Genomic DNA, 144,179 nt, shown 5'->3' with positions numbered 1-144,179 from the left:
GGCAATTTGGTTTCTACGGCTCTTTTGAGCTTGTGGTTGCGATTTTCTCTCTCCATAATTCTTTCCCTTATGGGAAAGAAGAGAGCTCCTGTGGATGAAGCTAGGCCTAACTGCCCAACCTGTCCAAGGAAGAGATCGGATGAAGAGCCAAGTATAAGCGCTGCACAAGAGCTGAGGGCGAAGCGGGAGCTCGATCCCCAGGTTCCCATTGAGAGAGCTCTACAGCCTAGCATTGCACTTGGTAGATTTTAGGGCCATAAGGTTCTCTTCGAAGCGCATGTGGACGAGAAGTTGTTTGGACTTTATTTGCTGATGGACCGACTGTCGAACGCCAGATGGGGGCTTATATTCGAAGGCAAGTCACGTGCAACTATGGACACTGTCCGAGCCTTCTACACCCATATACGGGACCCATCATTGGAGCCTTTGTAATTCAAGATTCCCGTGGCAAGGAAGGAAGCAGTAGTCAATGTTGGTTTGATAGCTCGGATCATAGGGATACAGCGTGGTGAGGTGCATGCTGATGAGAAGTATTTTAGGAGTGTGCGTGAAAGGGATCGCCGCACGTGATACCTTTGTGGCTGCTTGGTCCATTGAAACATCGACAACTGCCTCCCAGTGACCAAGATGACTCCTGATTTCCACCTTCTCCACCACATATTCGCATATAATGTATATCCCAAGTGGAGCAACCGCACCGAGTGTATGCACTAGATGGTAGACTTCTTATACCATGTTGGGCAGGGAGACAACTTGTGCCTACCTACCTTCGTCCTACGGGAGATAATCCTGACCGCCCGTTCCACTAGGACGGCTACTTCACTTTCCTTTTGCCGACTCATATGCAAGCTTGCTTGTGAGTTCAGCTACAGACTTAGTCCTGATGAGTTGGTGTCGATTCACTTTATAAATGACACCACACTCACCAACATTAAGATTGGGTCGCGACCACAACGTAATGGGTCTGAGGACGAGGAAGGTAGAGAAGAAGATGAGGGGAGTGAAGAGGAGGGGAGTGAGGAAGAGGAAAGTGATGGAGAAGAGGAAGAAAATGAGATAGAGGAAGAGAAAGAGGAGGAAGAGGAGGAAGAAGAGGCCCAAGACACTGATGAGGGCTCTCCTCCTATTATACGTGCAAGCCATCTTGATTGGGTTGCTTTTGAAGCCAGCTTAGCTCAACTCAAGGAGGGCCAAATCACCTTATGACAGGAAGTCAAAGAGACCCAGGCCGAGGTAAGGCAAGAGCTTGAAGAGAACAAGGCCTTCATGAAGAAAAAATTTAGCAATGTGTCTCGCACCTTGAAGGCTATCCTGGGTTGTCTACAAGACAATGGTGCACCTCCTCCATCTCCAGATTCGGACAACTAGACATACGTATAAACGTCTTTCAGTTTTCTTTGTTGCTTGTTTTCTTATCATTATGTATAGCCTTGATAGGCTTAGTAGTATGGTAGAGTGGTTAATATGTTTTAGTGTTCAAGAGCTTTGTTAGATTAGCTCATATGCATCTTCTGTCATGATTCATGTAAAACTACATCCCATGTATTGTGAAAATTTTGGTTAAATGAAATGCATGCAGCTCCTTTCACTATGAAATGTGTAAAATGCCTGAGAAATTAAGTGATGTTATACTAAATCCTACATGGGTTGCGCCCTATGTTGTGTATAGGGGATGCCACCTAAGACCACGGGGAGTACAGCACGTCTCACACTTGGCGACTCGATTGACGGGGCACCTCTCCCAAGCGATAACTATACGGACCCCAGTTCGAGCCCAATTCATGAGACTATGCCGGATTCTCAGCCGGCTACTAGCCCCACTAATGGGCCGACACCTGTTGCACCACCGGTTCCAAAGCAGAACTGCACGTCTACCTCGATGCCACATGCGCCTCAGTCGGCTCCTCCTCCTAATTGGTTGGAGCAGATAATGCTCTTGATGTAGCAGCAGCAATAGTTTATGGCCACCATTATAAGGGCCATTGCTCAGAACATACACACGGTCTCGCTTGCACCACCAGTACAGCCTGCTGGAAATATGAGTGCCAGCGGCTTATTTGAGCGATTCAGTGCTTCCGACCTCCTACTTTTGCGGGTACTCACAGACCCGAGGAGGCCGAGTATTAGCTTGACCGCATCTCTAAAATGTTGAAGCTGTTGCACTACACTGAGGCAGAGCAAGTCGAGCTAGTCACCTATATGTTCGAGCAGGAGGCTAGTTTATGGTGGGATAGCATCCTATGGGCAGTTCCTGCAGGACATGTGTGGACCTGGGACGCCTTTGAGACACACTTCCATGGGAAGTATTTCCCCCTCACTTACCGTAATGAAAAGGAGGGTGTGTTTCTCCGCCTCCGATAGGGAGGAATGACTATGATAGAGTATAAGAATAAATTTACGAAGCTAACCAAATATGCTCCTTTGATACTGGTAAATGAACCGATGAAAATGCGGCATTTTTCAGATGGGCTGCAGCCCGATATCCGCACTAAGACGTGTTGTGCTAGCATTCCCAATTACGCCGAGCTAGTCAACATGTCTCTACGAGCTAAACGAGATGGAGAGAGAGTTTCTCAGACACATATACCAATGGGCCCGAGGCCTCAGCCCAAATTACAGCACCAGCCAATCCTAGGTAAGAGGCCACATGTAGACTCGCCTTTCAGGCTCATGACTCCACCAACCCAGCAGAGACGACCTGGCCATTGATGTACATATTGCAACAAAGGGGGACAGATTGACCCCTTCTGTTTTACCAAGATGAAAGACAACGGTGTCACGCCACCTCAAAAGATCGACCGTCAGCCAACACATAGTATAACGACTCCAGCTCTACGATCTGCACCACTAGTGCAGCCATATTACCGATCGCCTATACCTTAAAATAGGCCACCTCAATGACTTATGGTAGCGTGACCAAATCATCCTCAACAAGCCTGTGTATATGCACTTGCAGCTGAAGCACCTTAGTCAACAACTGCAACGCCTTTGGCCTTTAAGGTCACTGCTCATGGTCAAGGTACACCTGTATTCCTATTGGTAGACACTAGGTCCACTTTTTGATAGTGTTATGCTCTATAGTCAAGCGTTTGGGGTTGAACACTACCCCTATGGGTGTGTTGAGAGTCCTTACCGTGACAGAGACCTTCTCCAACACTACTAAACTTTGTAAGAATTGCCTGATAGGCTCAGGAACAGAACAGTGCGCATTAACCTGATAGTCTACCCGCTCATAAGCGCGATGGTAGCTTGGTGGGCTAATAGCTCACTAGTCCAGGATCGAAGGATATTGATCCAGGTTATACTTAAAGTTAGGTCACTAAACAGGAGCTTGATCTTCCTTAGAAGGTCAATAATGAAGTCGTCGAAGGAAAGCAATTAGGATCCAAGTATAAAACCAATTCATATGAAGGAATGAGCCTAACAATGGTTTACTATAAATTTATTAAAAATAATAATAATATGGTAGCTAGAGGTGGCAAATATGTTATAAATAATAGAAGGGTCGAAACGAAAAATTTCTACAACTTCGAGTTGCCAATAGACTGGTCATATCTTTTCATATTAAAGTTTAGTATGTGGTGTCTATTTAGGAATTATTTAAAATCATACTAGGAATTATCCTGTGATTAAATTTGATTATACGTAAAGATATATATTTTTAGTTATTTTTATAAAATTAAATTAGGACCCTCGGGTAAGATTGAGTTTCATAGTTTAATACTCCGTCAGCTCATGTTAGAGGTAGACTACAGTAAAATGCTATAAGTTTCTTATTCCCTCGTAAATTTAAGGTTCATACCGCGTCAAGGAGATGTCCCACTTCTTTCTTTTCCCGCGGCCTTATGTCGCTAATATTTCAAAACTTCTAAAATATTTTAGAACTCTCGACTCTTCCTTCCCTCTCGAAGTTAATGAACCGAAGTGCAATCTGCCCATAACCCCCTAGCCGTATGATCGAAATGGTGACATACAATATAATTTTAAGAGATTGAAAACCCTTCTAGTATAGTCTTTTGACTATGAGAACCATGGAAGAACTTATTATCCACCGAGTTAAACATAGGTTAAACAAGAACTCTTGTTGAACAAGACCCAAAGGACAACCTTATAAACATGAGGCTTGAACCTCCTAATTAATTATAATACTCCTTAAATACTTAGGATGATCAGATTTCAGAATTTCAGAACCATATCTCTACAAGGCATTCGCGGCTTAACTTAATTCTCAATCCTGGGTGATTACTAAAGGACTCACTACTTTGACCGAGTAGAAGACCAGGATTCATCAGGATTAGGAAGGGATACAATGAGTTGTTTGCCTTAGTCAGGGGGCAATCGACGTATCGGATTTGAGCCCACCACAATTGTCTTTCTGTATTAGCCCAATCATAAAGAGTAGATTATACCACCCTTAGGTAAACTTTATCATCAAACACTTAACACGATAATAATGATTTGGACATTTATTTTCAACCCTTAAAGGTAGAAACTTTTAAGGGGCATAGACCAATATGAGCTAGGCTGATGTAATTATTATGTACCTTAACACGTATATAAATCCGAAACCAACAAAACTAAGCAAATGAAATAATAAAACCTTTATTTATTACCCTTAGGCAATTTCGGGGATGAAATTGTTCTTTAAGGGGGGTAGATTATAACGTCCCGAAAAAATCCGTGCAATGACCCGAGTACCACCTCAGGCAGAAATCACTAAAGACCGAATCCTTTAAAAATTAGATAAAAATTATTAAGTGTTAAACTAAATAATCAATGGAATTAGATTGAACTGCTTTCAATATGAACTGCAACGCCCAAAACTAGTAGGATCGCTAATGTTACATTACCTAAAAACCTAGGATCGATCTCAAAACCCAGTTGCTCTCGAGGGCACAATGAAACTCCGTATCGGACCTGCACCGCACGTCAAAAGCCTGATTACCACGAAACTATACGGTTATGAACTTCTTACTGGGCTTGAAAACTCTCTTGAAAATCAAGTCCTAATAGCATCCAGAAGCGCACAACTTGAGCATGGAGCGGAAGTGTGTGAGAAACGCGAATATCTTTAAAAAATGAACTCAAACTTAAGTGATTTGAGCCGTTCGCTTGCAGGACAAATCTAAGGTTTCAGACCGTCAAATTCTAACCCAACTACACCCTCAGATCAGGAAAAATTTTCAATACATGTCAGTGTACTTGTGGCCCTAATCGAGTAACGATGACCGTTAAACTGAAACAGGTCCTTTATGGTCGATCCACAAATCTGATCGGACCAAAAACTTAACCTGACGTAGATCCATCGTGAGGGAACTTACTCTAGATCGTATGTAGAAAATGGGCCTCCAGATGGGCTCCGTTGGACCGAAACAGCCACTCTTTGGCTATAACCTAAGTATACCATGGCCCTGGGGTCATTTGCATCAGTTATGCGCCTATATAAGGGCCTTAACACACCCCTCTCTCATTCCATACGAATTTCAAACCCTAAGAGAGAGAAGAGAGGAAAAGGAGAAGGAGAAAGTGAGGAGAAAAGAGAGAGAGAGTTAGAGATCGTTGTTGGGCTTCGATCCCACCACTCCACGTACTGAATCATCCTTACTGTATTGCTATTCCAGCGATTTCGACTCTGTTCTTGGGTAAGAAATCCTAACCCTAATTTGTTTGAGGGATCTAATTAAATTAAGTGATGAAATAGCTACCCTATTTCATGTTATAGGTTGTCGTTGTATCGTAGGCAAAGACATAGTGTTCAGACTGAGCTCGTTACGAGTTTATCGACGAAAAGTGTGGACTATAAACGTTTAGGTTATGGTTTTCAAGGCTTTCGATGTCAGTTAATGATTTATGACTGACTTGATTGCTGTCACATGTGCTTAGATGCAATGATTTCCCTTATTACATATATATGTGAACTATGTTGGATATAATGCATTCCATGTGCTTGTTGAAATGTTTGGATGAATATGGAATTAGGATATGTATTTGCTATGATTATTTGATTGAGAATACATGATTGTTGTACTTGTGGCAACTCCTTGTGAAAGGATTTGCTACAATATATGATATAACTAATTTATTATATATGTTGATATGCGTAGTCTAAGTGTTTGATAAAATGGCTGAATGTGAAAATGCTTCTTGAGATGTATTTAATAAGGGTGTTGAGATAGGATTCTCAATTGCCTTATCTATAGTTATAGTTTCCCTCATAACCTATCTCGCTATTTCGTGATTTATGGATGAAATGCCTATGTATGTTAACATGTGCACTGTGTTTGATAAAATACTCAAATGAGTGTTGTACTTGGATTGTTTGTTAAATCCCTAAATGATTATCACATGTCTCCATATGCTGCATTTGAGTATGATTGGGACTACTATGTAGTTTAGGCAATCAGTAACAAATCCTGTTTAAGTGGTCGAATTATTCTCACCACATTTGATGTATTCAGTGAATCCGAGTCGTATGATGATTGTCGACAGTGGTACCATGTCGATTAATTCAGTGTACACTCGTACCAATCGAACTTGTTAAGTAACTCGATTGCCCTACTGAGTGTTTACCATGTATGAACACTACTGCTTGAATCTATGGTACCCCTTACCAATGTAAAGACCTGTTTCAACCATGGTACCACGATCCACTAAGACTCATGAACCAGACATGGTAGTATGGGACACCGTGGTTGAGCTGTCGGCCTACACTAGGGTGACGAGCCTCCCCATAGTGACCAGTTAGAACCCAAACTCGTGAGCCAAATACGGTGGTATGGGACACTATATTCGAGCTGTCGACCTACACTGGCACAACCTAGCTGTGGTCCCCAATCAGGTTAGTGATAAGCCTTCAAAAATAGACTGCCAGTTGGTAGGGCGTTGGTGAAGTGACCTCGAGTACAAAATAGGCCGAACCCGGTACAGCCTAGCTGTGGTCCCCAGTCGGGTTGGTGACGAGCCTTCGAAAATAGACTGTCAGTTAGTAGGGTGTTGGTGGGGTGACCTCAAGTGTGAAATAAGCCTACGCTGAGGTGATGAGCCTCCCGTAGCAACCTACAGTGTAAACTCGCGAACTTGCCTATCGTATGTGATAAACTAGAATTGACAAACTTAGATGGATCATTATTTGGGTTAATGATATAAAGGGAGGTACTTAGCTTCCTGAACCTGTTGTATGAATAAACCTAATTAAGAACTTGGCTAATCACACACATGCATCGTATTTCCATGTGCCGTTGGCATTGGAGTTGAGCACAGAGGAAGGGGTGTATGTCGCAATTGTGAGATGATGTTGCAAAGGGAGTGTAGGCGAGGGCATGCATCATTAACTCATATCATCCTTACATTAACTTGAGTACCTAGGAATGCTTGTTGTATTGCTTTATCATTACTGCTTGACTGAATTGATAACATGTTAACCTTTGCCTTATATCTCTACTGAGTTGATCACTCACTCCCACTCTGGGATGGTATTTTAAAATACCAACCAGACTCTGTTGTATTTTCAGGGGATGACGAGGCTTGCGGGATAGAGCCTGTCTTCTATGATGACGAGGGGGAGTTCTCCTACATGCAACTCTCTGGTGGGTCTATGTAGACCTGGAGTTGCGTATCGGGGCTACAGGGATATGGATAAATGACATTACACTTCACCATTTTGTATATTTTGGAACTATACATGTAACTGTTTAGCCTGGTGACATTCATACTCTGGGGACTTACAATCACTTATATGCTTTATATACATATCACAGTCTTCCACTTGCGTAAACTGTCTCTGGAGTATGATATGTTGTTTTGGTATAATCCCACTCATGTTTAATACACTAATACGGACAACATTTAATCATCATCATCTATGTTGCATAAGTGATGGGTTGGAACTTGGGAGTTGAGCTTCTGCTCGACCCCCAATTTTCAGGGCGTTACATAAGATAACAAACGACTTCCGCCTGCTCCACCACATATGCATGTATAACATGCATCCTAGGTGGAGTAACCGCACCGAATGTACAAAGTTCATGGTGGACTTCTTGTGTAGAGTCAAGTAAGGAGAGAAAGTATGCTTGCCTGCTCTTGCCCTATCTCAAATAATCAGCACTGCACGGTCTATTAGGCAAGACTCCTCGCTACCTTTTGGCCAACTTATTTACAAAATTGTTCCCCACTTTAGTTTCAAACTCCATATGGATAATGTCCCCCCAATCCACATTATCAGTGAGAACACACTCAACAACATAGGCATTGGCCCTAGTCAACGCCAATCCCGACTCGATGAGCAGAGCGACGAAATAGAAGAAGAAAGTGAAGAGGACGAGGGAAGTGAAGGTGAGGAAGAAAGTGGTAATGGTGAAGAAGGAAGTGGTGAGGAAGGCAGTGAAGAGGAAGATCACGGAGAAGAAGAGTAGGCTCAAGACTCTGATGAGGACCCTCCTACACATGAAGACCGCCATGATCGGGCTGCCTTAGAAGCCCGCATGGCCAAAATTGAGGAAAATCAGGCAGCCCTGAGATAGGAGGTCAAGGAGAATCAGGCCTATCTGAAACAGAAATTCAAGAAAATGTCTCGCACCTTGAAGGCCCTCCTGTGCTATATGCAGGATAAGGGCGCACCTCCACCTTCACCAGAGTCAGCGGACTAGTTGTGTTGCAGTGGTTCTTTGGTTTTCCCTGTTTCTTGTTTTCTTTGTAATAGCCCTACTTGGCTTGGATGGATGTTAGAATAGTTAGTGTTAAAACCGTTGCTAAATTAGCTCACATGCATCTTCTATCATAATTCATGTAATACTACACCTCATGTATTGTGATAAATTTTGGCTTAATGAAATGCATGAAGCACTTTTTATTTGCAATGTGTTGAGTGGTTGGAAAAGTGAGTAATATTATTTTAAAACTAACACTCATTGCACCCTATGTTGTATATAGGGGATGCCTCCTAAAAACACTCAGAATATAGCACGTCTCGCACTTGGCGGATCGATTGACGGGGTGCCTCCCCTGAACGATAGCTAGACGGACCCTATATTCGGCCTGAACTTTGAGACAATGCTGGATTTGCAGCCTGCCAGCCAACACCTTGTGCACCACCAGTTCTGGAATAGAACTGTGTATCTACATCAACGCAACACATGCCTCAGGCAGCTTCTCCTCCTGATAGGTTGGAGCAGATGATGCTCCTGATGCAGAACAACAGCAAGTATTAGCTACGATCGCGGGGCCATTGCCTAGAATATGACTACGGTACCGCCTATGCCATCTATGCAGCCTGCTGTGGCTATGAATACAAGCGGCTTGTTTGAGTACTCACCGACTTGAGGAGGCAGAGTATTGGTTGGATCATATATCCAAGATGCTGACGCTCCTACACTGTACTGAGGCAGAGTAAGTGGAGCTAGTTATGTACATGTTTGAAAAGGAGGCTAGTCTCTGGTGGGACAGTATCCTACGAACCATCCTCACAAGATACGTGTGGATGTGGGATGCATTTGAAACTCAATTCCACGGAAAGTATTTCCCCCTCACTTATCATAATGAAAAGGAGGGTAAATTTCTCTACCTTCAACAAGGGGGGATGATAGTAGCCGAGTACAAGAATCGCTTTACTTAGCTAGCCAGATATGCACCATTGATCCTGGCGGACGAGCCGATGAGGATGCGGTGATTTTCAGAGGGTCTGCGGCCTGACATTCGCACAAAGATGTGTTGCGCTAGCATTCCCAGCTATGCTGAGCTAGTGAACATGTCCCTGCGAGCTGAGCAGGATGGAGACTGTGTGTCACAGACACGTATGCCGATGGGCCCAAGGTCTCGACCCAAGCTACCAAATCGACCATTCCTTGGTAAGAGGGCACGTGCAAATTTGCCTTTCAGGCTAATGGCTCCATCAACCCAACCGAGGTGGTCAAATCTTTGATGCACCTACTGTAGGAGGGCGGGCCATACAGACACTTACTGTTTTACCAAGATGAAGGACAACGATTTTATGCCACCTCAGAAGATCAACCACCAGCTGCCACAGGCTATTTCAACTTTACCCCTACGATCTACACCACCAGCACAAGCATTCTATAGACCACATGTACCTTGAAATAGGCCACCTCAACGACCTATGGTAGCGCAACCCAATCATTCTCAACAAGCACGTGTACATGCACTTGCAGCTGAAGCATCTGAGTCAGCAACTGCAGTGCCTTTAGCCTTCGAAGTCACTACCCATGTTCAAGGTACACCTGTATTTCTATTAGTGGACACCGGGTCCACTATGGCGATAATATCGTACTCTACAGTTAAGCACTTAGGGCTGAACACTATACTATGGTTGGGGTGAGAGTCCTTACCGCAACAGGGACCTTCTCCGATGCTACTAAGCTTTGTAAAGGTTGCCCGATAAACTTAGGAAGCAGAACGGTGTGCATTGACCTGATCATCACCTCATTGTATCATTACGACATCATCCTTGGCATGGATTGGCCCACCGAAATGAAGGCAGAGATCGATTATGAAACCTGACTGGTGACGGCACATGAACCCGAGGGCACTGCCTTTACTTTTCCAGTTCAGGTCAGTTAGCCCTACCGCATAAGTTGTTACCCTTCTTTATTGGAGAATGTTAATGGTCTAACGCTTGGGGACACGCCTGTCATCCAAGATTTCACAGACATGTTCAGAACAATACCTGGACTACCTCCTCGGCATGAGATCGACTTTACTATCAACCTTATGCCTGGTGCGATGCCCATTTTCTTGCCAACATACTGCATGCCTCCGTGTGAAATGGAGGAATTGAGGAGGCAGATAGTTGATCTGTTGGAATTAGGTTTTATACGGCCTAGTGTATCCCCTTAGGGAGCACCGGTATTGTTTGTAAAGAAGAAGGACAGGTCACTATGGTTGTGTATTGATTATCGCAGGCTGAATCACATCACGGTCAAGAACAAGTACCCTCCGCCCAGGATAGATGACCTGTTTGACCAGTTGAAAGGGGCACGATATTTCTCTAAGATCGACCTGCAGTCAGGGTATCATTAGTTGCGCGTCAGGGATGAAGACATGTAAAAAACAACATTTAGAATCAGTTTTGGGCACTATGAGTTTCTCATGATGTCGTTCGAACTTACGAATGCACTAGCTGTGTTCATGGACCTCATAAATCGAGTGTTTCGGCTGTATCTGTACCGGTTCGTCATTGTGTTTATAGATAACATTTAGATATACTTCAAGAGTCGAAAAGATCATGAAGAACACCTACAAGCAGTCTTCGATACTCTCAGGAAGAATCAGTTATTAGTGTAATACCGAAAATGTGACTTCTAGAAGGAGGAAGTGTCACGCCCCAAACTTGAAAATCGAGCTCACAAAATTCTTGATTGGCGAATATGGCGCCGACAGCCTCTGCAGTACCCCATTCTCGGCTCCCAGTACCCATACACCAGGTTCCGATCCTAGGATCCTATAAGGAGGATTTTTTTAATATCAATCTGATTCGTAATGAGCATAACTAAAGGCATAACCCACTAACAATAATCACAAGAACACCATCATAAAATCCACTATGATAAAAAACTTTGAGTACAATGCGTATGAAAGGGAAATATAGGATAACAGAAACTCCAGAAGCTTGACTACTCACTTCAACTGTGACAATGCTATGGCTGCGTCCTAGCGTCACCTGCACGCATCAATCGTGCATAAGCTTATAGAAAGCTTAGAGGGTGGTGTAAGTGTGTGCGTAGAATGAATGTGCTCAGAATGCAATGTCAGAGTAATGCAAAATCATGCTAATGGGTATATGAGTGCAATCAGCCATACCAAGGCTATGTGGTGCAAGATATGAATGCTATTGGCCATATCATGACCATGTGATGCGAGATGCAACTCAAGCATGCCAATCCTCATCCAAATCCTCATACAGGTCATTAATATCAGTACAGTTCTTAGTCTGGATAATCACCAGGGTCTAGTACACTCTATGTCAGCTTGTCGCCCCTATCCGAACGCACAACTGGGAGAGTGGAAGAGACCTCATTATCTGCCTGCCAATATCGGGCCCGGCTCGTCGATAGCAAACTCGTTCCTCAAGTTGGTCAAACTTAACCTAGAAATTTCCCCCTCACTCAGGCAAGTAAGGTCACACCCCTTTCCAACCGACCACGACATAGAGGGAGACGCAGCTTACTGGTATACGGCCCTCGTGCGCTTATGCATCTACTCGGTCTCGACGTTGGAGTCATCCTCTGGTACCATTGGGTTTAGGAATTTTCACCCAGGGACATCTATGGTGCCCCAATGCTAGAAACAGTATTTTTCGTATCCAATCCAACCACCCACGATGTGTCTATGGAGGCTATGGTCCTGACGTCGTTAGGGCATACAATAATTAAAATCACACAAATGCAAGTGCATGAATCACCCTACCAGACATGCAACAATCGTGCGCGTACCGCGCGCTCATGAAGGGCAACTCCACCTATCAGGGAACCCATAAACAATCTGCCCGAAGGCATATCCTATGATCAGTCACTCCTCATATCAAGTATACATATGATGCGTATGAGCATGAATCATGGAACTATAGTAAACATGTTATATGATGATGGATTCCCTTCATAACGAAGATGGACCTAGATGGCCTACACACAAGCAGTATGAGCCTAAAAATTGGCCCTAGGGAGAGTTATAATGCGGACATTTAACCAACTTTATTCTTACAATGTAGACGTCAAACCATCATTGCTCCCAAGGCATGGCCCACCATAAACTTCATTACATAAACCATGGTGGAATCATACATTGTAATGGGCCTTAAGTACAACCCGTTGGGCCTCAACCCAAGGGCTCCAAATACATCAAATGGGATGCATCACATGGACCTTATATATATACAACTGGGCCTCAACATCGAGCCTACTCAAATGGGCTGAAACAATGGGCCGAATCAACTGGGTCAAGTCGAATGGGCTGAGTTAAATTCATCAAATGGGCTGCATCACATGGGCCTCAACAACATACCTCATGCACATCAAGGTGGGCCTCAACAACGGGCCATAAATATATCAAGATGGGCATCATCACATTCCCAAAAGGAGCCATATTGAAGGATTATTTAGACCATACTCCAAGTAATAGTGGAGATAATTTTCACTGTTTAAACAATTCACAGGGGGCCTACCATAAGGTTTATTTCCTGCTCAATCTAATCATAAGTCTTAAAGACCTGGATTAAGAGGGAAAACAAATATCATATTGGTCTAAACCCTATAGTCCAAGGGTTTTAATGGTGGATGTTCAACCCACTGTTTCCTGAAATGTGGTCCACCTGATCCTAGATCATTCTTATTTTTAGTTTCAAGCCTTAAAATGAGTTTTCAAAATGGGTGGACGGCTTGGATGCAACACATGCATCATGGTGGGTCCCATAGATAGATAACATAGATAAAGCACATAATTCATGGTGGGGACCCCACTGATGGAAGGTGTGGACACACACATAAGTGGGTTCGATGTGGGGCCCACCATAACATTTATTTTCCACCCAATCTATTCACGAGGACACACGGACCTAGGTGAAGAGGAAAAACAAATTTCATGATGATCCAAAACTCTGTCACACTTAAAAGGGTTTCAATGGCAGACGTTTAATCCTCACTGTTCCCTGTGATGTGGGCCACCTAAGCCATGTACACGGCTGATTTTTAGGGCGGCCCATTGCCCTGAGGGGGGCCCACCAAATGTAAGGTGTTGATGTACGACACATATAATGGTGGGGCCTATGAATGGGACCCTGCCTCTAGCACCCACGCAACAGGACGCTGCTAGCGTCCTTGGGCTGTCAGCAGTTGCAGCAGCGTCTGCTGCTATTTTTTTTCAAAAATATATTTTTCTGAAGAATTTTCTAGGCGGGGCCCTCATCAGGAGAATCCACCTCGTCCACTGGCTCCTATGGCTTAAGACAAGCCAAAAAAGCCCAATATTTGGCATGTTTCGGTGTGTAGAAAGGTCAAAAATGAATTTTAATGGTGAAAACTAGTGTTTTCTATGCTATGGCCCACTAGATGATCATATTGGCTTCCTTTTTTGGCTCAATGCCAAAAATGAGCTAAGAAATAGGATGGATGGCGTGGATTTGATCCTTGCACCAAGTTGGGGCCTGCATGAGCAGCCCAACCCAAAAGCTCAATATATATATATATATATATATATATATATATATATATATATATATATATATATATATATATATATATATTACATAATAATATATTACATGTGTGCGTGTGTGAGAGGGAGGGGGGTAGTGTTAGCGTTGTCAGCGCCCAGCGTCCAAAGACGCTGGACGGACGGCTGATGGTGGGCCCTACATATATGGATGGTTTTGATACAACACATATATCATGCGATGGGACCCACATAGCTGGACGGTGTGGATTACATCCACACGCATGATGGTGTGGCCCATCTAAATGGATGAATAACGTGGATGGGTCCCACAGACCCCCGTCAGTTCATACTTCACTGTCAGTTAACACTACACTGTTAGCCACCTCCATTGATGCACGATGTGGTATATATCTCATCAAGGTAGGTCCTACATGGCCCACCTATTTTGGATCAGCCTAATATTTGTGTTTTCACATCATCCAGGCCCACTGGATGGCCTAGATAAAACAGATGTACAGCGTCGATTTAAAGGGTATTATCAAGGTGGGGTCCATTTAGGTGGGCCACATAGCTTCATCATCAACCTAAGAAAATGAAAGAGAGAGAGAGAGAGAGAGAGAGAGAGAGAGATAAAGAGACGAGAGGGAGAGGAGGGATCCCACCACTATGGGCCCTCCATTTCTTACATTGCATACTTCAAACAGGTTCCACCATATGCGGTCCCAAAAAAATGAAATTTAATGGTGGATCACCTACCTGTCGGCCTTCTTCTTGGTCCCTTAGCCTCCTTAGCTCCTATGCTCAACTTTTTACGGTGCATAATGGAGTTTTGATGGTGCGAATGAGAGATGAGATGATAGGGAAAGTGGGCCACACTTGGCTTTGGGAGAGAGAGAGCTTGGACGTGGGATGTTTGTTGCTTGGGAGTGAGGAGATGGAATGAGAGAGAGTAGGAAGTGATGGGTGATATGGGATGGGTGATGTGTGATGGGTGATGGGTGATGGGTGGAGTGATGGGGTTGTAAGAAAGGGATGGGTAGAGAGAGAGGGAGAGTTGACATTGAGAATGGGAAAGGATGAGTTGTTGTACTTGGGGTGAGGCTTATACTTCACTTGATTGATTGATAGATTGATGGGACATATTGTAGAGATTCCCTCGAAGTTTGTAAAGCGCGGCATTTTTCTCAAAATGATCGTGGGCCCACATCTTCTAACCAGGGGACCGGTTTGGTCACGAGTCACGGCGTTGGAACCGTGGTGATGATGCGGTCGCTTGGGTACAAGTTTCGGGTCGAGCCGACTTTAGTATGCAAGACTCGGCTTAGGATCGCGTGTGAATGTCGGATACGGGTCGAGGGTTGTCGAAATTCGACCAGAAGAATCGTGAAATCCAATGGAATGGTACGGTGTGAGACCTGACCTGAGTTCGCATGTGTGTGTGTGTGAGTATGTATCTCGTGTATTTTGGTCCCGCGGTCCTACCGGTCAAATTTCAGCGACCTGCGACCTTCAGATAGTGATTGCGGTCACCATTGAGTTTGGTCACGCAGACCCGACTCGGATTAACCCAAGACCTATGCCATTGCGACCGCATCGTCGCCGCGGTTCCAGCGCCGTGTCTCATGCGTAAATCTGGCATGTTCATCAAAAGTTATGGGCCGCGTATTATTTGGACCGTTGATTGCATTTTTGGTGGGACCCACCTGATTGCACATTTCCCCATGTGCACTATTCTCCATGTAAGCCACCTTTAGCCTAGCAATGATGGCTTCTTTTCTCAAGAAAACCATGATGAGATTAGCTTCTCTAGGTAATGATGAGCCACCCTATCCCATGAGCAATGATTATTTTCTCTTTTCAAAACTCATCTTTTTCTAAGAAAGTAATCATTTCAACTTTAGAAACTCTCTCATCTCCCTCTCTCTTTCTTCATTTCTCTCCTCCTCTTTGCAAATGCCCTCCAATGTCCTCCATTGCTGAACTTTTCCAGCCCTCTTTCCTCTTCTTTCCCCCTAGATCTAACCATCAAAGATCCATCATCACCATTGAACCTCCTTCCTTGAAGCTTAAGGAGCATGGTGGTTGAAGAATCTTGAAGATTCAACAAGTGGGTGAGCATGTAGGATAGATTGCATGGTTCTTATTTTCATAGATCTTTTGTTGCTTCATATAGAGAGTGTAGGACTCGCCACATCAATGGTGAAGGTCCACCACTCCTTGGATAAGGTTTTTTTAGCCATCACTTGCATGCATGTGATCTTGATGGGGCCATTCTCCATGGACCCCATCTTGATTAGATTTCATTTCTTCTTCTCTTCTCCCCTTTCTATGGTTTGGATGTAATGATTATGTGGCCCACGTGATGTGTCATGTAACTAGAATTTTTAAATTTTTGGGACATCCAGGCCCAAGTTGTTGGACACCCAGGCCCAACTGTGCTGCCTAGTTTTACTACTTGATTTGGAAAGCCTTTGGGCCTGATTTTATGGATTTTCTTAGGGAGGGGCTGGGCCTGGGAGTTGTGTGACACATCAGGGTGGACCCCACCTTGTGGAATCTATGATTTATTTCCATTTATTATTTTTTTTGGGCTGATCTAGACAACAACATGTTGCTGTCCAAATTGCTGAAATTTTTTCTATGTTGTAATGTATGGGTTGTAGGCCTTGTTTGTGGTCTCATTTTTCCTGATTTCTTAGACTTCTCTTTGAGGTGTGGACCCCACCTAAAAGTATGCTAAACCTCACCTTCAAATGTCCCCATTTGATCACCCAAAAGGGTGGGCTAAGGATGGTGGATGGCCCAGATTTTTCTGGACTGTTCAGCCACACTGTTTGCTGGAAAATCATAAATATTAGCCTGATTTTGAAATGGTGGGCCACCTTTGTAGACCCCAACTTACTGTATACTTGTATAGGAAAGTTGGCCTTACATTTTATCAAATTTACATAGACCTGGGCCCACTCAAATGGGGTGCTAAAGTCACGGACAGCAGCATTGCTGCAGCAGGAAAATAAAAATCTGGACCTTGCTGTCCATAAATTGCATGAGTTAAATAAAATATTTTTACTATCCCAAAAATCGTAAATTTTTGTATGGAGGTGTCCCACCCATGGTAGGACCTATCCACAAAATTTTAGGGCCAAGGAATCCTATTTGGGTATCCAAAAGGGTGGGCTAACATACTGGACTGCCAGAAATTTCTGCTGTGCAGTCCAGCAGCATAGTCCCATAAAAATAATATTAAAAAAATGATTTCTAAGAAGGTGAGCCATATTTCTAGATCCCAACGTGTTTTAGACTTGATGAGGGACCTTGGGTCCAAATTTTAGGAATTTTGGAGGCCCAGAACCCACCCATTGGATGGCCCAAATTCAGGACAGTTATATTCCAGCAATATTTCACCCTGGATAGATTGTATTATTTAAATTAATTTAAATACTTATGAGTATCCTAAAATCATGAAAATTTATAGGGAAGTGACCCACCCATGATGTGACTCACCTACAAATTTTTGGGGCCAATGGAGCCCCGTGTACATCGTGGCAAGTGCTGGACAGGCTCACCACGTTCAGGTATCCCGATTCACCAGATTTTCTTAATGGTCTGTTTTATTTAAATTAATTAAAATACTTCTGACCGTCAAAAATCACAAAATTTTGAAGATTCATGGTCCACCTATGGGAGGACCATCTTGTAAATTTTTATGGCCATCGGACCCCTGTACTGACCGTGGTGTGGCCTGCAAACTTGGGTCAGTTTTGGGCGAGATACTCAGGCCCGTAGGACTACCCACCACGGGACGCCCCTACCTTGGGCTGTTGTTGGGCCTGTATTCCAGCGGCATGGCCCACTTCTAATATGTGTTGTGCATTCCCCTCTCATCCGGTGGGACCCACTGTGATATTTGTGGGTCACCATGGGCTAGTAACCCATCTGAATTACATAAATTTCTGGATTCCAGCAGGCCCAGGAAGTGGGTGGGCTGGAATTCCAGTAAGGGGCCCAAATTTACTCCATAGTTGATTGTTTTGGAGCTGTTGTGGGCTACCAGATTTAAGGGAGTATTGCACACACTCCTTGCCTTATTTCTTTAGACATTTTTGGGCATGATTAGTCCCTCTTAAGGCCCACCTTTATGGTGATGTTGGGGGTTAGCCTTAACCAGATTTTTGGTAGCTTATAGGCCCAATGGGCTGGAAACCTATTTCTTAAGCCCAAGATCGTGTAGGGCTTGACCTTATTGTTTCACGGGCCCAACGAGCCGTCTACAGGCTGACCGTGTGTATTTATTAGCCGTGATGCCCTCATGAAATGCTTAATTATGGGCTGACTTGCGGGGCCCACATAAATGTATAGTGTGGGGGGCCTTGCCAAGTCTTTGGGCTGATGTGGCAAGGCCCACACTGTCAGTATAGGCCTTGCTTATGTGTATTCTTGGGTTTATAGGCTGCCCTCAAGCCCACCATAACGTATGAATTGGATGACTTTTGTTTTGGGCCATTTCTTTAGGGCCCATTATGAGATATAGTATATGCATGTTTGTGCTACCAAGTAGGCCTTGTGGACTCAGTTCTTTTGGATAGGCCCATTGATCTTGGGCCTATACTCTCCTATCTATTGTGATGGGCTTAGGGGCAATGATACACAAGAAGTCGGGCCCTTGGCTGCCCACTAAACTGACCTTATACTTAGGCCAAAAGTGAGGCCCAACTCACTTGTGTTAAATGTGAAACTTGCCCATGTAAATGAATTACTGGGCTGCCCATGAAGCTCACCATAATATGTGGAATTATAACCTTTGTGGTTGGGTCCAAACCTTACTTGAGGGCCCACTATATGGCCTATAAGTTGGGCTTGGTGTATGGCCTACTAGTCCACACATTGCTTAGGCCTTAGATCTTTCATTATATGGGTAGTGGCGAGCTACCTCTTGGAAACCAGTTGAGGTTGGATGTCCTCTTGGGTGATCCTAAGGTAAGCTCATAGGTTTCTCTATGGGTGGTTAAAGGCCCACCATAGACCTTAGGCCATTTATTTAAGGCTCAATGTGCATGTATGTGGAATCTACCTTAATGCATGTTTGGTCCAAGCCGTCCAAGCCTTGGATCGCCCGATTGTGGAAGCACTCTCTGCCTTGGGCTGCTGCTGGACTCACAATCCAGTAGCAGGCCCACTTGATCTTTTCATGATATATACACACTCTCCATCTGGTGGGGTCCCCCAGTGAGTATAGTTGGCCTTCATGAGATTATTTCCACATACTCAACTAATTTCTAGACCTTAGCAGGCCCAGGAAGTCAAACAGGCCAAAAGTTTATCAAAGGCATTCGATGTACAATTTTATGGTTACAACTTTATTTGGCTGTGGGGCTCACCATATTGAGAACTTGTGTACGTATTACATGCTTATGCTTTCTTATAATCTTTGGGCTTAATTAGTGCATTCTTTTGGGTCACTTTTAGTGATCTTATGAGGACCCCATCTTAAGATCAGAATTTTGGGACATCCAGTGAGCCCAGATTGGGCAGGGACATCCCAGCTTGACCCAACCATACATTGGGCTGACTTCCACCATTTTGATGGACTTGTGGGCTGAGGTAAGGATAGTATTGGGCCCTTGGTTGCCTACTTAAATTGCTAGTTATTGGGCTGATGTAGTGGGGCCCATTTCATCCAAACTTAAACCTATTTTTTTGGGCCGTACACTACCAAAAAATCGAGCAAAGGCTATGGAGAGTGGAAGCTTTTAGCTACGGATTTAATCCGTAGTAATATAGCTACGGATTTAAGCCATAGCTATAGCCTAAGTTTTCTGTCGCTAAAGCTACTCCCCACCTAAAATATATTAAATATATATTAAATATAAATGGTGCTCTAGGGGATCCATGAGGTCCACTTGAATATATGAGTTTGATCTAAGCCGTCTAAAAATTTTGATATATAATTTTAGTATATGAGCCCAAAAATTATGTAGTTTAAATCTCTAAGTGGACCACACCATAAGAAATAATAGAAATTAAATTTATACTGTTAATATATTGTGTGGTCTCCTTATAGATTCGATCTAACTCATTTTTTTTATCAACACTTATAATAATAATTTAAAATTAATGGACGGAGTGGATATATGAAATACATCACAGTGGGCCCCACGGTCCTAAAAACATAAAACGTCCAGGAGCCGTCCGTCACGCGCCCCTCCAAAACCTCAAAATCCCTTCAAAACCCAAAACGCCCGTCCGCCATTTTCTCCCGCTCGCCCGACGAACCCATCTCTCTATCTCTCTCTCGCACTCAATCTCTCTCTCTTTCCTTTGCCCTCTCTCGATCTCCCGATCTCCCTCACCCTCTCTCCCTGTCTCAAGGCCGCATTCTCCTCTCTGTTTTCAAAAACCCATTTTGCTGTAAGAAGGAGAAGAAGAAGGAGAAGGAGAAGAAGACGGAGCACGGTTAGTTTCTTTCTTTCTCCCTCTTTATCTCTTTCTCAAAACTTTCAATCCTTCAATCCGCATTCCCCTCTCCCTGTTTCTGAAATCTAAGGGCCCAATTGGCCGGTCGGATTGGAAGGGATTGGATGTTGTTGGAAGGGATTGGAAGTTAAATCCTGGGATTGGCCGGGCGTGCCAAACAGAGTCAACCACCCATATTGGCCATTTTGGGCATTTCAGATACAGGCCAACCTCGCATGGAACGCCCACCATTAGGGCCTGTGGTGATTGAACGCCCACCATTAGGGCCTGTTTGGCCAGGCAGATTGGATGGAATTGGATGGTATTAGAGTGGATTGCACAGATTTCTAGGTAATGATAGTTGCGTCAGTGGATTGGTGGAAGATCTATGGGATTTCTATATCCTGGGATTGCTATTTCCGGTCTATTTGGGATGCCCGGCCAATACCGGGATTAAACCTTCAAATCCCTTTTAATCCCTTGAACCAAACACGTCCCAAGCAATTTTGAAGGGATTAGGGGTGGATTGGATGGGATTTAAAGGTAATGATGGTGATGTCAGTGGATTGTCTTAAGATCCATGGGATTGCTATATCATGAGATCAGGATCCTGCGTCTGTCGTCAATTTGAATTTCTATATTTTTTTTTCAATGTCTTTTATGTTACTGGCACAGGCATTCATATACATTGAAAAATATGATTGAAGTGCTAGACTGGCATGTGCATTTACAGCATTTTTTAAATGTTGGTGACTCATCCACCACACGTGTTATAAAACATGTTAATCCACTGCATTGCATTCATCAGGAATCAAGCAGCGGTATGGAGCTACTGAGATGCATCTGACTTTATTGCACACTACTGCAATGGTTGGTCATAGTGTTTGCAAACATCAACTAACTTTCATTCAGCACATATATATATATATATATATATATATATATATATATAAAATCTTGAAGGGAATTTCAGAAAATTTGTTGGTTTGTCAGTTTGCGAGATTAATTTGAATGTCTTTTAATTTGGTATAATGTCTGTTATGTTACTGGAACGAGCATTCATATACATTCAGAAATGTGATTGAAGGGCTAGACTAAGTCACTAAGATGTGCATTTCCACCATTTCTTAAATGGTGGTGTTTCATCCACCAAACATGTGCCATAACACATGTTAATTCACCTCACTGCATTTTTCAGGTATCAAGTAGTGGCATGAAGCTACTAAGATGTGCATTGCCATAACACATGTTAATTCCATAACCTTTGCTCGATTTTTTGGTAGTGTAAATTTTCATGAAGTTCTCAAGACCATTCCTTGAGAACAATATTGCATTGTGATATATGTGGCTTTATTATCAGCTTATGATTCGGAATATTTCAGGTGCCCGGATTGTAATGTGAGGTATTTTTTTTTTTGGCAGCCATTGGATTTAGGCCTCACAAACTGTAAATAAATATAGAATTTTGGCTCTCAAGTTTACAGTCCCTGTATACGGTGTTTTTATGTGAGATGGAAATGAGAAATGGGTCCTGGGAGTTCCATGAAATTTGCGAAGTGTTTGAATCAAATTAACTGTGGGTACAAAACAAAAACTTTAGCTGCAACTATACTTTCTAGCTCATTTAACAGGTTTAGGGCCTGTTGGATGTCCCATGTAACCATTTTGGGATTGAAGGATATCTAAAAAAGTAATGGCCGAAGATTTGTTTCCCCACTTCTATCAGTTTGGAGCAAAGAACTATTGAAAATGTTGCTTATTTAGATTCAGAATTTGGCAAATTCTTGTATGACAGATGAGCATCTGTTCTGCCTCAGATAGTCAGTTTGGAAGATGACCAAATGTGCCCTTAATTTCTTAAGTTTAGGATATGATAGTATGAGAACTCATGTACTTTCCTCAGCATTTGGCCGATATTATTGGAGGAAATTCTCGATATCTGCTGCGCACTGCAGTTCTTGGCTGATTGATGTATTTACTACTGTTCATGTTGCATTGCCATCTTTCATTTTTGTGCTTCTTTTCCTTTTTAATAAATTGTGGGGTATCCATAAACAAGGAACTTTCACACTGTCATCCATACTTTAGTTACTTGGTTTGTTGTCTGCATGGAAGTTTTTTTTTTTTTTTTTTAACCGTTTAATTTCTAGCAAGAGGTGCTTGACTTTCAGGTCCATGTGAATAAACCTCTTTGTATTCCTACTCCTTTTTAACTCTAATAAATGTGGTTGGTGTCATGTATTTGTATTTTTATTTTGACTATTGTTAGAAAATGCTTAATAAATGTTTGATCATTTTCTGCATTTTCAAGTTTAATTTCTGCTTGAATTTCTTGGTTATGAGAATCCCATCTTGCAGGCTTTATGGTCTTGATGTACATCTTTGAGACATATCTGGATATACGGCAACATGCATCTCTAAAGTTGCCAATTCTTCCTAAACCTTTGGTTGGAGTGGTCAGTCAAGAAAAAGTTGAGAATTCTCAAGCATTTAGTCTTGATAAAAGGTTTGTTTTTATCCATTGAGGATCATTCTGCATCCCATGTGTATGCGCTTGTGATTCAAAAATCTGCTTTAAACATGTTGTCGATCCATTTCAGTGGTTGAATTAGTTTACAGCTTCATCGGTCTTCTTATTACATGAAATTAAATTGGTTATATAGATTGGAATCTCTGGCTGGCTGAGACTAACTTCTTTGAGGTTTATATATTTTAGCAACTTCCACTTTATTCATGGGGCTGTAACCATACTAATGGATACCACAATTTTGTTCTTTGGTGTGCTGCCATGGTTTTGGAAGGTGAGTCAAGAGAATTGTGTCACTGTTATTCTTTTGGCAGAAATTCATTTGCTGTGCTTTTTGGGCTGCAGAGATCTGGAGACTTTCTAGTGCACATGGGCCTTAATTCAGAGAATGAAATACTTCACACCCTTGCATTCTTAGGAGGTGTTATGATTTGGTCACAGGTGTGATATAAAATCTTCCAATGGTTCTCAAATATTTAAATTGCACTTCATTTTCAAAAAATTGACTACAGTTTTCATGTCTCGTTGTACCCTTTTTCTTGTATTTGGTGTGGAAACTTGAATTTCATTCACGTAACCATCATGTGATGAGATATCTCATTTTTTTTTCCTCACTGAGTTTGTGAAGTTGAGAAATCTTCTCCTGTAATTTTTTTCCTTTTTCTAATGTGGATATATAAAACAGTACATGGATATCCATATCCAACTTCACTAGTTAAATAGATTAATTGTATGTCCAACACAGTACATATTGTTATTTATTGTCATTAATATATGCGGGATTGCATGTACATGCTGAAGTCAGCAAGGAAGTTCATGCAAGGTCGAAGTCGTTTAGCAGGTGGCCCATTGCCCCAGCTTGTATGTGTCTTGGCCAAAAAATTAGGATAGTTATGATGTTGCCTATATTGTGTAGTGCAGTGTGTGTGTGTGTGTGTGTGTGTGTGTGTGTGTGTGTGTGTGTGTATTGACCACCAAAAATATTTATTCGACTTGCATCCAAGCAGTTAATTAAGAGGGGAGAAGAACTAGTCAACTATTGAATTAAAAAGATCCTCCATTCCTTGAACTGCCAATCTTCAAAGAGTATTCATCATCATCATAATAGCCTGGTCCCAACTATTTGATCTGGCTTTATGAATCATTTGAAATTGGAATTCCCATGGTTGCTTGGAAACTGTATGAAAACTGGCATCCATCTAACTTCAGCTTTCTTTTATCTGGGCTGGGGTCTAGAAAATTAGATACATGCCTATAAATAAGCGAGCCCATTCTTTCTGGTCACTTGGCAAGGGCATGACTACTGGCTGTCTGCCTGAAATTAGACCTCTTTTATCTGGTCTGGGAACAGTGAAAATAGATACATGTGCAGAAATATGCAATTTTTTTTGAAGGGTAATAAATATGCAATTCTTCTGGAGAATTTGGAGATTCTCATGATTAGGGGAGATCCATATTTCTTAAGAAGCATCAGTTTCTAATGAGCAAACGACCTTTTGATCACACTATTAATAGATGCCTTTGTCCTTGAAGGATAAAATTATGTGCCATTAACAGATGTATTTATGCTAAAAGGATAAAATTATGCTTGCAAGGAATCTTTTATGCGATGACTTACCTGATGAGTGGATTTTTAACTCAATGGCCAAATGTATGGCTGTGGTGCTAAATAGTCCCATATGTTTAAATAGTGGCCAAAGGGACTGTTGCATTAACAATTTTCCACGAGAAAACAGAGATTTTCAACTAGAATAGAAGACAACAACACATCCTAAACTGTTAAAGAAGTTCTTCATGCCACACATGAAAATTTTGGTGCTTGATATAGGGAAAAGATATAATCAGTCCATTTATTTGCAAAATGATTTGTTATGGGCACAATCACTAAGAAGCTGGTAGATAGTTATATTTGTTGCTTTTCTCAATGATGTCCATTAAAATGCTGCAGGTTTCTCATCTGTTCACTGAATGGTGTCAGATTTGTGAACTTCCTGGTATGAATGATGCATCTTATGCCCATTATATTTCATAATTGCAGCAAAGTGGGCTACTTAAAGGTTTTCTTTGTTATGTGGTCATGACTTGTTTGTTTCTTCTCTCACTACGATTAAACTGGTTATATCTGATATTGTTGAGCTTGACTTCTTTCAAGGAGTGTTAATTCAGACCCAATTAGGTAGACTATTGCAAAAGCACGTCATAGAGGAAAGTTTAGACCAAATATATTGAGTTTAAGAGAACCATTGAGAAAATTAACATCTTCCCTTGATGCTAGTGGATATTAACAACAGTAAAATGCCACTTTCAACTACCCATGTGACATTACTGTTCAAATTCGGCCTACTTTACATTTAAAAAGGAAGTAAGATTAGACATACCCATCTTCTAAACTAGAAACTTTTCCTCAGTTCCTGAGATTTAAGGCTCTCTTGAATATAAATTGTTGTTGATGGGTTCTTTCTTGCTATCAGTTTTGTTGGTCTGTAAGGCAAACCTTGGAAGCATACAATGGAAGGTAAGGAAAACCCTCGAGGTCCCTTCTTTGAATCATGAAAAGGTATTTGTGCTCTTTTCATTGAGTGGGTAGTTGATTACTTAAGCATGACGGTTATGCGTATTCTTTTAGGTGGATGTTGCATGTGGGAAGATTAGAGCTGCATATTTCAGATTCAAGCATCTGGTACATCTCTTGTCAAGAATGCACATGTGTAGTTCATTAAATAGTACATTATGTGATATCGTGTGCATGATATCTATGTTGTAATTTCCCTCATGTATTTTGCTTAAAATCCATGTTTATGCATGATTCTCATGCATTGACATGGATTTGAGCTAAAAAAGATCGAAATGGAAAATTTGAGAAAACAGGGGAGATTTTCTTTTATAAAGTAAGTATTTGGGACCAAGTGGTTACATATTTGCTCCATTAAATTTGCTCGAAATTAATGGAGCAGACCCGGATGTGCGTCGGAGCTATCCGGATGAGCGGGGGTCCCTGGAAGGTGGGAATCGCTGTTATGACCATGATGAAGCTATCCATTTCCTATGGACAGCATTGGAGGGCCCTGGCCATTTGGACAGGCCGTGTTTATGTATTTGATCGAAATTAAGAGAGTAGACCCGGATGTGCGTCGGAGCTATTCGGAAGAGCGGGGTTCCCTGGAAAGAGGGAACCGCTATTATGACCATGATGAAGCTATCCATTTTTTATGGACAGCATTGGAAGGGCCTGGAATTTGTGTCGGATGGCCGTGTTTATATCTGTGTTTGCTTTGCAGGGACCATACCCTTAACCTAAACCAAAACCTATGACCTAAAACCTTAACCTATAACCTAAACCTTAACCTTAACCTAAACCTAAACCTTAACCTAAACATATAACCTTAACCTAAAACCTAAAACCTATAACCTAAACCTTAACCTATTCTCAATTCCCTAAATCTATATCTTATAACCTAAACGTAAACCTAAACCTTAACCTATACCTATAACCTTAACCTAAACCAAAACCTATGACTTAAAACCTTAACCTATAACCTAAACCTCAACATTAACTTAAACCTAAACCTCAACCTAAACATATAACCTTAACCTAAAACCTAAAACCTAAACCTCAACCTTAACTTAAACCTAAACCTTAACCTAAACATATAACCTTAACCTAAAACCTAAAACCTAAACCTAAACCTAAACCTATAACCTAAATGTATTCTCAAATCTCTAAACTTAAACCTACACCTAATCCTAATCTTAACTCCCTAACCTAAACCTATACCTAAACTTGAAAACCCAAACATAAACCCGATCCCGAACCCAAACCCGATATCCTAAACCTAAACCTTAACCTATTCTCAATTCCCTAAACCTATATCTTATAATCTAAACTTAATCAAATCCCAAAACCTAAACCTTAACTTATACCCATAACCTATAACCTAAACCAAAACCCATGACCTAAAACCTTAACCTATAACCTAAACCTCAACCTTAACTTAAACCTAAACCTTAACCTAAACATATAACCTTAACCTAAAACCTAAAACCTAAACCTAAACCTATAACCTAAATGTATTCTCAATTCTCTAAACTTAAACCTACACCTAATCCTAATCTTAACTCCCTAACCTAAACCTATACCTAAACTTGAAAACCCAAACATAAACCCGATCCCGAACCCAAACCCAATATCCTAAACCTAAACCTTAACCTATACTCAATTCCCTAAAACTATATCTTATAACCTAAACTTAATCAAATCCCAAAACCTAAACCTTAACTTATACCTATAACCTATAACCTAAACCAAAACCCATGACCTAAAACCTTAACCTATAACCTAAACCTCAACCTTAACTTAAACCTAAACTCAATTCCCTAAACCTAAACCTAGACCTAATCCTAAACCTATAGCCTAAACTCAAATCCCTAAACCTTAACCTATAACCTAACCTAAACCTATACTTATAACCTAAAACTATTCCCAAATCCCAAAACCTATAACCTAAACTTATTCTCAAATCCCAAACCCTATTACCTAAACCCATTCTCAAATCCAAAACCTATAACCTAAACCTGAACCCATTATCAAATCCCAAAACCTATAACCTAAACCAAAACCTAAACCTAAACCTAAACCCAAAACCTAAACCTAAACCTAAACCTATAACCTAAACTCAATTCCCTAAACCTAAACCTACACCTAATCCTAATCTCAACTGCCTAACCTAAACCTTAAACCTTAACCTATAACCTAACGTAAACGAATACTTATAACCTAAAACTATTCCAAAATCCCAAAACCTATTACCTAAACCCATTCTCAAATCCAAAACCTATAACCTAAACCTGAACCCATCAAAACCTATAACCTAAACCAAAACCAAAACCTATAAGCTAAACCTGAACCCATTATCAAATTCCAAAACCTTTAACCTAAACCAAAATCAAAACCTATAACCTAAACTCAATTCCCTAAACCTCAACCTAGACCTAAACTTAAACCTATAGCCTAAACTCAGATCCCTAAACCTTAACCTATAACCTAACCTAAACCTATACTTATAACCTAAAACTATTCCCAAATCCCAAAACCTATTACCTAAACCTAAACCTAAACCTAAACCTATAACCTAAACTCAATTCCCTAAACCTAAACCTACACCTAATCCTAAACCTATAGCCTAAACTCAAATCCCTAAACCTTAACCTATAACCTAACGTAAACCAATACTTATCACCTAAAACTATTCCCAAATCCCAAAACCTATTACCTAAACCCATTCTCAAATCCAAAACCTATAACCTAAACCTGAACCCATTATCAAATCCCAAAACCTATAACCTAAACCAAAACCAAAACCTATAACCTAAACCCGAACCCATTCTTAAATCCCAAAACCAAAACCGAAACCTAAACATAAACCTAAACCTAAACCTAAGCCTATAACCTAAACTCAATTCCCTAAACCTCAACCTAGACCTAATCCTAAACATATAGCCTAAACTCAAATCCCTAAACCTCAACCTAAACCTAAACCTAAACCTATAACCTAAAATCAATTCCCTAAACCTCAACCTAGACCTAATCCTAAACCTATAACCAAAACCCAAACCGACACCTAAACCTAAACCTAAACCTAAACCTATAACCTAACCTCAACCTCGACCTAAACTTAAACCTATAGCCTAATCACAAATCCCTAAACCTTAACCTAGACCTAAACCTAAACCTAAACCTATAGCCTAAACTCAATTCCCTAAACCTCAACCTAAACCTAAACCTATAACCTAAACTCAATTCCCTAAACCTCAACCTAGACCTAATCCTAAACCTAAACCTAAACTCAAATCCCTAAACCTTAACCTATAACCTAACCTAAACCTATAACTAAAAGCCAAACCGACACCTAAACCTAAACCTAAACCTAAACCTATAACCTAACCTCAACCTACACCTAAACTTAAACCTATAGCCTAAACTCAAATCCCTAAACCTTAACCTAGACCTAGACCTAAACCTAAACCTATAGCCTAAACTCAATTCCCTAAACCTTAACCTAAACCTAAACCTAAACTGAATTCCCTAAACCTCAACCTAGACCTAATCCTAAACCTATAACCAAAACCTAAACCGACACCTAAACCTAAACCTAAACCTAAACCTATAACCTAACCTCAACCTAGACCTAAACTTAAACCTATAGCCTAAACTCAAATCCCTAAACCTTAACCTACACCTAGACCTAAACCTAAACCTATAGCCTAAACTCAATTCCTAACCTCAACCTACACCTAAACTTAAACCTATAGCCTAAACTCAAATCCCTAAACCTTAACCTAGACCTAGACCTAAACCTAAACCTATAGCCTAAACTCAATTCCCTAAACCTCAACCTAAACCTAAACCTAAACCTATAACCTAAACTCAATTCCCTAAACCTCAACCTAGACCTAATCATAAACCTAAACCTAAACTCAAATCCCTAAACCTTAACCTATAACCTAACCTAAACCTATAACCAAAACCCAAACCGACACCTAAACCTAAACCTAAACCGAAACCTATAACCTAACCCCAACCGAGACCTAAACTTAAACCTATAGCCTAAACTCATATCCCTAAACCTTAACCTACACCTAGACCTAAACCTAAACCTATAGCCTAAACTCAATTCCCTAAACCTCAACCTAAACCTAAACCTATAACCTAAACTCAATTCCCTAAACCTCAACCTAGACCTAATCCTAAACCTAAACCTAAACTCAAATCCCTAAACCTTAACCTATAACCTAACCTAAACCTATAACTAAAAGCCAAACCGACACCTAAACCTAAACCTAAACCTAAACCTATAACCTAACCTCAACCTACACCTAAACTTAAACCTATAGCCTAAACTCAAATCCCTAAACCTTAACCTAGACCTAGACCTAAACCTAAACCTATAGCCTAAACTCAATTCCCTAAACCTTAACCTAAACCTAAACCTAAACTGAATTCCCTAAACCTCAACCTAGACCTAATCCTAAACCTATAACCAAAACCTAAACCGACACCTAAACCTAAACCTAAACCTAAACCTATAACCTAACCTCAACCTAGACCTAAACTTAAACCTATAGCCTAAACTCAAATCCCTAAACCTTAACCTAGACCTAGACCTAAACCTAAACCTATAGCCTAAACTCAATTCCCTAACCTCAACCTACACCTAAACTTAAACCTATAGCCTAAACTCAAATCCCTAAACCTTAACCTAGACCTAGACCTAAACCTAAACCTATAGCCTAAACTCAATTCCCTAAACCTCAACCTAAACCTAAACCTAAACCTATAACCTAAACTCAATTCCCTAAACCTCAACCTAGACCTAATCATAAACCTAAACCTAAACTCAAATCCCTAAACCTTAACCTATAACCTAACCTAAACCTATAACCAAAACCCAAACCGACACCTAAACCTAAACCTAAACCGAAACCTATAACCTAACCCCAACCGAGACCTAAACTTAAACCTATAGCCTAAACTCATATCCCTAAACCTTAACCTACACCTAGACCTAAACCTAAACCTATAGCCTAAACTCAATTCCCTAAACCTCAACCTAGACCTAATCCTAAACCTAAACCTAAACTCAAATCCCTAAACCTTAACCTATAACCTAACCTCAACCTACACCTAAACTTAAACCTATAGCCTAAACTCAAATCCCTAAACCTTAACCTAGACCTAGACCTAAACCTAAACCTATAGCCTAAACTCAATTCCCTAAACCTCAACCTAGACCTAAACCTAAACCTATAGCCTAAACTCAATTCCCTAAACCTCAACCTAGACCTAAACCTAAACCTATAGCCTAAACTCAATTCCCTAAACCTCAACCTAAACCTAAACCTAAACTTATAACCTAAACTCAATTCCCTAAACCTCAACCTAGACCTAATCATAAACCTAAACCTAAACTCAATTCCCTAAACCTCAACCTAGACCTAATCATAAACCTAAACCTAAACTCAAATCCCTAAACCTTAACCTATAACCTAACCTAAACCTATAACCAAAACCCAAACCGACACCTAAACCTAAACCTAAACCTAAACCTATAACCTAACCTCAACCTAGACCTAAACTTAAACCTATAGCCTAAACTCAAATCCCTAAACCTTAACCTAGACCTAGACCTAAACCTAAACCTATAGGCTAAACTCAATTCCCTAAACCTCAACCTAGACCTAATCCTAAACCTAAACCTAAACTCAAATCCCTAAACCTTAACCTATAACCTAACCTCAACCTACACCTAAACTTAAACCTATAGCCTAAACTCAAATCCCAAAACCTTAACCTAGACCTAGACCTAAACCTAAACCTATAGCCTAAACTCAATTCCCTAAACCTCAACCTAAACCTAAACCTAAACCTATAACCTAAACTCAATTCCCTAAACTTCAACCTAGACCTAATCCTAAACCTAAACCTAAACTCAAATCCCTAAACCTTAACCTATAACCTAACCTAAACCTATAACCAAAACCCAAACCGACACCTAAACCTAAACCTAAACCTAAACCTATAACCTAACCTCAACCTACACCTAAACTTAAACCTATATCCTAAACTCAAATCCCTAAACCTTAACCTAGACCTAGACCTAAACCTAAACCTATAGCCTAAACTCAAATCCCTAAACCTCAACCTAGACCTAATCCTAAACCTAAACCTAAACTCAAATCCCTAAACCTTAACTTATAACCTAACCTAAACCTATAACCAAAACCCAAACCGACACCTAAACCTAAACCTAAACCTAAACCTATAACCTAACCTCAACCTACACCTAAACTTAAACCTATAGCCTAAACTCAAATCCCTAAACCTTAACCTAGACCTAGACCTAAACCTAAACCTATAGCCTAAACTCAATTCCCTAAACCTCAACCTAAACCTAAACCTAAACCTATAACCTAAACTCAATTCCCTAAACCTCAACCTAGACCTAATCCTAAACCTATAACCAAAACCAAAACTGACACCTAAACCTAAACCTAAACCTAAACCTATAACCTAACCTCAACCTAGACCTAAACTTAAACCTATAGCCTAAACTCAAATCCCTAAACCTTAACCTAGACCTAGACCTAAACCTAAACCTATAGCCTAAACTCAATTCCCTAACCTCAACCTACACCTAAACTTAAACCTATAGCCTAAACTCAAATCCCTAAACCTTAACCTAGACCTAGACCTAAACCTAAACCTATAGCCTAAACTCAATTCCCTAAACCTCAACCTAAACCTAATCCTAAACCTATAACCAAAACTCAATTCCCTAAACCTCAACCTAGACCTAATCATAAACCTAAACCTAAACTCAAATCCCTAAACCTTAACCTATAACCTGACTTAAACCTATAACCAAAACCCAAACCGACACCTAAACCTAAACCTAAACCTAAACCTATAACCTAACCCCAACCTAGACCTAAACTTAAACCTATAGCCTAAACTCATATCCCTAAACCTTAACCTAGACCTAGACCTAAACCTAAACCTATAGCCTAAACTCAATTCCCTAAACCTCAACCTAGACCTAATCCTAAACCTAAACCTAAACTCAAATCCCTAAACCTTAACCTATAACCTAACCTCAACCTACACCTAAACTTAAACCTATAGCCTAAACTCAAATCCCTAAACCTTAACCTAGACCTAGACCTAAACCTAAACCTATAGCCTAAACTCAATTCCCTAACCTCAACCTACACCTAAACTTAAACCTATAGCCTAAACTCAAATCCCTAAACCTTAACCTAGACCTAGACCTAAACCTAAACCTATAGCCTAAACTCAATTCCCTAAACCTCAACCTAAACCTAAACCTAAACCTATAACCTAAACTCAATTCCCTAAACCTCAACCTAGACCTAATCATAAACCTAAACCTAAACTCAATTCCCTAAACCTCAACCTAGACCTAATCATAAACCTAAACCTAAACTCAAATCCCTAAACCTTAACCTATAACCTAACCTAAACCTATAACCAAAACCCAAACCGACACCTAAACCTAAACCTAAACCTAAACCTATAACCTAACCTCAACCTAGACCTAAACTTAAACCTATAGCCTAAACTCAAATCCCTAAACCTTAACCTAGACCTAGACCTAAACCTAAACCTATAGGCTAAACTCAATTCCCTAAACCTCAACCTAGACCTAATCCTAAACCTAAACCTAAACTCAAATCCCTAAACCTTAACCTATAACCTAACCTCAACCTACACCTAAACTTAAACCTATAGCCTAAACTCAAATCCCTAAACCTTAACCTAGACCTAGACCTAAACCTAAACCTATAGCCTAAACTCAATTCCCTAAACCTCAACCTAAACCTAAACCTAAACCTATAACCTAAACTCAATTCCCTAAACTTCAACCTAGACCTAATCCTAAACCTAAACCTAAACTCAAATCCCTAAACCTTAACCTATAACCTAACCTAAACCTATAACCAAAACCCAAACCGACACCTAAACCTAAACCTAAACCTAAACCTATAACCTAACCTCAACCTAGACCTAAACTTAAACCTATAGCCTAAACTCAAATCCCTAAACCTTAACCTAGACCTAGACCTAAACCTAAACCTATAGCCTAAACTCAATTCCCTAAACCTCAACCTAGACCTAATCCTTAACCTAAACCTAAACTCAAATCCCTAAACCTTAACCTATAACCTAACCTAAACCTATAACCAAAACCCAAACCGACACCTAAACCTAAACCTAAACCTAAACCTATAACCTAACCTCAACCTACACCTAAACTTAAACCTATTGCCTAAACTCAAATCCCTAAACCTTAACCTAGACCTAGACCTAAACCTAAACCTATAGCCTAAACTCAATTCCCTAAACCTCAACCTAAACCTAAACCTAAACCTATAACCTAAACTCAATTCCCTAAACCTCAACCTAGACCTAATCCTAAACCTATAACCAAAACCCAAACCGACACCTAAACCTAAACCTAAACCTAAACCTATAACCTAACCTCAACCTAGACCTAAACTTAAACCTATAGCCTAAACTCAAATCCCTAAACCTTAACCTAGACCTAGACCTAAACCTAAACCTATAGCCTAAACTCAATTCCCTAAACCTCAACCTAAACCTAAACCTAAACCTATAACCTAAACTCAATTCCCTAAACCTCAACCTAGACCTAATCCTAAACCTAAACCTAAACTCAAATCCCTAAACCTTAACCTATAACCTAACCTAAACCTATAACCAAAACCCAAACCGACACCTAAACCTAAACCTAAACCTAAACCTATAACCTAAACTCAATTCCCTAAACCTCAACCTAGACCTAATCCTAAACCTATAACCTAAACTCAAATCCCAAAACCTTAACCTATAACCTAACCTAAAGCTATACTTATAACCTAAAACTATTCCCAAATCTCAAAACCTATTACCTAAACCTAACTTCTCCCTAAACCTATAACCTAAACTCAATTCCCTAAACCTAAACCTACACCTAATCCTAATCTCAACTCCCTAACCTAAACCTAAACCTTAACTTGAAAACCCAAACTTAAACCCAATCCCGAACCTAAACTCGATTTCCTAAACCTAAACCATAACCCATTCTCAAATCCAAAAACCTATAACATAAACCTAAACCAAAACCAAAACTTATAACCTAAACCCGAACCCATTCTCAAGTTCCAAAACCTATAACCTAAACCCGAACCCATTCTCAAATCCCAAAACCCAAACATAAACATAAACCTAAACATAAAGCCTAAACCTAAACCTATAACCTAAACTCAAATCCCTAAACCTAAACCTAAACCTAAACCTAATCCTATAACCTAAACTGAAATCCCTAAACCTTAACCTATAACCTAACATAAACCTATATTTATAACCTAAAACTATTCCCAAATCCCAAAACCTATTACCTAAACCTATAACCTAAACTCAATTCCGTAAACCTCAACCTAGACCTAAACCTAAACCTAAACCTATAGCCTAAACTCAAATCCCTAAACCTTAACCTATAACCTAACCTAAACCTATACTTATAACCTAAAACTATTCCCAAATCCCAAAACCTATTACCTAAACCTAACCTTTCCCTAAACCATAACCCATTCTCAATTCCCTAAAGCTATAACCTATAACCTAAACCTAAACCTAAACATAAACCTAACCTAAACTTATAACCTCTCCTAAAACCTTTAACTTAAACCTAAACTTAAAACCTAAATGTATTCTCAAATTCTTAAACCCAAACCTACACCTAATCCTAATCTCAACTCCCTAACCTAAACCTAAACTTGAAAGCCCAAACCTAAACCCGAACCCGAACCTGATTTCCTAAACCTAAACCTTAACCTGTAATCAAGTTCCCAAAAGCTATAACCTATAACCTAAACCTTAACCTAAACCTAAACCAAAATCTATAACCTAAACCTTAACCTATAACCTAAACTTAATTATAACCTATAGCCTAACCTTAACCTAAACCTATAACCTAAACCTAAACCAAACCTAAACCTATAATCATATGGTGAGACCATTTCTTTTGTGTCAATTTCATTCCTCTTTGAGTTTTTTTTTTAATTCATTAAGAAAAAAAAAGTGGTTATACGTAATGCACTTCTTTTACTGTCTTTCTTTTCTCTAATGGGCATTCTAATTTATGAATGACATGACTGTTTGTAGGATGATGGAATATACGAAGCTGCTGAAATTCAGTGAAGTCGAGCACATTTCTCTAATGAAGCCAAAGATTTGTATTTTCAACATTATTGAATGAATGATCGTAATTGATTGTAATTGTAATTAATTGAATGAAGGATTGTAATTGTAATTGAATGAAGGATTGTAATTGTAATTGAATGAATGAAGGATTGTAATTGTAATTGAATGAATGAATGATTGTAATTGAATGAATGAATGATTGTACAGGTGGTATTTGAATGAACAGGTGGTAATTGAATGAACAGGTGATTTAATTTTTCAATGTACAAAATAGCTACGGATACTAACCGTAGCCACTAGTCAGACAGGTGTAGCCTTTTTAATTTTGGCATATTGCTATGGACTTTCAGCTACAAATAATATCCGTAGCTGTTTGAAGTTTTTGCTACAGATATAATTGCTATGGATTATATCTGTAGCTATTTAACATATAGTTACGGATTAAATCCGTAGCCATTAATCAGATAGGTATAACCTTTTAAATTTTGACCTATTGCTACGGACTTTCAGCTACAAAAAATATCTATAGCTGTTTATTTTTTTTTTGCTACAGGGGAAAAGGCTACGGATTTAATCCGTAGCCATAGACCTAAGGCTACGGTTTTAATCCGTAGCCATAGGTTCCAGACCTATCGTTATGGCACTTACGACGACGGTCGTGTTACGGACTAGCTACGGACTTAATCCGTAGCCTTAGGTCTATGGCTACGGATTAAATCCGTAGCCTTTACCCATTTTTTTGGTAGTGGTATATTATGTATGCAGGCTGCCCACCAAGTCCAACTTAATGCATGGATTCTATGGCCATTGGGAATTGGGCCTTGGACCTTAATTCCCCTCTTAGAGCCCATGTTGTTAAAAGTGGTATTATATCTTTTTATGGCTTATTATGAGGAATATATGTATGTGGTTACTTTTATTTTTATCTTAAATGTATGTCCTTTTGGACCTTATGTAAACTTGTAAAAGTTCAAATTCATAGTGGATTTCGTGATATGTGCCTTTTTTATTCTCAGATTTACTTGTTATGATCTTGGGTGTGCTCATATTGGAAATGGTTATATTGTTATTGAAATCCTCCTTGTACGATCCCAGGATCGGAACCTACTTCAGGAGTCGAGAATGGGGTACTACGGAGGCTGTTGCAGCTAGAACCGGCCATCGGGTTCCTTGTGAATCCGGTTACCGAGTCTGGGGCATGGCAGGAGTTGGTATCAGAGCATAGCAAGTAATTTTAGAATAATTAGGGATAATATCACATATCTACTGCAATCTTAGGACAAGTAGCGTCCCGATTGCTTTTCCCTCATTCTGTTTGAACCTTGAAGGATTCTAATTCCTACATGTCGATTACATTTTTCTTTCTATAGACCATGTCGTCTAGTCGAGGTGCCCATGATTGTGACGTCGTGGCCGTGGTGCCCATGAACATGATTCTCATTCTGCTCCGGTGGTCCGAGTGACTTTTGCTCCACCACCTGAGATTCCTGTTTCCCCTCTGGAGCCCATCGTACTTATTCCTGAGGCTCCCTCCATACATATGCCTCCGCCAGAGGCCAATGCTACCCCCACTTATCTGACGATTCCTGTAGGAGCTGAGCATCTCCAGCAGTTGATGCAGGTCGTCATTGATGTTCTTTAGACTCGTCAACCCGTTCCTGAGATGCCCGGTCAGGCGGAACAGGAGCGTGCGAGTCCCCTTTTGTGAGATTCGACTCTGCAGCGAGCTCCGTTAGCGATATTTCTACTTCAGGGCGAGGCCAAGTGGACCAGTTCGCAGAGGGATCGTGATCAGAGGAGAGGCCGGAAGAGGCAAGCCCCCTCCAATAGCTCCCGGTAGCGTTGACAGCAGCATAGGTGCATAGCCTATCGAGCCGCTAGAGCATCATCATCGCATGCAGCAGCTTTTTCTTCTAGGGCATTTACTGGCATTTGCTATGGATGTGGGCAGATAGGGCATCAGAGGCGCGAGTGCCCTCTTCCCTTGTAGCAGCGACAGTGGCTCCCGCCAACGAGACCCCGATAGCAGCCGAGACTGCAGTGTAGACCTCCACAACAGCAGAGACTGCAGATGCAGAGGGGACAAACACCTCCCAAGCCACCTCAAGCTTGATTTTGCGTGACTTCGCAGGACCCTTAGTTATTAGGGGAGTCGTTATGGGTATTTTTCTTGTCTCCGTATGTATGTCTTTTGTTTTGATGCATCATACCCCTTTTGTATCCAAGGGCGTTTGTTCGATCAGATTGCTATTAGAGTCTGCCGTAGAGGATTCTCAGTATCGACATTTTTGGAAAGATCGCTGTGTTAAGCCGATGATATTATCGTGTTCCATTTTGGTTGGTGAGATGTTCTTGCCCGTTGAATAGTTTTGTATTGCCAATGTTGGGCTTGTTGGCTTGTTTTGTTGTCAAGCCAGTATTTTTTCCTAAGTCGCTAGTTTTGTGGCCGAGTGTGATGCTTGCCAGCGTGTTAAGGCCGATCATCTGAGACCCCTAGTCCCTTGCAGCTGTTAAGTGTTTCAGAATGGAAGTGGGAGCACATATCGAAGGATTTCATCGCAGGTTTACCGAGGACTCAGCACGGGCATGATACCATCTAGGTTATCATTGATCGTCTAACGAAGTCGGCTCATTTCATTCCAGTGCGTGCTTCCAGGTCTATGGATCGGCCTGCAAGGTGTTTATTGAGGAGATAGTGAGGCTGCATGGCTCCTTTTGAGGCACGTTATGGTAGACCGTGCAGATCTCCTAGTTGTTGGGCCGAGATTAAATAGCGTTATCCCTATTTGTTCGATGATTGATTGCTTGTATTTCTTGCATTTCTTTCTTTTGATTGACGATTGATATATATAAGGATGCTTATGCAATTTGTTGTCTCAGTTTTGTCAATTTCGAGGACGAAATTTATTTATTGGTGGGAAGGATTGTGAGACCTGACCCGAGTTCGCATGTGTGTGTGTGTGTGAGTATGCATCTCGTGTATTTTGGTCTCGCGGTCCTACCGGTCAAATTTCGGCGACCCGCGACCTTCGGATAGTGATTGCGGTCACCCTTGGGTTTGGTCACATAGACCGACTTGGATTGACCCAAGACCTATGCCATTGCAACCGCATCATCGCCGCGGTTCCAGCGCCGTGTCTCATGCATAAATCCGGCATGTCCATCAAAAGTTATGGGCCACGCATTATTTGGACCGTTGATTGCATTTTTGGTGAGACCCACCTGATTGCACATTTCCCCATGTGCACTATTCTCCTTGTAAGCCACCTTTAGCATAGCAATGATGGCTTCTTTTCTCAAGAAAACCATGATGAGATTAGCTTCTCTAGGCAATGATGAGCCACCCTATCCCATGAGCAATGATTATTTTCTCTTTTCAAAACTCATCTTTTTCTAAGAAATTAATCATTTCAACTTTAGAAACTCTCTCATCTCCCTCTCTCTTTCTTCATTTCTCTCTTCTCCTCTTTGCAAATGCCCTCCAATGTCCTCCATTGCTGAACTTTTCCAGCCCTCTTTCCTCTTCTTTCCCCCTAGATCTAACCATCAAAGATCCATCATCACCATTGAACCTCCTTCCTTGAAGCTTAAGGAGCATGGTGGTTGAAGAATCTTGAAGATCCAACAAGTGGGTGAGCATGTAGGATAGATTGCATGGTTCTTATTTTCATAGATCTTTTGTTGCTTCATATGGAGAGTGTAGGACTCACCACATCAATGGTGAAGGTCCACCACTCCTTGGATAAGGTTTTTTTAGCCATCACTTGCATGCATGTGATCTTGATGGGGCCATTCTCCATGGACCCCATCTTGATTACATTTCATTTCTTCTTCTCTTCTTCCCTTTCTATGGTTTGGATGTAATGATTATGTGGCCCACCTGATGTGTCATGCAACCAGAATTTTTAAATTTTTGGGACATCCAGGCCCAAGTTGTTGGACACCCAGGCCCAACTGTGCTGCCTAGTTTTACTGCTTAATTTGGAAAGCCTTTGGGCCTGATTTTATGGATTTTCTTAGGGAGGGGCTGGGCCTGGGAGTTGTGTGACACATCAGGGTGGACCCCACCTTGTGGAATCTATGATTTATTTCCATTTATTATTTTTTTTGGGCTGATTTAGACAGCAACATGTTGCTGTCCAGATTACTGAAATTTTTTCTATGCTGTAATATATGGGTTGTAGGCCTTGTTTGTGGTCTCATTTTTCCTGATTTCTTAGACTTCTCTTTGAGGTGTGGACCCCACCTAAAAGTATGCTAAACCTCACCTTCAAATGTCCCTATTTGATCACCCAAAAGGGTGGGCTAAGGAGGGTGGATGGTCCAGATTTTTCTGGACTGTTCAGCCACACTGTTTGCTGGAAAATCATAAATATCAGCCTGATTTTAAAATGGTGGGCCACCTTTGTGGACCCCAACTTACTGTATACTTGTATAGGAAGGTTGGCCTTGCATTTTTCCAAATTTACATAGACATGGGCCCACTCAAATGGGGTACTAAAGTCAGGGACAGCAGCATTGCTGCAGCAGGAAAATAAAAATCTGGACCTTGCTGTCCATAAATTGTATGAGTTAAATAAAATAGTTTTACTATCCAAAAAATCCTAAATTTTTGTATGGAGGTGTCCCACCCATGGTAGGACCTATCCACACAATTTTAGGGCCAAGGAATCCTATTTGGGCATCGAAAAGGGTGGGCCAACATACTGGACTGCTAGAAATTTCTGTTGTGCAGTCCAGCAGCATAGTCCCATAAAAATAATATTAAAAAAATAATTTCTAAGAAGGTGGGCTATATTTCTAGATCCCAACTTGTTTTAGACTTGATGAGGGACCTTGGGTCCAAATTTTAGGAATTTTGGAGGCCCAGAACCCACCCATTGGATGGCCCAAATTCAGGACAGTTATATTCCAGCAATATTTCACCCTGAATAGATTGTATTATTTAAATTAATTTAAATACTTATGGGTATCCTAAAATCATGAAAATTTATAGAGAGGTGTCCCACCCATGGTGTGACTCACCTACAAATTTTTGGGGCCAATGGAGCCCCGTGCACACCGTGGAAAGTGCTGGACTGGCTGACCATGTTCAGGTGTCCCGATTCACCAGATTTTCTTGATGGCCTGTTTTATTTAAATTAATTAAAATACTTCTGACCGTCCAAAAATCACAAAATTTTGAAAATTCGTGGTCCACCTATGTGAGGACCATCTTGTAAATTTTCATGGCCATCGGACCCCTGTACTGACCGTGGTGTGGCCTGCAAACTTGGGTTAGTTTTGGGTGAGATACTCAGGCCCGTAGGACTACCCACCACGGGACGCCCCTACCTTGGGCTGTTGTTGGGCCTGTATTCCAGTGGCATGGCCCACTTCTAATATGTGTTGTGCATTCCCCTCTCATCCGGTGGGACCCACTATGATATTTTTGAGTCACCATGGGCTAGTAACCCATCTGAATTACATAAATTTCTGGATTCCAGCAGGCCCAGGAAGTGGGTGGGCTGGAATTCCAGTAAGGGGCCCAAATTTACTCCATAGTTGATTGTTTTGGAGCTGTTGTGGCCCACCAGATTTAAGGGAGTATTGCACACACTCCTTGCCTTATTTCTTCAAACATTTTTGGGCATGATTAGTTCCTCTTAAGGCCCACCTTTGTGATGATGTTGGGGGTTAGCCTTAACCAGATTTTTGGTAGCTTATAGGCCCAATGGGCTGGAAACCTATTTCTTGAGCCCAAGATCGTGTAGGGCCTGACCTTATTGTTTCACGGGCCCAACGAGCCGTCTACAGGCTGACCGTGTGTATTTATTAGCCGTGATGCCCTCATGAAATGCTTTATTATGGGCTAACTTGCGGGGCCCACATAAATGTATAGTGTGGGGGGGCCTTGCCAAGTCTTTGGGCTGATGTGGCAAGGCCCACACTGTCAGTATAGGCCTTGCTTATGTGTATTCTTGGGTTTATGGGCTGCCCTCAAGCCCACCATAATGTATGAATTGGATGACTTTTGTTTTGGGCCATTTCTTTAGGGCCCATTATGAGATATAGTATATGCATGTTTGTGTTACCAAGTAGGCCTTGTGGACTCAGTTCTTTTGGATAGGCCCATTGATCTTGGGCCTATACTCTCCTATCTATTGTGATGGGCTTAGGGGCAATGATACACAAGAAGTCGGGCCCTTGGCTGCCCACTAAACTGACCCTATACTTAGGCCAAAAGTGAGGCCCAACTCACTTGTGTTAAATGTGAAACTTGCCCATGTAAATGAATTACTGGGCTGCCCATGAAGCCCACCACAATATGTGGAATTATGACCTTTGTGGTTGGGTCCAAACCTTACTTGAGGGCCCACTATATGGCCTATAAGTTGGGCTTGGTGTATGGCCTACTAGTCCACACATTGCTTAGGCCTTAGATCTTTCATTATATGGGTAGTGGCGAGCTACCTCTTGGAAACCAGTTGAGGTTGGATGTCCTCTTGGGTGATCCTAAGGTAAGCTCATAGGTTTCTCTATGGGTGGTTAAAGGCCCACCATAGACCTTAGGCCATTTATTTAAGGCTCAATGTGCATGTATGTGGAATCTACCTTAATGCATGTTTGGTCCAGGCCGTCCAAGCCTTGGATCGCCCGATTGTGGAAGCACTCTCTGCCTTGGGTTGCTGCTGGACTCACAATCCAGTAGCAGGCCTACTTGATCTTTTCATGATATATACACACTCTCCATCTGGTGGGGTCCCCCAGTGAGTATAGTTGGCCTTCATGAGATTATTTCCACATACTCAACTAATTTCTAGACCTTAGCAGGCCCAGGAAGTCAAACAGGCCAAAAGTTTATTAAAAGGCCTTCGATGTACAATTTTATGGTTACAACTTTATTTGGCTGTGGGGCTCACCATATTGAGAACTTGTGTACGTGTTACATGCTTATGCTTTCTTATAATCTTTGGGCTTAATCAGTGCATTCTTTTGGGTCACTTTTAGTGATCGTATGAGGACCCCATCTTAAGATCAGAATTTTGGGACATCCAGTGAGCCCAGATTGGGCAGGGACATCCCAGCTTGACCCAACCATACATTGGGCCGACTTCCACCATTTTGATGGACTTGTGGGCTGAGGTAAGGATAGTATTGGGCCCTTGGTTGCCTACTTAAATTGCTAGTTATTGGGCTGATGTAGTGGGGCCCATTTCATCCAAACTTAAACCTATTTTTTGGGCCGTATATTGTGTACGCAGGCTGCCCACCAAGTCCAACTTAATGCATGGATTCTATGGCCATTGGGAATTGGGCCTTGGGCCTTAATTCCTCTCTTAGAGCCCATGTTGTTAAAAATGGTATTATATCTTTTTATGGCTTATTATGAGGAATATATGTATGTGGTTACTTTTATTTTTATCTTAAATGTATGTCCTTTTGGACCTTATGTAAACTTGTAAAAGTTCAAATTCATAGTGGATTTCGTGATATGTGCCTTTTTTATTCTCAAATTAACTTGTTATGATCTTGGGTGTGCTCATATTGGAAATGGTTATATTGTTATTGAAATCCTCCTTGTAGGATCCCAAGATCGGAACCTGCTTCAGGAGTCGAGAATGGGGTACTACGGAGGCTGTTGCGGCCAGAACCGGCCATCGAGTTCCTTGTGAATCTGGTTACCGAGTCTGGGGCATGACAACGGTCTAGGATACGGGCCTTACAACTCTCCCCTCCAAATAAAACTTTCATCCTTGAAATTTACACAATCAACGCAACTTGACATAACTCATAAAGAAAGAGGAAACATAGCATCATCATATAAAATCAGAGACAACATGCATGATACAATATGTAATCAATCGTCAAAGAGATGGGGATAACGCTCTCTAATCTCGACCTCGTGCTCCTAAGATGCCTCATCGACAGAATGGTGACCCCACTAAACTTTCAGCAAGGGAATGACCTTGGTCCGAAGAACCTGCTCCTTCCGATCAAGGAAACGTACTGGTTGCTCCATGTAAGAAGCGTCCTCACGAACCTCCAACAGCTACCAATCGATAACAGGAACTACGTCTGAACACACTTCATCAACATAGAGATGTGGAAAATGTTGTGAACATCAGACAACTAATATGGTAGGGCAAGCCGATAGGCCACAGCACCAATGTACTCAGTGATCTCGAAAGGTCCAATGAATCTTGGGGCAAGCTTACCCTTTGCTCCAAATCGAACTACGCCCTTTATAAGAGAGACCTTAAGATATACATGGTCCCCTACATCAAACTCCAAGAGATGACGTCGGCGATCAACAAAACTCTTCTGCCTGCTCTGAGCTGTGCACATCTTCTGCCTGATGATACAATAGCCTCTGACGTCTGTTGTACAAGCTCGGGACCTAGAAGACGCCGCTCTTCGACCTTGGTCCAATAACTCGAAGATCTGTACGGTCTGGTATACAATGCCTCAAAAGGAGTCATGCCAATGGTGACCTGATAATTGTTATTGTATGCGAACTCAACCAATTACAGATGCTTATCCCAGCTACCCTTGAAGTCAATCGTGCAGGCCCGAAGCATATCCTTAAGAATCTGGTTGGCCCTCTCAGTCTGGCCATCAGTCTGTGGATGATACGCGGTGCTGAGCTACAAATCAGTGTCCATCGCTCTCTGAAAGCTCCTCCAGAATTGAGATGTGAACCTCGGGTCTCGATCAAAAACAATCGAGACTGGAACGTCGTGCAATCTTACAATCTCCTCGATGAATAACCTTGCAAGTCGGTCCAAAGGCCAAGTCTCACGAATTGTAAGAAAATGTGCCGACTTCGTCAGACGATCAAAAATGACCCAAATGGCATCGTGACCGTGTTAAGTCCTCGGCAAACCCATGATAAAATCTGTCGACACGTGCTCTCACTTCCATGTCGGGACACTCAATGGCTGTAATGGACCAGGGGGTCTCTAATGATCAGCCTTGACACACTGGCATGTGTCACACTTGGCCACAAAACTGATAATTTGGCGCTTCATCCCAACCCAAAAATATTATCGCCTCATGTCGCAGTACATCTTCGTCGAGCCAGGGTGAATCGAAAATCGCGATCGATGTGCCTCACTCATAACTCAGGAATATCCGGGATACATAATCCGCCTCTTAAGCGAAGTCCACCATCAGCACCAATATGTCAATCTGTCTAACTCTCAAATGCTGCCTCTGCTTGGTAATCTTATAATGACTCGTCTGTCTATTGAGTCTCAATCACCCTTGCAAAAAGAGAGGGTTGAATCGACCAGCTCGATAGCTGAACGATAGAAGACTACAAACCAAAATTGAAGTCATACTCTACTATATCCTCGAGTATCCTCCACTCCTGAATCATCATGTGTGCACCAAGCCTCGTGGCTGACAATTGAGGGCATCTGTCACCACATTTGCCTTGCTTGGGTGGTACTGGAGGTCAAAATCATAGTCCTTCAGGAGCTCCATCCAGCTTCTTTGCCTCATGTTCAGCTCAAACTAAGAGAATAGATACTTCAAGCTCTTATGGTCGGAGAAGAGCTCGAACCTGACCCCATAGAGATAGTGTCTCCACACCTTCAGTGCAAAGACGACTGCAGCCAGCTCCAAATCGTGCGTGGGGTAGTTCAGCTCATGGACCTTGAGCTGACGAGACGTATAAGCCACTGATCTCCCGTGCTGCATCAGGACAACACCCAATCCGATATGTGATCCATCACTCCCAGAGGGAAGAGTGAGGACAGGAGCGGATGTGAGGCGGTCCTTCAGCTCCATAAATGCTCGCTCACAGGCGTCGCTCCAAATAAACTCTACACCCTTCCGAGTTAACCTGGTTAACAGGGCTGCAATACGGGAGAAGCTCTCAATGAAACGCTGATAGTATCCCGCTAAACCAGGAAAACTGTGGATCTTGGACGCAGTCATGGGCTGGTCCCACTGACACACTACCTTAACCTTTGAGGGGTCTACTGCGACACCCTCCCTCGTCACCACATGACTGAGGAACCTCACCTCCTCCTGCCAAAACTCGAACTTCTCCAGCTTCGTATAAAGCTGGTGGGAACGAAGGGTCTGTAATGCGATCTCCAGATACTGCATATGATCCTCACGGGTCCTCAAATATATCAGAATGTTGTCGATGAAGACCACAATAAACTGATCAAAATATGGACAAAAGACCTCGTTCATCAACTGCATGATGACCGCGGGTGTATTGGTTAGTCCGAAGGACATGACTTGAAACTCAAAATGACCATAACGCGTCTTGAAGGCCGTCTTCGAAATTTCCTCCTCTCGGACTCGAATATGATGATAATCGGAATGCAAGTCAATCTTCGAAAAGAACTGTGCACCCTGCAGCTGATCAAATAAATCATATATCCTCGAGAGCGGGTACTTGTTCTTTATCGTGACCCGGTTGAGCTCGCGGTAATCCACGCAGAGCCTCAATGAGTCATCCTTCTTCCTGACAAAGACTACTAGTGCTCCCTAAGGTGAACTGCTTAGACAAATGAATCCCAACTCATGCAACCCATCCAACTGACGCTGCAGCTCACGTAACTCCATTGGTGTCATACGGTACGGGGCCTTCGAGATCGGCGCGATACCGGGCACAAGATCGATCTGAAACTCAATATGTCGATGAGGCGGCAACCCCAGAATCTCCTAGAATATGTCGGGGAAGTCACAGACAATCGACAACTGGTCAATACATGCTATAACAGGCTCCTCAATGGCGTAGGACATCAAGCAAGACAATGGCTCTCCTCTGGGTTCTATAACAAACTGAAACTGCGGCAAGCCTGGTATGTAGAACGTGAATGTCCTCGTGGAACAGTTCAACACAGCGTGGTACTCGGCAAGCCAATCCATGCCCAGGATAACATCAAAATCTGACATCGGCAGCATAAATAAATCAGCAGGTAAGAAGATATTACCGACCAGAATAAGGCAAGATGAAAAGAAATGGCTTAATACTTTAGTCTTCCTCAAGGGTGTCGATACAATCAATCCCTCACTAGCAGACTCTGTGGCAATCTAGTCGATTGGTAAAAATTCTCAGATATGAATGAGTGCGAAGCACCGGAATTAAACAATACTCAGGCGATGCATGCAAAGACTGGAAGTATACTCTCAACGACTCCTCTGGAAGTCTGTGGGTCCTGCTGAGCCGCATAGAATCTAGCCTGAGCTAGTTGGGGAGGTGCCTGTCCCCTTGGAGGATGCTGCTACTGCTGATGTCGTTAAGGCACTCTAAACTGCTGCCTCCGCTGCTGTGGCCTTAGAGGCTGGTGCTGATGCTGCTGCTGAGGGGCCTCGGTGATGGGATATACTGTCGCTGCTGCTGTGTAGGCTGTTGCGGTGCCCTCGGCTACTGTGGAGGTTGTTGTGGTGCTCTCGGCTGCTGCTGCTGAGGTCAAGGACACTCCCACCTACGGTGTCCTATCCCACCACATCCATTGTAGGTATCAGAAAGCTGCCTCTGAGGTGGTGCTGTTGAAGGTGCCGATGATGCTGTTGGTGCTCTAGCGGATGAGTGGCTCTTGTATCTCTACGGTCATCGATGTTGCTGGGAACTACTAGAGGTAGCCTGCCTCTTCCAACCTCTCCTCTAATCTCGATCACGCTGTGTGCTGGCCCACTGTCTCTTAAATCTGAGCCCTCTATACTACTGCCTGAAAAGTCAGAAGTTCATGTCCAATAACAAGGCCTTGAAGACCGTAACATAAGCCGTTCTCGAAACGGTGGGCCTTCCGCCCCTCATCATCAACCAAATACAGTGTAAACCTCGATAGCACCACAAAATGAGTCGCGTACTATGCTACTGACATGTCTCCCTGCACCAAGGTCTCTAACTCTAACGCTTTCTTATGACGAATGTGGTCGGGGAAGTACTGTTAGTCGAATCGGTCAATGAAATCCTCTCATGTCTAGACATAATTAGGCCCTGCAATATGGGTAATGAAGGTCCACTAATGCTCGACCTCTCCCTGGAGGAGAAATACTACCAACCAGACTCGCTGCTGGGTCGTACATGCCATCGTATCAAAAATCTTCTCCACATTGGAGCGCCATCTCTCGGCTGCTGTCGGATCTGGCTCGCCCTGGAAACGCGGAGGATCAAGTTGTCTGAACTCTCAAAGAAGGGCGTTTGCATGCTCCTGCTTTGCCTGGGCTAGCGAAACAACTGGGTGCTTGCCCTGTCCGTGAAGCGTAGGCGTCACAACATCTACTGTAACTGAGAGGCACTCACAGGTACAGTCAAATCCGCACCGGTCTTAGGTGGAGGAACGACATCTTCAGGCTGGAGAGCTGGGATCTCTGGGGCTGGAACGGGAGTCGCAGATGGTAATGTTGGAGCCTCATGTGGTGGAGCGAGAGTCGATCGGGTCACTCTCCTGCGCGACATGTCCTATTAAAAAAAAATAAATGTGCCTATCAATCCTTGAAAACTCCCGAAGGTATGTTAGGGACTAGATCAGAAGGTTACGCACTCGGAACTTGATCGTTCTAAAATCATAGCAAACATGTGATGTTGTTCCGGTTATTCCCAAGTTATGCTCTGATATCAACTTCTGTCACATCCTAAACTTGAAAACTAAGCTCACAAAATTCTTGATTGCCGAATCTAGCACCGACAACCTCCACAGTACCCCATTCTCGGCTCCCGGTACCCATACACCAGGTTCGGATCCTAAGATCCTATAAGGAGGATTTTTTTAACACCAATCTAATTCATAATGAGCAGAACTAAAAGCATAACCCACTAATAATACACAAAATCCGTTATGATCAAAAACTTTGAGTATAATGCGTATGAAAGGGAAATACAGCATAACAGAAACCCCAGAAGCTCGACTGCTCACTCCAACTGCAACAAGGTTATAGCTGCGTCCTGACATCACCTGCACACATCAATCATATATAAGCTTATAGAAAGCTTAGAGGGTGGTGTAAGTGTGTTCGTAGAATGAACGTGCTCAGAATGTAATGTCAGAGTAATGTGGAATCATGCTGATGGGTACATGAGTGCAATCAGTTGTACCAAGGTTATGCGGTGTAAGATATGAATGATATCAGCCATATCATGACCATGCGATGCGAGATGTAACTCAAGCATGCCAATCCTCATCCAAATCCTCATACAGGTCATCAATATCAGTACAGTTCTCAGTCTAGATAATCACTGGGGTCTAGTACACTCTACGACAGCCTGTCGCCCCTATCCGAATGCGTAACTGGAAGAGTGGAAGAGACCTCACTATCCGCTTGCCAATATCAGGCCCGGCTCATCGATAGCGGACCCATTCCTCAAGCTGGTCAAACTTAACCTAGAAATTGCCCCCTCACTCAGGTGGGTAAGGTCACACCCTTTCTAATTGATCACAACACAGTGGGAGACGCGTCCTACTAGTATACGTCCCTCGTGCATTCATGCATCCACTCGGTCTCGACGTTGGAGTCATCCTCTGATACCATCGGGTTTAAAGACTTTCACCAGGGACATCTATGGCGCCCCGATGCTAAAAACAGTATTTTTGGTATCCAATCTAGCAACCCACGATGTGTCTGTGGAGGCTATGGTCCTGATGTCACTAGGGCATACAATAATCACAATCACACAAATGCAAGTGCATGAATCACCCTACCAGACATGCAACAATCCTGTGCGTACCGCGCGCTCATGAAGGGCAACTCCGCCTATCAGGGAGCCCATAAACAATCTGCTCGAAGGCATATGCTATGATCAGTCACTCCTTATATCAAGCATACGTATGATGCATATGAGCATGAATCATGGAACTATACTAAACATGTTATATGATGATGGATTCCCTTTATAACGAAGATGGGCCTAGATGGCCTACAAACAACAAGTATAAGCCTAAAAATGGGGCCCTAGGGAGAGTTATAATGTGGACATTTAACCAACATTATTCTTACAATGTGGACGTCAAACCATCATTGCTCCCAAGGCATGGCCTACCATAAACTTCATTACATAAACCATGGTGGAATCACACATTGTAATGGGCCTTAAGTACATCTCATTGGGCCTCGACCCAAGAGCTCCAAATACATCAAATGGGATGCATCACATGGGCCTCATATATATACAGCTGGGCCTCAACATTGGGCCTACTCAAATGGGCCGAAACAATGGGCCGAATCAACTGGGTCAAGTCGAATGGGCTGAGTTGAATGGGCCGAGTTAAATACATCAAATGGGCTGCATCACGTGGGCCTCAACAACATACCTCATACACATCAAGGTAGGCCTCAACAATGGGCCATAAATACATCAAGATGGGCATCATCACATTCCCAACAGGAGCCATATTGAAGGATTATTTATACCATACTTCAAGTAACAGTGGAGATAATTTTCACTGTTTAAACAATTCACAGGGGCCTGCCATAAGGTTTATTTCCCGTCCAATCTAATCATAAGGTCTTAAAGACCTGGATTAAGAGGGAAAACAAATATCATATTGGTCCAAACTCTGTAGCCCAAAGGTTTTAATGATGGATGTTCAACCCACTGTTTCCTGAAATGTGGTCCACCTGATCCTAGATCATTCTTATTTTTAGTTTTAAGCCTTAAAATGAGTTTTCAAAATGGGTGGATGGCTTGGATGCAACAGATGCATCATGGTAGGTCCCATAGATAGACAACATAGATAAAGCACATAATTCATGGTGGGGACCCCACTGATGGAAGGTGTGGAGCACACACATAAGTGGGTTCAATGTGGGGCCCACCATAATGTTTATTTTCCACCCAATCTGTTCACGAGGTCACAGGGACCCAGGTGAAGAGGAAAAATAAATTTCATGATGATCTAAAACTCTGTGACGCTCAAAAGGGTTTCAATGGCAGACATTTAATCCTCACTGTTCCCTATGATGTGGGCCACCTAAGCGATGTACACAGCTGATTTTTGGGGCGGCCCGCTGCTCTGAGGGGGGCCCACCAAATGCAAGGTGTTGATGTAGGACACATATCACGGTGGGACCTACGAATGGGACCCTACCTCTAGCGCCCACGCAGCAGGATGCTGCTGGCGTCCTTAGGTTGTCAGCAGCAAAGCAGCGTCTACTGCTGTTGTGTTTTTTTTTTAAATATATTTTTCTGAAGAATTTTCTCGGTGGGGCCCTCATCAGGAGAATCCACCCCGTCCACTGGCTCCTATGGCTCAAGAAAAGCCAAACAAGCCCAATATTTGGCATGTTTCGGTGTGTAGAAAGATCAAAAATGAATTTTAATGGTGAAAACTAGTGTTTTCTATGCTATGGCCCACAAGATGATCATATTGGCTTCATTTTTTAGCTCAACACATAAAATGAGCTAATAAATAGGATGGACGGCGTGGATTTGATCCTTGCACCAAGGTGGGGCCTGCATGAGCAGCCCACCCCAAAAGCTCAATATATAAATTATATTATATTATATAATAATAATATAAAGTATTATATTATATAATAATATATTACCTGTGTGCGTGTGTGAGAGGGAGGGTGGTAGTGTCAGCTCTGTCAGCGCCCAACGTCCAGAGATGTTGGACGAACGGCTGATGGTGGGCCCTACATATATGGATGGTTTTGATACAACACATATATCATGCGGTGGGACCCACATAGCTGGACGGTGTGGATTACATCCACACGCATGATGGTGTGACCCATCTAAATGGATGAATAACATGGATGGGTCCCACAGACCCCCGTCAGTTCATGCTTCACTGTCAGTTAACACTGCACTGTTAACCACCTCCATTGATGCACGGTGTGGTATATATCTCATCCAGTTGGGTCCTACATGGCCCACCTGTTTTGGATCAGCCTAATATTTGTGTTTTTCATCATCCAGGCCCACTAGATGGCCTAGATAAAATAGATGTACAGTGTCGATTTAAAGGGTATTATCAATGGGGGGTCCATTCGGGTGGGCCACGTAGCTTCATCATCACCCCAAGAAAATGAAAGTGAGAGAGAGATAGAGAGACGAGAGGGAGCTATGGGCTCTCTGTTTCTTACATTACATACTTCAAACGGGTCCCACCACATGTGGTCCCAAAAAAAATAATTTAACGGTGGATCACCCACCTATCAACCTTCTTCTTGGTCCCTTAGCCTCCTTAGCTCCTATGCTCAACTTTTTACAGTGGATGATGGAGTTTTGATGGTGGGGATGAGAGATGAGATGGTAAGGAAAGTAGGCCACACTTGGCTTTAAGGGAGAGAGAGCTTGGATGTGGGACGTTTGTTGCATGGAATTAAGGAGATGGAATGAGAGAGAGTTGAAAGTGATGGGTGATGGGTGGAGTGATGGGGTTGTATGAAAGGGATGGGTGGAGAGAGAGGGAGAGTTGACTTTGGGAATGGGAAGGGATGGGTTGTTATACTTGGGGTAAGGCTTATACTTAACTTGATTGATTGATTGATTAATTGATGGGACATATTGTAGAGATTCCCTCAAAGTTCGCAAAGCACGGCATTTTTCTCGAAATGAACGTAGTCTCACATCTTCTAGCCCGAGGACAGGTTCAGTGCATGAGTCACGACGTTGGAACCACGGTGACGGCACGGTCGCTTGGGTACAAGTTTTGGGTCTATCCGACTTCAGTATGCAGGACTCGACTTAGGATCATAAGCAAATGTCGGATACGGGTCGAGGGTTGCCGGAATTCGACCGAAAGGACGGCGGAAGCCTATGGAATGGTACAGTCTAGGATACAGGCCTTACAGGAAGTCAAGTTTCTGGGACACGTGGTGTCCAAGGAAGGAATTACCGTGGACCTTACTAAGGTGACCACGGTGCAGGACTGGGAGCAACCCGGTTCCGTTACAGAAATGAGGAGTTTTCTCAGACTTGCTGAAGATTTTTCCAAGATAGCTAGACCATTATCGCAACTCACTTGAAAGGATCTTAAGTTTGCCTGGAATGAGAAAGCAGAAGCAGCCTTTTAGGAATTAAAGGACAAGTTGACGTCCGCACCCATGCTAGTATTGCTAGAGTAGGGCATCAGATATACTATATACACTGATGCGTCTCGCATTGGTTTGGGTTGTGTTCTTATGCAAAGGGACAGAGTGATTACCTATACATCACGACAGTTGAGGAAACACGAGGAAAACTACCCCACGCACAAACTAAAATTAGCGGCGGTCATTTTCATATTAAGGCTCTGGAGACATTACCTCTATGGAGAGGAGTTCAAGCTCTTTTGCGACCACAAGAGCCTCAAGTACATCTTTATGCAGAGAGACCTGAATATAAGGCAACGATGTTGGATGGAAACCTTGAAAGAGTTCAAGTTTAAGGTCTCCTACCATCCTGGCAAGGCCAACCTTGTGGCTGACTCTTTGAGCCGCAAGAAGACAATAGAATTTGCAGCTCCGTTGATGATGGAAGAATCGAATATGATAGAATTTGTCTGAGACTTCGAACTGAAGCCTACAGTAGAGGACCTGTTAAAGAGCGTCGCACACATCCATGTACAGCCACTTATTAATAATCGAATCATTGTGGCTCAGAAAGAAGATGAACTATTGGTGAAGATGAGAGAATGGGCAGGTGAGAGTAAAGAATTCGAATGGAGAGTCGGCTCAGACGGAAGTTTACGATACCATGGCTGCTTATGCATCTTGAACCGTCATGACTTGAGAAGGAAAGTTTTAGAGGCTACTCACAATTCAAGTTTGGCAATGCATCCAAGTAGTACGAAGATATATAGAGGCATGAAGCATTCGTACTGGTGGGACAACATGAAGGTCCAAATAGCAAACTTCGTATCCCGTTGTCTCACGTGCCAGCAGGTCAAGGTCGAGCATCGCCGACCTCTTGGTTTACTTCAGCCCATGCCCATAGCTGAATGGAAATGGGATTTCATATCTATGGACTTCATTTTTGGGTTATCAAAGATGAGGAAGGGGCATGACTCCATATGGGTGATTGTGTACCGATTGACAAAATCAGCTCATTTCCTCCCGGTTAGAGTTTCAAACTCAGTAGTTGATTTAACCAAGCTATATATTAAGAAGATTGTACGACTGTTGGAGTTCCTATGGAGATTGTGTCAGATCGAGACATGCAATTCACGTTTATATTCTAAACTCGAATCCAAGAAGCAATTGGAGTACAACTGAAGTTCAATACCACATTCCACCCACAGACCGATGGGCAAACGGAACGAGTGAATAAGATATTAGAAGATATGTTGCGAGCGTGTGTGCTTGATTTCAAGGACAGTTGGGATGATTGTCTCCCCTATGCCGAGTTTGCTTATAACAACAGCTTCCAAGCGAGCATTGGCATGGCTCCCTATGAAGCATTATATGGCCACCCATGTCGAGCACCACATTGTTGGGCAAAAGTTGGTGAGAAGAGCTTGGTTGGCCTAGATCTAGTTCAGGCAACCTCAGAGAAGTCGACATTATCATACGTCGACTTCTTACAGCCCAGATTAAATAAAAGAGTTACGCCGATACCTGACGGCAACAACTAAAATTCGAAGTTGGGGACCATGTATTTCTTAAAGTTTCTCTAATAAAAGGAGTCCTTCGATTTGGCAAGAAAGGGAAGCTAACACCGAGATTCATTGGCTCATTCCAGATTTTAGACTGAGTGGGTGTGGTAGTATACCGCCTTACCTTGCCCACACCACTCGCAGGCATGCACAACGTATTTCATGTATCGATGATAAAGAAATATGTTCTTGATCTTACTCATATTATCAAGTGGGAGCAGGTGCAGCAAAGTGAAGATGCTACCTATATACTTCGACCAACACGTATTCTAGATAGTAAGGAACAGGTGTTACGCAACAAAGTTATCCCGCTGGTGAAAGTATTGTGGACTCACCACACTGAGGAAGAGGCTACTTGGGAAACGGAAGCTGAAGTTCATAAAAACTACCCTCAGATCCTCGAGGAGTACAAAAAGGTACTAATTTTGGGGATAAAATTTTTCTTTAAGGGGGTATATTGTAACGTCTCGAAAAAATCCGTATAAAGGCCCGAGTACCACCTCAGGCAGAAATCCTTAAGGATCGTATCCTTTAAAATTTTAGGTGAAATTTAGTTAAATACTAAACTAAATAAGCGCTGGATTTAGCTTGAAGCACTATCTATACAAATGGCAAGACCCAAAACTATCAAAAGCAATGACTCAACATTACTTAATAACCTAGGAAAAATCCCAAAAGTCAGTTGCTCTCGGGAGTACATTGAAACTCTGAATCGGACCTGGACCACATGTCAAAAGTCTGATAACAGCGAAACTATGGGGTTATGTCCGCCTTACTGGGCTTGACAAACATTGCGGGAATCGAGCCCAGATAATATCCAGAAACGCACAAGTTGAGCCCTGAGCGAAGTGTGTGAGAAACGAGAATATCCTTAGAAAAGGTATTGAAACTTAAGTGAATTGGGCCATTTGCTTGTGGGCAAAATTGAAGATTTTAGACCGTCAGTTTCTAACCAAACTTAACCCATGGATTAGGAAAATTTTCCTACACATATCTATATACTTGTGGCCTTGATCGAGCGACAATGACTATTGATCTGACACGGGTCCTCCACAGTCGATCCGCTAATCCGATCGTACCAAAATCAAAACCTGGCTTAAATATATGGTCAGGGAACTTACTCTACATTCTAAGTGAGAAAGGAAACTTCCTAAGGGCCCTGTTTGTTAGCAATAGGTACCCTTTGGCTGTAACTTAAGTATATCATGGCCTTGGGGCCATTTACACCAGTTTTGGGCCTATACATGTGATAAAATGCTCAAATGAAGTATTTACTTGGATTGTTTGTCAAATGCTAAAATAATTATCACATGTATTTATTCGCTACATCTGAGTAAAATTGGGGCTACAATGTAGTCCAAGCAATCGGTAACAGTCTCTGTTCAGGTGGCCTAATTAGTTGCGTCACATCGGAAAAATTCGATGAATTCAGGTCACACGAGGATTGTCGGTAGTGGTTAGGCAACACAGAGTGTTTATGCACCCCATGTTGATTACATTAGTGTGTGCTCGTGCCAATTGAACTTCCCTAACAAATCGATCGGCCTATTGTATGTTCACCATGTACAGACGCCACTACTTGAATCTAAGATACCCCCACCAATGTAAAAGCCCATTTTAACCATAGTACCACGATCTGCTAAGACTCATGAGCCGGACATGGTAGTATGGGACACTGTGGTCGAGCTATCAGCCTACGCTGGGGTGATGAGCCTTCCTATAGTGACCAGTGAGTAATCCAAACTCATGAGTCAAATACGGTAGTATGGGACACTGTATTCGAGCTGTCACCCTACGCTGAGATGACGAGCCTCCCCATAGTAACCTCGAGTATAAACTCTCGAACTTAGCTATCCACTACTTTTCATTAGGAGTGATGTCCTATATCTTGCCTATCGTATGTGATTGACTAAGATTGAGGACCCTATATGGATCTTTCGGTTGGGTAAATGATATAAAGGGAGGTACCTTAGCTTTCCAAATTTGTTGTATGAATAAGCTTAATTAAGTACTCGGCTAACACGATCATGCATCGCATTGCATGTGCTTTGGCGAGGAAGTGCACTTAGGGAGTTTGCCATGCATGAATGGTTGATGTAGTCGCTTAAGGGAGTGTCGTGCGAGGGCATGCATCATTACTGCATACCATCCATGCATTAATAAGAGTAGTTAAGGAATGATTGTTGTACTGCTTTATCATTACTTCTTGATTAAATTGATAACATGTTAACCTTTGCCTTATAATACCACTGAGTTGATCACTCACTCCCACTCTAGGACGGTGTTTTAAAACATCAACCAAACTCTATTATAGATGTAGGTGATGAGGATGTATATACAGTGGAGTTAGACTTCACAGATGAGGAGGAAGAGTTCTCCTATGTTCAGCTCTCTAACAGGTCTATGTAGACCACGTACTGCTTCGATGGAATTTTAGGGATACATGGATTAATTGGATACTTACATTTTGTCATTTTATATATTTTGAGTTAATACATGTATATATTCGGCCCAGTAATATACTCATACTCTTGAGGTTGTGAAACACATACATATACCTTATATATCTATCTCAGTCTTCCGCTTGCTTAATTACATTAACTCTGGAGTATGATATGACGATTTAGGGTAATCCCTCTCATATTTAATGCACTAATATGGACAGCATTTAAACATCATTATCTATATTGCATAAGTGATGTGTTGGATCTCGGGAGTTGAACTTTGCTCGACCCTCGAAATTCGGGGCGTTACATCATCCCATAGTTTTAGAACTTTAATTTGCCTTTGCCCTTGCCCTTAGATTTGGATCTAGGTCTTGAAGATCCTGAACCTCGCTCATTGTTCCCGCCTCTCGTAAATAATGCATCAAAAGATATCCCTACACCAACGTTTATCTTTCTCATGGCCTTCCCTTGAAAGGCTGAGATAATGATGTCCACACTTAGAGATTTATTTGTTATGCACAATGAGTCCCTGAATGACTAATATGATACCGGAAGAGAATTCAACAACATGCATGCCTGATTTTCATCTTTAACCACTTCCTCCATATCCAGCAACTTGCAAATTAATTTATTAAAGTAATTGATGTGGGCCTCCACATCTCCACCCCCTACCATCTTGAAGGTGAACAATTGTAGCTTCAAGTGTAGGCTATTTTCAGTGGATTTATTTGCATAAATATCATCTAACTTAGCCCATAAACCAGCTGTAGTTTTCTCTCTCAAAACATTATAGAGAACCTCATTCATGAGACACAAATGGATCGAGCATAAGGCCTTTTTATCAAGAGTATTCCAATCTTCATCACTTATAGTCGGCTTTCGCTCCTCAAGAGCACCATCTTCACCTTTCTTGATTAAGGAACTGATCATCTTGATCTTTCATAACTCAATGTTATTTTTACCTAAGTACTTCTCAATATCATACCTAATGTTTCCAATTATTGCTAATCCTGTAGATTTAAGCTTGCGCCCTAACGATTGCTTTGATACCACTTGTTGGGATAAATGGAGCAATCACACAGAGATTAATATAGGATTACAATCCAAAAGCACCAAGAGAACATAACAATTTAACATGGAAAACTCTTTCGGAAAAAAATTCATGGCACAAAGCGACAAAAATCCATTATGAAATCAGAAATTACAAAGAAAAAAGACTTACTCGATTCGAACAACCTCGAATCTCACCCTTGCTACACCCTTTGAAACCCTATAGCTATTTTAGAAACCCTTTGGAATAGTTTAGAAAGCCTTAGAATATCTCTAAGAGCACCCTAGGAACTCCTATTTATAGCTGGGGAACTCCAACTTTCGTACTGACTTGGAATGATTTGAAAATCGCCTCAAATTTACGCAGTCCGCGCACAATCTATATAACCTTCGACTAGTTGAACCAGAGCTCGGGCTAGTCGAACGATACTTCGACTACCCAAACTTATCCTTCGACTAGTCAAATTTCTCGGAAGTTCTAAAATAAATTGTTGTTGGATTGTCACCCGAACTTTCTCAAGCTAGTCGAATTTCTTTAGATTTAAGACATTCGTTAACAACAATTAATTGAATGGTTAAAAATGAAAATATCCAATGATCCTATTTCCAAGAATAATTTCCACTAATTAGAGGTTAGGATAATTCAACCAATCTGATCTGGTGCTTTGACTTAGCGACAATACTCCCTGAGCGCCTGTGCATCAAACTACCATACTCGGCCGAGTATCATATATAACCCCTGAAAGATACCGACGGTATGTCATCTGAATCGCTATACCTGACCCTCAACAACCACCAGAAGCTTGCTAAAGCCCTCGAACCTCCGCACATTCAACGCTGCAATTTGAAATTTTTATTCTTGCCGCTTTCTGGTCATGATTTTAGCCTTCTACAGTAGCCCGCGCGCCATTTGAAAATTTTATTGTTGTCGTTTTCTACCCATGATTTTAGCTAGGCATCTGCTATGGCCAGCCGCCTATCCTGACTGTCAATGGACCATAAAGTCAATATCAGACAAATTCATTTTCTTGTGGGCCACACGGTAGAATATAAGTGATGACGAATTGATTAGTTTAATTTATGGGTGTAGGCCAGCTAAAGAGAAGATCGACATGATTTTGGAAACGTGACAAATAGCCAATCAACGCTCAATAATGGCGCCTCAATGTATGGGTGTGGGCCCCAGCGCGGTTGATTTGTTTAGTCAAAGATTATTCCCCCTTGCAAGAAAGGCACGAGTTTATCCAACCTTCCCCGAAAGAAAGGCGCCGCAACATGTTACCGTTATATAATACACAGGTCGAAACGAATACTTGAAACTTACAACGAGAGAGAGAGAGAGAGAGAGAGAGAGAGAGAGAGAGAGAGAGAAGATGTTGGACTCTTCAGCTTTGGGAGGAAGTGTAGAGAGGTTAGCTCCACATGCGAGTATGATATTTGTTCAGCTCAGCTCAGCTGGTTATGTTGTGATCAGTAGGGTCATACTCACAGGAGGGATAAGCTCTACTGTCTTTCTTGTCTATCAATTCGCGTTAGCTACAATCTTCATGGCAGCATTGGCTTTTATCTTTGAAAGGTGCGATGGCAGATCAAATCTCTCTCTCTCTCTCTCTCTCTCTCTCTCTCTCTCTCTCTCTCTCTCTCTCTCTCTCTCTCTCCCATGACATCTCTTTATATGTTTGTTGTTGCAGGAAAAATAGGCCTCCCCTCACAAAATCCATCTTATGCTGGATTTTCCTACTCGCTTTAATTGGGTAAGTTGAATTACGGTTGGACGGTCAATCAAAAGGAATGATTTAATTGAGATTACACACTATTTTAATTCATACTGGCCACCCAACTCCCTGAATGCATATGTTTCATGTTGGTCCTTTAAGCCCTTTTTAGTAGAGGCCTAACAATGAGTTCAATAATTATGAATTAGAGATCATGATCTCTAAATTCATAGTGAGTTCAATTACTGCAAATAAAATGAGCGAACTCATTTTTAGGCATCTACCAAACAGGCCTTACTGTTTATCAGTGGCTAAAAATTAGGCCATTCCAGAACTTTGGTGGACCACACCAAGTGACTTAGAAGTTTTAAGCATGATTTTACAATGTTCCTGATCCACCTAAGTTTTGGATCTGATTGATTTCTGAGGCGTTCAATAAATATATGTGTGTAAGCATATATCTAATATAAATATTTAGAATTTGGATGATATATTTGATTTTGATTTATTCATTTTCTATTGTGTAGACTTACCTTCTCAAATAGGTTGGTTCATTCAGGGCTTTGGAGAAATGGGTATATCTAGTTTTGGATGTGTGCATTGATTAATCAACGCACACATCGAAAACTAGATATACCCATTTCTCCAAAGCCCTGAACGAACCAACCTAATTGAGAAGGCAAGTCTACACAATAGAAAACGAAGAAATCAAATATATCATCCAAATTCAATTAATTTTTATTTTTTTAATTAATGAGAATCGCCAACGGCTAAAACTGTCCGACAATTTTGGCCGTCGCCTTAGCTGTCAGAAACAACGACGGTTTTAGCCATCGAAAATGATGATGGATACGCACACTTACCGAGGGACTTTGCGACGGCTAAAAGCCGTTGTGGGAGGTCATTGGCGACGGTTTTTAGCCGTCGGCGTTGCTGGTAGTATAAGAATTCTAATGGATTGATGCATTGCAGGACAACGCTGTCACAAAACCTATTATCAGCCTGCTTGTACTACATCTCTAGCACATTGGAGGCTGCAGTTGTCAACCTAATTCCAGTCTTTACTTTCATATTATCAATAATCTCGATGCAAGAGAATCTTGGAATCAACACCTGGTGGGGTAAAGGGAAGATCTTTGGGACTCTTTTATCTGTTTCTGGTGCTTCAACTCTCATGTTCTGGAAAGATTCAACTGAGAGTCTACTCGGCACAGCCAGCTTGACAGAATGGGTGTTTGGCTTGGTTATGGTGGTTCTTGGGGTTCTTGCACTTAGCACGTGGATTTTGTTGCTGGTATGTTAACATGAATTTATATGCTTTTTTTTTTTTTTCAAAAATGGATGAAATCCACTCGGACCATCAGATGCATCACCCTATGTTAGACTTAGGGTCTAAAAATCTTCCAAGACCTTTGAATCTTTATTTTTTACTTTTATTGAGCTTTGCCTTAGTCTTTTTTCCAGTCGAGTTGAGTTTTTCTTGAGATTTGACTGAGTCATGACATGAATCACTTTTCTCCTGTCTTGGCGAAATCTGGTTGGGTGGACTTGACTCATCAGGCGAGTCTACTTGAGGGTTTTTATTTTTTTTAAAAAAAAAAATTTAAGTACACGCAGTTCTTTGCTTGCATATAGTCTTTCACAGGCATTGCTTACTGTCATCTGCCATCGTGTGCTTGGCTAATTATCTTAGAAGATAAATAAAAGTGTATATCCCTAGAATTTTCTCATGAGGCCTATTTGTACATCTACAAGTAATTAAATTTCTTAATTACCATGGCTTAGAAAATTTGACCTGTTTTCTTACAATGTTTTATATTTGCAGAGGCCCATGATAAAACGGTACCCCGCCGAGTTTTCCTTGACTGCCATAATGTTTTTCTTTGGAACATTACAAACTGCTGTCATAGCCGTAATTACAAGTCACAATGCCACAGAATGGAGGCTTCACTGGGATTTAGAGCTCCTAAATATAGTACTTGGAGTAAGTAACATTACCTTTATTTTTCCAGTACCTTTCATCCATATGCATCAATCATGTGAGAAACAATCTTGGAAATAAGCCCGAGTTCATGTTTTTCTTCACCTTTGTGGATCTCCTTGTAAGAAGTAAGTCCCATAGGATGCTTATTTCTAAGATCCACCTGTCCATATTTGATCGGGTTTTATTACATTCATGGTTTGTGTGTGGCCTACCTTCAGGATTATTCTAACAAATATCACATCCTTGATTAGCGTTATGATTGGAAGTGCCATTTATTGACAAACAAACAAGGAGCATTTGGGCAACTTAAAAGAGCCATAGCATTTTTATCCATCTTTTAAAAACTTAACTTGGATACTTGACTCAAAAGGTCTACTAAGTTGAGTCAACTCAATGACTAGAGTCACATTGACTTGTCTTAAAGATCTACTGAATAGTGTGTTTACAATGCACGTAATGTGATTTATATAAGTTATGTAATTTTTCTAAGATGCTAAAATTTTTAAAAAATAGTGATCATTTTAAAAATAGTAAAAGTTGTCTAATAAATGGATTCAAATTCTCTCAAAAGACAAAAAAAAAGTATTTTTAAAGTTACCACAAGGTACTCTAGATCTTGAAACACCCTAAAATAGTACAATAACTTACTAAAAATAGTTATGTTTTGATTCAAACTAAAATTTAACCCTTCAAATAATTGAATTTTGTGAAACCGTTTTGAAGCCCTGCCTTTGGCATTGGCTTAGATGTATAACTTGTTAACAGCTTTCTAATGACATTATAAAACTAATGGCATTATAACTTTCAATGAGGTTTTCATTCTTTTCCACTTTCTAGTATTTTTGGTACCTCCATACCACTTGATTTCTCATGATCTTATTCCGGTATGCAATTTATCGTTGTCCTATTAGTTTAAAATTGAGTTGCGTCCATGACACATGCATACCTGTGCATGCACATATAATGATATACCGTAATTCTACTTGGAATGGTAATCTCTAAACAATGATACTTATGATTCCAAACATGTGATGCAGGCTGTGTTTTACTGTGGCTTATCGAACCTCTTCACTACATGGTGTGCTGGAGTAAAGGGACCCATCTTTGTGGCCTCATTTGCTCCTTTTGGCCTGGTTTTCACCACAATCTTGGAAATTATATTTCTAGGCGACACCTTGTACTTGGGAAGGTAATTTCTTTAGCAATTTAACATGTGGCTAACACGCGCACCAATGACCAATCTAGACCATCAAAATTGTGGGCCCCACTGTATTTGATATACCTCAAAGGTCACACCAATTGGATGATCTTTACAATCTAGATTTGCCCATTGAATTTGAACCACCATTTTTTAATCATCAATTTAGGAGCCACCTATCAGATGGTCACGATTCTCTGAGTAATGTGATTTTTGGTGTTACGTATCACCCGCCATGAGACCATGGTTTTCAGTATGAATGAAGAGTACACGCTTTCCAACTATATCTTAGATGAGTCGCCATTTTTCCTACTCTCATGACACTCAAACTGCAACAATCTAATAAAGAAAGTTTGAACAGTTTGTTTTGACAACTGGGGCCATGTTTTTGGTGATCCAAATTGTTGGTATGATGGGCCTCGCTCTGGGTTGCCCATTCTATATAAAATCTCTGAGATTGAAGGATCCCATCAATAAAAGATTGGGCCTTATGTTTGAGTGTGGATAGTTGTTGTATTTCCTTTCTGAACTAGTCCTTTGTCTGGTCAGCAATTGAAGGGTTAGGATTCTCCCATCTTTAATGTGTAATCGGCAACATCAATGGCTTGGACCACTAAACAATGGATCTTACTTGTAGAAACATTTTCAGTAGAGCATTTTACATACCTCTTACCCCAGATGATCTACAACAATGTTGAATTGCATCATCACCCCTATGATGCATGACAGTTACATATACCTCCGTTATATATGCCTCCCCTCATTTTTTTTAGATACCCCCACTTTTTTCGTTTTTCTTTTTCACAAATTGATCATTGAATTCCACCCGACAAGAAATCACGTTCTATTAATTCTCATCTATTTGTTGGAGATGGTTGCAAGGTAATCCATGGTAGCCACCTGCCCTCTAGATTTAGGAAAGTAGACCCCTCAAAATCTATGTGGACAATTATAAACGATCAGTATCTCAAGGAAAAACGGATGGTGCATGATAAGCTACGCACGAAATAGTTTTTTATAACTCATATTTCGATACTATATACATTGAACACTGTTTTCACACATTCCTTTGATTTTTTGCAGTATTGTTGGATCCATCATGGTAGTTTTGGGCCTGTACATTTTTCTATGGTCCAAATCCAAGGAGGACAGTTACGACACAATGGACCCATTGGACAAAGACGATTGCACCACTGCCTTGTTGGTATAAACCATAGTTTAGGACTCACTTCGTGGTTGTGTAGTTAAAGCTGCAATTACAGCGCATCCTCTCATGTGTCTAGAAGTGAAGTTGCTTATTTTGAAGGAAGGATTGCCATGCAACAGTAGACCGAAATTTTGATTTCTTCCTTGTCTAACCAGTGTAACCATTAAAATGATTGATTAATTCTTTCTTTTAATTCTTTCAAGGAACCCAAGCGGAAAGGTTCCGCATTTAGAAAAGCATAGAAAATGTATTAAATGTTGATGAATCCAAGTGCGCTGCATTTTGTTTTATTAGATCTTCTTCTTCTTCTTTATTTTATTTTATTTTATTTTACTTTATTTTGCACAAGTAAATACCGTTAATTACAAGAAGCCCATTTGGAAATTTAGATGGGCCATTGGATGCTAGGGTAGTCATAGGGTGCATTTGCTAACACCACTGGAATCTACTTCTTTTAGCTTCTCATATTACAAAATACAAGCTATTCTGAAGTGGAGAATGGATTCTATTTTGAAAGAGAAGCTGCCAACAATTGAGCCAACAAATCCTGGAATTTGTAAAAAAAAAAAAATTGTTTTATAGACATGAGAGAGAGAGCCTTGATTTTCGACGTGTGGACAGCCTCTAATAATTGATCTGAACTACACATCGAGTCCAGATGGAAAAGCAAAATCAATTAGAGGATCCTAACGCCCCAAACATTGCACTAATTCTTTCCTAACCGTGGATGGAATGTTTCTAGTCATCATACATAGACGGCGAGATGTAAGACCCACCATCAATATTCCTTGGTACAAAATGATCACTGGTTTTGAATATTATTTGGTCATCCATCAATGCTAAATTTATATTCCAGCAACTAATATCACTAGATTTGATTGTTGTTGGTGTATTCACTACAAGAAAACAGACATTTACTAGTGGTCAAAACCGCCAGTAAAGGCCCAAAAAATTGCCGGCATTACCTTTACTGGCGCTAGACAAGCGCTAGTAAAGGGGTATGTCGGCAAAACTTCTGCCGGCGCTAAGCCACTTTTACCAGCACTTGCCTAAGGGCCGACAATTATGGACTCGTTTTCGGCGCCCATTGACTTCACCAATGCTTTTGGTGGCCACTGGGATTTCTGAAAGAAGCACCGATAAAAGTGAAAAAAAGGCCGACAAAATCTACCCAAGCGCCAGAAAAAGCATGATTTTTGGACACTTTTAATCATGGAAAAGCACCAAGAAAAGCCTATACAAGCACCAGTAAAAGTCTTTGTATAGATTTAAGAGGCCCTAGCACGGGCCAGTAAATTTTTTTATTATATAATTCAATTGAAACCTGTATTTTTTAATATTTGAAACATAAAAAATGTTGCAATACTATTTAAACTGAATATTAAACAAAATTTATATTACTTCACAATAAAAAAAAATATTTTAATATTTACAACAATAAATTGAAAATGGTCTTGAATAATAAAATAAAAATTAAAAAAAAAATAAAAATAAAAATAAAAAAATCCTCTATGTGGTCTACTCTTAGCATGAGTGGCGTTAAAAGGCTGAAGCTCTTGTAGGCATAATTGATTAAAATCCTGCACACAAGGAAAAAAAAAAAGTGAAAAAGTAGCATTCAACAAATTGATGCATGGAAAACAATCAATCGTTTGATCCACTGTCCTTGAAAAGTCAAAAACTATCAAGGCAACAAATGTTGGAACTTAATTCCATTACATCTATTGGCCACACATTGATGCATGTGTTTTATCAACGCTCGTCCATCCATATGCACCCTTCACACATAATATTCAAGTGTACAAGTGACCAATATCAATTGTGAATCTGGTTCATTAATTGCAATTCTATGATCTACCAAATACCAGTTTTACTTAATTCAATATTTTTTCATAGGAAGAATCTGATCTACATAAAGATTGGATGGTCAAAGTACCATAATATTTCTAGACAAGCAATTATTATGCGATAGAAAAGATAGATAGAAAGAAAGAAAGAAAGAAAGAAATTAAGAAAAGAGGTGGTTGTTATATTCATGCCCATCGCTATAAAGGAAATGTATTTTCAATTGGAATAAGCTGTGTAAGTTGTCTTTTGTTGGAATGTGTTGATGTAGGACCTGCTAAAGGAGATCTACTTTTTGTTAGAATGTGTTGATGTAGGTGGTACTAGAGGAAAATTTTTAAACATTTGTTGCAAAAAGTTATTAGTTCTTGAATTTGCATTCAACAAAATTCTGCTCAAACTCTCCTCAACATTCAATGGGATGGAGAGCTATTGCAAAAAGTTTTTAGAAATTGTGCCTACATAATCACATTTCCAACCCCAAGAATCAGACCAAGCACTGTACTGAGTAATATGAATAAAGAGCCTCACCAAAGATTGAGCCCTTTGAAGCTCTTGTTTTATCTCAGTTAGCTTAATCCTACTATACTCTAGCTGCAGAACATAAGCCTGTTGAAGATGAGAATAATAATAAAGAGAATTTAGACCACTCAATTTCATGTTTTGATTTTTCATAAGTAGATTAAGGAGAATTGAAGTTGGAAAAATGACTAATTTTTTTCTTTTTTGATTTGCTTGATTGACCTTTTTCCTCAGCCTGTTTTTCCGAGCTGCCTCTCTATTCTGAGCAAGTCTTCTCAATGTCTGCACGGATACAAAATCAACATGTATGCATGAAATTCCTCCCAACAAGATTACATCCTTACAAAGAAATAGAAAAAAGAAAAAGAAAAAAAAAAAAGAAGAAATGTTTCAATGCCATATGTAACCATCAGATTGGAAAAATCATAGAATTCATGTTTACCTCTGCTTTAAATTCTTTTCAACTCCAAAATCAAATTAAAAGACCATCTCTCCTAGTATGAATCTGAATACAACACTGTCATGAACTCTAGATTTCTGGTTCTGTGCCACACATTACGATATCCACATCAGATTTCTAATTTCTTGCTCCCTCAATCTCATGTACGCGAAGAACACCCCATAGTGGAACTGCATATCAGAGAAAGCATCCATCAGACTATCATACGCACATTGTATGATCTTGACCAGTGGCATATGCACCGATAAGTTCATGACACCAGTTTGATGCCTAGTACTTATGTGTATATGTCCATATAAAAAATTCTAATTAAAAAGTAGCCTTGCTTCAGTCATTTGAAAAACACAAAATGGCACTGATATTGCTATCCACAACAACAACAATAAAAGCCTAATTCTGTACATACGAAAGAAAATGCCATAAATCTTGCCTGATTTTGAAGTCAGCTCAGTTCCTCATTTAGTTCAGAAATCTCTACCTGTTAATTAATATAATTATCAATAAACAATTTGGCACCTTCAATCTCCACAACTAAATATGCATAAGTCACTGGTGAATGCGGAACATCATTTCCTCTCTGCAAAATCAGAATGTAGGGGAGGAAGTGGCGCATCATTAAGCTTGTAGCTCTTTAGGCTATACGGGCTTAAAGGAATGACCGTTACTTCTGGATTAAGAGGAACTCAGAGGAAGGAATTTTACTTAGGGTTACGCAATATTTGAGGATTGGATGCCTTAGTCTTTTGGGAGGCAGGGGCTTGATCTTTTCGAGTTTTCTGGTTTTGGGCTAAGCTATCTGTGGGAGCCCTTGCAATGGCGGGTTTGGGTCTCCTAGTGATACATGACTGTTGTTTTCTACTCATATGCTTCTTCACATGTAATTAGCCTTCATTATCAACCAGAAGAATTTCCATGGTAATACATATTGATCAATAAATACGCCATGCAACAGATTCGTAGGAATGATACAAGGATGTGTTATAAAGATGCCCTTTGCCCTTTATTGGCTAGTGAGTAGTAACAAGGGGTCCACCAACATGATATCAGCTACTTTGCCACTAACAGGTGGACCTTCTTGTAAATAGCCAATCATGTGGTGCATTCACAACTCCCTATTTTGGTGCTTCCCTACATTTCTCAAAGATATACATCATGGATTGGCATGTTGTCCCTACTGGGAACTCCAAATAAAATTCAAAAATGAAGCTTAATAGTATATTAACAGAGTTGGCTTTAAAAGATGTCATAAGAAAGAACTTTGATGGAAAAAGCTGGACAAATTGAAGGGAATGATTGAAAGTACCACATCCTGAGAAATTAAGCAATTGAGAATTGTTATCAACATCGAGCATGTAATAAACCTGTAAATAGATTAGTATGAAAGGGATCATGATCAGCAACAAGACAATTATGCAGTAGTTAAATATTTAAACAAATGGAATATGCACATATGTTTAGTTGAATACTGTAGCATTTAAGAGCTAAAACATTTACTAAGAAGAAAGAACATAAGCAAGCAGCCCAGTTCGAGATTCGGCTGGTCATGGCATTTTTAACTAAGATTTTCACTCATGTCTCAACAAAACAACCTTAACGACCTTTAGTCAATATCAGTTGATGGTCCATAACAAGTTAGGTGACAAAGTAAAGCATTGAAGTAAACAAGACACACAGAAATTACCTTATTGTCTACGCCACGAAAAGAAGTGGTATAAGGATGATTATCATCAACTTCATTAGTATGGTTATAGACCACATCCAAAATGACCTGTACTAACAGCATTACTTTCTCATATAAGCTTGAGAAAAAAAAAATAATCTTGAAGAAATATATTAAAGGAAGATAGTAAATTTCAATACATGTCAATCAGTTAGCATGGCTCATAATGGAAGATCTACCACACCTCAATTCCATCATTATGCAAGGCTTTCACCATTTGTTTAAACTCTAGGGAAGCAACTACAAGTCCTCCTCCAGAACTAACATAGCAGCTCAGGGGAGCAAAGAAATTTATGGTAGAATAACCCCATGTATTGATCTTGGAGATTACAGTGTTCCAGAAAAATCAGAAACAACAAAAAATTTCTCAAACAAGCAAGAAGCCCTTTAGATTGTTTTAAGGAAAAACTGGTAAAGAGAAGGACACATAAATTTTAGCACATCCTAGAACCAGCAAAAGCATAGAACAATCAATAGACTTCCTGTTTGGGTAGCTGGTGGAAATCTCATATCCCTCTCACAAGTCATAATGCTCACATAGTTTATCATGCCAGGAATTCATTTATGAAAAGTGTGATGATTACTAGGTGGAATCCACCTTTTTGTTTGCTATCCAAATAGCACAAATTGACACATCAAAGGAAAACCCTTTTCCTTTTCTATTTGTTGGCATGTAATCTGTGGTTTCTAAACATAGCCTTATAGTGATATTACATCAAGACAAATGAAAAGAGAAATTATAAAGAGAAAAATTGTTAAGAGACTGATACAAAAGAATAGCAGATAATCTCTACATCAGCAAACATTGACCTTTAAATATAAATATAAACCTTCAAATGCATCAAGGTGGAGTAACAAGATTCTCTTACCATGTGATCTCTGGAATTTGGATGTCTTTGAAATTCAAACTCATTAAACTCAAAAACTAGCAACAGTTCCACAGCATTGATGCTGAGCTCCAACAGATATGGGATCTAGGACATGAAAAAAAAAAAAGTCAGAAACATTTTATCAATAGATTAATGGCTTATTTAATGGTAATGGGCTAATGTAGTTTCACACCCTCGTATATCCACCTGGCCAGTACAAGTATGCAATGAATTCAACTAAAAATTGGTACATGGAAATGGGTTCTATATTTACCATAGTTCAACTAATCGATGTATTGAGGGAAAGAAGTGCACAATCTTTCTCACTTAGCAACATGTACTCTTAAACAAAAAATAGACTAGGGAATGCTGACAAAAATTGATGAACCGCTACAAACTAGAGTTTTGTACAATTGTTATTAATGAAAAAAAAATGTAATACCACATTTCAAAGCAAGCTTAATAATAAAAATTCAGTACATACCGAAGAGCAACAGTTCTAGGGCGGTATCGATGGGGCTTCTTCACTCCACCAGTAATTAGGGCAGACTTACGGACAGCCTGACAATTTTTTTTAATGTAAAAAATAAAAATAGAAACTTCAATGGCAAATAACATATAATCAAAATAGAAACCCACTACATGTGCTCAAGTCAGGATCAAGTTAGATCCAGAACTGCGTTTCTATAAGACTGCTCGAAATCTCTCCAAGTTGAGTTTGACTCATCCAAGTTTCTGAGTTGAGTTTCAGAACTATGCTCAGGAACGGGTCCACCCGCACAACAGTCACCATAATCAAACTATGGACCCACCAGTACCAAATGGGTGCATTAAGACATTTCACATTCCTGATAACCGAATTCCTTGACTCAGCACCATCAGAGCAATGTAAAGGGGCAACTGAATTAATAAAAATAGAAAATGAGGCACCATACATTACTAAAATTGGGGAGAAGATGAGATATTACAACACAATGCAGGAGCACTTCTCCAACAGTCCTGAAATCAAATACTTGCAAATGCAATCAAATGCAGCAACAATGTGTTTTCTGGAGAGCATGTTTTAAGACCCTTGACAAAGAAAGAGAGATCACTTCTCATTCAATGAGAAGTGAAAAACACAAAAATAGAGTGCAGAGTCATATGCGAAATTCTATGGAAAATAGATTTGATGACAAACCCATGTATAAATCCAAACGAACTAGTAAAACAAGAAAAACAAGAATACAAACCATCATTAAGTCCTACAGTACTTTTACATAGTAAATCCAAATGATGAATCTTATCCACCCATTAGGGATTCAACATAATAAATCCCTAATTAGGTTTCAACATTGTAAATCCCTAATTAGGGTTTCAACATAGTAAATCCCTAATTAGGAATTCACCATTGTAAAATCCTAATTAGGGTTTCAACATTGAAGATACTCGATCTAAAGAGAGAGATTGAATGACATTGACACATGGAGAGATAGAGAGAGATCTGAGAGAGGGAAATCGGAAGTGATTGTGCCACGTACGGAGGTTGCTTCGCCGCCCGATTAAGAGAGAGCTCTTACTTGGCAGAAGGGGGGGGGAGAGAGAGAGAGAGAGAGAGAGAGAGAGAGAGAGCCGCAGTGGGTAGCTGCTAGAGTTGCACAGAGAGAGACTCGGATCGTGGAGTTGCAGAGAGAGGATAGAGAGTCGGTGAGAGTCGTGGAGTTGCAGAGAGAGAGGGGGGCTAGAAGCGTAAGGAGTAGGATTTTTTTGTATTTGTAGAGATATTTTACCAGCGCCTGGTTTTGCTCAGCGCTGGCAAAAGCCACTCTGAAATTGCCGAGTAAACCTATATTTGTTGTAGTGATTATTGTTAGATTCAACCCTTGATCGTCCAATAATGAGATCCCACCATTAGACCCTACCACCAGTTGTCCATTATCACCAAACCATACCATTGATATTCCATTTAAATTTGACCATCGATCTTCCATTATCATTTTATATAATCGTTAATCAACATATTATTGATCATCCTTTATTACTATATGTTATGGGTGAAAATGGACTGACCGAACTCTCGGGATAAGCGTCATGCTTACATCCAAAGCTTTGTTAGACCATGATCCACTCGACCTCAAAATTGAATTGGATTCAACCAACCTCAACCTCAACCTCGGTTTGTCCAACCTCAACCTTGACCTTGTCTTCAGCCCGTCTGGGTTCGAGGTCAAGCTCAACCTTAAGCCCTGACTTAGTTAGTCAACCACCTCCAGAGAGCCTACCGGAAGATCCCCTCCTGAATCTTCGTTGAAGATCTCAGAACAGCAACTATACATCCTTAGAATTAGAATCCTAATATGAGATGATATCAAGTAGAAAATTCATTACCATACCCGACACCACCATCTAGGAACCTATATATAGGTACCCCTCCTGCAAGGAAAGGTACGCACAATCTTACACTTAAAACCTTACATTCTACTAGACCTAACTTGCCTGTCTGACTTTGGCATCAGAGGGTCCCCTACAGCAGTTAGGGTCTCCATCTTTGTCTTATCTTGCAGGACCCAAGCGATCTAAGGAGGACGACGGGAAAACTGCATCAACATTATATATGATCACTACACCAAAATTATTGATTAGGAATGGCTATGATTTTGGTTTAGGAACAGTCTTAAACCATTCCTAATGCATATGGTTTTACACCGTTCCTAATTGTGGGAATAGAGAACGTTTTTATAACTTAATTAGGGCAAACTATTTCATTCCATGAGAGAGAGAGAGAGAGGGTACCCCTTATCTTTTCCAATGTTGAGCACGATCAGTTCAATTAGCCCTCCTCCGATGTTGAGGACGATAAGTTCGATTAGTCTTTTGGTGTTCATGAGCATCTCGAGCGAAAATCCTTCACATAGTGGCATCCCATAGCAGAAGGCGACGATCATATGGCTACTGACCTTCCCAATGCAAGCTGTTAGAATGATTCCCATCAGGATCAACCCATCCACTTTCTCTACATATATTAAATCTGTCTTAAGTCTGCTGACGGTGAAGAAGACCGGCATTAGCAGTCCCAACATAAAGTCCTCCAGCTTCTCAGCTAATGCAGCCCCCAACGGGGCATTGTAATGGTGAACATCACCCATCTGAAGATGTTGTTGATGAGGGCAGCAGATATGGCGATTCTCCCAAGGCTGGTGTTGACAAGCTTGAGCTCGGTGAGGATGTGTGAGAGAACGTGAAAGGCAGTGATAGAGAGGATGACTCCAAAGAAGAGGAGGAAGGTGTTGTTTTGGATGGGAAGCTCATCAAAGCTCAGTTTTAGGATACATCATGGTAAGAGAGGTGATCTTCTTCAATGATGTGTATGTAAAATGTGGTCAGGTCAATGATTCATGCATACTGTTTGATAAAATTCCCATGAGAGATGTTTCTTCTTAGAACTCTTTAATAGTGGGTTATATGAAGTATAGGGAAATATCTGTTGCAAAGGAACTATTTGGAGGAATTCCTAGGCAGAACATCTGTTGCAGAGTAGAGCATTATGCTTGCATTGTTGATCTTCTTGGCTAGGCTGGATATTTGGCTTATGTTGTCAGTCTGGATATGAATCCCTTTAAGAAACAGAATGAAGTAGATGAACGTTTTGCTTTTCATTGGATTAATGAACGTTTTTCGACCTTTTCTTTGATGGGTTTTCGTTATAGGATCATATCGAGGACTCTCATGTGTAAAGTAAGTAGATGCCTTTCTTCTCTTGCTTTTACCATCTATTCTCATTTTCTTATGCTGCTGAAAGATGTTCTTTAATGACAAATTACAGGAGAAACAATAGGAGAGGTGAAACCAGTGGCCAACCTACATCAAAGGATGGCAAAGATGTCCTGTTATTTTGATGCTTTCATCGCATTACCAAGTTATATTCTTCTTCTCTCAATAACCCTTTTAATTAGATTCCTAAAGCCTCTAAGTTTTCTTATTTCCTTTCCTATTTCAGGTGAGTATGGAACCTTAGAAGAGCTCTTGGAAGCATTATAAGAAAATTTTCTTTTATCAGCAGTCAAAAGCGCAAGTAAAGGTTTAAAAAAAAAAAAAAAAAAAATCATTCTGGTACAAATTTAGATAAATTTGGTGTGATAAATTATTAGTACAGGTATAGATTATAGATTATAGAATGCAAACCAAACAAAAGCTCATGATATTTAATGATTACGCAATCTAATCTGGTGCAAATTTCATGATAAGTGGGCTTGGATGGAACAATCTTTCTGCCAGAAATCATTCCACAATTAGGGACTGGATGTGTTATTGAAATTTAATCATGATTAAATATGGGTTTGAACTTCTAAAAATTTACTAATGCAAGAAGATTCAAAGAGCATGGAAACACAAACCCAGCTAAGCTGTACATTTTTATTCTAATCCCCCAATTATGTGGAATTTCATTCTTGCTTCCTAATTATCTGATCATATAATTTTAATGTCGGTGATTCATTAGATCAATAAAAAAAATGTTCATGTGAAATTCAAGTTGCAGAGGGCATGTCAGTTCGACGAGCAGTTTTTCATTGTCGAGGATGATCCCATTTTTGTCTTATGAGACCCGGTGAATGCTATACTGTTGGATTGGTTGGAAGGCCATGTCTGGACCATTGGACTAGTAAGAAGGAATTCGCACACAAAATAAGCCTCAAACATTTCTCTGTAATTCCTGACATCATGGGTTTGTGTTTTGAATAGGATATTCCTATTGGGAAAACAATACAGTTCAAGTTTATACTCAAAGGAATTAATCCAAAGATCCTATGGTAGCCCGACCCAGACCGATGTTTCTAGACTTGGGAAACTAAGAATACAATATCATTTCTGAAGACTGGAAAAATGCAGATCTTCAGAAAGTAACAGAGGAACCACTAGCTAAACTAATAGATGTATTAGAGGTTAATGCAACAGGAGAGTTACTGGTTAACTGGGAAGAAGAATGATGGCTAACCTAACCAAGGAACCAAACCTTTATGAAAAGGAAACAATGTTACACAACAACTTGGGTGAATCAGTTTCAAAGAGGCAAGAAAAATCTACATTGAGCTATGCACACCACCAAAATTCTTATTCAGGAACGGTTGAAAATCATTCCTAAATGACACGGGAATGGTTTTAAACCGTAGTTAAGGCATTGCAAGATTTTAGGAATGGTTTTCAATTTCGGAACAGTTTTCAACCGTTCCTAAAATAAGGTGTCACAAAACATTAGCGACGGTTGAAAATTGTCGCTAATTTTCAATTTCAAATCCTCCATAATTTTGGGGAACGGTATTTTTTCTTATTTAAGATTTTTTTTCCACTTGGAACCTGTATTTTTAAAAATATTTGAAATTCGAACATTGTAACCTGTATTTTGAATTTTGAATTTTTCAATTTTGGCACACTTCCAAATCGTTCTTAAATTTGTGGAACGGTATTTTTTCTTATTTAGGATTTTTTTCTGATTGGAACCTGTATTTTTTAAAATATAACTCAAAGAACATTGTAGTATAATTAAAAATTCAGATATGACTGTAAAAATGTACGATACCAAAATCAAATCTTTGTTAACCAAAAATATCCTAAATATCACAAATCATATAAGGTAAATCTATCAAAATATAAGCTAGTTCTCACTTTTCTTAGTTAGAATAATGATTACCTTGCCCATACATTGATAAGTTCTCAAAAAAAGAAAAAAAAAATCACATTTCAATGTAAGTTTACATCCTAAGAATTCATACTCAAATAACCAAAAATAGGTGGAAAAGAAAAAAAGATGATGATGATGATGATGATGATGCAATTCATAATAAAAAGGCAAGAACCAAAACAATGTCAAGATATTACAATTCATGAATCGAGAGACAGAAGTGCATGAACATACGGAAGAAGAAACTTCAAGGCAATGTCAAACTGTAACTATTCATTACCTTGGGAATTTTACCACTCAGTCATTGATCCGTGAATGGAAGATCCTTAACATTATGGAGTGATGTACCTTTTCTTTTTGTTTCTGAAGGGTATCAATCTTCTTGATATACTCATCAATCACTTTCTGCTAAAGATAGAGATATGTCAACTATAGAATATTGGCATTGCTCCTTTAGGAGCATAGATCACAAAGACACCATTTTTGCATTTTCTCAGCACTTCATTTAGGACCCATTTTGGCATTTCTTCTTTTAAGAGCAGATGGGATGCGTTCCGCCCAGTACACCATCCAGATAACTTCGGGCCCGACTTGAAGTTGTTCGGATGGCAATTTGAGCTAGATCTGTCCTTCCAGCTGCAGATTTGGCATAAGGAGCTCACCCCAATGGGCAGCAGAGATCGATGCTAAACCGTTTCACCATGGCTGTCCAATCCGGTGTTCATTTGGGGTCCAAACAAGTCCTTAATCAACAGAAAACAAAGGGCTGAGGATAAAGGCCATAGTAAAACTCAAAAATAAATGAATAAAAGGCAACTCTCTAATAGCTACAACAATTTGCATGATAATATCTTCTTTTGTCTTTCTCTTTTTTGACCTACAAATCGCTTGACAAATTCTTCGTAGTCTTCAGAGAGCTTTTTCTCCTGCAAAGAAATAGAAGAAAGACAACCACACAGAATTTGAGATGAAAAATAGTTCTTATTCACAATTTTAAAAGGTGATTTAGAATGATGAAAAATAGTTCTTTTCATGTGGAAGCTTTCCTATATGGATATCTACCTAGAGTTTAGATCTAAGGCTAAGGTGAGGAATTCCTTTAAGCGTACCTTAATTTAAGTTGATGTAATTTATCTTGGCTTTTACATGCATTCGTGTTACAGTGATTATCTCCTTGCAACTATTTGATTTACCACCAACAATTATTTATCCTTTGAAAATTATGGTTAAGGTGTGATTTTAATTACATGTGATCTTTATTAATTTATGTAGGGCGATGGATATAAGCCTTGCCCATCCCTTTACCAATTTTGTTGAGTTAGCCTTGCTACTATTCTCTTTGTTGAGTTAGCCATTGCGACTCTCCTCTTTGTTGAGTTAGTCCTTGCTACTCTCCTCTTCGACCTAAAAGCTGGTTTCGATTGTACACTCCACTAAATGTGACACCCGAGTAAGTGTTTATGGAGATACATGACAAGAGAATCCTAAAATGGCCAAGCAGAATGAAGGTCAATGCCTACAAAAGAGACGAGCGAAAATACTTTCATTTCCATCACGACCATGGCCATAACACCGCAGAATGTTTCAACCTCAAGGAAGAGATTGAGTCCCTTATCTAGAACGGGCATTTACGAGAGTACGTCAATAGAAGAATGGATAACCAATCAGATAAGCAGGACCAGTAACACGACGATAGGAACAACAACGAGGCGACGGGTAAGATACGTACCATATGCCGTGGACTGGTCAAAGGTCAAGATTTAAACAGGGCATGTATGGCTCATGCCCAAAACGCCAATAGTGGTAGCACAGAGCACCATGTATACCTCACTAGCAGGACTGCAAAGGAACAAAAACTGAGCCCCTGCAGCTTCACCTTTATAGAGGAAGACACCTGAGGAATCCACCACTCACATGACGATGGCCTGGTAGTTACTATGACAGTGGTCAACCACAAAGTGCATCGCATCCTGGTAGACACCGGCAGCTCGACTAACATCATGTTCATTGTCTCTTTCAATAAGATAGGAATTGAGAGATCCAGATTATAGCTTCTATGCACTCCTTTGCTCGGGTTTGCAGGGGAGAATATCACTTCTTGAGTATATTACTACTCGTAACCGTTGGAGACAGACCTAACCAAACGACTATCATGATAGACTTCCTTGTGGTTGATTACCCATCTGTTACAACATGATCTTGGGACGACCATCCCTCAACGTCATGAGAGCAACAATGTCCACATATCATCTTATGATGAAGTTGCTAACTGAGCATGGTGTCGACCAAGTCAAGGGCGACCAGTGCGAAGCCCGACAATGCTGCTTGACAGTGCTCAGGACAAAACTGTAGCAACAGACGATGACCATCACCTCCCTGGACCTGCTAGAAGAGTATGGCGAGAGGGGATTACCAGTGAAGGACCTCATCATTATACCCTCTGCGAAATTGACCTAACCCACATGGCTTAGGTCTGCTCATTATTAGCACTAGACCAGCGAGACCAAATCGTTGACCTACTGAAGCAACACGCCGACATCTTCGCCTAGTCTCACCGAGACATGCCCGATATAGACCCGACAGTGATGCTCCTATCATTCCTCGAAATCCGGCACCTGGGTATATCTAACCCTAATTCCTTACCTAAAGGCATGAACTATATTTTGTATATTTACATTTCATAATCCACACATATATTGACAAAATGATTCTCATTCATAAAATATAACCATCCAAAAATTAAATAATCAAACAATTATTTAGAGAATAATAAAATATTCATATTCTGACTATTCAAGATTATCACCAAACACATGTCATCGCCATACTATCATAATATACTTAATGTTCATTACAACTTATTTAGAAAATGTTAAAGAACTAAAAAATAAATCTAAATATATAAAAAATAAATCTAAATATAAAAAAAAAAAAAAAATCTTTTTAAGCTCCTCCATGAGATTCTAATCTTGAAATTTTAAAATCCCAACAGGATAAGCTACGAAACCTAGTGAATAATTTTAACACAAGTTTAAAAAATAACCTCAAATAATCATAATAAAATTATACTAAAAGATACAATACCTATTTAGGTAAAGCAGCAGATAAGGAGATTAATAGACAAGATTTTTTAATGTAAATTCAAAGAAAAATAAATGAATGAAATAAACATATGCTATACTCCATAATAATAAGTGCAGTTTATTCTTTTTAACACCAGGGCTGATTTAGACCGGTTGGACAACACCCGCGCCAATACAACACCTAACCTGGTAATGGGAACCTCTTACGTGACATGTTCACACATCCAAGGGTGCTTGGTGAGTGACCCATTTGTACGTTAGTTGGTCAAACTACTACCCTATCAAACCTGATAGCAGGAACCCTTTGCAATCTTGACATGCTCACCCACTCAAAGGGTACGATAGAGGTTCCAAGAGGTACCAATTGGGATTCCGAGACTTCCAACTCAAGGGTCTTGATCACCCTACCTATTTACACTTTAGTAATTTTCAACCCAAAGGGCCTAATCGCCCCGCTTATTTTCTGGTGTTTCATAATTATTTCAATGATACATGATTTTAATATTGCATGAATCAAATTTTTCTAAAAATCTTCAATGGCTTGCTATTCTTCGATCAACCCATAATGTGTGATGTACATAATTCATCAAACTAAAAATAAACTTTCCGATCAGTGTAAATTGTTCGTACATGATTGAAGTTCTATAGAAATAAAAATAAAAATACAACGTAATCTATTAGATATAGATTAAAGTACTACATAAAAAATAAACATGCAACGTGATTTATTAGATCTTAGAATCTAGAAAATTATATATAAACTTGAGATTTTGCAATAATTTTAACAAAACAAAATCTTTAAAAAATGAAATTTTAAGGTAGGATTAACAATAAGACAATGTTAAAGTCAAATTGAGGCATATTAAAATAACGACAACTGAGGTAATAAAAAAATTAAACGACATTTTAAGAGCATGGTAAGTAATTACAGAAAATTTAAAATTAAAAATAAAAAAAAAAATAAAAAATAAAAAACTAAGATGGCATAAATTAAATTATATGAATAAATAAATAAAAATGCATATATAATTTTTTTTTAACATCAAGTGAGAGAAACTCACCTTTAAGAAAAAAAAAATCAAAACTCCCTTTTTTTCTCTTCCTTTTCTCTTTCCTCTTTTTTTATTCTTTTCTTTTCTTTTCTTTTTCCTTTTTCTCTCTTCCTTTTCTTTCTCTCTCTCTCTCTCTCTCTCTCTCTCTCTCTCTCTCTCTCTCTCTCTCTCTCTCTCTCTCTCTCTCTCTCTCCTCACCTCACCTCACCTTACGTCATAGCACACTCCACTTCACGTCTCACAATGCATGATCTCTCTCATGCCTCCACTTTTATAAGCTCCTTTCCCACGTGTGGCATGTGTGAAAGAGAGTTACTTTAATCTCTTACCGTTTCACTTTCTTTTTTAACCACCACTACCAAAAAACAAGGCAATGCCGATGGTTGTATAGTGGTTTCCCCGATAGTTAAAAGCTGTTGGTGAAACCCAAAAATTGTCAGCGAAAGTTTTTTAACAATGTACATTCAGTACCTATATTTTTCCTTTGGTGTTGTCTACTTGAAATTTAGATATGGATTATTTTTGGGGTCAAGCCCTAAAATGATCTTGAAAAATGGATGGATGACATGGATAAAACACATACATCATGGTGGGTCCATCACATCACCGACCTGATTTGTTGTGAATGTTTTAATGGTTAGAATCATTGTCCCATTGCTATGGCTCACTAGAGCATTTGAAATTACTCGTATTTTGGATGAAGATCTAAAATGATCTCTCAAAATTGATGAACGATGTAAATATGATAAATACATCATTGTGAGGCCCATTTAACATTAATCTCCTTTGAACTGTTCGTACAACTTTGAGCTCGAGGAGTGTCCATGCGGATTACGTCCTACATTACCATCCAAGGAGGGATCTGTAGGGACCACCATGATGTAAGTGTTTTATCCATGCCATTCATTATTTTTATCAAATCATTTTAAGGTACAATCGAAAAAATGAAGCAGTTCCACAGCTCCAGTGGACCACACCAAAGGAAGCTGTAGTGATAATGAGACCCACCGTTGAAATCTCTCTAAGGGCCATTGTGATGTTTTATTACCATCCAACCTATTCATATGGTCATGTAGACGTGAATGAAGTTTAAAAAAAAAAAACAAATATTAGCGCTTAATCCGAAACTTCTACAGCTCCCAAGAAGTTTTTAATGGTGGACGTTCAATCCCCACCTTGTGATCCACTTAATCACTGGACCTTCATCCTTTTTTGTCTCATACCTTAAAATGATTTGAGAAAAACGATGAACAACATGGATAAAACACTTACATCACAGTGGGCACCACAGATCCCTATCCGGACAGTAATCCATCTCGGCAGAGGTAGGACAAAATTCCCATTAAATCTCTCTCTCGACCCTCTCTCTCTCTCTCTCTCTCTCTCTCTCTCTCTCTCTCAGTGTTTGATCTAAAGAAGGGAGGGGGTCAAAATGACACCCTCCGTAATCGCGCATGCCCTCCCTATCCACGTATGCCCTCTTCCTCTATCTCTGGATGTGAGGTATCTCTCTCTCTCTCTCTCTCTCTCTCTCTCTCTCTCTCTCTCTCTCTCTCAATCTCTCTGATTTATGAATCTAGGAGATTTTATAATTTGTGGATTCCCAATTCGATGTGGACCCCCATTTAGGGATTTGGGGATTTTTCTAATATTACAAATTAGGGATTTGGAGATTTTAGAATTTTGGGGATCTTGAGGATTTTTTAAATTATGGATTTTAGGTGGTTTTGATAGCTGATTTGGTAGATTTGATGTGTATTTGTTCATATTTTATTTATTTCTAGGGTTTTGATGGCCGATTTGGAGGATTTTATGGTTATTTATTCATGTTTTCTTGAATAAACATAATTTGTTGCTCAAAATCAGTTTAGCTATCAAGCTATCAATCAAAATGTGGGGCCCATGATTGTTACACTAGATTGACATGTTCTACCATGTAGACGGTGGATGAGTTGCCATAGAATAGGAAGACTATGGGGAGCCAAACAATATAACTATGATAGATTAAAACCATGGTGGAGAAACAGGTAATCTCCACCATCAACGCTCTCAAAGTAATTGTGGTGAGCCAGCTGTTTTGACAAGAAACGAATACATTTCGTTTGGGGAATTATCATTCAATAATAACAAAGAAAATAGAAGAACATTCATCATCATAGATTTCATTAATTCTGAGTTGAAAGAAACAAAGAGTAGTTTAATAGTAATTTCGAAAGCAGTTCAGTTCAAAAAGTGTCTGTTATATTGACAGAGAGTTGCGCAAGCTTGAGATCCCAGGTTCTTTAATCATGTGTATGGTTTGTACACATGGGGACAAGTCGTGAATATGTCAAACTATTGTTCAAGATTTTCGTTGTGTGGGAATTCCGTTGTACGGGAGTTCCGTTGTACAAGAATTCCGTTATGTGGGAGCTTCATTGTGCGGGAGTTCCATTGTGCAAGAGTTCCGTTGTGCGGGAATTATGTTGTGCCCCAGGAATTTTGTTGTGCTCTGAGAGCTCCTTGAGTTTCTCTTACTTTTGTTCTCCTCAAATGAGGAGGGGAGAGGTATTTATAGGACTTTCCCACATGTGAAGGTCATTTTCGCGCAACAGACCTCTTAGACCCGTGCAACAGATTCGTGTGACAGGTTTGTTCGCGCAACGGATCCCCACAACAGGTCTATTTTGCCCACAATAGAGAACTAGGAGCCTACTCTATGCACAACAAAGGACTAGGAGTCTATTTCTACACGACTGCACTTTGGATGCCTGTTTGTGCAACAATAGGGAGTAGGAAGTCTAAAAGTGCTGTCATAGGGACTCGGATGTTTGAGAATACTACCACAAGGACTGAGATGTCTAAAAATACTGCCACAGGGACTAGGATGTCTAAAAATGCATTTTTTGTGCACCAACAGGTGCCCCCTCGATCCTTCTTGGATTTATTTATGAAATCAAATGGAGGATCGATCTTCTTTTGCACAAAAAATCTTTTCTATTAGAGAATGATCGCTTGAACATAGATTTTCAACAGTCGAGTTCGAATGGAAGACTGAATGATCGTGCTTGAACAGAAGACTGAATGATCATGTTCGAACAGAAGACTGAATGATCATGCGCAATCGGAAGACTAAATGATCGTGCTCGAACAGAAGACTAAATGATCATGCTCGAACAGAAGACTGAATGATTATGTTTGAAGGGAAGACTGAATACCCCCATTCAAAAGCACTTAATGAATATTTCAATAGGGAGGATAATGGCAACAATGAAAACACTTTGTCTTCATAGTGGTCAATCAGATAGAACTCCTTTCTATGAACATGGCCACAATTACATCCTCCACAGTTTTAACTCCCTTATTCACACAATTCTCTTTTCATTGAAACTTGCTACTGTAACACCTGTGGCGACTCCATCTTTGAATACCTTAATCAGAGAACTGTCTTTTAATGCTGCTCCTACTGCAATGATCTCTTTGATAACCTCCAGCGACTCTTTCTTTAAACTCCATGGCTAGGGAATTGTTCTTTAATGTTGCTCCTGTAAGGCTCATATCTCACATCGTACCGCTCTATAGGCTTCCGCGGTCCTCCTGGTCGAATTCCGATAACCCCCGACCTGTAATCAGCGTTTGTGCGTGACCTTAAATTGCATCCCGAAGATCTAAGTTAGCTCAACTCGAAACTTATATCCTAACGACCGCGCTGTCACCGCAGTTCCAACGCCGCGTCTCGCGCGCTGATGCGATACCCTGGCCAGGAGTTGTGGGTCCACGTTTATTTTGAGAAAAATATCGCACGTTGCGAATTTAAAGAGAATCTCTACAACTCATCACATCAATTAATCAATCATACGTCAAGTACAAAACCCATCCCTCTCTTACCAATAAGGCATCGCTCCCATCTCTCTCCTATTCCCAAAGTCAACTCTCTCTCTCTCTCCACCCATCTCTTTCTTACAACACCATCCCTCTCTCCCATACATCTCTCCATCCCATCCCATTTTCCACCAAATCCCAAGCTTCCATGAGAGAAAATCCTAAGGAGGAAAAAAATAGCCAAGAGAGGATCCATCTTCCTACCCCCTCATCTCACCATCCAAGCCTTCAATTCTCATCTTCCACCATTAAAGAAGAAGCCAAGGAGCTAAGGAATCCAAGGGACGAAGAAGATTAGCAATCGGTGGGTGTTTATAGGATTAGATTTGTATTTTGATGATGGGTCAAGTGGGGCCTACTGATCGATGGTATGGATCTCACTTTGGACCCTAGGTGTGGCCGATGGCCCACCATAACTCATATGTTCATTCCATGATGGGGCCATTCTCCATGGACCCCATCATGATTTTTATTTTCCTAATATATAAAGGGTCATCTAGACCTTGCATTTTGGTGGAGAAGGGATCCCCACCGTTGATTTGGATTAGTGGGCCCACATGTAATGGGACCCACTTGATGTATGTTTTAATGCATGAAAGGGAGGGCCCATAGTACTGGGGTCCCTCCCATCACACGCGTCTCTCTCTCTCTCTCTCTCTCTCTCTCTCTCTCTCTCTCTCTCTCATTGTTGATGGCCCGCCCGATGATTTACATATTTTATCCAGGATGTCCATTTAGTGGACCACACCACAGTCCGCTTGTGGGACCCACCTTGTTGCATGTCCGTTTGGATAGCCCTTGATAAAGAAAAATCATAAATATTAGCATATTTCCAAAGTTGTGGTGGGCCACACATGTGGACCCACCTTTAATACAGATTTTGTATATCAGCACCGTCCATCTGGATGGTGCCATGTACGGCCCCACCTTGATGTATGTAGCTGCATTTAGGCCATCCAACGCCTGGACGCTAGACAGTTTATATATATATATATATAATATACTATATATAGGTAGCTTGTATGTATAGGTGGTGGGCCCCACCCATCTGAAAGCGGATTGGTTGGTTTTCAACACAGCAGCTATATAGTTGTGCATTAACATTAGCAAAATCTGTGGACCCCACCATGGCAGCGTGTGGGGCCCACCTTATGATTATGTGTTTCATCAACACCGTCCAATCCATGACAGTGGATGCAGAATGGTTGGAGTACCTCAAACCAGCTGTTTAGCTGCTGGATGAGTTCCAGCAAGACGATGGACCACACCGTAATGTATGGGTCTTATCCACACCATCCAGATGGCTGGACGATGGGACCCACACCAAGATGTATGTGTTACATCCAAACCGTCCATCCAACTGGTAAGCTCGTCTTAAGGCTTGAGATTAACAAGAAGATAGATCTATTAGGTGGACCACATTGCAGAAAACAGCAGAGGAGTGAACGCCTACCATTGAAACCCTTTTGGGAGCATAGAGGTTTTGGATCGGTATGAAATATGTTTTTCCTCTTAATTCAGGTCTTTGTGACCTTATGAGCATATTGGATGGAAAATAAATGTTATGGTGGCCCTGTGTGGTTTAAACAATGGAAAACATTATCTCCACTATTATTTGTGGTATGGTCCAGTTGATCTTTCGATATGATTCATTTTTGGTAATGCTCTAAATGATCTCTAAAATAAATGTATGATGTAGATGGTGCGGCCCATGTGATGTGGCCCACTTGATATATAAGGCCCATTAGTGCGGCCCATTGATGCGGCCCACTTAATGTATATGAGGCCCATCGTGATGTATTTGAGGCCCATGGACTAAGGCCCAATGTGATGTATATAAGGGCCATGAGTGAGGCTCGATATGGTATATATGTGGCCCATGTGTGAGGCCCGATATGATATATATGAGGCCCATATGGTGAGGCCCGATGTGATGTATATATGGCCCTTGAGTGAGGCCCATTATGATGTATATTAGGCCCTTGTGTGTGGTCATGGGCCCACTATACACTTGGCTCTATGTGGGTCATCCCTTGGGAGCAATGTTGGTTAAAGATCCACATTAATGGGCAATGATGGTTGAATGTCCACATTGTGACCTTCCCTTAGGCCTTGTTAGGCCCATTCTCTTAGTGGGTTAACCCAAATTATTGGGCCCCATTGATGTTGCATAGCCCATCCTCGCCGTAGACTCCGTGCTACCTGAATTGATATATTCACGACCGAGGGCCGATCTTTATATCATGGTTTAGATCAGCTGTTCATCTATGAACCCCGCCTTGCATATAAGTCAATTATCAATGCCGATTATCAATACCGATTATGAGTATGTGACAGCATAACATCATGATACATGCCCATACACATTATCTACATGCTTGTGATGAAATGAGGTTGACCATTGCATATGCCTTCTGGCAAGTTGTTTATGGGACTTCCTAATAGGTGGTGTTGTCCCTTATGAGCGCACAACACACGCAGGATTGATGCATGACTGGATTATATGACTCATGCATCTTGCATTATGTGATATGGTTACTATACGCCCTGGTGACATCAAGGTCATGGCCTCTACAGGCACATCATGGAGAGCCGGATTGGATATTGAAAATATTGTTACTAGCATCAGGGCACCATAGATATCCCTGGGTGAAAATCCCTAAACCCGATGGTACTAGAGGATGACTCCAACGTCGAGACCGAGTGGATATATGAGCGCATGAGGGCCATATACTAGTAGACACATCTCTCATTATATCGTGGTAGATTGGAAAGGGGTGTGACCTTACCCACCTAAGTGGGGGGCAATATCTAGGTTGAGTTTGACCAGCTTGAGGAATAGGTCCGCTATTGATGAGCGGGGCCCGATATTAGCAGACAGATAGTGAGGTCTCTTCCACTTACCCAGTTGTGCGCTCAGATGGGAGCGGCAAGCTGACGTAGAGTGTACTAGACCCCAGTGATTATCCAAAGTGAAAATTGTACTGATATTTGATGTTCTAGTGATGAGTTGCATTAATATGTGGATTTGGATGAGGATTGGTATGCTCAAGTTACATCTCGCATCGCATGGCCTTGGTATGACCGACATCATTCATGCCTTGTATTGCATGGCCTTGATATGGCTGATAGCATTCATGCCTTGCATCGCATAGCCTTAGTACGGCTGATAGTATTTATGGATTCATCAGCATATTCCGCTTTACTCTGATATTTCATTTTGAGAATGCTTATATTGCGCACACACTCTCACCACCCTCTAAGCTTTCTATAACCTTACGCACGACCATTGTGTGTAGGTGACGTTAGGATGTCGTAGCAACATTGAGATTGGAGCGTGCAGCGGACTTCTGGAGCTTCCGATTCTATTATTGTAGTCCCTTTTATGTGCATTGTACCTTAAAGCTTTTGATCATAGTGGATTTTGTGATGGTGTCTTGGTTATTGTTCGTGGGTTATGCTTATGGTTATGCTTATTACAAATCAAATTAATGTTGAAAATCCTCCTTGTAGGATCCCAGGATCGAAACCTTGTATATGGGTACTGGGAGTTGAGAATGGGGTACTACGGAGGCTGTCAGCGCCGTAGGAAATTTTGTGAGCCCGGTTTCCGAGTTTGGGGCATGACAGCTCCTATTACAAGAATCTCTTCAATTATCTCTTTTATTCATAGTCTGCATTATCCAATATTTCGAATGGTAATCTTTCCTGCCAAATTAATCGGAATTAATATCTCAAGATATCATAATTTTGCAATTTAATTTCATGAATTATATATTGAAAGCTTTTAGAATGATTGTAATATTTGCAATATAATAATGATTTGGTCATTCCATCTTTGTGCTTGTCAGCATACTTTGCATTGTATTTGTTGCATTTTTGCTCATTATATTGTGTTTTCGGAGATGCCATTTCTAGCGTTAGAGGTTCAATCGCCAACTCTTTTCTAGTTTGTGCTCCTTGGCATTTCTTCGTAGGCTGGCTAGGAGTGTATTTTCCTTGGACCTTTGTTGATTCTGAAAGAACCTATTCAAATCATCATCGACTTCCGCTCCATCATTATTAACTAAGAAAGATGATTGAAAAATCGAACGGTTGGGTCACCAAAAAAATAGAGAACACTTCTTTCAATTTTCATTTACTAGCTTTCCAGAGGACAGAAATTATCGACAATGATTCTATATCTTTTGGTGAACATTTGTTCCTTGTCTCCATTAGGTCCAGTACTCTTTCATTGAGGGAAGATAGTTCATTTTGGCGTGAACCATATTATCCAATAGATTTGCTCGTCAATTTAGATTTGACTAGACTGTACTGGAGAATTGCGATATTATTACTAGAACAAAGAGAAGTTATGGCATCAGACCATATAACTAGGCCTTGATATAGAAGCAACTTTTGAACGTTCACACCGAATGACACTTCATAATTCCCAGCTATAATTATCCAGTTCATGGTTCTTATAGTTGGATGCGTTGGTGGGCTCATCAATATTACTTAGCGCGCGATTATTGCCTAGTTGATTGTATCATATCGATTCCTGTGCTGCACATAAGAAATTATTAGAAAGACCAAGGCATAGATTACTTTGAAGAAATAGATCATGCCCCCTCTCCAGGTCAACTTTGTATAAAGATTTCTTTAGAAGATAATATTTACGAAATGAAGCCTGTTGATACCCTTGAAGGATGAATAACATTTAGTGCTCTTTTGAAGAATCGAAAGAATACATCTGAATTTTTAGATCGTCTAGAAGAGAATAATAATTCTTCATATTTTCATTCTCCTTCACCTCTGCAGATTTTATGAGATAACCTTCCTTCATTGTCAGGAAAGCAAGAGACAGGAAGGCATTGTCATTATCTTTGGAAGGATAAGTATATTATGATTGAATATCCGTAGTCGATCTTGAAGAATTAACTTTTGAATAGAAAGTAGAAAGTATTTTGAACAAACTTGTTATTATTGTAATTTGAACCTAATTCAGGAGAAATGCATTTATGTATGTTATTTAAATCAATTTTTAAGATTTTCATGATTTATTTTATTATATCAAGTAATTGCATATTTGAGCATACCTTAAGTAAAATAGATGATCATATATGTATTTGTAGCATATTGATGCTACATATAGTTTAAGCTCTTGAGTAGTGGAGCTAGTATACTTTTGACTGAACATACTTTAACTGGACATGACTTGACTCAACTGGACTTGATTTGACTTGAGTTGATTGGACTTGACTTGACTTGACTGGACTTGACTTTACTTCACTTGACTGGACACTTTCACAAATAGTTTAAGCTCAAGTAGTGGAGCAGGCACAGTTTTTTAGACTCATAAGTAGTTGGAGTTGGGTCTTACGCGAATGGTTTCTGTAACTCTTATGAGTTCACTGGACTTATCGCGACTGGGGAGTTCACAAACCACGATCCATCAGAAGGGCCTAGTGAAGCTACCGGGGCCGTGAACTCGGTGGGTTTTACGCACAGGGTTGGCCGCAGTAACTCTCTAGAGTTCACAGGGCGTGCAAGGCTAACTTAGGGTACAAAATCCAAGGTCGCCACTCCATCAATGAGGGGATAATTTGTTTTAGAGACCCTGGCCTTATAAGTTACTACTGAAATCAAGCTAGGAATCTGGGGGGTCTTATGCATGGTTGGCTTATCTATGGACAATGGCTAAAGAGCGCACAGTATAGCCTGTTTTTTCTTCATCTGCCAGGTCGGACCCATTCACGGGATGACATTTTCTCTCACATTCCCCCGTGACGCTGTCGGAAGCTGTACAGACAGCGTTGGTCTAACGCATGACTGGCTGTTATGGACTTTTTGGCCGCTTAGGGCTTTTCGTCGCTCCATCCACACCCTGCATGGGTCTAAGCATGTGATGGTCTATACGAGCTTTTTAAGGCCATTGGCTTCTCACTGCCGCCCACATAATATTTGACGTATCGCTGATTGTGGTAGGTCTTATGCGTGATATTCCGCTGCCGAAGATAATAAATCGATAATTGTAGTACTTATGTCATAGACAATAATATCAATTCAACAATAATAGCTTTTATAATAGTGGTCAATAGTGATTAGCGATGACAATAAATATCAATTTGATGATAATCATCAGTGCTTGGCGATAATCAGCGATAAATTTGATATGCTTGAGAATCTGCCTTTTATACAAGGAGAAGAATACATAGCATTGCCTTTGAAACTTTTTCATCATTCTGCTGGTCTTACACCACCAAAAACATCATTTAGGAACAGTTTTAAACTGTTCCTAAAAGAGGCGTTGCAGAAAAACTAGAACGGTCCAGAACCGTACTAAGTACCATTTCAAATATTAAGAATGGACTTTTAGGAACAGTTTAAAACTGTTCCTAAGGTTGGAAACAGATTTTAAATTTTAGGAATGGTTTTAAACCTTCTTTAATGTTGCCAATGGTCAGATTATAAATTTTAGAAACGGTTCTTAATGCTGCCAAATGTTATTTTAGGAACAGTATTTTTCATTATTAAGGAATGGCCAATAAAAGCTGTACATTTGTTTTCATATTTAAAAATCAAAGATTATTATATACAATTAAAAATTAATATTGAACAAATATGGTACAACTTTATAATAAAATTATATATATTTACAACAATAAGTTTACAATTGCCCGAATACATTAAAAATAAATAAAAAATGCTCCATGATGTGCTCCACTCCTAGAGAAAACACAAGGTCCCACCATTTCTGGGGTTATGTACTTTGTAGTTGCACCATGACTAGCAATGACACTCAAAGAGGAACTTGTCTTTGCATTGCATATCAAGCAGAGATGCTTTTTGAGCTTGCATTATAACTATTAAAATCAAAACAAAAACCGTAAGCAATTTGATTAGCCAAAAAACAACATAAAAATTCAAAAACTAAACAAGCAAAAGAGTGACTATTCAACAACTAAAACTAAAGGATCACCAATAATGTACTAGGTAACAAATTGTAACAATTTATCGCTCAATAAATAAATAACAGATTGTAACAATTTGGCCTTTTGCAAAGTACTTAGTAACAGTGGCATCTTATTATATTAAGAAAAAAAATGAGACTTCAAAAAAAAAAAAAACAATGCCATTTATTAAGATAGTTTCAACATTTTAACCATATTTATGAGAAGCTTTTCATAAAGCATATTTAGGCCATCTTTTTCCTTCTTTTTCTTTTTTCTACTATGGATAACATCAAAGTTTTACGTGTTTAGACCATCATTTAATCCCAGACTTTTGGTTAATCTCAAAACATAGTCACCCTTATGTTTTATAAAAAACTATTTTAACTATTTGAGTGGTGGAAATCAGCAGCATTTTCATAATCTTATGAAGTAGCAAACATGTAAACCAGAAGAAAATATTCACCCATACCTGGAACGCTTCATCCATGGTTAGCACAATGGCAGACATTTGAGTCCACTGGACATTGCGGTACTAGTTGTAGCCAATGGGTGATAGAAACGGCAACCAGTTCGATGACAGGTTCCTCAGAGGAACTCACGACAGACTTCTACTTGGTTGTCAATTACCTGTGGAAAACAAAACAATGGTCCCCATTCAATGGAGAAAATCCCAAGTTGGGTGGCTAGAATCTTTCGATCAAGGAGATTTTTGGGGTATGTTCGATCTGCTTCTGGTTACAATTAACACTAGTCCCCGAATTCCAAACTACTCTGGGTAATGTGGGACTAAGGTAACAAAAGATATTCAATGTATAACGTCACCTTTCTAAGCGATGCCTCCGTCATTCCAATAGGTTGATACAAATCATCTTCGCCACCAAATGCACAAGTGGACAAGTGGGAAAATTCAATCATAACAAGGGTTAAAAGGGAACTACAAATTTTAGATGCAGTACCTGATACTTAAAGATCTAATCAGTGGCAGCAAAAGAATTAGTGCTTCCTTCTGAAAAAACCAACCAACTCATGAAGCAATAACAATAGCAGTCACTCATTATATATATATATATATATATATATATATATATGTGAAGAAAAAAAACACTACAACATAGTGGTCATTTCCCGGCGGTCAGAACCGCCGATAAAGACCCAACAAACCGCTGGCAAAGATTTTACAAACGGTCATTTGTGTATCGGTGAAGGATTAATGGTCGGCGGGAGGTCTAATGCAACGGATAAAATCCGTAGTAATTGTAGCATAGCTTTGAACGCAATAGCTACGGATTAAATTCGTAGTTAGATAACTCATATTTACCGAAAATCCGTAGCCACAGAGAAAATCTTTCTCATCCAGAAAAGAATTAAAAAAAACAAGAAGAAAAGGTAACCCTCATGTATCCCTCTCAATGAACTGAAAACAATGTATTATGAATTATTGGGAAAAAAAAAAAAACAATTCCCTTCATACATTTGAAATAAGTAAAAAACTTTCTAATACCTGAGTAAGTTCTGCATCTTTCCCAGTTCTTTTGTACTTCAAGCACCATTCACGAGCCTCCAGTAATTCCCGACCATATGGGCATTAAGATCTAAATGGTTTCAATTTCGAATTAAGACAATGTAATGGAGGAAAATACTACTATTAGCAAGGTTCATGCTGCAGGTATTCAAAACTCATGTAAGCAGTATGCAGCAGTTGAAGGTATGTTGCAATGATACATATGGATGCACTCCAATTTCACTTGGTCCATTTTATTATGTTATTTATTTAATTTTTACATTAAAAATAATAATAATAATAATAATAATAAAATGCCTGCTTTCAAAAGAAAATCTTATGAAGGTCCAACAGCTAAAGGAAGAATGACACCGAACAAGGGGATCCGTTAAATGTTTAAAGGAATGGTAAGGAAAACCTCGTCAGGTATGCGTTGATATTCAAAGGTCTAATATGTCAATTCCTCAATACAAAAGAAAGTAACATAGAAAATTTTGAAGTTGCAACCTAGGCACGTTAGTTTTTATGAATCAGAATACAAAATCCATGGTCAATCTTACAAGTGATAAAGCAACCACCTGAATGAAGGCTGTCTCCTTTATGGTTCTCTCCCCGCCCTCAAGCACTGCATGTAATGGGTCCAATACGTTTAGCATACCCTCAATGTTATGCTCACCAAAGTATAACCTGCTAGCCTCTTCCAATGCCTCATGCCACATCTCATGCCAGAGAATGGCAACAACCCTGATCAACTCCTTAGATACAAGTTGTGCCTGTATAAATATCAAACAACGGTCATGTCACAAAATCTAGCATGCATACAATGCAGAGAAATTCCCAGATTTATTAACATTTCACCTGATCGACGAGTACACCACTATGCTGCCGTACTTTATCAACCACTTCCAGAGCAGCTTGTTTGTGCAATGTGCTTATTGATTTGCATGCCACCAGAAGAGGGTACATAAGAGCATGTAGAGGAATAAAGTTGTGTACATAGGCTCCACAAGAGAATATATAGCAGGTAGCATCACAACAAACAAGCAGAGCAGAAATGACTGAAATGAGTATCAGTGGCTAGTTGTCCACCTCTTGCTTTTGTCCCAATTTTATATATTCTGGCGTATCGTCAACAACAATTAAAGCCGCTGGTTCACAGAGTTTTATAGCTGGATGTAGATCCTTTAAATGCCCCCAGGGTTCAGCAATGACACCAACAGTAGAGAATAAAAGAAGTTACAAATCAAATGAATACTTTTGTTTGTGTTTTTTGCTTTGCCTAATAAATTGCTTCATCTTTCAAAAAAAAAAAAAAAAAAAAAAACGAAGAAGAAGAAGCAAAAGTGGTCCTCGTATCATAGATAATGTGTAATATCAACTTTCACAAATTAACTAACTGTGCTTATAATAAATGCAGCAACAGATCCAAATCCAACAAGAGAGTTCATCTTAGTTATTTGGGGCAACTCAGAGCTTACCAAGCAAATAAATGTAGTGAGCTAAGTTATTCGGGGCAACTCAGAGCTTACCAAGCAAACCTCGCTGATAGAAGTTAAAGGGCCTTCTAAGATCAGGGATAACGCACCATTGAGGTACAAATGGTGCCATCCAAATTGCATCGCCCGCTTGAACTGGGTACCTAATTTCAGAACCAGTGACGCAACTTGTGAGAATGTATTGCTGAACTTTTCAGCACCAGATGCACTTAATTTATTTTTAGAAAAAATGCAGTTCAAAACAGAAGAAATGGAGTGATAGAGAAGCATTTGAAAACAACGTGTTTGACTTGAACACTAAGTGCACCCATCTCCAAGGAATTTGAAGCGGGCATCTAGGGTAAGTGAAGAAATGATAATATTATGTGAGACGAAGACCAAAGACCATATTTAATGCCTTTTTCTTATTGCTATAGGCACAAGAGTGTATGATTTAGCCAATTATTAATAGTCAGCCTTTTTCTTTCTTTCTTTCTTTTTTTTCCGGTTGGTTGGGTGGTTGTGGGTGGGGGGACGATGAATCAGAGGCAGGGTTCCCATTTTCCTCCTTTTTCTTCCCAAATAGCAAGTGATATAAGAACATCACTTGCTACCCTTATCTTACATGCAGCATAGCACATCCAATCTGCTGCAGAAGTTGGAAACTTTTGAATATTATGTCTGTATGAAAATAAGCACTTATGGCTTCTTAACGAAGTTGACCTCGACACCCAACAATTTGACAAATTCCAGCCATATCTTCTCACTTGGTGTGCCGAGAGTCCTAAATATCTGCAGTCATGTAGAAATCAAATGAACATATTGAGGCAGTGTGGCAAAGATTGGAAATGAACAAAAAAATTGATGGACTAGAGATTACCTTGTCAAGCTGGTCAAATTCAGTTTCCCCATTGAATAATTGTTCCTTTGCAGTTCAGCCATTCTACAGCCCAATGACCACCTGTCAATAGTTGTTGACCATTTATTTACTCATAATATAAGTTTAAGTACCCTGTGAATAAAGGAGTAGAGCAGAACTGCAGTGAGTTGCTAAGAAAGTGCAATATTTTATAGAAAGGATAATTAAAAAGTAAACAAACACGGATACCATTAAATTCTGTGGAATTTCTTACTTACACCGAGTAGGGTGGAATTCAGAAGACGTTACCACATCCGCAAGTAGAAGAAAACATGTAAGAAATGCATTTTTTTTCATCAAATAGGCGTATTAAGAACCTGTAGCAAGCATGGGACAAACACCAAGAGCTACTCCTTGACTAGCAACAGAAAAGGCCCCCACAAAGCCTATTGAACCTTTTTTTTTATTTATTTAAAAAGAACTGTCTCTTTTCCATTAATGGCAAGTAATGTACAAAGAGATATTTCAGGCGGGCCTACCCAACAAAAGACGATAGGCCCACCTATCGTGAGAAAAGAACAAAAAAGAAAGAGACAAAAAACTCTAATCAGTTATTGAGGAATTACAGGATATGTGGCCAGCATATCCAAATTTAATATCAATAAAGCTAACTGCCATAATTGAGGAATTACAGGATATGTGGCCTGCATCTTTGCATGGTATACACAGGCATTCAACTCAGACAAGTGGGTTGTGTGGATCAGAATCCATACCATTGATCAATTTTACCCATCAGCAATTGGACTATGCCTTAAAAATCCCACTGATAGGGCAATCTTAATCTGCCAATTTGTAGCCTATAGAAGCAGTTAAGAAGAGAAATTGAACAATGGTCCATATTCAACTGAAAAAGATCCAATGTGAGAGATTTTTTAGGCATTCTCCATCCACGGTGAGACTCAACAGCCCAATAAATAGATTGTTGAAATGTGAGACCCACTTGTCTGGCATGGAATTGAAAATGGTTACTTAAAATAAAATATATGACTAGCCAAATAGGAACAATGAGACTCGTAAACCGGATCATGGAAGAAAAGACGATATGATTCAGCAACAATTGCAGCACATGCATCACGAGGATCTTTAAGCTTTGAAACCTGAAAATTAAATCATGAAATAAGGTGTACAAGAAGAAATCATAGAATAACTGTAGTAGAAGAAATAAGAAGATCAATGCATAGAACAAAACCTTTATTATCAAAAGTAGAGCATCCAAGCTTGAAATGAATATTTTTATGTAAATGACTTACAAATGAACCCATGTGAAGTAAATGTGCCATCCATGTTTATGAAAATGGACCCGAATATCCAACGAGATGAGAATTCCTCTAATGTAAAAGATATATGTTGTATTCAAAATTATATTCAGGAAATAATTTGAGAAGGAAAATGTATTGAATCATTCAGCAAGCATTAATGTACCAGCCTGCAATTGGTTGAAGATGTTTACCAAATTTCCGTCAACCAAGGCCTTTGCATCTTTCAGCACTTCTGCATCTTTCTAATGAACAACCTAGATAAATCAACTACCAGCATCACAACATTAAAGACAACCAAATTAAAGGTAATGACAATCACAATCCAGCAAGCTTTTGGCACAATCAGTTCTACCACATAAATAGAAAAAATCACACTTAAATGCTCTAATGACATCATTGGGCTAATGCTGCCAAAATCAAAGACACATTTGACACTTGCAGAAACAAGTTGCAGCAGGCAGCAATGACAGTCCAGGACTGGACAGAGGGATTGGAACAGGGCACATTGCAAAAAAGAGTCTTCACCTCAAAATTGCATTTCGAAAACCCTGCAAAATGGGGATTTAGAATACACTCAAATCCCAAAACACCACTGGCAGGAAGATATGGTGAATTCCGTCACGTTATTCATAGAAATAAATGAAAAGAAAAAGAAATATGGAGCACATCATAAACTTATGGGATCTTGGGTAGTTTGATCCTCACCGTAATAGTAGGTAGACAGAATAGTGATCCTCTCAGTCAGCTGAAAATGAAAGAACCAATGTTTTGAATGGACAAAAAACTCTAATCAGTTATTTAACTGTTGAAATTATTAACTTGTTAAACATACATGAAGCAATGAAATAATCAAGTACAGAAACAAAATTCCAAACCCAAGATAAACTACAGAATTTCGAATCTACATAGCATATAAACAGGCGCTGCCGGGATCTGCAACAAAGTCCGACAGATCGGGATTTTTGTAGGAAATAACACATACACAATCCATCACTGGCCTGAAAATAGAAAACTTTATAATCAACATTCCACATTTTACAAGACTAACCATTTAACTGGTGAATTTATGAGCTGGTATAGCATATCTACCTGCTTTCTGATCATAGTTAGGGATGGTGAAGATCCATCTTCTTTCAAATTTGTTGAGCTTGCATCAGAGAGTTCACTTTCCTCAATCTCACTATTGTTAAGACAAATGGATAAGGATCAGTTCTGTCTTCATGTAGCTGATAGAAGTAGCATGAACACAAAACTACACAGAAATTTGTAAAAGACAATTTGTCAAATTGGACCATAAGCTCATTTTATGAGGAAAATATAGGCTTCTCTTGTAAATCATGAGATATATTGTCATAATCACATCATCCCCAAATTCAAGGGATATATTTACCTGTAAAGTATTTCTGCAGAGGTAGCTTTCAGGCATAACAACTTTGGCAAGATGTGATGGTTGATATATGTGGCATACAAGTAACTCAAATTAATCTGTCAGCACCAACTTAGATGCATCATAATCCAGAAATTACCTTGATTTGATTACCAAACTAGCCAATTGGTGGACAAGTATCAGATGGTTAAAATTGAAAATAAAATAAAATAAAATCCAACTGTTCAACAAATAAGTTTCCACAAATCAAGGTTAAGATTGTTGAACCCATCGGATTTTCAGATTATAACCTCTATCTACAGTGGACCCACAATTTGAATGGCATAATGAGATAATGCACGCCGCGTTTACAAATCTCTATCTCTAAGTGCCTGTGCATCATGCATCAACTGTCCTAATTTCACTAGGGCAGAATAGTATAGAAACAACAACCAAATCATTTTGATTTCATTTTTGAGTGCTACGAAACTGAGGATGTGAACCTCTTTTTCTTTACCCATTTTGGGACTGTTTCATTGTCCTGATTAAAACTCAGATTCTTAAAGTGAAGAGTCTGAAGACCATCCTTGTGAAGGTGATAAGATCAAAATTTATTCTTGGCATCACATAGTTGATCTTCAAGGTGCTTATCCTCGTCCCCACTGCTCTTACTGATCACACCAGCAAGAGTACTGCAATGAAAAAACTCATTAGGGGAACAAAATCCCATTGTGCATGTAAATTGGGGCATGGATTCTTCACTATGAAGAGATGTTCTGCATATAAGGTAAAGTTCAGGTTCGGTCGAGGATTTTCAACTTACACTATGCTGTGGAGAAGGAACAGTTGAACATTTTGAATTATGTTATGGTAACTTGATCTCCACTTCTTTCATATCACAGACACCTGATTCTTTCCATTCATGCAAGCATTTATCGAGCTCTGCTCTGTTGCAAGCACCAAGGTATCAAATCCACCATTTGACCAGTAGACAGTTTAACCTGCATTTTGTAGACATTGTAAGACAATACACCACAAACATCTGAGTTTATTAAAAAGTTGGATGAAAACTGATATAAAATCCAACATGTACAGTCAAAGAGTATTTTGTTGGCTGATTAGTTTAATCGATCACTGTTAGTAGCACTGGAATCAGTGATGTAAGTACCTATTCTTCTGGTAGAGCAATGAAAATAGACCATTGGCAAAATGAAGGTGAAAAGGATATCTCAAAGTGTATTCCATCATTAGAAGTTTTAACTAAATTTGTTTTGTGCAAACAACCGAGGACAAGGTTTCATCAGAAAACTCACATCCATCTCTGCTTTAGATGCTCCATTTCCAACGGGTGGGAGATCTCCAATTGTATCTCTCAAAGTTATTGCACGGAAGGGTGCCCCTCCAGCTGTACTCCTGACAGCAGCATATTGTACATCAACTGGTAATGTGATTTTCAGTTCATTGGCAAAATGAAGGTGAAAAGGATATCTCAAAGTGTATTCCATCATTAGAAGTTTTAACTAAATTTGTTTTGTGCAGACAACCGAGGACAAGGTTTCATCAGAAAACTCACATCCATCTCTGCTTTAGATGCTCCATTTCCAACAGGTGGGAGATCTCCAATTGTATCTCTCAAAGTTATTGCACGGAAGGGTGCCCCTCCAGCTGTACTCCTGACAGCGGCATATTGTACATCGACTGGTAATGTGATTTTCAGTTCTGGGCCTGCAAAGACATGCATTGGCTCTGGCCACTCTGGGAGTGTCTCTTCTGGAGAAGCTGCCCATATGAATGCTCGTTTCCTAGACTGAGAAACACCAAAGGCTCTAGCCTCTAGAACACCAAATCTCACCTAAAAAGGCACACACAGAAATTATATAGCTGCTTTACAAGAGAAAAAGAGGAAGAAGAAGAAGAAGATCCCAAGTACATGCAAAGGGACAATATCTCATAACCCATTTCAAGAAGTGAAGCAAGCGTTAATTGGAATGTCTGCCCTTTGTTAAAAGAAACAAAATTCCTCACATTTTCTAAAAGAAAAAACTTCGGCCAGAAGTAATCGGCAAAGGACAAAAATGAGTATACTGGGAAATAAGCCTTGTGAGGGAAAAAAAAGCTTGCTTCATTAATTCAAATTCACCATCAGGTGGCACAAAACTGACAGTCTTTTCCGAGTTAAACCTTGTCATCATACATTGATGGAAAGTAACATCAATGAGCTCAATCATCTTTCCACTAAAAGAAGTAGAGCATCTTTCAGGGCCAAGTCACCAAAAGAATTAGGAGAACCTAGCAATTATCAGTTTGTAGCTAAAACAGACCACATATAACAGAGAGGTAACTGCAAATTTTAAGAAAAATAATCCCTTCAAAAACCAAGTTAGAACACTTATTGCAGAACACAGAGAACAAGCACTGCACTAGTCAGCCAACAAATGTATTTAGCAAAGTTAAAAACTGAACTTCTATTATTAAGCACACTTTACACTCACTTGCAAATCTACCACAATAATAGGAAATGGGAACTAAAACTTTACCAAAAATCATGTGTTTAACCACACAAATTCCATCAAGCAGAGAAACTGTCTCAAATTCCGTCAAGCAGACAAACTGTCTCAAAAAACCGAAGGACTAAGAAGCCACACAATCCCCCCCAAAAAAAAAGCAAAAAATGGAGGTTTTCATTCAATTGTTTCTTGCAGCATAAGAGAAAATGGATGACATAAGTTATGTGGCAAGTATGTAACTAAGCATCTCTCTCTGACTAATGAAGAAACTGTAGACGATATCAAGGATAAGGGAGCAAATAACTTGAAAATTGCAGCATCAATTGATACATGCAGCATTCCGTATACGACATGGATGCTTTCCAAAATTCCTGTGAAATTCAGGGAAAAAAAAAAACCCTTCTTTTAAAAAGTTTCAAAACCATTGTCCTACAAGGGACCATCCACCTCCAGAGCCATGAACAGAACTCTTTTTTTTTTTAATGACAACAGACCTGAACAAGGAGAGAAGGGTTAGCTTTGCCAATTTCGACTGCTCTTGGGAGTAGTTAATAAACTCTAAAAGATTGAAAATCTATTGTCCTTACACAAATGTGCAAGTCCTGAAACATGGCAAATATCAAACTGGTCATAGCATTTTTTTAGGTAAGTTAGAACTCTGCTTTGACATAATGAGTACACTGGGAAATAAGCCACTTTCAAAATACCCACCAATATAGCTTCTCCAATTTTACCAATTATAAAGGTAAGTCTTTAGAATTTTAAGAAACAAAACTATGTGAGATTACTTCAGGATCATTTGAATTGGGGGCATCTAGATGCACTGGATATTTCAATTACCAGGTATTGCAATGCCTGGATGGTGTAACTGCTGGAAATTATAATGAAACAATGTTTTTTCTAACACACTAACATCCACAGAGGGCTGGATGTTTCAAACAAACTAATCAAACATATTGGAAATTAATGAAACAGAAACTATAGTACAAGCTTTACAATCAATAAATTGAAAGGCCTCAAAATTGCAGAATAACAACAAGGCTTCAATGCCATTAAGTCCCGAAAGATGGTATTTTGGTAAATGGATATCATCACTGGCCAACAGCTCAAAGCTTTCAAAGGGTCGAGATCTGACAAGGATTTAATATCACATGACTAAACATATATTTTATATGACCTCAGATCATAATTAAATTGTGAGAAAGAACAAATGCCATAGAGGATTATATGGTTCCGGTCAGTGCAAGAAATACGATTTTTAAAATCTTGAGATACCATCACAAGATTTTCAAAAACTCGCCAGATTCTAAATATCACATTCCTATGCCAACATTAACATGAGAAATAGTAAAAATTACAGGCTTATTATACAAATATATAAATATATATTTAAATTTTAGATGTATAAGAAACTCTTAAAATATTTTTTCTTTGAGATTTTCCAGATAACATTCCAAAAAAAAAAAAAAACCCTCCAGAGAAAATCTCCTCTGAATTTTCAGGGCCAAGAAACATCATCAATCATGTGACTCATCAAAAAATATAATAATAAATCAGAAAGATATGAAAAATGGTAATACAAACTCAACATGAATGACACTTGTAGTAGAAAACAGAGGAAGTGTAAGTGCAGCATGAAAAACTGCAAACATAACATAAAACAATGGCTCTCCGATATAAACACATAAAACTTGTAGTAGAAGACAGAGGAACATTGTGGGGATGTTCTATGCACAATGAAGCCAAAATGTGAACTATTTAGACCACCTAAGGTGGATCCCACATTTACAGGGCCAAGCAAATGTCAATTGAACATTATATTTCCTCTTACATTCCCACAAGAAGTAGAACCACAAGAAAATTAAACCTTTGAGAATAAATATAGCTAAGATCTGCTAGTCCTTTTTGACAAACATAAAAGAACCAATGACAATTCTATGACTCCATTGCAGTTGGCACTTGGCAAGATCCGCTAAATATCCTTTTCTGTTATTCCTCGCTGCTGCTTTGATGGCACTCTGCCTTCAGATTCCACCATCAGGTTGAGCTCCACTCATCAAAGTGGCAGCAACACATCTCACATCTGACCCCCTTCTGCTACTGTCTTTACAGTAAAAGCTAGCTCCAAGTAGCAACAAAAAGGGTCTGTCATTTCCCTCCTAACCACCTTCTCACCTGACCAAATCATCCCTCCCAGTTAATGCTATAGCAAGAAGGGCACCAACGATACCAACCCCTGCCCATAAGAGCCATCCATTCTCACAGCTTGAAATCGCTCAAATAGATTGAAGATTATCAGTAAAAATCATCAAAGATCATTCAATTCAAACAGGATGAAAGAAGAAAAACAAGTATTCCAAGATCAGATAGAAGACAGAAAAATATCGAAAGGAAAAACACAGAATAAGAAAGAAGAGATTGTAAGCATGAACATATGACAACAGAAGAAGAGCAAAAGAATCGAGATCGACCTTCTGAAAGATTGACCTTCTGAAGAGATTGTAATTTTGGTGTAGTGAACCAACACAACTTGACAAACAGACCAGCCCTTAACATCAACACAACCATTACTAGACAACTCATAATCGAAGCACGACCACCGCCTGCGACCCATGATCACAAAGCTACCACGGACCAGCTCAATTAGGACAGCACACAGCCCCTCGTTCAAGATGATCTTGAGTCGATGGAACGACCATGGTGTACATTTCACACTCGATGTCTGATTTGTTGCAGACATCCCAGATGTTGATGATGGCCATGAATATGGACCACATGCATTAGCTGCAGGTTCCTGAGATCTATCACTACCAGCAGTTGATGGACGAGTGCCACTTCCGCCAGATGAAGGGCGACCATTAAGCGAACCTGCAGTTCCATTGGTATCAGGTGACAGTGCTGAAGAACTCCAAGCATTCGCTATTGAAGATGGACGGCTGCCCCAGCTTAGTGTACCCCTACATACACACCAGAAGCCACGTCACTGCATCTATTAGAATTTTGAGCGCAAAAAGAGCTTACTGGACCAGAATACATGATATCAATTTCCAAATCGACAAGGATGTGTGGAAGGAGACAACTATCAACACCCAAAAGATCTGCTAAATACACCCATCCTATCTATTCTTTGTTACACAGTAGTACAAAGTGGTAGTATTGTATAATATAAGTAGAAATCATTAGATTATTCAGCAGTCAACACCCTCATCACCATCAGCATCCTTATCAAAGCGTGTTGTCCCAGCTGTTTACCCACGCATGCATTCCTCCATCTCACATCATTCATCATAGCCTTGTCCCACCTTTCCTTCTGCATGTGCATGTTTGTGTCTGTGTGTATGCATATAACATGCCCACTCATGGGCAGGTTAGCATTGAGCCCAAAGACTTCAAGTGACACATGAGGCAGTCCAATCATTGATCTGGAATGTCCAATCATTCCATACCACCATTGGCAGGTCAAAATGCAAAAAACACACTGATTCAGTGATTCTAACTCTTTGAATGTGAATATTTTATTACAACCATCCATTTTTATGAGCCATAGATAGGATGGGTGGCATCATATGTCCATAGTGCTTGTCTGAAATCATTAGCAATCATCGCGGGGCCTAGCAAATAGATGTTTCAAGAAAATGTCTGAGCTAATTTTTTATCTACTTATCTTGACATCCCCACTTTTGTTTATTTTTGATTTTTGCATCGTGCCTCATGGCCTATCAATAGTGATATGAAATGAATGGACAGCCTAGAGAGAGGATTGGATTGTACCACATGTCATTTAAAATCTTTTGAGCACAATGCTGACATGTCAATAAAGGCAGGCATGTTAACATTCCCCATATATTATGAATTATGAAAAAATTTTCTGTTTATGAAAAGGATAAAAAGATTGAAAAACACAGAACTTGGGTTGATGAAGAATAAACTCACTTTGGTACAATTTCCACATTAGGGTCCAAGTGATGGTTCTCCAACCTAGAAATAGCACAGCAAAAGGTTGCAGTTGATTGACAACACAAACAAACAAGCTACTCAGAACATGACACTAGAAATAATTTGGCAGAAAAGTGAATACCTTCGACTAGGTAAATTAACAGGTTTTGGAATGGCAACTTTTCCCAAAACAGCATGCCTCTTCTTCGTGCAGAAACCCACCTGCAACAACATCAACAAAATAAGACAAGGCGAACAACCACGATTATGTGATTTTTATGAATACAATTAAATAATGATATGGATGTATGAGAGAGAGAGAGAGAGAGAGAGAGAGAGAGAGATTTCACAATAGCATTTAAAAAGGAATGCATCTAGTACTACTTCTGCTTGCCGTTGATTGATTTCCTCAATCCAGCTACAAAAACAGAGTGCCCATATAAAACTAGTCCTAAAACTTCATTTTAAAATATTGCAATAAGCTTTACATGGAAGGTTGCAGGCCATGCCCTCTGTCAGCTGCACACCATAAAACAGTGAAAGTTCGATCCTCTGTCTGGCATCCGTACTACATGAGTGTCAAATTCAAGAACATAAATACAAAAGAACCCAAGTTACTGTCACTGACCATAGTAAACGTCTTCCCAGTGCCAGTTTGACCATATGCGAAAATGCATACATTATGCCCATCAAGTGCAGATTTGAGAACTGGCTTGACTTCTACGAAAACGTCTTCTACAAAGTTTGAAAGAAGCAGAATCTTTTATTTTAGGAAAAAAAAAAAAAAAAAAGGAAAAGAAAAGAAAGAAAGATCAAGAAAATTAGTCTAATAAAAAAAAAATCCTACTACCAAATCAGGATTACATTTTACGCTTATGGCAATAAGCTTTTGTGGAGCAAATTAACAAGCAAAATGGTTTGCAGTATTCAAAGAACTACAGAATTGAATTCATATCAGACTAGCATTATTCAGTATGAGACTGAAATCAAGTTTCAGGAAAATAACCATTGATCTTACCAAAACTTTTGGAAGTCAAAGATAGCTACCATTACACAAAATCAAAGTATAAAAAATCCTCAAGAAACATGCGTATGCGACTTCCAAACTAAACCAAAATAAATACCAACTCAAGCCTACATGGAAAGAATCCCCCCTAACATTTGACATTGGAAGGAATACAACTTCCAAACTTCATGATTTAGAACAGACGTTTTCCCTACACTTTTAAGTGTCTGGCACAACAAGGAGCTTTCCATAGCTGAGATGGTGGAGACATCTCCCTGTGAGGGATGGCCAGCGATCCAGTCATGCTGATGCCTGCCTTCGGTGTTCAGAGGCACTACCCAAAGGAATAAAACCAGCATGATAATTATGTGATGAGAAGGAAAAAAAAAATTGCAGGTCAACTGAATCTGTAATCAGTTTCCAGCAATAAGCAGATAGTATATGATGTCCATATGTGATACAACAAGGATGCCTCAGCTTTAAAGGGTAAAATGAAGCATCCATCAATTTAAGAGAGATGATGTTTGTATATTTCAGACAATGTAATTGAATTTACTCAAAAAAAAAAAAAAAAAAAAAAAAGAAGAAGAAGAAGAAGAAGAAGAAGAAGAAGAAGAAGCAATTCTGACTAAACAATGAACTTTATCAATCGAAAATTAAACTTTAATCAATGTGGTCCAAACAGGTATATACCTCATTCAACATTCTATGCAACTCATCTCTAGCCTCAACAACACGGTCCCTGTCATTGCTATCAAAGACAAATATAAGACCCTGAGTATTTTGGAAGTAGTGCCTCCACAACGGACGGATCTGTAGAAGAAGCACAAAACAACCATTAGGTATATCATATAGAAGTATCAATCTCCCCCAGCTTGAGCTTGTATAAGATGGTGGTCTTACCAGCGGCATCAAGACCAACCATCAGAATACACATCTCTTTCTTGGCAAAAATCCAGCTAAAAAGCTTTGTGAAAGTCAGCCCCATGTCTGGCTAAAGATCCACATGAGAGAGAAGCAAACTAGATCAGCTCAACCAATAGCCATTAAAAACATGAATGAATCTCCAACAAAAGATATAAAAAGACCCAAAAAAGGCCACGATCAACCAAAACCAGAACTTTTGCAGAAAACATAATCTTAGAAAGATCATATACAGCAAACAAAAAGATTTTAACTCTGTAACTTTAACTCTGCATTTTATTCATGGTTGTCACTGTCATAAGGCCAGAAGCTAAACAGTTTATTCCTATCTATTAGTTGTTGCATACTAAGGGTGTCTTCTTGTGCAAATTTCTACACTTTGCTATATGCCAATATGTCAAGACTTCGGCTTTTGTTTATGGCTTTTCAGACCTGTGATTGATTTCAATGAAATTGCTTACCACTTCATGGAGTGTATGCATGTTTGTAGATCACTTTGAGCATTCTACATATTGCTTACATTATGATGGAAGCATGAGGTTTGTAGTAACAGCAGGCTTCTTGCAATTCTTCAACATTGCAGGGAATGGAATTTTGGAGAAATCAGACCTGGAACCTCCTGGGGCTCATAGAATTGACATTATGATTTAATGTACATAGATGCTACGCGTGCGGATGATAACAGTCCTCATCGGTTTCCTTGTGTAGTGAATAGAAATTCACATTCTCAAAATAAAAAGAAGGGATGCACATGGGTTCTAGTAATTCAAGAAGCCACTATGTACTTTGAAGGATTAGCACTCTTTAGATACTGTTAGCTGCATGGATATGATGTTTGAAGAAAAATGCATAAGATAGGTGGCATGAGGATCTGAACAAGCATACCAGATGAAAAGGACTGAATCACCTGCAACAAGCATCTTTGCACTTAACAGACTCCATCTAGTTGTAAGAAGATGTTGCTTGGGCTGACCTGCATGAGAAATGGAATTAACAAATGACAGGCTAGTTACAAATTTCAATTCTCATAGTTGATTTTGTGCAAGCCAGTGATCCAAAGGTGGTGTCATGAGGTAAGGCATTCATCTAGGCCTCTTAGAGACAAAGCACGAGAGTAAGCTTCTTGACATGCCTCCCAAATAACCTTTTTTTTTTTTTTTTTCAATTGAAATCTAAAAAAATATGATAGATATAAAAGTTTAAAATAAATAAATGTGAAATTTTAAAGACGGCTGAAAAGGAAGTGAAAACAACTTTAAGGCATTAACTAAATCAATATGAACAAGCCAAACTGCTCTTTCAAATTTCAGGTGGAATTGATGAATCAGTTGTCTTCATTTATTATCATTTTATCACTTAAGCAGGGCTTAATTGATTGTAGACAGCTGGTCATCACTTGACAAATGCAAATTTAAGGTGCTTCTATCCTTATACTTTTCCGCATCAAAACACATATCTCCACTTCAAAACATCACATCTTCTCACCAAAAAGAAAATGACTAGCTAGCATACCTCGTCCTAGGAACCTCGCAATTCAAGAGCCATGTGGGTGGAACTTTCATGAGATCCACCCTTTCCATCAGGTGCCCTGCATCATGTTCACCTTGCAGCCCAAAAATCATGACCAGACAGAACTTAGGTATAGGTAGGCCACACACTAGGAAAAGGTTGGGATGGGTAGGACACCCACCATTAGTTTTGCATAGGTCCCACCGTGGTGTTTGTATGTCATCCAATCCATCCATCTGATGTGCCTCATCAGGTTGAAAGAATTATCCAAAAATCACAGTATTCTGAAACTCAGGTGGGCCATACCAATAGACTTTCTGGGTATAATTTCTGGGTTGACCCACCTGAGTGTTGAATCATCCTGAATTTTGGGATAAAAGGCCAAGCAATGGAGAATGTCTAGTTATGTATATGACAGTAAGAAGACTTGATGACTACAACATTGAACCAAAGAACCAGATAGTGAAAGTTGATCTCCTTAAACCAAAAAAGGATCAAACCATAAAAACCATATCAAAACAATCTTCTAAAATGGAAGCCATCAAAAGGACAACAATTGAAATGAAAATGCTGCAAATGCATTAGAGAAGCAGGGTAAACTATTCAAAAAGCAAAACAGAATGATCAAATTTTGGATATTTGAATCTCATCTGGGACAAAAATGTAACCAGAAATGAAAAAGAATTTTGAAATCTAAAAAGATAACAAATTGAAGACAAATGACAACATAAAAATTTATTATTTAAAATAAATGACTACAAGCAAGGGGCACTTTCTATGAAACTCAACAGGCAAGGAGAAACAAAACTCCCTCGGAGCTCTTCAAACAACAATACAGTAGATATTCTTGGATTACTTTCATATTGCAGCAAAGTACTCCTTGCTGAGCTTAGGATCCAGCTTCATGGACTTCTCTCCTGGCTTCCACCCTGCCGGGCACGCCTCATCAGGGTTTTCTTGGACATACTGCAAAGCCTGCAAGGTCAACACAAACAGAACATATTCAAATTGAGTCAGTCAATACTTGCAGCAAGCTAACTTGGGTTTCTCTAAACCTGAAGAACCTAGTCAAAAGTACTTTAACATTTTGATCAATAGCTCAAAAATTCAAAAGAGTACTCAAAGCCTAGATTAGATAGCAGGGTAAAATAACAATCTGTAGCCATTTGAAAACCAGCCAATTGTGCTAAAATTGTTCACGTTATTGCAAAAGGCACAATACACCTCAGGATGCGTGCTCACTCTGATTTCTCCATCAAACCAGCTCAAAATGGCATGTGTGCTCAATGTGCAATAGCTGAATTGAACTCATTATTTATTTGAGCTAGTGCCTACTCTGCTCTACCATAAGCTTTATAGAGAGAAAAAAAAAAAAAGTATCAGTCAAATAGTCGAGCATATTGTGGGCATGGAATTTACATAAAATGCAGTCATCTGATTACTAAATGCATAGATAAAGAGCTTTGACAGAAGCTTCAATGTCCTCTACATCCAGCCTCACCTAAATGCTAAAGGTGTTTCACCTTTTCTAAAAGTGACTCTCTGTTTTGGTGTCCACCGTGCAGCTATAAATGCAAATTGCTACCATTGGCAGCAATGAGGTCTTTTACTCTTTGAACCCAACTCCAAATTTAAAAGAAAACACTTTGACTCAGTGATCAGTTAACTCAGTGAGTCATGGTGCTATGATGGCAATGGTGTAACAATGTAAAGGGTCTGAGATCGATCTGACTCAAATGAAGGTTGTAACGATGTAGAGATTGCTGGAAAGACATGCGCGTTCGAGATTAGACTGGACTCGGCAACTAGGGGCAGATTTGGACGGAACCGGATTCAATTGGAAATAGGGTTTCTAGAGTTTCAGATAGATAGAAAGGAAAACAGAGGAGAGAGAGAGAGAGAGAGAGAGAGAGAGAGAGAGAGAGATGGACCCTAGGGTTGCAACTTCTTCCTTCGTGAATCGGGCATAAAAACACCATGCCAGATCTCCGTTTGAGAGAGAGAGAGAGAGAGAGAGAGAGAGAGAGAGAGAGAGAGAGAGAGAGAGATGGACCCTAGGGTTGCAACTTCTTCCTTCGTGAATCGGGCATAAAAACACCATGCCAGATCTCCGTTTGAGAGAGAGAGAGAGAGAGAGAGAGAGAGAGAGAGAGAGAGATTTCCATCTCATTGGGTGGTTCTTGGCTGACTGGAGGACGGACGTGGATCTCCATTTGAGAGAGAGAGAGAGAGAGAGAGAGAGAGAGAGGGAGGGAGATCGGGAATGAGGGAGCGGGAGAGAGGGAAGGAGATCGGGAGCAGGAGAGTGAGAGAGAGAGAGAGATTGGGCGCGGCTGGTGCTGAAAGCAGGGTTTTTTTTATTTTAATTAACTGTTGCAATTTTGGTACGGTCTTAAACCTTAATCCGAACCAAAAATATTATCGTACCAAAATGACATTTTGCGTGGTGTCCCATTTTGATTGGGAAATATTACAATTTTAATCAAAGGAATTAAAATTGCAGTGATCTTCAAGAATATACCTGTCTTCAGTCCTGTGAATATATTCAAATTTCAATCACAAAGATATGAAAAGTCGTGTTCATATTAGAATATTGTTCTTCTTTCAAATAATCTTGACTATCTTCGATCAGGATTGCGTGCCATTATTTTTTCTCTTATATCATCTGTTTTCTTTATGGTTATTTCACCATTGTTCATCATTTTTTATAAAATATTCTTCAAGGAGAAGCAATTCTTAATTCGATGTCCGAGAAAATGATGATAATAGCAGTATTTTCTCTTATCTTCTTCATTTCCTTTGGACACTTTGGCCATGGCAAATTGATTTTCTTTATAGTCAGCAAGTGACTCATCATAGAAAATCTATCATCTTCTTTAAATGTATACTTCCCACAGTTCTTGAATTGTCCGTATCCTTTCTTTACTTTCTTAGTTGTGGAATCACTCATATTTCTTTCACCAAAGGTTTTTTTTTTATTTATCCTAACAATTCTTCATTTTTCTTTCCTCTTCGGTAGTATCAGTAAAAGTTCTTTTGAGATTTTGAAACAGCTGACTCATATGAGAATCGAACATTTTTATACTAACTTTTTCTAGATTACAAGCATTCTCGATCAGATCTTGAAAGGTTTATATATTCGGACCAATAAGACCCAATGCAATATCTTGTCTTATGTATTTTATACATAACTTGATTTGTTCTTCTTCTTTCGCAAATTGTGGGTATGATACCCCCAAGATTCTTCATTAATCGATGAATTCTTTGACCAATTTGTCTTCTCGTTGGCATATAGAAACTAGATCGTTTAGACTAATTTCTTTAGCGGATGGCCCAGAAAGCAATGAATAATGATGAATATTCTTGACGAAACTCGTTACAAGAAGTATTGCAAGTGACAACTCCCATGTCGCAGTAGTTTTCTCCTTACCTTTTCATATCTTTGACGGATCTCTTGCAAACATCATATTTATAATTATTTTTCCATCTCGTTCTTCGCCTTTCTTTATTACTATCTTTCCTTGTTTTATCATTTTCTGTAACATATCCTTCAGTGTGAAGCAGTCTTCTATGGAATGTCATAGGAAACGATAAAAACGATAATAATTCTTTTCTTTTGTCATCTCAACTTCCTCTGGATATTTGGGTTGAGGTAACTTAATAGCTCCAATAGTTTACCATTGATCTATTCGATCCTCTTCTTTCTATTTTCTTTTGAAACGCTGACTTTTTTCCAGCCATCAATTCCATTGCATGTGCTTTTGTAGCAAGATCTCGGAAAGTCTTTATGTTAAACTCTTGTGAGTCTGAACACAATTCCCGTTTCCATAGAGTTTAGGTACATCTTCACTTGATTGTCTTGCTTGTAACAATTGTCATTAGTTGCAGCTTGAACGTATGTATTGTATCATAATTCTTTCGATTGTTGCTTAACTTTACTCTTCGATCTTTGCATAACTTTTACATTGAAGCTTTGGGGGTGGAGCATAGAGCTTTATTGCTGATTTGCCCCCTTTTGATTGGGCAAGATTTTCTCTGAGAATCTTCACAATCAAAACTATTTTACTTTTCGGCCGTAGCAATAATTCGATCGCCATAATATTCCTGGGCTTGAGCATTATCATATAATAATTTAGTCGTAGTAATAATACCGACTCCAATGTTGACCTACAAAATTGATACTGATAATTATTATCTCAGAAAATCAACAATCATCTTTTCCGAGATCAAAGAATCAAGAGTTTTGCATGGCTGTTCGGAAGGATATGTTTAAAAAGAATATCTAGAAATCGTGTTTTTCTCTAATTTCTCTATTCATTGAACATTCTTCACTCTTGTTTCATCAAAGAACGAAGGTTCATGATTGAAATAATGCTTGTCTTATTTTATGTTGTTTGTTTTTTCGAAAAATCATTAATACTGTGGACTTGCTGCTCTCCCCTTTCTCTGTCATGCTCTCTTTCATATGTCAGCGCAATTTCACATTTCTATCTTCTTCATCACTGTTTCTTTCGTCATCCTGAACATAACTTGACCCTATCCGATTCTCCCAGAAGATATCAACATGATGCCCCCAAGTCTTTCCATCGACTAATGATTTCTCGTTGGCGAACAGAGACCAATTCAGTCAAACTAAATTCTTTGGTCACATCTATCTTTAATTGTAACTGCTTCAACTTTCTTTGGTATTTTCTGTGGTGGTGATTGTGTATTGTCGATTCGATTTTGCGTGAATCCGTTGAATATGAAGTAAACAATCGCATTAGTCGGGAGAAAAGCTATTGCGATTATATAAGGACGAAATACCTGTTGTTCAAAACAAAGTATCAATTATTTTTATTAAATAAAATTATACTTTATTTTAGAGATGAAGGGAAGGATGTTCCCGTTGAGAGTCATCATTTTGGCATCTATTTGACTTCAAACAGTGATAAAAGTTCTCTGAATATTTTCTAAGCTTATCATTGAATAATAACAATCCCCAGCAGAGTCGCCATTTTGTTTCGACAAAAAACAAATGCATTTCGTTTAGGGAATTATCATTTAATAATAACAAAGAAAATAGAAGAACATTTATCATCATCGATTTCATTATTTCTGAGTTTGTTTACATCCTCATGTTTTCCTTGATTTAGAAATAAAGTACAATGAAAAAAACGAAGAGAAGTTATAGGTAATTTTGAAAGCATTTCAGTTCGAAAAGTGTCTATTATATTGACAGAGAGTTGCACAAGCTTAAGATCCTAGGTTCTTTACTCATATGTGTACAATTTGTACACAGGAGGACAAGTCGTGAATATGTCAAACTGTTGTGCGGGATTTCAATTGTGCGGGAATTCCGTTGTGAGGGAGTTCGTTCCGTTGTGCGGGAGTTCCATTGAATTCCATTATGCGGGAGTTCCGTTATGCAGGAGTTCTGTTATGTAAGAGTTCCATTATGTGGGAGTTCCGTTGTACGAGAATTCCATTGTGCAGGAATTCCATTGTGCGGGAATTCCGTTGTGCTCTAGGAGCTCCTTGAGTTTCTCTTACTTCTGTTCTCCTCAAATGAGGAAGGGAGAGAGGTATTTATAGGCTTTTCACACATGTGAAAGCCATTTTTAGGCAACAGACCTCTTAGACCCGCGCAACAGATCCATGCAACAGGTTTGTTCGTGCAACAAATCTGCACAACAGGTCTATTCGTGCAACAGCTCCGCACAATAGGTCTATTTTGCACACAACCAAGGACTAGGAGCCTGCTCTACGCATAACAGAGGACTAGGAGTCTGTTTCTGCATGACTGCACTCTGGATGCCTGTTTCTGCAACAATAAGGACTGGGAAGTCCATTTCTACAACAACAAGTAGGAAGTCTAAAAGTGCTACCATAGGGACTGAGATGTCTGAAAATGCTGCCATAGAGACTGGGATGTCTGAAAATGCTGCCACAGGGACTGAGATATCTGAAAATACATTTTTTGTGCACCAACACCAGCATGGGACACTGGCTGGGATCTAAGTTGTTTATTCAGGTGGGCCACAGTTTATTAAACAGATGGATGAATGAAAGAATTGGTCGTGTTTTTCTAAGTCGTCCACCCATTTTGTTGTTTATTCAGGTGGCTCATGGATGTAAATTGCACACTACGGTAATTCCCCAACCCAAACTTAAGATCTGGGCATGCCATGTTGTCTATATAGAATCCCGATCATCAGGTTCTCATTTATGCTAGACAAAATTCAAACATACCCACATCTTCGGTGGTTCATACCACATGGAACAATGGAGATAGGACGCCACCCATAGGTTTTTATGTGTGACCACCATGATGTGTATCCTTCCTCAAACCTGTTCATCCATTGTGACTCACCGGGATGAAGTTCAAAGTTAATGTAGGCCACATTACAAGAACTTAAAGATTTTAGGGCAATTTCACATTAATTCCATAGTGCAAGCCATCCTAACTTTGTTTTTATTTTTAATTTTTAAATTTTTTTGTCATGCTCATATTAAATACAGCATGGTGGGCCTTGTAGAGGCTGTTTTACATAAGGTATAGGATTAGGTACTGCTTGTGTGATACTAATGTGGTGGGATTTGATTGGTAGGTAAGCTTTTATTGCATATAATTTATTTCCTTACATATTTTGTAAAAGAAGTATTGTAGATGATTTATGTCCTTTGGTTATAAGGAATGTACCAGTTGAATATAATAACTGTACTAAGTACCATAGTAGCCAGTAGACACTATAAGTCTAAGTTGTAAATTTAGCACCCTGTTGTAAATTTAGCACCCTGAGTTGTCAAATTTTGTTGTGTCAAAATACTTCAGTATGGTTAACTTGTTTTGATAGATGGAAAGTTCACCTTCAAGTTCAAATTGATGGAAAGTTCACCTTCATTCAAAGATGAGCGTGGTGTTATCTACATCGATATTATGTGTTACAAGTACGCATGTTCAACTACAACAACAAGTTGAAGTTCATCAAGTCGAGGTACTCAAGCTCAAGTGCATCATTACTTCAATCCTCAAGCTTAAAGTTCAAGCTTATGTTAAAACTTAAGATCAAGTCTCTAATTCAAGCTCAAGTACACTACTTCAAGCTTAAGTCACAAGAACAAGCTCAAGTACTTTTGCTCAAGTCTCAAGTCACAAGCTCGAGACGAGTTCAAGAATTCAAGTTCAAGCTTTATGTGCTTCAAAGTGTCCTATCTACCAAAGCGACCGATGGTTCAATTTCAATTCTCACATTTAAGGTATACATGACCCTAGAAAGACCTGGTTTGTGAGATTCAGCTAGGAAAATATCTAATTGTGGTTTTGACTGAGATTAGCCAGGAAAATCTCAGTGTAGGGTTTTTGATTGTGTAAGCCTATTGAAAAACACATCTGTAAAGGTTTTAAGGTGAACCTTGGAAAATCTTCTTTCTTAGTAAAAGTCAATATCCCGTGGGTGTGGATATTGGGAGTGAAGTAGTTGTATGGCTGTTTCCGAATAGTTGGTTTACACACACAAACCACTATAATTCCTAGAGTTGTGGTGGATGGTTGTATTTATTTATGTGTGTGAATGCTGCAATCTATTTTAAATCTATTTCTCATGATAATAGTAATTCTAATTGTGAAAACTCAGATGATGATATGACCTTATTAGCCAAGAAGTTTTATAAGATTTTTAAAAGTAAAAAGAGAATTGATTTTCAAAAACCCTCTGAAAAGAAAAAGAGTAGAACTAAAAATTGGAAATCACTTAAAGACAACCAATGCTTCAACTGCCATGAATATGGGCATTTGGTAAATGCCCTAAAAGGGACAAGCCAAAGAGAAAAGGCATGTTGGCCACATGGGATGAATCATCCTCCTTTGAAGCTTCTTCTGAGTCGGATGATTCAGAACCCAAATCTACAAGTGAAGTTAAGGCCTTAATGACTCTAGCCAGAATCACTTCCACAGATAGTTGTGATACATTTGAATATAAAAATCTGAGGAGTGACCATGAAAACAAAGATGATCTTCAAGATTCCTACAATGCCCTATATAGGGAGAGTTGTAAGATTACTGTCAAACTTAAACTTTAAAAAGAAAAGTTTCTAAAATTAAAAGAGGATTTTGAAAACTTCGTTTTAGAAAAATTACATATTTTTGATTATTTTGAAAAAACTAAATATGATTTAGATTTCAAAACATCTCAACTTGAAAACCTAAAATCAGAAAATGAGAAACTAAAAATGGAAGTTTCTTCTCTCTTGAGTTCAACGGATACTTGGAGGTATGCCCAAGGAGACCCTAAACTTGAAAAATTACTAATCGAATCAAAAAAATGTGAAGATAGATCGGGTCTGGGATATGATAAAAACATGCCTCTAAAAAGTAAGATTACTACTCCTAAGTTTGTTAAAGGAGAGTCCTCCAACACAAAAGGGAAAAGCTTGAATCAAAATGGTTTTAAAAATCCTAAAACTTTTCAAGCTACCAAACCTAATAACAACCATATCAATATTAGAAATCGGAATTATAATCCCTTAGCTGAAAAGATTGTTGATTTACTTAAGGAGCTTTTGAAAACTAACTCGAATGGTAGAAATAATAATAACTACAAGCGTAGAAAAATCAACAGTGCTCCAAAACCCAAAATGGTGATGAAATGGGTCCCAAAGGTTACTTGTCTGGTTGCCCACACCGCTTTCAAGGCTTCGAGTCAATCAAAGCGGTACCTAGACAGTAGTTACTCTAGACACATGACAGGTGACAGAGATTTGTTCACCAACTATAAAGAAATGACTGACGGGTCAGTCACATTTGGTGATGGGAGCAACTGCAGAATAATTAGCCAAGGTACGGTTCAACTTTTCAATCTTCCTCATTTTGAAAATGTTTTATTCGTAGAAGGTATTAAGCATAATCTTTTAAGTATTTCACAAATTTGCAATAATAAACATAATGTCAAATTCATTAATCAAGGTTATGAGATTTCTAATGAGAAAGGTTGTGTGATATTGAATGGTCGAAGAACATCTAAAAATTGCTACATTGTAAGTAATACTAGCTCGTCTAAATTAACTTGTTACATGGTCCAAACCAATGAGACCGAGTTATAGCACAAACGCCTTGGACATGTAAACTACCGAAATCTATATAGACTAAGCAAGGTCAATCTAATAAGAGGTCTACTCAAATTAAAGAAAATGGATAATATTTGTGGCAAATGTCAAATCGGAAAACAAACAAGGAATAGTCACAAGAAAGTGAACTTGTTTGCCACATCTAAACCCCTTGAACTCCTCCACATGGATCTCGTTGGACCTACTAGGATAGAGAGTGGAAAAAAATACTTTCTGGTAATTATGGATGACTTTACTAGATATACATGGGTAGCTTTCATGAGAGAGAAGTTTGAAACTCTCGATGAAGTGAAGGATACTTAAGCGTATACAAACTGAAAAGGAAACAAATATCTCTAAAATCCGAAGTGATCATGGATCGGAATTTGAAGAATAGTAATTTTGAGAAGTTCTGTAGCAATCACGAGATATCCCATGAATTTTTTGCACCTAAGACACCTCAACCAAATGGGGTTGTTGAAAGGAAAAAATGTATGCTTCAAGAAATGGCCAATGTTATGTTAAAGAGCATGAAGTTACTTAAAAATCTTTGGGCTGAAGCTGTGAACACTGCATGTTATATAATTAATCGTGTTTACACTAGAAAATTAAAAGATAAATAACACATGAACTGTGGTTTAATAAAAAGCCCACAGTTAAATACTTTCGAGTTTTTGGCAGTAAGTGTTATATTTTGCATGACCGCAAAAATTTTGGGAAGTTCGACACTAAAAGAGACGAAGGGATCTTCCTAAGGTATGCTCTAAATAGTTGAGCATATCATGTTCTCAACAAGAGGACCGGTGTCATTCATGAATCCATAAATGTTGTTATTAATAATCACCTAAATACACCACCTCCAAGTTCAGAAGATGATGAAGTCAATTTTATAAATAAACCTGACTCTTCATCTAGTCAAGTCAACATTGAACTTCGATCAGTTAAAGACCATCCCACTGATCAAATCCTAGGTAACCCTCTCACTAGTGTGCGTACACAAAAACAATTGAAAAATATATGTAATTATGTATGTGTTACTTTCCAAATTGAGCCAGTTAATGTAAAAGAGGCTCTTGCTAATGAAAACTGGATTGTAACCATGCTAGATGAACTGAATCAATTCATTCGAAATGATGTGTGGCATTTGGTTCCTAGACCGGCTGATAAACATATCATTGGAACCAAGTGGATCTTTAAAAATAAGTTTGATGAGTTAGGGAATATTATAAGAAACAAGGCTATACTATTTGTATGAGGGTACACACAGATAGAAGGGATCGATTATGATGAAACCATTGCCCTAGTAGCTCGTCTTGAATCCATCAGGTTATTCATATCCATTATTTGTTTCAAAAAAATTAAAATTTATCAAATGGATGTCAAGAGTGCTTTCTTGAACGGTGATCTATATGAGGAAGTTTATGTAGAACAACCAAAGGGTTTTGAAGACCCTAAACACACTGATCATGTGTACCGCCTGAAAAAGACACTCCATGGTTTAAAATAAGCTCCCAGGGCATGGTATGGAAGCTGACTAAGTTTTTAATAAGTCATAACTTTGAAATGGGGAGTGTTGATAAAACCTTATTTGTTAAGAAAATTAATGAACACATACTTATAGTGCAGATATATGCTGATGACATTATCTATGTCTCTACATGTTCTAACCTGTCTACTGAGTTTGCAGAGTTGATGAAGTCTAAGTTTGAAATGAGCATGGTTGAAGAACTGAATTAAGACCCTAAACACACTGATCATGTGTACCGCCTGAAAAAGACACTCCATGGTTTAAAATAAGCTCCCAGGGCATGGTATGGAAGCTGACTAAGTTTTTAATAAGTCATAACTTTGAAATGGGGAGTGTTGATAAAACCTTATTTGTTAAGAAAATTAATGAACACATACTTATAGTGCAGATATATGCTGATGACATTATCTATGTCTCTACATGTTCTAACCTGTCTACTGAGTTTGCAGAGTTGATGAAGTCTAAGTTTGAAATGAGCATGGTTGAAGAACTGAATTACTTATTAGGTCCACAAGTAAAATAACTTAAAGACGGTATTTTCTTTTCTCAAACTAAGTATACTCTAAACTTAGTTAAGAAGTTTGGTTTTGAAAGTGGTCAGCATTTTGATACTCCTATGAGTACAACTCTTAAGCTATCTAAAGATGTAACAAATAAGAGCCTAGATCCTAGGTTGTACCACAGTATGATTGACGGTCTGTTATATTTAACTGTGAGTCAACCTGATATTGCATTAAACGTAGGAATCTGTACTAGATATCAATCTGAACCTAAGAAATCCCACCTGATTGCTGTCAAGAGGATTATTAGGTATGTCGCATGTCGCGCCCCAAACTCAGAAACCATGCTCATAAAAATTTTCGATCGCCGAATCTGACAGCGATAGCCTCCGTAGCGCCCCATTCTTAGCACCTGCCGCCCGTTCACCAGGTTCCGACCCTGCGATCCTACAAGGAGAATTTCTATAACATAAGTCTGATTCATAGTGAGCATACCCAAGATCATAACATCATAACCACAAAAAATAACTACAGGAACACTATTAAAAAATCCACTAAGAATTAAAACTTTTTACAATACAAGGTTCGAAAGAGAAAGATATAAAGGCTATAAAGCAAAACTCCAAAAGATCTGTGGCAACTCCTGCTCTTGCTCCTGCTCACTGCCTAGAATCACCTGCACTCATCAATTGTGCATAAGCTTATAGAAAGCTTAGGGGGCAGTATAAGTGTGTGTAGGACAGGTACCATGAATGTAATATCAGAGTGTGTGGAATGTGCAGTAAGATCATGAATACCAATAGCCGTAACAAAGCTATGCAAATGCAAGGCAAGAATACCATCTGTCAACCAAAGGCTATGCAACTCAATGCAAAATACCATCAGCCATCCCAAGGCTAAGTAATGTAGGCCTATATAACCAAGTGTCATATGCAATGTGCAATGAAATCATGTCAATGCTCATATCAGTATATTTTCTATCTGGGAAATCATCGGGGTCAAGTACACTCCACATAAATTGTCGCCTCCATAGCCGCCCAGCCCAGTGAGCATAAAAGACATCACTACCCGCCTATGGACAACTAATCACCAATAAGGCTTGACGGTATCGGACCCATTTACGAGTTAGTCAAACTCAGCCTAGCTTAAATGCTCCCTCACTCAGGCGGATAAGGCCACACCCCTTTCCAACCGACCATGATATAGTGGGAGACATAACCTAATGATAAAGGCACTAGTGTTCATGTTTTGTAAGGCCCGTTTCCTATACTGTACCATTCCATAGGCTTCCACGGTCCTTCTGGTTGAATTTCGGCAACCCTCGACTCATATCCGACGTTTGCGCGTAATCCTAAGTCGAGTCTTGCATACCAAAGTCGGCTCGACCCGAAACTTGTACCCCTGAGACTGCGCCGTTGCCACGGTTCCAATACCGTGACTCACGCACCGATTCGATACCTGGGCCAGGAGATGTGAGCTCGTGTTCATTTCGAGAAAAACGTCGCACGTTCCAATTCTGAGAGAATCTCTACGACCTATCCCATCAATCAATCAATCAATCAATCCCATCAATCAAGTGCATATCATACCTTAAGTCAAGTACACGCAACCCATACCTTACCCTTACCTCTCTCTTACACAAGCTACCTCAAAGTTAACCCTTACATCACTTCATCCATCACTCCACCCATCACCCATCACCCATCACTCCATCTCTTATCAACCCATCACTTCTCTCTCTCCCTCATTTCTCAAAAATCTCCCAAACAACTAAAAACCACAATGTCCAAGCTCTCTCTCCCAATCCAAGTGTTGCCCACTTTTCCACTCTCTCATCTCCCATCTCAACCTTCAATTTCCATCAACATCCATCAAAATTAAAGGTAAGGAGCATAGAGTCCAAGGGATCAAGGAGGAGTGCAATAGGTGGGTGATCCACCATTAAATTTTGATTTTTAAGGGCCCACTTATTGTGGGACCCACTTGATGTATAAATTGTACTAGGGAGGGCCTAATAGTGGCGGGGTCCCTCCCCTTCTCATTCCTCTCTCTCTATCTCTCTCCCTCTTTCTATCTTTGATGTGTGGCTCACCATGATGTAAGTATACATCCAGCCGTTCGTCCAATCCATGGACGCTGGATGCAGTTTAGCTGGTGTACCACGCAGCTACCTAGCTGCTATTGACATGGGTCAGTGAATCATGTGGCCCACTAAGTGGTGTAAGAGATCCACACCATTCATTCTTTGGGCATGGACCCCACCATGGCAGCGTGTGGGGCCCACCATAATGTGCGTGTACATCCAGCCGTCAGTCCAGGCCTGGACAAGGACGTTGGATGCAGTGTAGTATTTTAAAAAAATAATAATAATATATAAATAAATTAATATAATATATATACATATACATGTGTAATGGAGGTAGGCACCATGTGGGACCCACCCACCTTGGCTGGCCCCTGCTCTGCGGCGTTGCAACTACTGAGGAAATCCTCACCGTCCGTCTATTTGGTGGGACCCACCATATTTGTATGTGCTTCATCTGCACCGTCCATTTGGACGGTGCCATATACGGCCCCACCATGATACATGTGATGCCTGCATCGTCCGTGCAGTGGCCCACCTTGATGTTCGTATCTGGCCGTCCATCTGCTGGACGGCCAGCGGCCTCACAATGATGGATATTTTCCATCCAAACCGTTTATTCATCTGGTGTACAGCCACGCATGTGGACCCCACCCCTGATGTTTGTATTACATCCTGACCATCCATTCATGTGGGGCGTACCATGATGGATGCATCAGGACCTTCCACTGACACTCCCAACCTCCCACACACACATGTGTGTTTGTGTATATATATATATACATATATGTATGTATGTATGTAATTATTATATGTTATATTATAATTTAATATTTTATATTAAATGAGGGGCCACTCCCATGTGGGACCCACCTTTAAATGGTATTTGCACCGTCCAGATGGATCTGGACGGTGAGGATAGGCAACATTCTGCCATTATATAGATATATAAAATACAATATTATATTATATAATATATATTATAAAATAGTATTGCATTGGTGGGCCACTATGTGGACCGCACCATGATGAATGGCCCTATCTGTACCATCCAGTTGCTGAACGGTGCAACGGATATGATATCCAGACCGTCCATTCATTGGACACGGTCTTGGATCTCCATCGTTGATGCACATGTTACATCCAAACCGTCCATGCATTGGTGAGTTCATCCTTGGGCTTGAGACCAAAAATAAGACAGATCCAATTATCAGGTGGACCCCACCATCATGCATGTGCTGTAGCTACAACGTCTAACCATTTTAACAGATAATTTTAAGGCTTGAGATAAAAAAAAGACAGATCTAGTATCAAGTGGACCACACTAGAGAAGACAGTGGAGTTGAACGTCTACCTTTGAAACCCCTTTGGGTTAAAGCAGCCTCGAATCAATATGATATTTGTTTTTCCTCCCAGTCCAGGTCCTTGTGACCTTATGAACAGTTTGGATGGGAAATAAATGCTATGGTGGTCCCTCTAAATTTTTAATTGTGGGAATCAATATCACCATTGCCATTTGTGGTATAGTCTAGGTGATCCTTTTGATATAATTCATTTTATTTCTTTATATATATGTACTTTATAATGATCTTCAACAATGGATGAATGACCCATTTGACTCAGCCCATTTGATTGGCTTGTTCAACTCGGCCCATTTGATTCGGCCCATTCGATTCAGCCCATTTGTCTTGGCCTATTTGATCCGGCCCATTGACTCGGCCCATTCGACTCGGCACATTTGACTCGGCCCATTGACTTAACCCATTCGACTCGGCACATTTGACTTGGCCCATTCGACTCAGCATATTCGACTCGGCCCATTGATTCGACCCATTTGAATTGGCCCATTGATTCGGCCCATTCGATCGGCCCATTTGATTTAAATGAGGCCCAATGAGATGTATGTGAGGCCTTTGTGTGGGCCGAATATGATGTATATGAGGTCCATTTGCGATGTGAGATTCCACCACGATGTATGTAATGATGTTTTGGCGGCCATGCCTTGGGAGCAATGATGGTTTGACGTCCACATTATAAGAGCAATGATGGTTAAATATCCGCATTGTAACTCTCCCTAGGGCCCATTGATAGGCCCATACTTGTATTGTGTAGGCCGTATAGGCCCCTCTTCATTATGAACAGGATCCATCACCACATAACATGTTTAGTGTAGTTCCATGATCCATGCTCATATGCTTCATATGTATGCTTGATATGAGGAGTGACTGATCATAGCACGTGCCTTCAGGCAGATTGTTTATAGGCTCCCTGATAGGCGGAGTTGCCCTTCATGAGTGCGCGGTAGGTGCAGGATTATTGCATGACTGGTAGTGTGACTCATGCACTTTGCATTTATGTGGTTGTGATTACTGTATGCCCTAGCGACATCAGGGCCATAGCCTCCACAGACACATCGTGGATGGCCGGATTGGATACCAGAAATACTGTTTCTAGCATCGAGGCACCATAGATGTCCCTGGGTGAAAATTTCTAAACCTGATGGTATTAGAGGATGACTCTGACGTCGAGACCGAGTGGATACATGAGCGCACAAGGGCCGTTTACCAGTAGGTTGCGTCTCCCACTGTGTCGTGGTCGGTTGGAAAGGGGCGTGACCTTACTCGCCTGAGTGAGGGGGCAATTTCTAGGTTGAGTTCGACCAGCTTCAGGAATAGGTCTGCTATCGATGAGCCAGGCCCGATATTGGTAGGTGGATAGTGATGTCTCTTCTAATCACCCAGTTGTGCACTTGGATAGGGGCGACAAGCTAGTGTAGAGTGTACTAGACCCTAGTGATTATTCAAAATGAGAACTGTACTGATATTTGCTAGGCTGTATGAGGATTTGGATAGGGATTGGCATGCTTGATTTGCATCTCGTATCGTATGGTCTTAATATGGCCGATAACATTCATATCTTGTACCGTATAACCTTGGTATGACTGATTGCATTCATGTACCCATCAACATGATTCCGCATTACTCTAGCATTGCATTCTGAGCACGTTCATTTTACGCACACACTTACACCACCCTCTAAGCTTTCTATAAGCTTATGCACAATTGATACGTGCAGGTGATGCCAGGATGCAGACATAGCCTCACTGTAGTTGGAGTGTGTAGTCGAGCTTTTAGAGTTTCTGTTATTTTCATTATCTTGTATTTACCTTTCATACGTATTGTAATGAAAGTTTTTAATCATAGTGGATTTTGTGATGGTGTTCTTATGGTTATTGTTCATGGGTTATCTTATGGTTATGCTCATTACGAATCAAATCATGTTTGAAATCCTCCTTGTAGGATCTCAGGATCGGAACCTAGTGTATGGGTGCCGGGAGCCGAGAATGGGGTACTATGGAGGCTGTCAGCGCCGAATTCGACGATTGGAAATTTTGTGAGCCCGGTTTTCGAGTTTGGAGCATGACATAAGTTGGTATCAGAGCATAACATAGGAATAACTGAGAACAACATCACATGTTTGCTATAAGTTTAAGACAATTAGGTTTCAAATGCGTAACCTTCCGATTTAGTCCACTAACATACCTTCGAGAGTTCTTAAGGATTGATAGGCACCTTTGTTTTTTCCTATTGGACATGCCGCCCAGTAGAGCGACTTGAACGAATACCGCTCCACCACCTGAGGCTCCCGCTTTGCCACCTGTGACTCTCGTTCCACCTCTAGAAATCCCTGCTCCCTTACTCTCCCGTGTGAGCCTGGCGCAGCCCCGACAGCACCTGTGACTGCAGAGCAGCTTCAGCAGATGCTGCAAATGATGAGCGCTATCTTTCAGGGGCAGACCAGGCATACCACTGTTACACCAGTTGTGGCCGAGTAGGAGCGTGCAAGCGCCTTTCTTCGAGAGTTCAGACAGCTCGATCCTCCGTGTTTCCAGGGCGACCAGATCCGACTGCAGTTGAGAGGTGGCGCTCCGATGTGGAGAAGATTTTTGATACGATGGCATATATGACCCAGCAGCGAGTCCGGTTGATAGTATTTCTTCTCTAGCGTGAGGCTGAGCACTAGTGGACCTCCATTACCCGTGTTGCAGGACTTGATTATGTCTGAATTTGGGAGGATTTCATCGATCGATTTGAGCAACAGTATTTTCCTAACCACATTCATCGTCAGAGAGCACTAGAGTTTAAGACCTTGGTGTAGGGAGATATGTCGGTGGCACAGTACGCAGCTCGTTTTGTGGCGCCATCGAGGTTTGCCCCGTATTTGGTAGATGAAGAGGGGCGAAAGGCCTGCCGTTTTGAGAATGACTTATGTTACGGTCTTCGAGGCTGTGTTATTAGGAATGAGCTCCCGACTTTTCAGGCGGTAGTTCGGAGGGCTCAGATTTACGAGACAGAGTGGGCCAGCACACAGAGCGATCAAGATCAGAGGAGAGGTCGGAAGAGGCAGGCCCCCTCTAGTAGTTTCCACTAGCATCGACAATTGTAGAGATACAGGAGCCACCCATCCGCCAGAGCACCAGTAGCACCATCGGCTCAGCGGCACCACCTCAGAGGCAGCTTTCTGATACCTGCTATGGATGCGGTGGGATAGGACACCATGAGTGGGAGTATCCCCAACCTCAGTAGTAGCAGCCGAGAACACCATAGTAACCTCCCCAGTAGTAGTTGAGAGCACCGTAGTAGCCTTCGCAGCAGCAGCGACAATAGATCCCACCACCGAGGCCCCCTTAGTAGCAACATCAGCACCAGCCTTTGAGACCGCAGCAACAGAGGTAGCAGTTTCGAGCGCCTCAGTGACATCAGTGGCAACAACATCCTCTGAGGGGATAGGCACCTCTCCAGCCAGCTCAGGCTAGATTCTATGCGTCTCAGCAAGACTCGCAGTCATCCGGAGGAGTCGTTGAGGGTATACTTTCAGTCTTCACATGCATCGCCCAAGTGTTATTTGATTCCGGTGCTTCGTACTCATTCATATCTGAGGATTTTTACCGATCGACTGGATTGCCGACAGAGTCTGCTAGTGAGGGATTGACCGTATCGACGCCCTTGGGGAAGACTTCAGTGTTGGGCCGTTTCTGTTTGTCTTGATCAGTTTTGGTCGGTGATATCTTTTTGCTCGACGACTTGTATGTGCTACGGATGTCAGATTTTGACGTTTTCTTGGGTATGGATTGGCTTGCCGAGTACCACGCCATCTTAGACTGCTCTGCAAGGACAATCACGTTCTGTATATTAGGCTTGCCATAGTTTTAGTTCGTTGTACAGCTCTGAGGAGAGCTGTTGTCTTGCTTGATGTCTTGCTCCATTAAGGATCCTGTTGCCACTTGTATTGATCAGTGGCCGATTGTCTATGATTTCCCCAACGTGTTCCAGGAGATTCCAGGATTACCGCCGCGCCGTCATATTGAGTTCTAGATTGATCTTGTACCTGGTACCACACTTATTTCAAAGGCCCTGTACCGTATGACACCGATGGAGTTGCCTGAGATGCAGCGACAGTTGGACGAGTTATATGAGTTGGGATTCATCTGTCCAAGTAGTTCTCCGTGGGGAGCGACGGTACTCTTCGTCAGAAAGAAGGATGGGTCATTGAGGCTTTGCATGGATTATCGCGAGCTCAACTGGGTCACGATCAAGAACAAGTACCCGCTCCCGAGGAATGATGATTTGTTTGATTAGCCGTAGGGTGCATAGTTATTTTTGAAGATTGACCTGCATTCCAGTTATCATCAGATTCAGATTTGAGAGGAGGACATCCCGAAGATGGCCTTCAGGACTCGTTATGGTCATTTTGAGTTTCAGGTCATGTCCTTCGGATTGACCAATGTACCACCCGCGATCTTCATGCAGTTGATGAACGAGGTCTTCCATCCGTATCTTGATTAATTTGTTCTAATATTCATCAATGACATTCTGATATATTCGAGGACCCGTGAGGAGTATATGCAGCATTTAGAGATCACATTACAAACCCTCCATGGCCACCAGCTGTGTGCAAAGCTGGAGAAGTGAGAGTTTTGGCAGGAGGAGGTGAAGTTCCTCGGTCACGTGGTGATGAGAGAGGGTGTCATAGTGGACCCCTCGAAGGTTGAGGTAGTGTGTCAGTGGGACCAGCCCACGACTACGTCTGAGATCCACATTTTCCTTGGTTTGGCGGGTTATTATCGGGGTTTCATTGAGGGCTTCTCCCATATTGCAACCTCGTTGACTAGGTTGACTCGAAATGGCGCTGCTTTTGTTTAGACTGACGCATGTGAGCAGGCATTCATGGAGCTGAAGGACCGTCTCATGTTCGTTCCTGTCCTCACTCTTCCCTCTGGGAGTGATGAATTTGTTGTATTTATTGATGCTTCGCTTATTGGCTTTGGTGCTGTCCTGATGCAACACGGGAGACTAGTAGCTTATGCGTCTTGCCAACTCAAGGTCCATAAGCTAAACTACCCCACGCATGATTTGGAGCTGACAATAGTTATCTTCGCACTGAAGGTGTGGAGGCACTATCTCTATGGGGTCAGGTTCAAGCTTTTCTCTGACCACAAGAGCTTAACGTACTTATTCTCTCAGTCTGAGATGAACATGAGGTAGAGGCATTGGATGAAGCTCTTGAAGGACTATGATTTTGACCTTCAGTGCCACCCAGGTAAGGCAAATGTGATGGCAAATGCCCTCAGCCGTCAGCCACGAGGCTTGGTGGCACATATGATGATTCAGGAGTAGAGGATGCTCGAGGATATAGCAGAGTATGATTTCAATTTTGGTCTGCAGTCTTCTATCGTTCAGCTATCGAGCCTGTCGATTCAACCCTCTCTTGTCGCAAGGGTGATTGAGGCTCAGCAGACAGATGAGTTGTTATAGGATTACTAAGCAGAGGTAACATCTGAGAGTCAGACAGATTGGCAGATTGGATTTGATAGTGGGCTTCGCTTCAGAGGTAGATTGTGTGTCCCGGATATTTCTGAGTTGTTCAGAGATCTTATGACCGAGGCACTTCGATCGCATTTTTTTATCCACCCTGGCTCAACGAAGATGTATCAGGATATGAGGAGAGAGTATTTTTGGGCGAGGATGAAGTGCTAGATCACTAGTTTTGTGGCCGAGTGTGACACATGCCAGGGTGTTAAGGCCGATCATCAGAGACCCCCTGGTCTATTGCAACTGTTGAGTGTTCTAACGTGGAAGTGGGAGCACGTATTAACAGATTTCATTATGGGCTTACCGAGGACTCAGCGCAGTTATGACGCCATCTAGGTTGTCGTGGACCGTTTGACGAAGTCGGCACATTTTCTTGCGATTTGTGTGACTTGGCATGCGGACCGGCTCGCCAAGTTATTTGTTGATGAGATCGTGAGATTACATGGTGTTCCTGTCTTGATCATTTTAGACTGAGACCCGAAGTTCATGTCTCAGTTTTAGGGGAGCTTCCAGAGAGCGATGGGTACTGATTTGCAGCTCAGCACCGCGTATCATCCGCAGACCGATGGCCAGACCGAGAGGGTCAACCAGATCCTTGAGGATATGCTTCAGGCCTCCGCGATTGACTTCGGGGGTAGCTAGGATGAGCATCTGTGATTAGCTGAGTTCGCATACAGTAACAGCTATCAGGCGACAATTGACATGACTCCTTTCAAGGCATTGTATGGTAAGCCGTGCAGATCTCCAAGTTATTGGATCGAGGTTAGAGAGAGACGTCTCCTAGGTCCCGAGCTTATGCAGCAAACGTCAAAGGCTATCGATATCATCAGGCAGAGGATGCGCACAGCTTAGAACCGACAGAAGAGTTTTGCTGATCGTCGGCGTTGTCCCTTAGAGTTCGATGTTGGGGACAATGTGTATCTCAAGGTCTCGCCCATGAAGGGCGTGGTTCGATTCGGAGCGAAAGGCAAGCTTGCCCCAAGATTTATAAGACCTTTTGAGATCACTGGGGGCGTTAGTGTAGTGGCCTACCATCTTACCTTGCCATCACAGTTGTCTAGCGTCCACAACATTTTTCATGTCTCTATACTGAGGAAGTATGGGTCAGATATAATTCCTGTTATTGATTGGCAGCCGTTGGAGGTTCGTGAGGACGCTTCTTACATTGAGCAGCCAGTTCATATCCTTGATTGGAAGGAGCAGGTCCTCTGGACTAAGGTCATTCCCTTGGTAAAGGTTCAGTGGGGTCACCATTCTCTTGATGAGGTGTCTTGGGAGCGCAAGGCCGAGATTCAAGAATACTATCCCCATCTCTTTGATGATTGATTTTATGTTGTATTTTGTATACTGTCTCCGATTTTATATGATGATGCTATGTTTCCTCTTTCCTTATGAGTTATGTCAAGTTGTGTTGATTGTGTAAATTTCGAGGATGAAATTTTTATTTAGAGGGGAGAGTTGTAAGGCCCGTATCCTACACCATACCATTTCGTATACTTCCATAGTCCTTCCAGTCGAATTTCGATAACCCTTGACCCTTATCCGACATTTGCGCATGATCCTAAGCCAAGTCCTACATACCAAAGTCAGCTTGACCCGAAACTTGTACCCCTGCGACTGTGCCATCGTCGCGATTCCAATACTGCGACTCACGCACCGATCCGATACCTGGGCCAGGAGATGTAGTCTAGTGTTCATTTCGAGGAAAATGCCGCGCGTGTGAATTCTGAGAGAATCTCTATGACTTATCCCATCAATCAATTAATCAATCAATCTCATCAATCAAGTACACATCACGCCTCAAGTCAAGTATAAGCAACCCATACCCTACCCTCACCTTTGTCTCATACAAGCTACCTCAAAGTCAACCCTTACATCACTTCATCCATCACTCCACCCATCACCCATCACCCATCACTCCATCTCTTATCAACCCATCACTTCTCTCTCTCCCACATTTCTCAAAAATCTCCCAAGGAATAAAAAAACCCAACATCCAAGCTCTCTCTCCAAATCCAAGTGTGGCCCACTTTTTCACGCTCTCATCTCCCATCTCAACCTTCCAATCTCCATCAACCTCCATCAAAATTGAAGGCAAGGAGTATAGGAGTCCAAGGGATCAAGAAGGAGTGCAATAAGTGGGTGATCCACCGTTAAATTTTGATTTTTAAGGGCGCACTTGTTGTGGGACCCACTTGAGGTATAAATTATACTAGGGAGGGCCCAATAGTGGCAAGGTCCCTCCCATTCTCGTTCCTCTCTCTGTCTCTCTGTCTCTCTCTCTCTCTCCCTCTTTCTATCTTTTATGTGTGGCCCACCATGATGTAAGTGTTCATCCAGCCGTCCGTCCAATCCATGGACGCTGGATGCAGTTTGGCTGGTGTACCACGCAGCTACCTTGCTGCTACTGACATGCGTCAGTGAATCATGTGGCCCATTAAGTGGTGTAAGAGATCCACACCATTCATTCTTTGGGCATGGATCCCACCATGGCAGCGTGTGGGGCCCACCATAACGTGCGTGTACATCCAGCCATCTGTCCAGGCCTGGACAGGGATGCTGGATGTAGTGTAGTATTTTTAAAAAAAATAATAATATATAAATAAATTAATATAATATATATACATATAAATGTGTAATGGAGGTAGGCACCACGTGGGACCCACCCACCTTGGCTGGCCCTTACTCTAAGGTATTGCAGCTGTTAAGGAAATCCTCACCGTCCGTCTATTTGGTGGGACCCACCATATTTGTATGTGCTTCATTTGCATCGTCCATTTGGACGGTGCCATATACGGCCCCACCATGATACATGTGATGCCTGCATCATCCGTGCAGTGGCCCACCTTGATGTTTGTATCTGGTCGTCCATCTGCTGGATGGCTAGCGGCCTCACCGTGATGGATATTTTCCATCTAAACCGTTTATTCATCTGGTGTACAACCACGTATGTGGACCCCACCCCTGATGTTTGTATTACATCTAGACCGTCCATTCATGTGGGGCGTACCATGATGGATGTATTAGGACCGTCTGCTGACACTCCCAACCTCCCACACACACGTGTATATATATATATGTGTATATATATATATGTATATGATATATGTTATATTATAATTTTATATTTTATATTAAATAAGGGGCCACTCCCACGTGGGACCCACCTTTAATATGGTATTTGCACCATCCAGATGGATCTGGACAGTGAGGATAGGTAGCATTCTGCCATTATACAGATATATAAAATATAATATAATATTATATAATGTATATTATAAAATGGTATTGCATTGGTGGGCCACTACGTGGACCCCACCATGATGAATGGCCTTATCTTCACCATCCAGTTACTGGACGGTGCAACGGATATGATATCGAGACCGTCCATTTAATGGACATGGTCATGGATCCCCACCGTTGATGCATGTGTTGCATCGAAACCGTCCATGCATTGGTGAGTTCGTCCTTAGGCTTGAGACCAAAAATAAGACAGATCCAGTTATCAGGTGGACCCCACCATCATGCATGTGTTGTAGCTACAATGTCCAACCATTTTAACAGATAATTTTAAGACTTGAGATAAAAAAATAAGATAGATCTAGTATCAATTGGACCATACTACAGAAGAAAGTGGAGTTGAACGTCTACTAAAGAAACCCCTTTTGGTCACTGTAGCCTTGAATCAATATGATATTTGTTTTTCCTCCCAGTCCAGGTCCTTGTGACCTTATGAACAGTTTAGATGGGAAATAAATGCTATGGTGGGCCCTCTAAATTTTTAATTGTGGGAATCAATATCACCATTGCCATTTGTGGTATGGTCCAGATGATCCTTTGGATATAATTCATTTTATTTCTTTATATATATATGTGCTTTATAATGATCTTCAACAATGGATGAATGGCCCATTTGACTCAGCCCATTTGATTGGCTTGTTCAACTCGGCCCATTTGATTCGGCCCATCGATTCGGCCCATTCGATTCGATCCATTTGTCTTAGCCTATTCGGTCCGACCCATTGACTCGGCCCATTCAACTCGGCACATTTGACTCGGCCCATTGACTCGGCCTATTCGACTTGACACATTTGACTCGGCTCATTCGACTCGGCCTATTCGACTCAACCCATTGATTCGGCCCATTTGAATCGGCCCATTCGATCGGCCCATTTGATTTATATAAGGCCCAATGAGACGTATGTGAGGCCTTTATGTGGGTCGAATATGATGTATATGAGGTCCATTTGCAATGTGAGATTCCACCACGATGTATGTAATGATGTTTTGGCGTCCATGCCTTGGAGCAATGATGGTTTGACGTCCACATTGTAAGAGCAATGATGGTTAAATGTATGCATTGTAACTCTCCCTAGGGCCCATTGATAGGCCCATACTTGTATTGTGTAGGCCGTCTAGGCCCCATTTCGTTATGAACAGGATCCATCACCACATAACATGTTTAGTGTAGTTCCATGATCCATGCCCATACGCATCATATGTATGCTTGATATGAGGAGTGACTGATCATAGTACGTGCCTTCAGGTAGATTGTTTATGGGCTCCCTAATAGGCGGAGTTACCCTTCATAAGCGCGGTACGCGCAGGATTGTTGCATAACTGGTAGTGTGACTCATGTACTTTGCATTTGTGTGATTGTGATTACTGTATGCCCTAGCGACATCAGGGCCATAGCCTCCACAGACACATCATGGATAGCCGGATTGGATACCGAAAATACTGTGTCTAGCATCGGGGTGCCATAGATGTCCCTGGGTGAAAATCCCTAAACCTGATGGTACCAAAGGATGACTCCAACGTCGAGACCGAGTGGATACATGAGTGCACGAGGGCCGTTTACCACTAGGTCGCGTCTCCCATTGTGTCGTGGTAGGTTAGAAAGGGGTGTGACCATACCCGCCTGAGTGAGGGGGCAATTTCTAGGTTGAGTTTTACCATCTTGAGGAATAAGTCCGCTATCAATGAGTCAGGCCCGATATTGGTAGGCAGATAGTGAGGTTTCTTCTACTTACCCAGTTGCGCGCTCGGATCTTGGCGGTAAGCTGGTGTAGAGTGTACTACACCCTGGTGATTATCCAGAATGAGAACTGTACCGATATTTACTGAGTTGTATGAGGATTTGGAAGAGGATTAGCATGATTGAGTTGCATCTTGAATCGTATGGTCTTGATATGGCCGATAGCATTCATATCTTGCATTGCATAGCCTTGGTACAGTTAATTGCATTCATGTACCCATCAACCTGATTTCGCATTACTTTAGCATTGCATTCTGAGTACGTTCATTCTACGCACATACTTACACCACCCTCTAAGCTTTCTATAAGCTTATGCACAATTGATGCATGCAAGTGATGCTAGCACGCAGCCATAGCCTCGCCGCAGTTGGAGTGTGCAGTCGAGCTTTTAGAGTTTCTTTTATTTTCATTATATTGTATTTTCCTTTCATATTTATTGTACTCAAATTTTTTGATCATAGTGGATTTTGTGATGGTGTTCTTGTGGTTATTGTTCGGGGGGTTATGCTTATGGTTATGCTCATTACGAATCAAATCATGTTTGAAATCCTCCTTGTAGGATCCCAGGATAGAAACCTAGTGTATGGGTGCCGGGAGCCGAGAATGGGGTACTATGGAGGCTGTCAGTACCAAATTTGGTGATCGGGAATTTTGGGAGCCCGGTTTCTGAGTTTGGGGCAGGACATATTTTCCATTCGGTCTCGATGTTGGAGCATCTCCTGGTACCATGAAAGTTCTGAGACTTTCACCCAAGGACATCCTACATGCCGACGGTGCTCAAACTAATATTTTTGGTGTCCAAATCTAATCATCCACGATATGCCTGTGGAGGCTATGACCCTGATGAAGCTAGGGAAAATATCAACCGTGCTATGCACTGCTAGATGCATGAATCACACAAATCAACCATTCATGAGTCCTACGCATAAAGCGCGCTCAAGAGGGGCTACTCCATCACTCAGGGAGTCCCATAACAGCCTGCCCAATGGCATAAACTATGACCAATCACATCTTAACCAAGCAAACATATGATGCACATGGGAATAGGTCATGAAGATAACTAAGTATGCCATGCGATAATGTTGTACTCTCCTCATAATAAGATCGGGTTTAAGTACACATGGGGATGACTTTTGAAAAACAACTAAGTACATCATGCGGTAGAGTTATACTCTCCTCTCAACAAGGTATGATCTAGGTACTTAGACAATTTTACATGGAATAGAAAGAGCACAACTACTAGTGGGGGCCCAACAATTTAGGGTAACCCACAAAGACTAAGAGGGCAATACTGTGGGCCTAAAATGATAAGAATGGGCCTAATAAAGGGTCTAAGGTGGACATTTAACCACCAGTAGATGAGAATGAGCCTAACTAATAGGCTTAGAGGGGTCCACAATGGGGACATTTAACCACCATTGTCCCCTAGAAGGCGGCCCAACAAAGATTCTACCTAAAGCAAGGCCCAAGGCCCAAGTACTACCTTAAAAATAAAATGGGCAGCAATACATATATATCATATCACATAATGGGCCCTAAGAAAATGGCCTAAAGCCCTCACACAACATCATGGGCCCAAAAAGGCAAACTATGGCCTAAGAACAATGGCCATCGAATTCATGTATTATGTTGGACTTAGTGGGTAGCCCATAATCCCAAGCACATAGGCGAAAACATATCCAAGTTGGGTCAAATGGGCTCTTCAATATTAGCCCAAATCTGGGTAAAATAGGTGGGCAATGAAGGACCCAATCACACATACAATTCAGCCCACCAAGTCTAGTATAATGTGAAAATAGTCCATGCACAAGGATTGGGCCTAAGCTGGATATCCCAGCCCATCTGGGCCTACTGGACATCTCAAAAAAATCTGGTCCAATTATTTGGGCCCAAGCAATCAACTAAAAGTGGGCCTAACAAGGCACTAATTAAGCCCAAAAGAAATCTCAGGGAAAAATATCTACTTAAGGAGTATACAACACCCCAATCTGGTGGGCCTCACCACATAAAATTTTCCAGTTATATCCAAAACATTTTAAGGACCTTGCTGGACATTAAGCCCACCCAGCTTGCTGGGCCTGCTGAGGTCTAGTAGATAGTAATTTTGGGAGAAAATAAATTTTATAATGGCCCTTAGTTATCATAGTGGGTCCCAACAGATAAAAGGTGAGGATATGACATAAGAATAAAGGTGGGGCTGCTGTTGGACTTGAAGTCCAGCAACACCCATAAAAAAATCTTGGATGTCTCAGGTGGGCCTGGGCGTCCCAAGAGGCTTGGACGGCCAGCCACAATAAACCCCTAGGTGGGCCCCACTGGTGGACGTCTCACCATGGACTGAACCACTTCTCAGTGGGCCACACCAGGGAGGAAGGCCTGGATAAAATACTACATCAAGGTGGACCATAAGGGGAGGACGGTCGGCCAGCCCATTGCTGGACGTCCAGCAGTGGGCTGCTGGCCTAGCTCCAAAATGCTCTAAAATTTGGTGAATCAGGTGGCCCATGTTCACCTGAGGTGGGTCCCCACAAGGTGGGCCACAAGATGGGTGAATGAGGCCACCATCACACACAAACATAAGTTACAAAAATGGACAGTAAGGTCCAAAAATGAAATTCTGTGGGAAAAAAATATTACTGTCCCTGCATGGAACATCCTATGGAGTGGGCCCAGGCCCACCTAAAAGAGGGAAAAAGGGGTGGTGATCATGCTCTTATCAAAGTACAGCAAGGTGGGGTCCACAAAATTGACCCATCATCCCCAAAATTCAGCTAATACATGGGTTTTCCCTCTAATAAGCATGGCTGAATGGTCTAGAATTTTGGACCGTCCTGCCCTTGGGCGTGCTCCATTGGCTATCTATTCATGGACAGTTGGAGGTGGGATTTAACATACATCAAGGTGGGGTCCACACCTCCAAGAATCATCTCTTAATAGGGGTAAAACATTCCTACAATAAGTCCAATCTTCCATGCGAAGATCAATGAAAAACAACCTAGAAAATAGTCCATAAATTTTTTGGACAGCAAGATATAACAGGACACATCAGTCCATAACTGCTGAATAAAGGGGAAATACTCTACAAAAATGGTGATATGGTCCACCTTAGTGTGCCCCACAAACATCCAAACTAAAATCCCATCTCAAAACCCATATTAAATAGGCAGCAAGTGGGATGCTAATGTCCATGAAATGGATAGCAGGGGCATCTCACCTTGTTAGATGGTATGGACGTCCTAGGGTCCCTAAGTGGGCCACACACATCAGAAGGCCATAATAGAAAAAGGGAAAAGGAAACCCATCCATGGGAGATGTCACGTCCCAAACCCAAAAATCAAATTCACAGGAATCTTGATTGCCGAACCCAGTGCCGACAGCCTCCGTAGTACCCCATTCTCGGCTCCCAGCGTCTAATCGCCAGGTTCGGATCCTAGGATCCTACAAGGAGGATTTTCCAACGTACCTTTGTCTCATAAGAAGCATAACTACAAGTATACCCAAATCATAAAGGCAACTCATCATCACATATTCACTAATATAAACATTTGAATACAATGCTGAAAGGGAAATACATATGCTCCAGTAAACCGCTGTATGCTCCATGCTCAACGCTACTGCAACCTAACGCCACCTGCACGCATCTATTGTGCATAAGCTTATAGAAAGCTTAGTGGATGGTGAAAGTGTGTGCACAAGGCAAGTGCTAAGTAAGTAATATCAGAGAAATCAGAGTACGCGGAAATATTGACAAGCTCATAAATCATGCGATATCAGAGTAATGCGAAAATATACTGATAGGCCCATAAATACCATCAGCCTTATCCAGGCTATGCGATGAGAAATATAATAAAAACAATATCATATACTGATGAAGCAATGTTGGTCAGATATACAATGCAGAGACAGCAAGCCAAATATCAGATGTCGATGATAAAATGCAATATGCAAATCCTGATGACTCCACGAATACTATTAGTCGTATCTAGGCCGTATAAATGCATAAACATAGTAACCCAGAATGTCATATGCTGCGGATGTAATGCGAGATGCAGTGCGAATGGAATGACCATGCTGGAGTGTGAAATCAGGATGATAGTACGTAGTATCGTAGGCTGGTCCATCACAAGGGACTTCTATCCAAACCAGTCCCATACCTAAATTTGGATAGTCAGACTCAATGTGGTAAACTCCTGATCTCAGGTTAGTTGCACACCCTAATCAAAATCCTCGCCATTACGAAAGTACATGTAACAAATAGTTGCGCACCACTAGCCCGAGTGGATAGTGAATGAATGAATGAATGAGTATGCAACTCTTGCTCAATAAATCTACATATCAGTACGGTTCCTCTCTGGGATCATCACTGGGGTCTACTACACTCTAAAATGGCACTGCCCCTCTCCCAGCAGCACAGTCCAAGTGAGCGTAAGAAACCTCACTATCCACCTGACTAATAGTCTGCCAATACCTATCCGGCACGTCGATAGCGAACCCATTCATGAGTTGGTCAAACTCAGCCTAGTAATGCCTCCTACCCTCAGGCGGGTAAGGCCACACCCCCTCCCAACTGACCACGACACAGTGGGAGACGCGGCCTCTCGGTATTCGACACCGGGCGCTCATGTATCCAGTCGGTCTCAACGTTGGGCCATCCTCTGGTACCAAGAGGGTTTAGGAATTTTCACCCAGGGGCATCTATGGCAGCCCGATGCTAGAATAAATTTTCGGTGTCCTGTCTAGCCATCCACGATAAGCCTATGGAGGCTATGACCCTAATGTCGCTAGGGCGTATAGTAATCATAATGCAAGATGCATAAGTCATACAATCCAGTCATGCATCAATCCTGCAAATACCATGTGCTCATGTGAGATAACCTCCACCTATTAGGGAGTCTTATAACAACATACTCAATGACATATGTAATGATCAACCACATCTCATAACAAACATGCAGATGATGCGTATGGACATGTATCATGATGCTATGCTGTCACATACTCATAATCAGTATCAATAACCGGCATCGATAATCAACCTTGACAATGTGGAGTTTAACCAACATTGCCCCCAAGGAATGACCCACATAGAGCCTAACATATAGTGGACCCATGGCCTCATATAAGGGCCAAATATACAACACCATGGGCCTCACTTAAGAGCTTATTACATATCACGATGGGCCTCTCTCATGGGCCTAATATACATCACAACGGGCCTCATCGCCTGGCCCTCAAATGCACCACAATGGGCCTCATTACATAGGCCTCATATATATCCCATTGGGTCTTAAACATGGGCTGAATACACATCATAATGGGCCTCAAATACGAGCTGTATATGTATCACAATAGACTTTGGCCATCAGCCTATACAATCAACCTCGACAATCGGAATAGGCCTCGATACTCGGCCTTGACAATCGGAATCGATCAATAATCGAAATTGAAAAATCGATCACGTCAATCGGAATCGGCAATCAGTCACGATAATCAGAATCGATCGATAATTGGAATCGACAAATCGGTCACGTTAATCCAGGGATTGATCGATAATCAGAATTGACAATTCGGTCACATCAATCGGAATCAACAATCGGTCATGATAATCGGCCTCAATTGTTAATCAGCAATCGACCAAGACAATCAGAATCAGCAATCGGCCTAACCAAAGGCCTAAGGGAAGGTCACAATGAGGACTTTCAACCATCATTGCCCATCAATGTGGACATCTAACCAACATTGCTCCTAAGGAGTCGCTCACATAAAGCCAAACGTATAGTGGGCCCGTGACCTCACACAAAGGCCTAATATACATCGAATGAGTCTCATATAAGGGCCACATATACACCACATCGGGCCTCGCCAAATGGGCCATGCATACTTTACAACGGGTCACATACCTGGGCTTATATACATCACAATGGGCCGCATCTTATGGGCCGAAAATACATCTCATTGGGCCTTACCAAATGAGTCTCAGATACATCATACTAGGCCTCATCATATGGGTCACAATTACACCATAATAGGGGCCTCATATCTGGGCCTCAAATATACATCACAATGAGCTATGACCCATGGGCCTCAATATACATCAGTTGGGCCGCATCAATGGCCGCACCAATGGGCCACTTAATGGGCCGCACCAATGGGCCTAACATATATCACAATGGACTACTTAATGGGCCGCACCAATGCACAATAGGTGGGCCTTGCACATGTAGCAAATGGGCCCCCACCAGATGGTCGGCGTGGATATAGGATGCATACATCAGGTGGGTCACATGTCCCACGGATAGTGTGGATAAGGCATACATCATGGTGGTCCCTCGTCCCTAGATGGCGTGGATGAAATCATATATTAAGGCGGACCACATGTCCATCAAATGGACAGACAGTGCGAATACAACGCATCATGGGCTTAATACATATCACAATGGGCCTTGCCCATAGGCCTAAGATTCAAGCAGGTGGACCCATCATATGGATCTTAAATATGAGGCAGGTGGGCCCTATCACATGGGCCAAAATACAAACAGGTGGGCCCCGCTCATGGGCCAAAAGTACATCATGATGGGCCTCATGGACGGGCTGCACCAATGGGCCTTAAATGGGCTTGGACCATATCAAAAATCATTTCAATAGTTGTAGGTGTAACATGTGTATCACTGTACACTATCATTAGATGGGGCACATGGCCACTAATGATGGTCAGCACTGCCAAACATTGCCCAGGTAAATCAGCACTATCCAAACATTATTCAGCTCATCAGCACCGTCCAAATATTGTCCAGCACTATCCAAACACTTGGACAGTGTGGATGAAGCAAATACATCAAAGTATGGCCACATGGTAAAACCGGTGGATGGCTTGGGGATAACATACAACAAATGGGACCCACGGAACTTGCTTATGTGGCACAACAGCTATATAGTTGGAGTGAGGTACACTAATCAATCTGCCCACAGTAGGTGGGTCCCACATCCCAGGATAGATGGGCAGAGTGGATATAGAATAAATACATAAGGTGGGCCACATTAGACGGCCTGGATGAAACATATATGTATACATCAGATGGCTCCACATGTGTGGGGCCCACAAGAAATGAATGGACGGTGGGATAAAACATACTCATGATTAAACCCACTAAACTGGGTACATCAACATAGTAGCTATATTAGCTGGTGTTTACATACACCAGCCAATTCGTTTCCAATGTGGGTCCCATGTGGGGCCCACCATAACATTTATTTTCCATCCAATTTGAATAAAGTGGAAAAGCAAATTTCACACTGGTCCAAAGCTTTTGTGACCCACAACAATGTTTCAATGGTAGACGATTCAATCCACTACTACTTTTGGTGGTGTGGACCACTTGAGCCCCATGTACAGTTGATTTTTGGGGAATCCCAGTTCCCAAAGGGGACCCATTAAACGCAAGGTGTAGATGTACAACATACATAGTGGTGGGACCTGTGGTGGGGCCCACCGTCCCATCCCTCAACAAGCAGCAAGGATGCTGCTTGCTGCAGTGTCCAGAGGACGCTGGCAGCAACAGTGTCCCATGTGTATTTTTTTATTTTTTTTTATTTTTGTGAGGTTCTTCATAGGTGGGGCCCACATCAGGGGGACCATCCTGACTATCGGTCTCCTCGGCTCGTAACAGATCTAACGAGCCCAATATAGAATATTTTTCGGTACATAGAAACACTACAGCGGGCCTTATTAGTTTAAATCGCCCAAAACTATTATTTTCTACGTTGTGGCCCGCCAGAGATTCTAATTGAATTTATTTTTTGGGTCAACTCTTGAAATGAGCAGGGAAAAAGGGTGGACGGTGTGGATTGGATACATACATTAAGGTAGGGTCCATGTGAACGTGACCACCCAGCTTTGGAATTAAAGCTGATATTTGTTTTTCCCTTTATACCGTCTAGCAGCAGAGGCTGCTGGATGTTCTAAGGCAGGAGGGGTGGATGCCATACATTCATCTAGGTGGGGTCACATACACGTGGCTGGCCCACTAATGGATGGTGGTGTTAATAACACATATCTCATGGTCAGCGCCCACAGATGAACGGTTGAGATAAAACATTCCTCATGTGGGTCTCATGAGATGGATGGAAGGTGTGGATGAAATCCACATGCAGGTGGGTCCTTCGGCATGTACGGCATGGATCAAGCATCAAGGTGGGCCAGAACAGGAAAGAGAGAGAGAGAGAAATAGAGAGAGAGAGAGACGTGAGTAGTGGAGGGACCCCGCCACTATGGGTCCCTCTTTGAATAATGCATACATCAAGATAGGTCCCACCACAAGTGGGCCCTCAAATCATCAAAATCACACAAATCAAACCTTAGAGAACACCCACCTTTGAACTCCTCTTCCTTCTACCACCAATCCGTTCTAGAGCTCCAAGGGGTGCGATTTAACGGTTGAGATGGGCTTTGGAGGGTGGGATTGAGTGGCTGGAAGGTGGGCCATACTAGCTCTTCTCATGGGGAGCTTCGACGTCCACCTCCCATGGAATTTGCTTGTAATGAAAATGAGAAATGAGAGAGAGAAGATGTAAGGGAGATGGGATGGAAGGTATGGACTCTCTTGACTTATTGGTAAAAAGGAAAGGCTAAGCATGGGTTGTGTTGACTTTGGGTAAAGAAAGGTAAGGGTGAGTGATGGCTTGTGATGGGATGTACTTGACTTATGATTGATGTGATTGATAGGACACGTCGTAGAGATTCTCTCAAAATTCACAACGTGTGGCATTTTCCTTAAACTAAACGCCGGCCCACATCTCCCGGCCTGGGTATCGCCTCGGCGCGGCGTCGGAACCACGACGACGACGTGGTTGCAAGGATACAAGTTTCAAGTCAAGCCGACTCTGATATATGGGACACAATGCAAGGTCGCTCGTAAACACTGATAACAGATCGCAGATCGCTGAAATTCGACCGGGAGGACCACGAAAGCCTACGGAATGGTACGGGCTAGGATGCGGGTCTTACATAGGAGAGGGGGCTCCGCTATGATTGAGGCCCTCTCCATTATCACAACCTCACAATATTCATCATACATATTACAAGCTAGATTTACACAGGCATGAATCAAAACATCAAATCTAAGGTGGGGATGTCATCCCCACCAAAGATCTAGGGTCTAGATGACCCCATACGCTATGGATCAAAGAAAAATTGTCATGATGGGGTCCATGGAGAATGGCCCCATCTATGGAACATGCATGCATAAGGTGGGCCATTGGCCACACCCATGGAGACATGAGGGACATCCCCCATATTTTGATGGGCCCCACAAGCTCCCTTGAATGAGGAAAAGAAGATCTAAGAAAGAAAAGCTGAAAACTATTCTAAATGGGCACTCGCCTCACAAGATCTCTTAGTTTCTCCTATCTCCAAGCTCCTTAAGCTCCAAGGGTTATAGATCTATGGTTACGATTATGTTTTGAGGGTTAGATGGAGGGGTTTTTATGAGAAAAGGGGGCTGGAGTTGCTAGAATATGGGGGATGTCTAAGACTCCTCTAGCTAGGGGAAAAGAGGAGAATGAGGGAAAGAAGAAAGATCATGGAAAGAAGTAGCTAGAAAGGAATGATTATTATTATTTTTTTGAAAAGATGGGTTATAATTACACATGGGATAGGGTGTTGTTATGATGAGTTTGGGAGAAAGAACCTATGCTTTCTATGGGCTAGGGGTCTAGGCCAGCTAGGCCATTATGGAATGGATGATGTCATGCTTCCTAGGGTGGCATGCACACATGCTAGGTGGGTCCCACCAAAACACGATCAAGGGTCCAAATAAAGCGTGGCCTACAACTTTTGATGTACACATCGGATTTACACACGAGACGCGGCGTTGGAACTGCGGTGCCGACGCGGTCGTAAAGGTTAGGTTTTAGGTCGATTTGGGTCGGGTTTATAGGATGAGATTTAAGGATGATCGCAAATGCTACCCACAGGTCGCGGGTCCCCAGAATTTAACCAGTAGGACCCCAAGACCTATTGACACAAAATGGATACTCGATTAAGGGTCTGACAACCTCCCCTCCTAACGAAAAAATTTCGTCATTGAAATTTACCATAACCAGGACAAAACAATGGAAAGAAGATAAAAACATCATCATCATCATCATCATATATATATACATATATATCAATCAACACATGACAAGGCAATACATGACATACAATCAATCAATATAAACAATCACTCAACAAACAGATAGGGATAACACTCCCTAATCTCAGCTTCATGGTCCCAAGACGCCTCCGCCTTAGAATGGTGACTCTATTGAACCTTCACCAGGGGAATGACCTTAGTCCGGAGAACTTGCTCCTTTCGATCAAGGATACGAATCGGTTGCTCAATATAAGAAGCATCCTCAAAGACCTTAAAGGGCTACCAATCAATCACCAGAAGAATGTCCGACCCACATTTCCGCAACATCGATACATGGAACACGTTGTGGATACCGAACAACTCAGAAGGTAAGGCAAGCCTTTAGGCGACGGTGCCTATGCGCCCAATCATCTCAAAAGGTCCTATAAATTTCGGGTTGAGCTTACCCTTCGCTCCAAATCACATCACGCCCTTTATGGGCGAGACTTTGAGATACACTTATCCCCAACTGCAAACTTGAGGGGTCACCGTCGATGATTAGTAAAACTCTTTTGCCAGCTCTGAGCTGTGCACATCCTTTGCCTGATGATGTCGATTACCTCTGGCGATTGCTACACAAGCTCGAGACCTAGGAGACGACGCTCTCTAACCTCGGTTGAACAACTAGGAGATCTGCACGGTCTGTCATATAATGCCTTAAAAGGAGCCATGCCAATGGTTACTTGATAACTGCTGTTGTATGCGAACTCAACCAGGTGCAAATGCTCGTACCATCTACCCGCGAAGTCAATCACACAAGCTCTGAGCATATCCTTAAGGATTTGGTTGACCCTTTCGGTCTGCGGATGATAAACGGTGCTAAGTTGCAAAGTAGACCCCATTGACTGCTGATATCTCCTCCAAAACTGAGACGTAAACCTCGGGTCTCGGTTAGAAATGATTGAAATGGGAATGCCATGCAGTCTCACAATCTCCTCTATGAATATCTTCGTAAGCTGATCCAATGTCCAGGTCGTACGAATCGAAATTAAATGCACCGACTTCGTCAGATGATCAACGACAACCCAGATGGTGTCATGACAGCGCTGAGTCCTCGGCAAGTCCGTGATGAAATCAGTCGACACATGCTCCCACTTCTATAGTGGAACGCTTAACAGCTGCAAGGGACCAGGGGGTCTTAGGTGGTTGGCCTTGACATGTTGGCAAGTGTCATGCTCGACTATAAAACTAGCAATCTGGAGCTTCATCCCCTACCAGAAATACTTCCTCATATCGCGGTACATCTTCGTGGAGCTTGGGTGGATAATAAGTCGCGATCGGTGTTCTTTGGTCATTAAATCTCTATGCAACTTTGACATGTCTGGAACACACAATCGTCCTCTAAAATGAAGTCCACCATCGAAACCAATCTGCCAGTCCAACTGCTCCATGGATGCGGCCTCTGCTCGGTAACCCTGCAAGGACTCGTCTGTCTGCTGAGATTCGATCACCCTTACGACAAGAGAGGGTTAAATCGACAGGCTTGAAAGCCAAACAATAGAGGACTGCAGACCAAACTCAAAGTCAAACTCCGATACATCCTTGGGCATCTTCCATTCACGAACCATCATTAGCGCCACTAGGCCTCATGGCTGACGATTGAGCGCGTCTGCCACCACGTTTGCCTTGACTAGATGGTACTGAAGGTCGAAATCATAATCCTTGAGGGGCTCCATCCATCGCCCCTATCGCATATTCAGGTCCAACCGTGAAAATAAATACTTCAGGCTCTTATGGTCCGAGAAGAGCTTGAACCTAACCCCGTAAAGATAATGCCTCTACACCTTCAGTGCGAAGATAACTGTTGCTAACTCCTGATCATGCATGGAGTAGTTCAGCTCATGGACCTTGAGTTGGTGCGAGGCATACGCCACTGGCTTCTTGTGCTGTATCAGGACATCACCTAAACTAACTCTCGAGGCATCAGTAAACACAACGAACCCATCACTCATAGAGGGAAGAATGAGGACGGGAGTGGACGTGAGGCAGTCCTTCAACTCCATAAATGCCTCCTCACAGGCATCGCTCCAGATGAACTCGGCACCCTTCCGTGTCAACCGGGTCAGTGGTGCTGCAATGAGGGACTATCCCTCAATGAATCGCTGATAATATCCCACTAGACCAAGGAAACTATGGATCTCAAACGCGTTCGTGGGCTCGCCCCACTGATGCACAACATCAATCTTCGAGGGGTCCACAACAATACCCTCCCTTGTCACCATGTGACCGAGGAATTTCACTTCCTCCTGTCAGAACTCGCACTTCTTCATCTTCGCATACAGCTGGTGGGCATGGACGGTCTCCAACACAATCTGCAAATGCTCCTCATGGTCCTCTCGGGTCCTCGAATGGACCAGAATGTCATTGATGAAGACTAAAACAAACTGGTTAAGGTAGGGCCGGAAGACCTCGTTCATCAGCTGCATAAAGACGGCGGGCGCATTG

The 144,179-nt window shown here is 40.8% G+C and overlaps 2 protein-coding genes, 4 long non-coding RNA genes and 1 other non-coding gene across 14 annotated transcripts; 2 read left to right on the top strand and 5 right to left on the bottom strand.

Moving 5' to 3' along the window:
• Positions 1–23,041: 23,041 nt before the first annotated feature.
• LOC131238593 (uncharacterized) lies at positions 23,042–23,569 on the top strand. Its single transcript, XR_009167959.1, has 3 exons — positions 23,042–23,119; positions 23,330–23,414; positions 23,486–23,569. It is a non-coding gene; the product is annotated as an uncharacterized LOC131238593 (long non-coding RNA).
• Positions 23,570–59,261: 35,692 nt separating this feature from the next.
• LOC131240085 (WAT1-related protein At4g01440-like) lies at positions 59,262–64,345 on the top strand. 2 transcript variants are annotated; one of them, XM_058238120.1, is made up of 6 exons: positions 59,262–59,524; positions 59,640–59,702; positions 60,636–60,957; positions 61,489–61,647; positions 62,685–62,836; positions 63,929–64,345. In XM_058238120.1, exons 1-6 carry the CDS (start codon positions 59,322–59,324, stop codon positions 64,053–64,055), a joined length of 1,026 nt encoding a protein of 341 aa, XP_058094103.1. In that variant the 5' UTR covers positions 59,262–59,321; the 3' UTR covers positions 64,056–64,345. The 2 variants fall into 2 exon arrangements, with proteins under 2 accessions (XP_058094103.1, XP_058094104.1); XM_058238121.1 differs by lacking the exon at positions 62,685–62,836.
• Positions 64,346–65,540: 1,195 nt separating this feature from the next.
• Positions 65,541–70,890, bottom strand: LOC131240084 (uncharacterized). Of its 4 annotated transcripts, none has more exons than XR_009168619.1 (6): positions 68,784–70,879; positions 68,561–68,647; positions 68,183–68,240; positions 66,862–67,049; positions 66,642–66,701; positions 65,541–65,632 (listed from the first exon to the last, which is right to left on the bottom strand). It is a non-coding gene; the product is annotated as an uncharacterized LOC131240084 (long non-coding RNA). The 4 variants fall into 4 exon arrangements; XR_009168617.1 differs by lacking the exon at positions 65,541–65,632 and having other exon boundaries at positions 66,078–66,701; positions 68,784–69,573; positions 69,953–70,890; XR_009168618.1 differs by lacking the exon at positions 65,541–65,632 and having other exon boundaries at positions 66,078–66,701; positions 68,784–68,918; positions 69,469–70,878.
• An 18,757-nt stretch (positions 70,891–89,647) lies between these two features.
• On the bottom strand, positions 89,648–91,823 carry LOC131238592 (uncharacterized). Its single transcript, XR_009167958.1, has 3 exons — positions 91,557–91,823; positions 90,525–91,061; positions 89,648–89,965 (listed from the first exon to the last, which is right to left on the bottom strand). It is a non-coding gene; the product is annotated as an uncharacterized LOC131238592 (long non-coding RNA).
• An 832-nt stretch (positions 91,824–92,655) lies between these two features.
• Positions 92,656–100,893, bottom strand: LOC131240083 (uncharacterized). 4 transcript variants are annotated; one of them, XR_009168614.1, is made up of 12 exons: positions 99,577–100,893; positions 98,149–98,427; positions 97,399–97,576; positions 96,600–96,694; positions 96,299–96,389; positions 95,915–95,954; positions 95,201–95,757; positions 94,169–95,047; positions 93,912–93,992; positions 93,755–93,823; positions 93,086–93,195; positions 92,656–92,738 (listed from the first exon to the last, which is right to left on the bottom strand). It is a non-coding gene; the product is annotated as an uncharacterized LOC131240083 (long non-coding RNA). The 4 variants fall into 4 exon arrangements; XR_009168612.1 differs by having other exon boundaries at positions 92,666–93,195; XR_009168615.1 differs by having other exon boundaries at positions 92,666–93,195; positions 95,401–95,757.
• Positions 100,094–100,183, bottom strand: LOC131241716 (small nucleolar RNA SNORD96 family). Its single transcript, XR_009169273.1, has one exon. It is a non-coding gene; the product is annotated as a small nucleolar RNA SNORD96 family (small nucleolar RNA).
• A 388-nt stretch (positions 100,894–101,281) lies between the features above and the next one.
• Positions 101,282–105,012, bottom strand: LOC131238958 (kinesin-like protein KAR3). Its single transcript, XM_058236533.1, has 7 exons — positions 104,947–105,012; positions 104,718–104,837; positions 103,591–103,778; positions 103,403–103,469; positions 103,161–103,240; positions 103,016–103,060; positions 101,282–102,039 (listed from the first exon to the last, which is right to left on the bottom strand). The coding sequence occupies exons 1-7, from the start codon at positions 105,010–105,012 to the stop codon at positions 101,445–101,447; spliced, it is 1,161 nt and encodes a 386-aa protein (XP_058092516.1). The 3' UTR covers positions 101,282–101,444.
• Between the last annotated feature and the right edge of the window lie 39,167 nt (positions 105,013–144,179).

Source organism: Magnolia sinica, chromosome 3, assembly GCF_029962835.1.
Source record: "Magnolia sinica isolate HGM2019 chromosome 3, MsV1, whole genome shotgun sequence".
In the NCBI taxonomy this organism is placed as follows: Eukaryota; Viridiplantae; Streptophyta; class Magnoliopsida; order Magnoliales; family Magnoliaceae; genus Magnolia; species Magnolia sinica.
The sequence above is the reverse complement of the archived record's forward strand: the minus strand, read 5'-3'. Positions and strand labels throughout refer to the sequence as shown.

Bases quoted from the DNA above. Each gene is read 5' to 3' on its own strand.
- LOC131240085 (XM_058238120.1), top strand. From the start codon at position 59,322: ATGTTGGACTCTTCAGCTTTGGGAGGAAGTGTAGAGAGGTTAGCTCCA. The intron at 59,703-60,635 runs GTAAGTTGAATT...GATGCATTGCAG, and splicing joins TTCCTACTCGCTTTAATTGG to GACAACGCTGTCACAAAACC. The intron at 61,648-62,684 runs GTAAGTAACATT...CATGTGATGCAG, and splicing joins TCCTAAATATAGTACTTGGA to GCTGTGTTTTACTGTGGCTT.
- LOC131238958 (XM_058236533.1), bottom strand. From the start codon at position 105,012: ATGGGGCTGACTTTCACAAAGCTTTTTAGCTGGATTTTTGCCAAGAAA. The intron at 104,838-104,946 runs GTTGGTCTTGAT...CTTCTTCTACAG, and splicing joins AAGAGATGTGTATTCTGATG to ATCCGTCCGTTGTGGAGGCA. The intron at 103,470-103,590 runs GTAGTACGGATG...ATGAAGTTTTAG, and splicing joins TTCTTGAATTTGACACTCAT to GACTAGTTTTATATGGGCAC.